This window comes from Helicoverpa armigera, chromosome 23 (assembly GCF_030705265.1).
Source record: "Helicoverpa armigera isolate CAAS_96S chromosome 23, ASM3070526v1, whole genome shotgun sequence".
NCBI lineage: Eukaryota > Metazoa > Arthropoda > Insecta > Lepidoptera > Noctuidae > Helicoverpa > Helicoverpa armigera.
Genome location: NC_087142.1, coordinates 3,132,542 through 3,243,219, shown reverse-complemented (window position 1 = coordinate 3,243,219; position 110,678 = coordinate 3,132,542). Strand labels below are relative to the sequence as shown.

At 35.4% G+C, this 110,678-nt stretch overlaps 5 protein-coding genes and 2 pseudogenes across 6 annotated transcripts in view; all 7 read right to left on the bottom strand.

Annotated features, from left to right (window-relative positions):
• Positions 1 to 3,791, bottom strand: part of LOC110376848 (UDP-glucosyltransferase 2) — a 6,960-nt gene extending 3,169 nt beyond the window's left edge. Inside the window, exons 1-5 of one of the 2 annotated variants that reach the window (XM_021335461.3) lie at positions 3,663 to 3,791; positions 3,303 to 3,458; positions 1,367 to 1,454; positions 354 to 546; positions 1 to 147 (exon numbers count right to left, since the gene is read on the bottom strand). The exon at positions 1 to 147 is cut by the window's left edge and continues 51 nt beyond it. In XM_021335461.3, coding sequence (XP_021191136.3) covers positions 1 to 147; positions 354 to 546; positions 1,367 to 1,454; positions 3,303 to 3,455 — 581 coding nt within the window. In that variant the 5' untranslated portion in view covers positions 3,456 to 3,458; positions 3,663 to 3,791. Of the gene's footprint in view, positions 148 to 353; positions 547 to 1,366; positions 1,455 to 3,302; positions 3,459 to 3,562 lie in introns of both variants that reach the window. The other variant, XM_021335462.3, reaches the window with a different exon arrangement.
• A 4,984-nt stretch (positions 3,792 to 8,775) lies between these two features.
• On the bottom strand, positions 8,776 to 15,004 carry LOC110376829 (UDP-glucosyltransferase 2). The gene is made up of 8 exons (XM_064040878.1): positions 14,715 to 15,004; positions 12,806 to 12,896; positions 12,371 to 12,566; positions 11,516 to 11,710; positions 11,136 to 11,358; positions 10,169 to 10,388; positions 9,720 to 9,939; positions 8,776 to 9,292 (listed from the first exon to the last, which is right to left on the bottom strand). The coding sequence occupies exons 1-8, from the start codon at positions 14,859 to 14,861 to the stop codon at positions 9,025 to 9,027; spliced, it is 1,560 nt and encodes a 519-aa protein (XP_063896948.1). The 5' UTR covers positions 14,862 to 15,004; the 3' UTR covers positions 8,776 to 9,024.
• Positions 15,005 to 16,804: 1,800 nt separating this feature from the next.
• Positions 16,805 to 25,001, bottom strand: LOC135118492 (UDP-glucosyltransferase 2-like). Its single transcript, XM_064040729.1, has 9 exons — positions 24,845 to 25,001; positions 24,249 to 24,404; positions 23,142 to 23,226; positions 21,387 to 21,579; positions 20,812 to 21,009; positions 20,186 to 20,405; positions 19,247 to 19,466; positions 18,801 to 19,020; positions 16,805 to 17,932 (listed from the first exon to the last, which is right to left on the bottom strand). Exons 2-9 carry the CDS (start codon positions 24,399 to 24,401, stop codon positions 17,671 to 17,673), a joined length of 1,551 nt encoding a protein of 516 aa, XP_063896799.1. The 5' UTR covers positions 24,402 to 24,404; positions 24,845 to 25,001; the 3' UTR covers positions 16,805 to 17,670.
• Positions 25,002 to 28,409: 3,408 nt separating this feature from the next.
• On the bottom strand, positions 28,410 to 34,507 carry LOC135118494 (UDP-glucosyltransferase 2-like; annotated as a pseudogene).
• Positions 34,508 to 35,352: 845 nt separating this feature from the next.
• LOC110376850 (UDP-glucosyltransferase 2) lies at positions 35,353 to 43,507 on the bottom strand. Its single transcript, XM_064040728.1, has 9 exons — positions 43,347 to 43,507; positions 42,942 to 43,097; positions 41,772 to 41,856; positions 40,266 to 40,455; positions 39,713 to 39,910; positions 39,170 to 39,389; positions 38,182 to 38,401; positions 37,739 to 37,958; positions 35,353 to 37,101 (listed from the first exon to the last, which is right to left on the bottom strand). Exons 2-9 carry the CDS (start codon positions 43,092 to 43,094, stop codon positions 36,837 to 36,839), a joined length of 1,551 nt encoding a protein of 516 aa, XP_063896798.1. The 5' UTR covers positions 43,095 to 43,097; positions 43,347 to 43,507; the 3' UTR covers positions 35,353 to 36,836.
• A 1,456-nt stretch (positions 43,508 to 44,963) lies between these two features.
• Positions 44,964 to 51,066, bottom strand: LOC110376855 (UDP-glucosyltransferase 2). The gene is made up of 9 exons (XM_064040727.1): positions 50,906 to 51,066; positions 49,746 to 49,895; positions 49,386 to 49,488; positions 48,738 to 48,927; positions 48,055 to 48,246; positions 47,414 to 47,633; positions 46,341 to 46,560; positions 45,791 to 46,010; positions 44,964 to 45,422 (listed from the first exon to the last, which is right to left on the bottom strand). The coding sequence occupies exons 2-9, from the start codon at positions 49,893 to 49,895 to the stop codon at positions 45,155 to 45,157; spliced, it is 1,563 nt and encodes a 520-aa protein (XP_063896797.1). The 5' UTR covers positions 50,906 to 51,066; the 3' UTR covers positions 44,964 to 45,154.
• An 8,833-nt stretch (positions 51,067 to 59,899) lies between these two features.
• LOC135118564 (UDP-glucosyltransferase 2-like) lies at positions 59,900 to 70,285 on the bottom strand (annotated as a pseudogene).
• Between the last annotated feature and the right edge of the window lie 40,393 nt (positions 70,286 to 110,678).

The following is a 110,678-nucleotide window of genomic DNA, read 5'->3' as shown; positions in this document are numbered from 1 at the left end:
CCATAGAAAGAAAACGGAGGAACCCTCGCCACCAGATAGTCGGCAGTGTAAGCCGGATTCAGAGGACCGTGAACTTGGTTCAAGATCATAGAGTGAGCTTCAATGGTTGAGAACCAGATGAAGGGACATTGGAGCACTGCTGGCAACCTGGAAGAAAGATATACTTTGATTATTGATTAATTTGATGACAAATATTCTGAAGACCTCGAAGCTGCCTAACAGGATAGAATCTCAGATTGATTTTTGGAATTTTGATAGCCGTTTTGCTGGAACTGAGGGTTATAACTGTAGTAGATATTCAAATATTTATATAGAAAATTATTATAAGACAGGGTAATTAATTATTTACTTACGCAGAATATAAATCAGAGAACATAAATTCGCCGATGATCACATCAAACTTGGTATTGGGATCCTTCAACATTTTCTGTACGTTTGGGTTGCCCAACGTGGAACTTGCAATGGAGTTCATCAGTACGAACAACAGTGCATTGTCTTGCATATACTTGTCTCCATCCATTATTTTCTTCACATCCAACATGTTTGCTATAAAGATATTTGACATAAGAATCTAGTAAATAATAATGTCGGATTCCTTAAATGTTTTCGAGATGGCTTTTGTATCAGCTGTAGTTTTGTTTTCTAGTGTTATCATAACTTTGGGGACACTAATGGCTGTGGTAGGTCCTGGCTGTCATTTAACATCATTGGCAGTAGTTACGGGTAGTCAGAAGCCAGTAAGTCTGACACTAGTCTTACCAAGGTATTGGGTTGCATGAGTATCTGGGTTGACGAGGTCAGTTAGGATGTGCTTGTGTAGATGTCCGTATCATAAAATGTATGTGTCGTAAAATGTACTTGTGAATACATGAACACCCTAGCTATTGGTCTTTATGTAGTAAAATCTATTTTCCGATCGTTTGTAGTCAATATAATTACTATTATTAGAACGTTTCCTAGATTTATTATGCTCATAAAATCCAGTTAGTGAAACGTAAATGGTTTTATTTGACCTTGAATTTAATTTCAACTTGGATTCTATTCTATTCGATGGTTGTTGAGTTTTCCATGTTATATTGGTTAGAAATCGTATGCATATGCATCAAGCATGGTCATTTATAGTCCCCTATACTCTTTTGTCCATCATATATCTATTAGCCGAAGACTGGTCATTAGACATAGTTTAGAATTGCACAAAAGAAATATTGGAGTTTTATTTTGAGGTAAGACGGCTGGCAGGAACTGGATGCGAGAAGCCGAAAATCGATCTCAGTGGCGTGCACTTGGAGAGGCCTATGTCCAGCAGTGGACTGCGATAGGCTTATCATGATGTTGATGATGATGATTTTGAGGTATCCATACTTACGGTCAAAAAGTTTCATGTTCGCAGATACATCTATTGTGTGTAATTTTGGATGGGGATTCTTATTTTTGAAAGGCGTAATGTATGTTACCTGTAAACAAATTAATTGTTATTTTATACGATGCTGCGTTTAGCATTAATTAAGACATGTGTGTGAAAAAAGTAATAACAGTACAAGTAATAAGACTATTTATAAAGGAGAGGTTATTTGTAGGTAAAGGATAATGTTTTACTACAATGCCATCGGGTCATCTCTGCTTCAGCTACTGTACCGATATAATCTTTACAAACCAGTTATAATGTTACTGAAACCTTTAAAGACTTTGATATTGTTCTACATTGGTTTAATGGTGTACTAGCGGTTTTCCTGTGGTTTCACCCGCGTCGTGTGTGAACTACTGCACGTACCAGGATATAATTATATCCTTTGTTACTCGGGATGAGAGTAGCTTTCCAACAGTGTTTTTATTTTCAAATCTGTTCAGTAGTTTCGGAATTTTTAGGGTACTAACGAACGAGCAAAAGAATGATTCCTCTTTGTTATACTATAATTATAGATATGTATAGATTTAGTGTTATAGTGCAAAGTATAGTGTATAGTGGTGAGAGGTGAGTGTATAGTGTTGTAGTGAGGTGGTTTCTGAAGGATGCCTGTTTATAATGTACCTATTTGGTTGATATAACAATTCCATTGAAAAGCGGGTATTCTGTTGTTTATGAACTACTGATTTAAACAATGTTTACATTGTCGCACTCAGCTATTTTGGTCACAAGTAGTGATAGCGGAATAATAATTTATTTATAAGTTGTATGCACTTCATATGCACGGAAATGTACAGATTGACTGACAGTGCATTTTGTTTGGATGGGAGTCAATGAGATGACAAAAAAATTAAAAAAAAAAACATGGAATAGAAGAAAAAAACTTGTAACACCTAGTTAAGCTAGGTATAGGTAAATGCTTATCTCATGACTTTTATTTAAGTAGTTAAAATATTGAGAATTTGTAGTTGACTAGTTCTTTTTTTTTGTTTTTTATTTTTTATTATTATGTAACTAATCTGGAATTATAAACGATAATATCGCGTCGGTCCTACCGTTTTATGACCGTTTCCAATAAGCTGTAGATATAGGAATTTGTCATTACCTGTACGAGGATAATATCGAAATTCTAACTCTAATAAGGAAATCAACAGGTAAAATAACATTAGGAACGTTAGTGGACACAGTTGCTGTGGGCTGTTTCGTGTGTTAATAAAACAAAAAATTGTATCAAATTATTACCTCATCATTGATACTTAAATTAGATGATGTTGATTTTCTCACTAACGACTCTTTAGTTACTAGTTAATCTCAGAGGTCATAGTCTATTTTCAAGGTTTAATCATTATCTATTATTTGACGGTGTTTACTTTGCGGAAGATTTAAATGCGGTGTTTGTCTGTTTACATAGACATTATGATAGTTATGTAGGTATGTTACGAATTAATAAGTAAAGAACTGTAATATTTAAACATCCATTATCAGGTCATAAAATAACTATGATAACAAAGGAAACCGTTTGAAGAAGCAGAAATCATTAACTTAATATAGGTATTTTGTACTTTTTCTAAAGTCAACAGTTTACTTACTAAGCGGGTGCACTTGAATATGAGAAAGATTGACGAATGACTGAAATGTTTCTATATTTCATACTTTATGTAAATAACAAATGTATATGAGTAAATACCTGAATTTTAAATCTGTTTAATTAATTTAATAACCAGCTTGAACACTAAATAAAAAATGATATCACTAACTTGCGAAAATTTAATGATTTTGTGAATGGAGATAACGCTGATTAAAATATTAAGACGAGACTTACGATCTTAGGTCACTATCAAGCTACTATTCAAAATTACTCTTAATTTTAACAATGTTAAGGTCTAAAATTACTTACTTCATGGCCTCCATTGAGAAGATGTTTAACCATATTGTCACCAAGTATACCGTGACTGGGACTTGGGACTGGGAACACCGTTAATATTTTGAGTCCATCACACAAACACGAACTTAGAAGTACGCCAAATAACAATATTTTTAGTTTTTCCATTTTCTGAAAAAAAAACAAACCCTTTTTTATTTAAATTTTCTAAAAAAACTTATTTTATTTTCAAATGAATCTAAATTAAAAAAAATGCACAAAATATTTTTAATTACCACAAAAAAGTCTGTTGTTTTTATTTTAAAATAGTTTTAAATTTTAACTAAAATTCGATATTTAAACCATTTGTTCGCGGCGCGAGAACTGGTCACATACCGTGGAAGACACAGAGCTGACTGTTTAATTTTAGAACCCACAACGTGCGCGTGCGGGACCATTCATTCAATATTATTGTAAACTGTTCTCCGCATCCATTATATTATTACACTTGTATACCTACTACTACGTTTTTGGGTTCCACTAAATAAAAAAAAAATTAAGTGCTTACGGAATTCGAGTGGTCATTTGAAGGTAGTTAGGACACGTGTTTTATAAGGGGAAAACTTTGTGCATTTTTACAATTTGGAAAATAAAAGGGTAGGCAATTTTTTACCATTTTTTGTTAATTATTTTGAAGACTTGCTTCTGCCAGCAGTTTCATTTTTCACCTACTACTTGTGGAAAATACAAACAGAAAAATTAAAAATAAAATAAGAAGGTACATAAAAATACTCTTGCAAAAAAAAATTGCATTTTCTGTGTCATAAATAAATCATACCTACACGTTTGAAATAATATATACGGAACCCTTCAACTTGGAACACTTCCTTTTGGCGTAAAGTGCAATATTAATTAGTAATGATTACATTTATAATAACGGTAGATTACACAGTTGTGTTCGCTGTCATGGTATATTATAAGTGGGTAGTACGTAAGAACACGTGAAAATAACATAACTCGTATTTGAACGAAATTACGAGCACACTATTTTGAAAGACAGTGCTACAAGGATTTTTTTTTTTTTGGAAATTTATTTTTGGCACAGCTTGAAGCAAGTTTTTCAATACATAGGTATCTTCTTATAAAATAACACCTGGATGAGTAACTCTTCATACTGCGGGGAATTCCTATAAAGTAGAATCTGAACAGGGAAAAATAAACTGATGACATAGTTATAACTTTGACACAACTTAGTACCTATGCTCTAACGGCCGTTGATCATATAATGTACATCTGTTGATTTGCTCAGGTAGAAGAAATATTCTTTGACATTAGCCCCATACAATACAAGTAAATCTCTAGAAAGAAAAACAAATTGGCCTATCATCGTCCCAAATAGATTCTATGGAATGGATTATTTATTAATACGCTTGTTTTAATGCTCATTGCTTGATTAATGCTCAATCCTTCTCCGTGTGAGAGGAGGCCTGTGCCCAGCAGTGGGACGATAAATAGGCTGTAACTAACTAACGCTTGTTTTAGCTTCACTTGTAAAACTATGTACCTATGTAAGAAAAATCTTGGAATCTTTTAATTTGACCCACTTCCCGGTCTCCCATTAGGATGAAATTTTGAGCACGCTCTGAGTTCTGATGACAATAAATAATACATGATTACCGTGGTTTTTAAACTATGAATTTTACCTATGTTTTACAAATAATAAATACTTTGACTTTACTTTGGAGCGGACTTTGACTTTACTGATTGTCGGCTTCGCAGTTCCCAGTCCCAAATGAACGAGTTTAGTTGAAAAAAAAGCTGCTGCCGCAGGGTAATGTGTAAACGTCCTTACGATTCTTGAAATAAAGTCTTCTTTCGCGTACTTTTGCGATTTACTTTATACTGGATACTTTTCCCCGTTGTTTTAATGGATACAACATGTGCTTGATGAATCTCGCGGGCGTCATGGTATTTGAAGTTTGTGGTTAGTGAACAGTTAAATAAAGAACAGGTCATATTGCGGTTTTAATCCGCAAATCACACAGAAAGCTGATCGTAACTAATTGGGAAAATGGCTGGAATAAAGTACTTACTGATTTTTGTAAAATTTAATTCTTGTTTATCATTCTCTTGACCTGCGGTAGAATTACCTACCAACAGACAGAAAATTAAATTACCAACATCATGGCAAGTAAGCAACATATGGATACGTAAAAAGTCAACGTGATCATCATGTTAAGTTTTTACCATTCATCCTCATTAGCTTAAAAACTATTTAATGACATAAATTCCGAAGCTTGAAATTCCTTAAGCATTATATCAATATTTTTAAATAGTAAAATATTGGTTCCGATCATCATAATGACTTGCACTTTACTGCTCAGATTAGAAACAGTGTAAGATATAATTTTAATTAGTTTGTTTTCCTTATTAGATCATCGTTATATATATTCTACTACCTTAGATATAATAATTATGTAAATGGCAGTCAGATTTTAGAAGGTAGGTACCTAAGCATAGCAAATTAAATCAATCGTGCCTGAAATCAATACCTACCTACTTATGTGCTTGACATACCTGTGTATAATATAGGTAACAACAAAAAAAATCCTGAATGAAAAATAACGATTTGAAAAGCAGAATCAGTTGAACAATAAAATTGCAGTTGAGTGACTGAAAAAACTTGGTTATCTATTTAGGGAGATTTGATTTTTCTCAAAATAATATATTTTCTTTCTTCTAAATTATTTTTTTATGCATATACAAGGATAACTTTCAAAGTAATCCGTTTCAGTTTGTTGATCTAATGTCAATATTTTTAGAAAACCTCGTCGTTGCTTGTTTGATGCTAGCAAACAGCTGATAGGCGATCATTTTTTTTCAGCTGACCTTGTGCCTATTTTTGTGATACGATCTTTCTTTTTCTTATGTTCTTTTCATGATTATTCGCATAAATAAAAGGCTATGTTAAAATAAATATGTATTGAAAAAATACTTTTAATTTCTTTTTCTTCGTAAACAATCTAATAAAGAGAAAGAGAACAAACAGTCTTTATAATTTAACTCATTTTTTAGGTTTTAAAATAGTATAGTCGTGAACGGTAAAATTCAAACAAACGATAGGTTTGACTACTCAAAAGTTGCAGTCAGTGCGCCATTAGTTACTGCAAATAAATTGCACAGCCGTTCAAATTGATATTGCACTGAAAAACGTGAAAATAAAGTGCTTTTTACTTTATTACAATATGGTTATTTTTAAACGTTACAGCACTATATGAATGAAAATTGTTTTTCTTTCCAGTTCAACCAAATGGTATTCCGTAGTTCTACATTTTATTAATTGAACGTTTTGATTGTTTTTCTATTTCAACCTCTTTTCAAAAAAGTGGATGGTTTCTATTTCTAAATTTGTTGTCATATTTATTTTATGTACCTATATTGAATAAGTGCATCTGAACAAAGATTTATAATTTAAAAGTGTAGGTTATAACAAAATAATTATAAACCCTCAGTTTTTGCATGCCTAAGGTACGGTAGAATGCACAAGGATCCCAAAAAGTAAAACATTTGTATTTTTATAGCTATGAGTACTTACCTACAATCTGCGCAATAAATTCTATTCTTTTTCAAGTTTAGGCTTGATTTTGACAGTGCAACTGCAGAGCTGCTGCGAAAAGTCACGTCGTTTCAGCGCATTTTCCTTACCTAATACATAATTATGACTAGTCATAGTGAACAGTGCTCGTGACGAAATCGGCACCAGACATTATTCTGTGCTAAGTCATTATTCTCGATGCACCATTCTCAAATTCGAAAAGGGACTTATATTTTGTAAGTTTCTTCAAAGACAGTAGGTACATTATAATCCTTGAGTTTGTAACACAAGCTAAGTACTTACATTTTATATAGGTGAGTGAAAATGAAAACAGTGGTAAACCTACTTTCAATGGTAATTCATAGTTTAGGTGTTGATCCAAAATTATTACGAATATTTAAGACCATACAAGTTTGCACTTTATACCAGGTGTTTGAAGTTGGGTATTCTGTTATAGTTTTGCAAAAGATTCGTTATCAAAACATAAGGCAATAGAAATATCTAAATAGACACAGTCACTATAACCGAGCGGAATATCCGCCAGTGTGTTAGAGTTTTTGAATGCTTACAGCGTGATAGCCTGATGACAGGACAACATTTATGAGTCGGTTGGATTCAAAATGCAAGTCATTATGCGTATATTTGATAAGTATTTCCCGCATAGATTTTAATATAAGTAAGTGTCTAATTATGATTGATGTGTTCCAAAATCTTTAATCCTAGTTTACGTTGAAGTGGGAAATCATTATTTTATCCATTCAAATGATGTAGGTACAATGTATGTATGTCGGTATTTATGTTATGAAAATATTTATTGCTTTAAACTAGTAGTACTTATTTATACTTTACCCTATGATAAGTTATAGAATATGGCGTTACTTTCCGTGTTTAGCCATTTTATTATGATTATAGAAGACTCTTATAAATAAGGAGAATTGAAATAAATTACATTGACAACAAAATGGTTATCAGGTGACAGGTTATGAGACGAATATAGGAGAGTCCTATAGTCAGCAGTTGAGCACTATAGTTATTCACATACCTTTTAAAAGCAGGCAATTCTAATAGACAATATACCAAAGCCAAATCGTTTAACTAATTAAGTAATGTCATCCTACTCATACTTACGAAGTAACTATTAAGTAATCTGTCCTCATACCTACTACAAGTCGGGACTTCAAACAAAGAGTGGCTAGGTACTTACATACAGTGACTTGCATTTCAGTCCGTCATTTGTGTTCATAATGACGCCTGGTCCTCTTATTGTACACAATAACACTCAATTATACATGACAAGTATCAAGTTATGTACTATGTATACTACGTTTTGCGTCTCGAAGGAGCTTCTCAAAGTATCCCGATAAGAAATAAGACTAACCTTCCTCGATCAATGGACTACCGAACACTTGCAGATTTTTCAAATCGATCCTTTAATTATTAAGAATAGAATTTTCAAGGAGATGGGTAAAACCGGGTAGTTACTATATAGTTTCAAAATATATCGACGGCTGGCAATCCATATCCCCTTTTGAATTTGTCTTAGCAAACATTGCACATACGCATTGCCATTTCAAAAACAAAAGATAAACAATGCGGTTGATACCTTTCTTTAGGTAATTTATCTAGAACTACGTATGAAATAATTATATGATCGTAACCAGCTTCGGAAATCGGTTAAACCCTCGTCCCGTGGGAACTTTTCTACGCTACTTCACGCCTTTCTCAATAAAAGGGCTAACACTGAAAGTGTTTTTCAGAGCGATCCGATTTAAACTCAGTACAAACTCAAATGAAGCGAAGAAGAACTTAACAAAGAGAGACAAACAATAATAATCATCCTTTTCTCCTAATCGTAATTTCACTATCAAGTTTAAGTAAGATTAGGGAAGGGGTACAAAATAATTGAAAATCAACTTAAATTAAAACTTTTTATATATCAAACTCAATTCAGACTTCAAGCGCACAGTGTGGATTTTATCATCTTTTAAATTGTCATTTTATCTTTAATTTGCATTTAAATATCACGATGATCTTACATTTTGCTGTTTAGTATTACGTCACTGTAATCTTTAAAGTTCTAGTTAGCATTACCTAATTGTGATTTCTTCTTCAATATGTACCTAATTACTAAACTTAAAGCTACTAACTATTTAATAATTTACTCTAATTCTTTTTCTTCTGAGACTGTTTCTTAGCTTTCTTTGTGTCAAAACTGGCAATGATATACTTGACCAGATACACAACAGCCAATATTATCGCTAGCACATCTAGGTACAGTCGTTGGTACAATGGTACATTGAAAGCAGGAGAGCGGAGGTGACGAGCGCCACGCGTGCGCACCACGTGCTCAACCCAGTGCACGATCTCATCACCAGGTTTTGTTAAACTGTCGTGGTAAATTGCAGACATTTCTTTCACTTTTTTGGAGTACCTGCAAAAGAGATTGTCCTCATTAGAAATGGAATACACATATCGATGAAAAGTATTTTGATATCTACAGGAGCCTAGGGGTTTAGGAGGTTAGGTAGGCAGCCGTTCCATGTCAAACTGCTGCTCGTTAGATTCCAAGACAAGATAGTTGGCAGAAAGCAAGGCAAACGATTATTAAAGCGATTCATTAACAGTATCGTTTAGCCAGTGTTACAGCTTCTATTCCTCTCTCCGACATACTTACATTCACATCCTTTTTATTCACAAAACTACATCATCATCATCATCAACATCATCATCAGCCTATCGCAGTCCACTGCTGGACATAGGCCTCTCCAAGTGCACGCCACTGAGATCGATTTTCGGTCGATTTCGATCGATCACAAAACTACATTGTGACAAAAAGATGTTCCATATCAGAAACTTACCGATCATCATTCAACATAACATCGATGGCAGCACTAAGGCCCTTGGGCAGGTCATAATTCAGGTTGACCCTCAAAGCGTAACCATTAATCACTGCCTTGTTAATGTTTGTGAACTGATCAAAGAACACAGGCACTCCTATGATTGGTACTCCGAAATGGATGGCTTCCATTGAGGACAACAGGCCTCCGTGTGTGATGAAGATCTTAACATTTGGATGAGCTGAAAGAGGTATTGCAAGATTAGTATCATTGGAAGAACCTGTATGATGTAATGGCTATTGTAAAATAATCTTATCTGCTTTTAGTTATACAGTACTAACACTTGGCCGATTAAATAAATACCTTCTCTTTGAGTGCGTGATCACCTTAATGATTATCACTCATCATCTTTGTCGTAGGTGTAACTATATGCGTTTTAGATAAAAAAGTAAAAGCAATTTAATCTTTACCTAAAATACTAGGTTGTGGAGCCCAGTGCACAATGTGTACGTTCTTCGGTACATCTGGCAAGTTAGTTTCGAATTTCCAAATAACGGTCTGTTTAAGTTGTCCAAACATGTTCAGGAGTTCCTGAACTAATTTTTTGGGTAAAGAATTACTTTTCAAAAACGACCCCATGCTGAAGTATATTACGCCATGTTTAGAATTCTCTATGAGGTCCTGGAAATGCTGTAAAAGAATTTGAACCTTAGTTATTATATGAAGAAGGAGAGCGAATAATCTAGAAAAGAAAGAAAGAAAATAAATTTTATTGCGCAACAAGCATACACGCACTTAAAATTAGGCACATTATACAGAAATAATAATAGAAGGGGAAAATTATGCGTCTTAAAGCGCGCAATACGGCCCTCGCTCAGGGCTAACGAAAAAAGGCATGATATCAATTTGAAATAGATGAGTGATTGACTTCTTTGATTAAAACGACTTATAAAAATATGAAGAACAGAAAAATGTGATGTCTGACAAAGTAAAACAGGAAAGATAAGAAAAAATTACAACACGGTAAGAATTGTAAACAAAAAAGTGTCGTAATCAGTAGGGTTAGCGGCTTATTGAAGAAGAGCAACATATAACAATGTAATTAAGTAAGGCGCGTGATATTGTTGTTGAAGTTTTTTATCTGTCTATTTCAAAACATCAAAACCTATTTACTATCGTCCCTGATAATAAAAATAAATTCAGGAAGCTTAATTATCTCATTGATATCTTGTAGTTTATTTCCGTATCATTTAAAGACAAGCCGTCTTACCACAAACATTTTTAAACATCAGTTTAAGACTTGTCTAAAAAAATGACAGATTATGACGTTGTTCATTTTGCAGCCACAATTTTTTTAGACAAGTGTAAAACAGACATTTAAGTTTTTGTAGTAAGGCCATATGAATTTTAATTCTTTGTGAATTAGATTGTTTTTACCTTTGGCAGTGGTTGCACAGGATCTTCAATATGGAAACCACCGACGTACTTAAAGTTTTGAGGAGTAGCTGGCCTGTCTCTGATTGCATGGTGTTCATTGGCGAAAATCAAAGAGGCATTGTACATAACTTCTTCGTAATCTGGCAGTGTTCTACCACGCTGGGCTAGTAGTGGTCCAAAGGTTTCTTCGTAAATCTTGCGCTCCTCTGGTTGTGTGATGAATCTGGTAATTGAGAATCAAGTTCGAATGATTTTATCATAATTAGGGGCATTAGAAAACCATATTCATTATATTAAACCAACATTAAAAGTAAATTCTGCATCAGTCTTGAAACCTGTCCATATCATGTAATCATCATAAAGTATCATGTAATACTTACGTCTTAAGGAATTGCCACCTGATCCTTGCCCACAACTCTTCTACTCTCTCGAACAAAGACAGGGGAAGGTCGTTTGGAGACAAGTAGTCTGGAGTGAAAGCAGGGTTCGTTCCATGGTCGATCAGTCTTAGCACCTGCCAGTGAGCTCCCATAGAATACAGCCAAATCATTGGGCAATCGTATAGCACTGCTAATCTGGAAATATAAAGAGGTAACATTATTATAGATTTTTTATAACAATCAGAGTTCTTTATAAAATACCATAGCCAACTGAATGGATATTGCTGGACCAAAGGTTGTCCTTTTTAAAACACTGGTTATTATTTTTGAAACTTGAAACTTTCTGTTTTTGTAATTTTAATATTTTTTTTTCAACTTGAGTTTCTAAGATTTTCCTTACTTGAAATAGACGCATTTTCAATTCATGACATTAATTGTGGCCTAGTGGGTAAAGGACCAACCTCTCAAGTGTGAGGGCGCGGGTTCGATCCCAGGTCAGGCAAGTACCAATGCAACTTTTCTAAGTTTGTATGTACTTTCTAAGTATATCTTAGACACCATTGACTGTGTTTCGGATGGCACGTTAAACTGTAGGTCCCAGCTGTCATTGAACATCCTTGGCAGTCGTTACGGGTAGTCAGAAGCCAGTAAGTCTGACGCCAGTCTAACCAAGGGGTATCGGGTTGCCTGGGTAACTGGGTTGAGGAGGTCAGATAGGCAGTCGCTTCTTGTAAAGCACTGGTACTCAGCTGAATCCGGTTAGACTGGAAGCCGACCCCAACATGGTTGGGAAAAAGGCTCGGAGGAAGAAGAAGACATTAATTGTGGTCATCGTAATACTTTTTGGTTACTTACCCAGCATATATTTCAGACTCAAGCAAATCACTGACAACAACGTCAAAGTGTTCGTTGGGGTCTTGTATGAGCTTCTTCAAGTTTTCATTCTGGAAGGTCTGACGAGCATTCTCCTGTGAGAACACTTGGATCTGGTAAGCTCCGTTCTTCTCAATTTGATGTTCTAGGACGTATCCCATTGTAAGAGTTTCATCATCTGCAATTATATTTGTCAAAGTTAAAGTAGTAGATTCGAGGTTTCTTACGAGTCCCACGAGAACTTCTTGCAATCGGATAAAATGTTGCTAATATACTATAAATATCGTTTATTTTGAGCGAAAAATATACTTTTCAAGTTCGTTCAGCAAATTTTGTTGAAATTATGTTTCTCTATTTAAGGAGATTTTTTTGGAAATGATTAAAATTCTTATAAATATTTGTATTCTAATAACGTACTTGCAACGAGCTCGACATTTTTGCTGATGTCAATTTGTCTAAAGTTTTTAGTTGGCGGATTCTTCAGAGGATACACAGTTACGTATGTCACCTGAAAGCAGAAAAAATAAAATTAGCAATATCATTTAACCTCTACATAAATAAGACGCTTTATTTATAGTTTCCCGTATATATTTTCATTTATTTTTTTATACTTCTCCTTAGGTTTTAAGAATTCTATAAAAAAAAAATACTAAAAATATATCATATTTTTTTAATATATTTGTAAAAGCACAGTTTTTGTATATATGTCGCAGGGATATGATAAAAACGGGAATTTGATCAATTCCCTAAGGGATTTGATCAAATCACGAAGGATGTTAAAATAACAACACGATTTTATCTTTTCCCTAAACAAATCTAGTGAATTGAACAAATCCCTAAACTGGTTCAGTGAAATGACAAAAAACATGTCAGTTCTTATTTGTGTCGTGCTTGCAAACACTAGGCAAGCCGTAGGTGTCTGTCACGCAGGATGCAAAACGAATAGACGTGCCTGTAAGAAAAATAATGCTTTATGTAATTCACGATGCCACAAATCAGCTACATGTTTAATAAATGATTATTACAAATAGGCACATCATACGCAACTAAAATATTTTTTAAAGAAAATTTGTTCATCTTTTTTTTTAATATTGTTCTGAGTAATTGTGATTTTTTATATCAATATTTCCTTGTATTGCACACACCTGATTATCATAATTATGTAGGTATATCTTACCCAATAAACCTTTAAAATATCAAAGCAAAATTATTTTTGTCATTTCACTGAACCAGTTTAGGGATTTGTTCAATTCACTAGATTTGTTTAGGAAAAAGATAAAATCGTGTTGTTATTTTAACATATTCCGTGATTTGATCAAATCCCTTAGGGAATTGATCAAATCCCCGTTTTTATCATATCCCTGCGACATATATATGAATTCAATAATATAACTAGTAAATAAAAACCTGTTGTCACAGTATAATAAGCAAAATAATGCCTCATCGCACAAAGTAGGGTCAAGTTATGCAAATGAGTATGTAGACAGCAAAACATTCGATTTATCTAAGTACACGCTATAAATGTACTACAAACGAGATAATTGCGTTGTCTGCTACGTTCTTTAGATTATATAATGTAATTTATACCTACTGGTTTCCTCGTTGATACAGGTTTGTCTATTATAGACGAATCAAACAACAGACATACGTATGATAAAATAATATTATTATGTTAGACTTGACCTTCTATCGACCCTAACTCAACGTACTATGAATCTATTTTATGGAAGTACTACTGATATAAATATAGTATTATATCAGTCGAAGGATGCGGGCTATTAAACTGAAGGTCCCGGCTGTCATTGAACATGTTTGGCAGTCGTTACGAGTCATCAGGGGCCCGATTCTCCTAACTTAATAGTGTCAAAATCGAATAGAAATTGAATCGCAATATGATCGCAATAGCAGTTTTAACCATATCGGGCATTCTGCTACTAATATAAGATCAATCGTATTCCAACGACATTCGATTGGTTTGCGGTTGGTCTGCTATTTTGGTGATTTTGGTCTATACGGTAGTTTGCTCTACAATCATATTGCAATCGTAAATCAGTTGCAGACAAAATGATTCATTATTGAATGACAGAAAAGGATAAAAACGTTTATTTCAAAGAAAAAATAGCGTAATGCCACATACGCTTCAATCGTAATTGGACCGAAAAAACGTGATAACGTTTAGTATGCTATTAGTGTTTGTAAACAAATTAAGCTTTATCAGTTAGTATGTTTTTTTATCATGGCTTATCAGTATGTCGTAAAAGCTATTAAAGTGAATTGTTATTATTTTTCTAGTTAATGTTTATATAGGTAAATGGTAGGTTGGTACCTCGTGTCCAGCATTCAGCAGATGTCTGACAACCCCGGTTCCTAATATACTTAAACTTTTAACCGGCATATGAAAACATACTAATACTTTCAACGATTCTACACTACACAGAACAAAAAACAAAGAAAATAACACAAGAAGCTTCATTTTAAAACACGTCGCTATAGACAAATGCGGAAGAATTCATTTACTTATTTTAAATATCGAATATCGAATGTGTTCTGTTTTTAAATATTGAAAGCGCGTGTTTAGTGCGCCCGCGCCTGATTCCTTTTGAGCGCAGATGATTGAACCATAGCGGCTTATTATACGTAGAGTTATCTATGTAGGTATAGGTATTATATTATGTCATCTGACTGAGTACCGTTGAAATAAAGGCGAGATTCCACCGGGCGTGTCTCACTGAATTAATGTTACTGATATTCTGCGCGCAATTGCAAACAGTAAAAAATTGCGTGAACGAGCATATTTTTAAAATGTGTGCAAACTATGTTAGTAGAATCTCGCCTTAAGAGTTTAGAGGTATGAATATTTTTAGTTATTTGGGTATTTGTTTTGTGATAATGAGTGGAGGTAAAATGTTCCAAATTATTTTTATCAAGAAAGATTTTGGTCTAGTCATCTTATTGACATGATTTTGATGGTCACATGCTCATTGTATATACCTACCTACAAATAAATGTTTTAAGTTGTCTGTTAAATCTTAGGATAGAGGAAATTACTAACTCACCAAAAAATACATGATACAGCAATTACCTTGACGGTTTTTTTGTTTTGCCCGACAGCCAAGATGTTTTTTTAATAACAGTTTTTCAAACAATGGTAATGCATAAATAATGCTCATTTATCGTGCTAAGAAAACATACTCTATTTTGTTGTAACCTGTGAGAGGAATATACATTTTGAATCAATACTCGAATGAACTGTTTTAGTTCGTTTAAAATCCACACAAATTGCAATATACATCAAAATCAATATTTTTGCCAGGAAAGCGTCAAAAAAAGTAAATAATTGAATTATTATTTCTTGAAGATGAAGGAAAACATCTTGAGGATACCTGGGCTACAAAGTCTGAAATCACCAACCCACATTGAACGTGGTGATTAACGCTCAATCCTTCTCAGTGTAAGAGGAGGCCTGTACCCAGCAGTAGGACGATAAAAAGTAAAATGATTATTATTTTTTAGGGATTCATAAAATGAATGAACGGAAAACCAAAATCATCTCCACCTATCAAGCCTTTTTCAAGTCATCTTACAATAACAGTCAGTTCGTAATAAATTGTGGTCCCCCTCCTATTTTTTCGGACGCAAATATACAGACAAAGTGTGTAGTTTATAACCTTCAATCGTTTTAAATTGACGCTGCAATGAATCTGACCACTTTATGTGTTAGCTATATTATATAGGTAGATGCTCTACTGGTAGCAAGTGAATTGCTCCAGTTATTCAGTCACCATGCTATTACTTTATCATCACGGAGTAAGAAAAGATGAGCGGAGATACTATAATGCAGGTAGGTCAGGCGCCTTCTTTTAGGTCAAATACGTACGGTGGGTGTGCACAAAACGATCCGTTACTAACGAGTCGTTCGGGTTCCTTGATACATTTTCCGATTTTTGGTGTTATGAAAGGGGCGGGTTCCAAAGAAGCCGTGTGAGGTTGGAATGGTGCATTCTTCGTTCCCCGAACACCCACATTTTGGCAACGCTGCTTTCTTAGGAGATTCTATATTATGACATATCCGCTCGTCATTTTGTTCTCCGTGGGCATGTATGTATATGGCTTATAAACGTGGGATCACCCATGCTAATATTATAAAGCTGAAGAGAATGCCCTTCACAGGGTCCCAGGTTCGATTCCGATCAGGCCCAAATCTGATCCACAAAGTGGGGTTTTCAGAAATTTTCACAACGCAATCCGGAGTCTGAAAGTAAGTAGCAAGCCAGCTTTCTGATAGATATCTAAGAGTGATACCCGGCAATCCTTCTCAAAGTTTCACATCAGAGACCGTCAGCTAGATTTCAGAGATCTGACACTAGATCTAATTAAGTAATGAAAGATGATCCTGCACCTCTCCATAAGAAAAGATTATTTATTTCCAAAATGCATTTATTTAGCATTCACAATTTATACAAAACAGAGCCACACTTAAATTATTTACAAAATCAAAGGTAATCCCTTGTTAAATAAATTTAATAATTGCAGAAGGGCAGAAGCCGAACAATTTTTATTTAATCAAATGCTTCATTCCGAGGAATATAGTAATACAAATTATTTCTACAGGCAATATTTACAACGTAAATCTATGAGGACATTAGAAATAGAAAAACGACTAATTGTCAGTACTTAATAAAGATAGATTACGTAGATATAAATTATAATTAAAATTTTTAGAATATAAATTCCGTATTAGATAAATATATAGATTGATAATTATGTCATGTGATGTGATCAAAAACAAATAACATGGTGTCTTCCTGTTTCACTATAAAATGGAAAACATTAACCTCTTACCACAAAAACTTTTAAACGTCAGTTTAAGACTTGTCTAAAAAAATGACAAATTATGACGTTGACATATGGTTCGTTTTGCAGCCACAATTTTTTTAGACAAGTGTAAAACAGGTGGTTAAGTTTTTGTAGTAAGGCCATATCTGTCTTTTCTGTGTCTGACTATGACGGATTAATAATACCAATTGCTATTATAATATACAAATTAATTTGTGGACTTTACCAATCCATCAGTTGTAACAACTAAAAAAATTACGCTCCCAACATTACAAAAAGAAATAAATACTAATCCTACTAAAAACACTAGTTTCACCATTTAATTATAAATATAACCAACCAGCAGCGACATTGCCACCATTTGGTCATATTTGACAACTGAAAATGGTTCGGTTATTAACACGTTATTAACATAGTTTAATGACGCAACTCACCGTAAATACAATTTAACTTCTTTTAACTTTCTGACTATCACTTTTACAGCAGAATCTTCTGAGTACTAGTAACAGGACAGCAGGAGTTAAAAGGATTAAAGCCAGGAGATCTAGGTACATTCGTTGGTAGAGCGGTATGTCGATCGCGACGGAGCGCAAGTGAGGAGCGCCACGCGTGCGCACCACGTGCTCCACCCAGAAGTTTAAGGCGTCTTTCGGCTTCATTTCCAAGTCATGGAAAGCTGCAGATAAGGCTTTTGCATTTGTGGCGTATCTGTGGAAAAGTGGAGAAGATATTATTAGGTATGTGATGAAGATGTCCTCCTAGCCGAGTATCTAAAACGGTGGCTGTTCTCATATAAGGATTCTAGCTTCCACTCGCGGCTTCGCCCGCGTGGTGTGTTGATAAAAAGTAGCCTATGTGTTAATCCAGGGTATCTACACACCAAATTTCAGCCAAATCGGTCCAGCTGTTTTTGCGTGAAAGACTAACAAACATACATCCATACATTCGCACAAACTTTCACATTTATAATATTAGTAGGAAGGTTTATTTATACTACATTTATACTATTCCTAGTAGGAATATTAGTAGGATTAGCCAACTGCGCAGAACATATTATAGAGCACAAGCGTAGACACAGGTGCACTCTCTATTCTTTCACTCTCATAGCCCGACGGCACGGTAATTTTAGGTAGGCAACACATACATACATAGGTGTTAAGAGCCAGATAAAAATAGTTCAAATATTTTTCCTTATATTAATTCTCAGTGATTTCCGTTGACATTAAGATAACGAGTTGATAGGTGTAGTTGAGTAAATCGGTCGATATATATTAAATACTGCTGTCATGTGATTATTATCCATATATTAGATCTTTACGAATGAATTATCAATTACTAGATCGAAATAATGCTCATTAGGTATTCGGTCTTTAATAGAATCCCTCTGGAGTTTTTTGTCAGTTTTTCTCCATAAGACCAACTCATTGGAACCGTGCACCTAGCCATTGACGTTTGGTAAGCACTCACAATAGGTCTATATGTAATAAGAACCTTTGATTTTGACCTATACCTATGTTTTGATGAGTATTACTTGAAAAAAAAAACAGCAATTTTAATTTAGTTGATTTTTACATACTTTGAATCACCCAGAACTGTATCCATAGCAACCTTCAGTTCGTTATGCATCGTGTAAGATAATTTGACTTGAACAGCGATGCCCTTCTTAACAACCAGGTTTGCGTTCATAAACTGGTCTCCAAACACTGGGATGACTACCAGGGGTACTCCAAAATGCACAGCTTCTGTGACGGACAGGAAACCACCGTGTGTGACAAAGAGTACCAGGTTTGGTTCAGCTGGAAAGAGAAAAATATACGTTAGTTAATGTTTTTGTACATTACAGTCGTAAGTTAAGACAGTACTGGTGTTAGATGATAATCTCAGATGGAGCCAATTCCTATTGTTCCATACGAAACTTAGTAGAAGGACATAGTATGGAATTGTTCAGATAGACTTCAGTATTATTGATTGAATTTTCTATAAATTCTCTTTTTTATTGACTTTATAAAAATTATCACTCACCCAAAATACTTTGCTGTGGTGCCCACTGAACTATGTGAACATTTTTCGGTGTGTTAGGAAAACTTTCCTCGAATTTCCAAATGACAGTCTGTTTCAGTTCTCCTAGCACTTTCAAAATACCCTGCTTCATGTCTTCAGGTAAGTCCTTACTCTTTAAATTGGATCCCAAACTGAAGTATACGACACCGTTCTTTGCATTGTCGAAAATTTTTTTCAAGTTCTGAAAAATTAAATGTATTGTCCATTGATTTAATTATAAAGGTGGCGTTGTACTATGTAAAATGTATAACTGTAACTAAACCGTAACCAGCCATCAAATCGGCGATTTCACTAATTGGGTAGGTGAGTTTGGTTATCGCTATAGTTATACATGGTGCAACTAACCCTAAGAAGGTTATGTAAGGGTTTGTAGTTTCGTACAAATCCAATCACAATAGTAATATATGCAGTACCCGTAGCAACAATTTACACATTTCTATCAAGTCATCTTGTTCAACAATTTGTTTATCTCTTAAAGTTCAGAGGTTTGATTACATTGATTGTGACGCAAATTCATTGGTCATCTTAGTTGGTCAATATTACTCAGCATCATGTGACACTTAAAAAAGTTATATTATTGAAAAAAAAAAAAATATTTAAAGATTCTTATTAAGGGTCATCATGAACTACAAATAGGGGTAATTTGATGATTTCCAACATCGTCCACTGTAGGTGCAGCGGGAGGGAGTGTCAGACTCTTACTGACTAAGACCCATCATGTTCCTTCTTAAGCCCTTTATGTACCAGGGCCGCGGTAACACTTCCGAACAATCTCGCAGCCCCTGTAGGCTTTGGCCACGGCGGGCCCCAATCAGATTCAAAGTAGCCAATAGCCGTCTCATTAGGTTTAGGTTAAGCAGTCCCTACATTCTCAATATTAGTAAAAACTGCAATACGAACCTCAGGCAACGGTTTAACATCATCATCAATATGATATCCGCCAATATGTTTGAAGTTCGGAGGCAAAGGTACTGCACTTTCTAGAGCCACTTGAGAGTTGCCTAGTACCATGGACACGTTGTATGTGAGGGCATTGTAGTCAGGAATTGGTTTTCCTAATGATTTTAAGATCGTAGATATATGTTTGTGGTATATGGCTTCTTCTATCGGTGGGAAGGCGCTGAAATGGAACGGATGAATTAGTTCTGGAGTCTAGTTTTACTTAGTAGTAGTGAAATGACGTCTTCGCTATTTAGAGTGTAGACTCAAGTAATTGTTTGGTATCAATTCTTTAGTCGTCTCTCAATATAGCGATAGATATTGAATTGATTTTTCCCAATAATAACTGTTAATAAATAATCGTTAATCAAGTCAAGCGTCAAGCGGATTTGAAAAAACTCTGACATTATGGCTTATTAGGTGACTAAACCTTCAGCCTAAACGATTAAAAAGAAGACTCTTAAATAGAACAAGTATGAGGTCTTATAAAACTGTTGTTTAGGATATCATAAAATCTTCCAAAAACAACCTACCTTTATTAATATTAATTTTATATTGACTAGTAAGGAGACTTCATGCATACTCACACATGCAGATTGTACAGCAAGGTCAACGTGAAATACAGTTCACGAACTCTTTCCACAAAGGAGTACGGAGCGATCCTCGCTTCTATGTAGTCACTGCTATATGCTGGGTTCATCGGCCCATGGATCTGGTCGAGGATCAAGGAGTGAGGCACTATGGTGAGGAACCAGATGAATGGGGCATCGTAGACTGCTGACAACCTGGAATTTTATTTATGTTGTAGTTTATTATGGACCTGGTTTTTCTGGTAGTGTTAGAAAGAAATAGAAAAAAAAAATTGCATATTGCAATGTTGCCAGTTAGAAGTCAAATCGAAGTAAAAGATGAATCTTGCCCCAAATCAATCATCCAAACTTGTACAAATATCAATATCTGTACAATATTTGTACTATTGAGGAGTTGTGGATTAAATAAACATTCTTTAAAACTGTTAGTGGTTTTGTTCTTCTTCGCTTCCCGAAAAGATGCGTTTGGTTAGTTTATAAAACTCTTTCCTATTCCTTTTATTACCCGTTGCATCTCAGGGCCGTATGAAAGCAACATTTTAATAGCCACAAACATTTTCGGATATACTTACGTGGAAAAAATATTATTGAAGAAATATTCAGCTACAATGACATCAAACTTTTGCTTTGGATCCCTTAACAGCTTCTGGACATTAGGATTAGCAAGCGTGACATCGGTCATGGTCGTGGTCATCCCGAACAAAAACTTTGGGTCTTGTAAATTCAAACTTCCAGTCATGATTGCTTTGACATCAATGTTTTTATCTGTTGAAATAATAAGAACATTAATTTCCCTTTTTTTTATAGACTAGCTCCTCATAGGGTTTTACAAACGTCTCACCAGGCGCATTCGGATAAGAAGTAGCCATTGAAATCATTTTTCTTACTTTTGTTACGGAGTATTAAAAGTCGTGGTGGCCTAGTGGGTAAAGGACCAACCTCTCAAGTATGAGGGCGCGGGTTCGGTCCCAGGTCAGGCAAGTACCAATGCAACTTTTCTAAGTTTGTATGTACTTTCTAAGTATATCTTAGACACCATGGACTGTGTTTCGGATGGCACGTTAAACTGTAGGTCCCGGCTGTCATTGAACATCCTTGGCAGTCGTTACGGGTAGTCAGAAGCCAGTAAGTCTGACACCAGTCTAACCAAGGGGTATCGGGTTGCCCGGGTAACTGGGTTGAGGAGGTCAGATAGGCAGTCGCTTCTTGTAAAGCACTGGTACTCAGCTGAATCCGGTTAGACTGGAAGCCGACCCCAACATGATTGGGAAAAGGCTCGGAGGATGATGATGATGTTACGGAGTATTAGTTCTTTAAAAAAATCATCAGTAAATTGTATTGGTTCGATTTACATTAAATAAGGAAAACGATGCTGTAAATTCAAATCATTTTTATGACGAAAACGTAAGAATTCTTGTTGTTGTTGCTTCCTCAAGGGAACCACTTTACCAACTCAGATAAAAAGTAGGTAGGAAGTAACTATCAAAACCCTTTCAAGGGCATTATTATAAATGTATGTCTCTTTCTGACCTCGGCATTATTATTATTATTATACTTGAACTTTAATTAGCAACTTGGTGTTATCGTAATTGGTGAGCCAATGAATTGGTAAATAGACAATTTTGTGTAAACATTTTATTATCTACACGAATACATAAAATAATGAGAAAACATTTTTTGTTTGTTTCATTGTCAGCACGTCCCTAAAAGGCTCGAAACTACTAAACCGATTTGTAAAATTCTTTCACAGTTGGAATGCCAAACTCTTCATGAGACCAACTTTTTGGAACCGTGCAACTAGTGTGACTTTTCATGGGAGTTTGCAAAGGCCTATTTGAAATAAAAACATTTGACTTTGACTTCCCGTGCCGTAGGCATGGGCAGTAGGTTGTTCCTACGGGTAAAAATACGGCACGGTACGGGCAAATGTAGTTGTTGTTCATCAATGAATTGGCACTTCTAGCTTTGTGTCTGTCATTTTAGAAACGTAAACAAATGACGGCGCGGCAATCTACAATGACTATGCATTTATTTCTTTATACGAGCTCAAGTAATAATATGAACTGTCTAAACTGGGAAGTAGGCATTGTTTTTATTATATCTTAGGATTTTTATAATGTTCATCAAACGATGCCCATGCCCATGGTTTCACCTATATTACGAGGTCATGAGTTAAATAAAAATCGTAAGTAACTGATGACTTCATCGGTCATTTCTGGAGTTTCAGTCATCTCCTTTTATAAGTTATTGAAATTGGTTCATCGGTTTACATTAGAAAAGCTCGGGAAAACAAAACAGACAGAGGTAGAAACAGGCTTTTAACTCACCGGAAAATACTTCGAGGTTTTGAGAGACGTCTATAATCTCCAGTTTTGCATGATTTATCTTTTTAAATGGCGATATGTACACCACCTGGAATCGAGTTAAAAACATATTTAGTTTTTATTTGAATACATAATGTTCTATGTGCTATAATTCTTTGCAGCTGACCCCAACATATGTATTTGGGAGAAGTATGATATGATGATACACAAATATTAAAAAAACAACCAAAATTGCTACGTAATCTTTTGATTACATTAGGAACGTAATTTAAAGTTTATCACTATATCAAGCTTAAGCCAGTGGTTTTGCTTGCAAGAACTACTCAGGAAAAACTGACCCGGAAAAAAACCGCACCGAAATATTTTTTTATTCGGTCTAGTAGTTCTTGATATTAGTGCGTTCAAGAAAACAAACTAAATAGTTCCATAATACGTGTAGATAAGGATTGTGTAAGTAAATGTCTTATCAGTGGCGACAAAAATGTAAATATCATTCTGATCAGCTGTGACACTCGTAGCATAATAAATAGCAAAAGCAACTTTGGTTTTTCGTAGAGTGACATAATGGTAAATATTGTTATCATATCCTTACTACTAATTTAGAGCTTGTGAGTAAGCCCATGCTGGGTGCATCGCCTGGTTGGTCGATTCGTGGATGGGTGTCATGATGAGTTCTTCCATCTTTCGAAGGCACGATAAATTGGTAGGTCCTGGCTATCATTTGAACATCTTTGGCCAGTCTTTACGGGTAGTCAGAAGCATGAAAGCCCCGGAATCAGAAGGTTGCCCGGATAACTGGGTTGAGGAGGTCAGCTAGGCAGTCGCTCCTTGTAAAACACTGGAACTCAGCTGCATCTAGTTAGACTGAAGCCCACCCCAACATAGTTGGGAAAAGGCTAGCCCGATGGTGTTCCAATAGTTCAAAAGAATACTCCCTTAAGCTTTGTGTATTATAGATGCTTTTTAAGATGTGTATGCTTTTTAATACTACTGTTAATCAATTTGGTCTTAATTATTTTTTTGACGCGTTTTAGTTATAGGTAGTGTTTCTTTTTGTTTGTTTGTTTTACTAGGATAGTTTTTTATATGATTTGGTCTTAAGGTACTTACTTCGTGTCCTGCATTGAGAAGGGCTTTCACAAAACTGTCTCCAAGAATACCGTGGCTAGGACTTGGCGTCGGAAACACTGCCAAGATCCGATATCCATCACACAAACACGAACTTATCAGTAACCCAAATAAAATAAAGTTTAACATTTTCATTTTCTGAAAAATAATAAATACAGAATTAAAAAAAAATAGCGTCCCGTGGCAGCTACTGCCCGCACCAGGATAAAATATAGCCTATGTTACTCGCAGATAATATAGCTTTCTAATGGTGAAAGAATATTTAAAATCGGTCCAGTAGTTTTTGAGTTTATCCATTACAACCAAACAAACAAAAAAACAAAGTTTTCCTCTTTATAATATTATTATAGTATAGAAGTATAGATTATATATATTATACAGGTAGTATAGAAAAAACGACGATGTCAATCGTTTTACAAATATTTTAACTATTTTCCTGGAAATATTTAGTTCCAATCTAAACACCAATATTTGTTCGAATAAATGAACATGAACGAACATATTTATTTACGATTTAGGAGGTAACATCACAAACTCTAACACTATTTAACTGTGTAAAATATTAATTTAAAACTTACTATATATTTTTTTAATGATAATTTTCAATTCATGTAAAAATCCCAATAGTTCCAGCCAGTTTCACAAACTAAGTTTATTTACTTATTCAATTTTAGGACAACGTCTGAAGTCTACGGTCCTTCGGTAAACGACTAAACAGGTTTTATATAAGGATCTATATTTATACAAACCATGATTCACGTTGTTGCTTGTAGACGTAAATCGGTTACCTATATCGGTTTATCGAAGATTACAAGATAGAATGATAGGACACTTTGTGTAGTAATCGCCAGTCATAACCTGACATTTAAAAGTAGCAGAGTTTACCTTCGCAATAAGAATATAATAAAAATTGGAAAAACAGTTTTTGATACCAAGTAGGTATCAAAAACTGTTTTTAGCTTTTGTACGATTTTTATAGTCAAAAAGTCTATAATACTGTAGATGTAAAGGGACTCTCGTATAATTATGTCACCGTTATGTCAGACTTGTTCGATATAGCGTGACAAGCGAATTTGTAAAACTGACTCACATTTAGATGCATTTTCCTCATCTTAATCGACTTAGTGAATGCACAGACATTAACTTTCACATTCAAATAGTGCGCACCTATTAAATATTACTCAATTTTAGCAAAACTATAGATAAATATGTCTTCTTAATATCGACGGGACAAACCGCGTGAAATAAATAATATTTATTGTAATAATTTGACAAGTGCATGCATGACATTAACTCCCGTTCTATATTTACGACTGCCTTTCCCGCGGTTTCACCTGCGTCCTGGAAGAATTTTCTCAAACTCAAACTCAAACTCAAAATATTTATTTGCATGTTAAGGTTGTACAGATCTTAGATATAGGTTTAGGTTCAGCTTAACGGCCTTTTGCAGGCGTTGCAAAAATGTGAGGGCTTATTGCTAAATTACTTATTGCTAACTTATATTCTAGACATAAACTTTTTATCAAAAACAAGTACGTATTGGATGTAATATGGTAGGTAGTATTAGGTGATGTATCTTTATTTACTTATATTACATATTCATGTTGGTATTTGCTGTTGTTATTTTATGAAGTATCTATTGATTTTAGCTTTTTTATTTTTATTTTTGAGAAGAGAGAGATGGCGTGACGACCTTGACGCCTATTGTCGAGACTGGTGGGCTCGGTCGAAAGATCGAGAAGTGTGGAAGCAAGATGGGGAGGCCTTTGCCCAGCAGTGGGACAGTATGGGCTAAAAATAAAAAATAATAATTTTTATTTTTCGAAGTATTCTTTTATTGAATAGAAACACCTTTTTATTAGGAATATTTTTAACTTTTTCTGAAATATTATTTCTTAATTTTCATTTTGTAGTTCTTTAGGTAATCTGTTAAATATTTTGACTGCCATGTAGTAGGGACTTTTGTTAAGCATTTTAATTCTAGATGGAGGTAAGTACAGTCTATTTTTATGACGGGTGTTTATATTGTGGGTGTCTTTAACTTTAATGAAGTCATTTTTATTTTTAAATACAAACAGGCATATGTCGTAAATGTATATGGATGGTAGGGTCAAGAGGTTATATTTGATAAAAAAAGGTCTACAGCTATCTTGGTTGTCTATTTGGGCTATGATTCGAATGCACTTTTTTTGTAAGACAAATAGGTCGTGTACGTTAACACTATCTCCCCATAGCATGATGCCGTATCTTAACCAGGAGTGTGCATATGCGAAATAAGCTGAAAGTGCCGTCTCAATGTTTGTGCTACATTTAATTTGGAAAAGGGCGTATGTAAATTTTGATAGTTTTGATTTTATAAGTTCTATGTGGGCTTTCCAGTTTATATGGGTATCTATGTTTATTCCGAGTAGGTTAAATGTATATACGTTTTGCAAAGTTGTGTTTCTAAAAATAGTGTCTATTGTTAAAGGTGGAGTTTTTTCTTGTACCAGGATATAGGTATAATTGTTCAACTTCCTTAAGGATATCTAAATCGGTTTAGATGTTTCGGAGTCTTTACAAACAAACGAACAAACAAAAAGAAACCCCTCAACTAAATTAATATAGATAAAATCTACTACACGATTTCGATATTAACAGTTCCTTAGTACTTTTCCCCTTGTCACAACAAACAAATGCTTACAATACAATATTTAACATTGATAGCCAAATTCTCCACTGTTTGAATGACTCAAAATTATACCAGATTGTGAATCGGCAGATTTCTCAAGTTCACGTAACTAGGTAGGTACCAAGGTGAGATCGAGTTGCCATGAGCGGCCATTTTGTACCTGTATTTTGTCGAATAAAAACTGCTGTGTAATCACGTGAGACGAGGATTTTTAAATATTCATTATGTAGCAGTAAACTTTGAGATATCTTGAATGCTGGTTTAATTCAAAAGTCAATGGTTGGTTGAAAGTCTTTGTTTTATTCCATTTTTGTTTTGCGTATGTGTTGCAACACACGTGACTCAATAAAAGTCAATTTTGCTTAAAACGACAGATTAGTATGCTATATTTTTATAAATAAATGAATTTCCATGTACAAGTTTCAAAGTATACAGTTTGTTTCAAGAAAAACTGACGTGCATTTTCTTTCTTTCTAAATGAAAGATCTCATAGGTAAATGGCAGCCCGTAGGTCCTCGATCTAAAGCGTTAAGCAACGCTCGGCGCGGTCGGTTCGAGGATGGGTGGCCATTCATGACGAGTACCTCCGTGTTGCGGAAGGCGCAGGTTAAATTAGGGGTCCGGCTATCATTTGAATATCTTTGGCAGTTATATGAAACAGGCAGACATACAGACCGAGTTACTTTCACAATATTTTTTTTTGTCTAAAAATATTCTGTCGTATCTATGCCCATTTGTACGCTTAAATCTTCAAAACTACGCAACCGATTTGCATGCGATTTTTTAAATAGATAGAGTGATTAAGGAGGAAATACTGTTATCCCGTGCGAAGCCGGGGCGGGTCGCTAGTTTCATTATAAACTCTATGATAATGAGAAACACTATCAGGTTATACAATTCACAAATCAGCCACACCTGATTGATGATATGACGTGACTGCTACATATTCTATATCAGATTACATAAATTCAGGCTTCTTCGTACACGGTAACAATATTTTTATTTGACTTGTCATTGAAATATCACTGATAATGCGTATTATTCAATGACGTGAGTAATTAATCAACCATGACAGGTTTCAGGTTTCGCCCGAATACCACAAGAACTTCTCCGAAATAAAAAATTGCCTATTGCCATTTCATCTCTAAATCAGACTAGCGGTTCCTGAGACTAATGCGTTCAGACAAACATTTCAGCATCTAATATTAGGATTGAGTTGTTACATACGAGTGTTGATTCCAGTTTTTGCACGAAAACTGGTTAAACGATGATGGTGGCATTTTTTGCTATTGATATCGAAACCACAGGATGGGCAGTAAGTACATTATTTCAGAGGAGTATTTAGGACCCTCGGTATTGGCGAATTGTTGGTATTTAACCGTTTTTCTCAACTTTCAGGACACGATGACTGGAAATCAAACAGCTATTTAACATTTATTTATTTATTATAACTTATTTATTTAATAGCTATTTACAATTTTCTAATGACTATGAGGTTCATAACAAGATTATGCTTAGAAATTCATTTGTCCTTCTCAGTGTTGCTTCAATCTATATTAAAAATATGTTGGGTACCTACTAAATTAAAACGAATTCTCTATCAAGATTCATCCTCTTAAAACATCAACAACACATCAACTACTTTTCTCCTTACTCTTTTTTTTCGATCTTCTACTCAGTACATATTTCACCACTTTCACAATAAACCCTATTATTATAGCTAAAACTACTCCTAGATCTAGATACAGTTTCTGATATAAAGGAACTGCAATTGCTGGTGAACGTAGGTGGGGGGCGCCACGGTTTCACACCACGAATTCCACCCAATGCGTAAGCGCAACTCCTGGAGGCATTTCGCGATCGTGGAATAGGGCCGATAGCTCTTTGGCTCTGTTTGTGTACCTGTCAAAGGAAAAAAAATATATTAGTACAATGCCCACAATGTCTTCTGTAGAAATGCCAGGCGCTTAGTGATGTCCACACGTGATCAAAAAGGCTGGCCTATACTTTGGCCATTGAATCTGCATTACCATCCAGCTTGTCAATGCGGCCAGCCTTTTAGGCACGATGATACGAAGTTATTTACGAACAATGTATATAAAATGTGTCAACCAACTTTTATTATTTGTGAAGTTTACTATGTAAAATGCAGGCTACTATTGTCAATCAGGTTATTGATCTCCCAATAATTTCAACAGACTTGTTAAAAAAAATACTGGATACTCTTGAATTTATTACTATAAGGTCACGGTGATTATAACCCCCAAAATATTCACAGCTTTATGTAACTTCACATTCAGTTCAGTTGTTGTCAGTCAGAAAAAAACTTACGTTTTATCTGTCAGTATCTTCCTGCCAGCAGCATCCAGTTCAGGAACCATATCTTCAGCCAAGGTCACCTTAATCCCGAATCCCTTTGCCTCCACGGATATCATGTTGTAATGCTGATCAGCCATCACAGGTAGACCTACTAGAGGCACTCCGTAGTGGATCGCTTCTGAGGTGGAAAGCTGACCACCATGTGTGATGAAGAGTTTTAAGTTTGGATGAGCTGGAATGTGAAAAAGCAATGGTCATCTTTTGAGGATATTCAAGTTAACGGTCAAAAAGTCCACGAAAACGTCCACGAAAAAGTTAAATCTGAAGTCAATAAATTGGCTTTTTGCAGACTGGGTCACAATTTTATTTAACTCTTACATACACACTACTAGAAGACCACCAATAAAAAGGGATTTTTAGTACTTTTCGTAATTAACTGGAGAAATTTATGACCCAGATGTAGGTATATGTATTACAATCGTAATGAAAAAAACTCAATCACGATTTGATCAACTAGAAGTAAAATTGCATATTATGAATGTGACTTCATTACATTTTGAAAATAAATATATGAACTAAAATCAGGTCCAAGATAAGCCAGCTTACCCAAAATACTGGGTTGTGGTGCCCATTTGACTAAATGAACATTTTTAGGTACATCGGTCAGTTCACTCTCAAACTTCCAAATGACTGTTTGTTCATATTTGCTGAACATGTCCAGTAAAGATCTCTTCATTTCTTCCGACATTCCATCGCTTTGTACTATAGAACCCATGCTGAAGTAAATCACACCGTTTTTAGCTTCATCCATCAGCTTTTGGAGATCCTGAAGTCATAATGAAAATATATAAGGCATCAAATTCGGCAGATGATTAAAAATGTTGACCAACAAATTTTATGGCAGTGGAATTTAAAAGGCGTGTGGCCGTTTCATGTCAATTATTTGTGACAGTCACTTTTGATAGGCTAAGATTAATAGAAGGTAGGTTTAGGTACTAGGTGTTAAAAGATATGAGTATTATAAATAAACACGTTTTGACCATTACAAGTTTCTAGCACGCCGAAATGAAACAGCTGTGATCTCCAAAGATTTCCTGCGAATATTTGGGGCAACAGACTAAACGTTTAGCACGTGCCAAGCAAGCAACTTAGTTTCGCTGCAGTAAGCAAACGAAGTTAAACCAAGCAATTCCGCAGTATAAGATTATAGCTGGATAAAAATCCACAGAGACCTAGCGTGCCGCTTGATTCCCTATTGTTGTACGTAAGTCCTTTGAGCGGGTGCAAAGATTAGAGAATAAATTCCGTCCGCGTTGCTTTTGGCTCAGTTCAAGCGCTCAGATTTTATTTTACCTAAGGGAATTGGCGTGATTACGTATTAACAGCGTCGGTAAGGTTTAGGCGTGTGCCGCACTGGATAATGTCTGTCGCCTCGAGATAATCGCCCAAAAATATTACGCCTCCATGCGACGCTTTCGCTTGTGATTTTGATAAAAAGGCCGCGATATTGTCGTTTAATTTAAATTCAGTGCAGTACTTATCGATAATGTCAATCCTTCTTTAAATATATTTAAAAGGCTGCTTCATTTTTATTATCGTGTTTTATTAAGAATGACTTTATTACCATTTTGTTTTTATAAAGGTATATTATTTTGAACAGCAAAAACAAGGGCTTACTTTTGGCAAAGGTTTCGTCTTTTCTATGTGGTATCCGGCGATGTTAGCAGCATTTTGGGGCAGTTTCATCGAGCCACCAATGGATGGGTGGGCATTTAGCAACATAAAGGACCCGTTGTACATAGCTTCTTCGTATGAAGGCATAGTAACTCCTCTTTTGGCAGCTATCTCGGAGTAAATGCTGTTGTAAGCCCACTTTTCAAATGGATAGTAGATTGCTCTGGAAGAAAAGGATCATAGTGAAAAGATCTAACGAGTTCTTCAATCAATATGGCTGTTGGAAAATTATTCGTAGGTATTGCTATGTATAGTGTATTTGCAATTAAAAGATGTTCAAACATTGATAATAATAATTATGAATAAATTAAAAGTCATCATGACTTATTTCTTTCTAAATTGCATTGATAACATGCCACTGCTCTAAATAATAATATGAGTCATTATGATATTTAAAAAGAGTGTTATCACTAATTGTTGATTTAATAAAGTATTGACTAACATTTGAATGATTAGACACATTACAAAAATATTAAAGTTTACAAAAATCATTAGTTTTAATATTAGCATGATCAATAGAAATACGTCGAGAAGAAATTTCGACATACTCAGTCTGCTTATTATATTATCTAGACACACGGCAGTGTGTCCGCCAAGTTCGAGCAAAAAAAGCGACACACCGGCCGTGGGTTATATTACACGAACCATTTCGGGCCAAATTCGACCCCCCTATAACTCAAAATCTATTTTATTTACGCATATCAAATTTCTAGTATCTGTTGAGACCCCCTCACTTATCTAAAATACAAAATTTCATTAATATACCTATTGTAGGACTTGAGATATTGACGTCAGAAAATCGCTATTTTTACTATACACTCACTGACTGACTGACTGACTCACTCATCAAAAACCTAGACCACTTCCAATGGTCGTATTGACTTGAAATTTGGCATGGAGGTAGGTCTTTATGTCAAGGTAAAGGAAAAAATCTGAAAATGGCCAAGTGCGAGTCGGTTTCAAAATAATGAAGGTATTTATACCCCTAAGGAACTAAAACGAACTAAATTTATCTATATTTATATAATATATCTTCGAATGGTCGTACCGATCTGAAATTCGTTACAAAGGTTTGTATTTAGTCAAAGTAAAGTAAAAATCTGAAAACGGCCAAGTGTGAGTCACTTTCGAAAATAACGAATGTGTAACTTTGATCCACGAACATAATATATGATAACATGTCATGTCAGTCAGTTGGTAAATCTAGGCCATTTAGTTAATCTAGTTTATTTCTTTGTAAGAAGCATAGTGCATATTCAAAACTTAATAATAAGAAAATAATAAAATAAACAACCTTACAAAAATAAATGAAATCCCACCCAAAACAAAAATGTGAAAGACTGCCAAGTTCGATGAAATGGGAATACTTCGCCTATAAAAGAAGTGAGATCTGAATAAGTACCAAGTTCCATACACATACCTTAGTTAAAAATAGTTACTTTTTAATGATGTTACTTGGCAAGTTTTAATAGAAAATTAAATACTTGATTCATTGCGTTTAGTAGGTTTATAACAAGGTGTGTGAAAACTTGCCAAGTAACATCATTAAAAAGTAACTATTTTTAACTAAGGTATGTGTATGGAACTTGGTACTTATTCAGATCTCACTTCTTTTATAGGCGAAGTATTCCCATTTCATCGAACTTGGCAGTCTTTCACATTTTTGTTTTGGGTGGGATTTTACTTACAACTGCACATTTCTCTTGACCACCTTCCAGAGTCCTTCAGCCCTCTGCCAGAAAGTCAATGGAATTCTGTTATGTGAGAACAGGTCCAAAGTATAAGCTGGGTTGGAGATCTCGTCAATCAGCCTCAATGCTTGCCAATGTGGTTCCGTAGAACATGCCCAGATTAAGGGACATTCCAATAGCGCTGGAATTCTGTAAACAATGAAATAGAAGTAAAGGAAAATGTTGGTGGGACAACGAAGACGCACACTGCTAACTAAACAGTCGGATGATAGTAGGAAACATTTTTTAAGAAAATCTGGATCTAATCACTGTTTTCAGTCGGTCTGATACCTGCTAAATCCCTGGTCTTAGTAATGTGCGTACTTTCATTCATTTTCATACAGATATATGAATCGAAACAAACTATTGGCCCACTAAAAGAGTGCAGTGTGCGAGTACTAGCGAGTACGTAAGAAAACGCACGAGGATACGCTGTTATTGAGAACATGCCTGACACTATGATTGAACCATTATAAAAACTCTAATTCAAGGTCACTGTTTTGTTTGAAATTTGCGCCAACTCCCATTTGGCAATTTTATGCAAGTCATTGTTATAAGCGATCTTTGCGTTCAAATTTATTTTATTTATCAAGTGGTTTTCTTACCCAACAGTTATTTCTGTGAAGAACCATTCTAAGACAACAGCATCAAACTTTTCTTTAGGATTACTCAATAATTTGACGACATTTGGGTCAGTCAAGAAGTTCTTATGCATTGTAAAAACGAAGTAGAAGAATACGGACTCCTCAAAATTCTTCTTGCCTATCATATTCTTGAGTTTGAAGGCATCATCTGGAACGTAATAAGGTAGCATTATGATCATGATCATGTTAACCTATTGCCGACCACTGCCCTAGGTAGGTCTTCCCTAGAGAGCGCAAACCATCCCTGTCTTAGGTTCAAAAAGCAATGCTTCTAAAGTTTGATGGTTAGACGTTCAGCTATTTGTGTTTCAATCACATGTGATTTTGATAAAACTTGGAAGTAATCTCATATATCAGAACATTAAATGGGCTACTTTTTATCTGTTTGGAAAAAGGCTCCCTTAAGACGCTCTGGTGGAGGCTCGTCATATTATGCAACAATGATTAAAATTGACATAATCATATTAACGAGCAATATAAATAATCACATAGTTCATCTGATTAGTTTTTGATAAGATATGTTTTTTTCCACAAAGATAGTATGCCTGCATCAGTATGACATAATCAGAAGATTAGGAAGTAAATATTACACTTTTGCATAGGTGTATTTTCATACATTTTGAAGTTTTTCATTGGTAAGCATTCTTTTCTACAGTGTAGTTAACTTACCATTCATGGTTTGTTCCTTGAAAAAATCTTGCAAATATGAGACGTCGATTTCTGTTAAGTTTTGGACTATCTTCTTACTTGGGTATGACGTTATGTGGACAACCTGGAATAAACACAAATCATATGTAGGTAATGAGTTCGTTTAGAATATAGTAGGTACATAAAAATCTTTCAGCTATATAAAACGTAATTTCACCAGACAGGTCTTCAAATAACTTTGCCTCTCTGACGTCTGCCATTTGATATCGTGCGCATGCGTCGCAGTGTATTGTTTTCATATTTGGCCTATCGTAAAGTCGCTAGAAGCTAAGTTCAGAGGGGTAAAGTTATGTGACAAGAACTTTCAACCAAGAATTACCTCATGTCCAGCGTCTAGCAGTCTGTTGGCGTATGGATACGCCCTAATATGCTGTGACTTTTGGATGTCATGGGAAAGAATGAACGGAAAACCAAAATCATCTCCACCTATCAGGCCTTTTTGAAGTCATCTTACAATAAAGTTAGTTTGCAATAAATTTTGGTCCCCCTCCTATTTTTTCGGACGCAAATAGACAGACGAAGTGTATGGTTTATAACCTTCAATCGTGTTTAAATTGACGCTGCAATGAATCCGACCGCTTTATGTGTTAGCTATATTGTATAAGTAGGTGTTCTACTGGTAGCAAGTGAATTGCTCCAGTTATTTAGTCGCCATGCTATTACTTTATTACCATGGAGGAAGGAAAGATGAGAGGAGATGCCATATAGCAGGCAGGTCAGGCGCTCTTCTTTTAGGTCGAATGCGTATGGTGGGCATGATCAAAATGATTAGTTATACGTAAACTAACCAGGGGTTCCTTGATACAAATTTTTTGTTTTAACAAAAATGGGCGGGTTTCAAAGAAGCTGTATGAACCTGTTACATTCTTCGTCCCCCGAACACCCCCAATTAGGCGACGCTAGGTACTTTGCTAGGAGATTTTACATAATAACATCTCCATTTTGTTCATCATGATTATAACAATGGCATAAAGACGTGGAATAGTCTATGCTAATATTATAAAGCTGAAGAGTATGCCCTTCACGGGTCCCAGATTCGATTCCAATCAGGCCCAAATTAGATCCACAAAGCGGGGTTTTCAGAAATGTTCACAAAGTACTCCGAGTCTGGAAATAAGTAGCAGGCCAGCTTTCTGATAGATATCTATGACTGATACCCGGCAATCTTTCTCAAAGGTTAACATCAGAGGCCGTCCGTCGGGTAGGTATTAAAAATTCTCTGACCCTAGCTTTTGTTCGGAGATGAAAGGTAATCCTGCAGTTCTCTAAGTAACAAAAGATTATTTACTTCCCAAATGTATTTATTCAGCATTCACTATTTACACAAAATAAAAGAACTATTTACAAAATTATAGAAAAACCCTTATTAAATTAATAATAATAACTCGAGAACTAATAAATGGAAGATAGAAGCCAAATAAGTAAGGAATATGATGATGTATATGTCACCGTAAGATTACAAACATCGTTAGATTACAATCTATCTCGAGAGATTGTAAACTGTCGAATTATTGTGAACCGTAACATCTGATTGCAATTTAACGCATTATTTTTCGCTATATTATAATCTATCGATGAGAAATTGTCAAATTGTCAACTGTCCGAAAGCTCTCCCTGATTGGTCAGTCTTTTTGTAAGATCGACCAATAATCCGTTCTGTTCCCATGGAGTTCCCGTAGAGTTAGGAATGAAATAGAGGTGTCAGTTAAATAAAATAAATGCTCTTCAAAAATTCTTCAAGTATTTATTATTTAGTACGAGCATGTAATTAATATTCCTGACATATGGAGAGAACAAATTGTAACGAAATATTTATTCTTCAAACACAAATCGAAATTGGAAACATATTGATTTCTGACACTTACGCGAATATTAGACATTTAAATAAAACTACTTTTACGGATTTTATCGCGGTTATATTATATTATTTAATCCCGACGTTTAAAACCGACCGCGATAAAATCCGTAAAAGTAGTTTTATTTAAATGAAATTGGAAAATTATAAGAAACTTTTATTTAAAAAAAAAAACAAAACAATTAGGTAGTTTGTCTTCAAACACAAATTCATTCCTAACTCTACGGTAACTCCATGGCAACAGAACGGCTGGTCGTGATTGGTCGATCTTACAAAAAGACTGACCAATCAGGGAGAGCTTTCGGACAGTTGACAATTTGACAATTTCTCATCGATAGATTATAATATAGCGAAAAATAATGCGTTAAATTGCAATCAGATGTTACGGTTCACAATAATTCGACAGTTTACAATCTCTCGAGATAGATTGTAATCTAACGATGTTTGTAAACTTACGGTGACATATACAAATTATTTCTAAGTCCTATTTACAACGTAAACTTATGAGGATAATAGAAATAGAAAAAACAAATTGTCACTCCTAGATAAAGGTAGTTTATATAGATATAAATTGTAACTATAATTTTAGAATATAATTTCCCAGTACGTATTAGATAAAGATAAAGATTGATAATTATGTCATGTGACAAAAACAAATAATATGATGCCTTCCTGTTTCACTGAGAAATGGAAAACCTTATGAAAAACATCACTGCTCAACTTATCTGCACTCGTCATGATGATTGTTTAACAATAATAATTGTGATTATTAATGACATACCGATGCATTTTTGTGATTTTTACCTAATCAAGTTGTAATCTCACATATACAATTTTACTAAAAATTACTCTCCCAATATATACAAAAAATAATAAATACTAGTCCTACTTAAAATCACTAAAAATAATTTAACTTCTTTTGACTTTCTGACTATCACTATTCTTACAGCAAAACCTTCTAAGTACTAGCAACAGAACAACAGGAGTAAAAAGGATCAAAGCTAAGAGATCTAGGTACAATCGTTGGTAGAGTGGTATGTCGACCGCGACGGAGCGCAAGTGAGGAGCGCCGCGCGTGCGCACCACGTGCTCCACCCAGAAGTTCAAAGCGACTTTCGGCTTCATTTCCAGGTCGTGGAAAGCTGCTGACAAAGCCTTTGCGTTTGTAGCGTACCTGTGGAAAAGTGGAGAAGATATTTTTAGGTAGGTGATGATGATGTCCTCCTAGCTGAACATCGGCCACGGCGGCTGTTCTCGTATAAGGAGATTGGCCAACTGCGCAGGACATACTATAGTGCACAGGTGCACTCTCTATTCCTTCACTCTCATAGTCCGACGGCACGGTCATTTTAGGTAGGTAACACATACATACATAGGTGTTAAAAACCAGATAAATATTAAATAGTCAAAATATTTATCCTTATATTAATGCCGAGTTATTTCCGTTGACATAAGAGATAAAGAGTTGATAGACATAAATGAGTAAATTGGTAGATATATATTAAATACTGCTGTCATGTGATTATTATCGATAGGTTAGATCTTTACGAATGAATTATCGAATTATCAATTACTAAATCGAAATAATGCTCACTAGGAATTGGTTCTTTAATAGAACCCCTCTGGAGTTTTTTGTCAGTTCTTCTCCACAAGACCTACTCCTTGGAACCGTGCACCTAGCTACAGACGTTTCGTGAGCACTCATAATAGGTCCATATGAAATAAAAACCTTTGACTTTGACCTATATCTCTTGATGAGAATTGCTTGAAAAAAAAGCTTGGTTTTTTTATTTTAAGTAATTTTTACTTACTTTGTATCACCTAGAACTGTATCCATAGCAACCTTCAATTCGTTATACATTGTATACGACAATTTGACTTGAACAGCGATGCCCTTCTTTTCAACCAAGTGTGCGTTCATAAACTGGTCTCCAAACACTGGAATGACTACCAGAGGCACTCCAAAATGGACAGCTTCGGTGGTGGACAATAAACCACCGTGTGTGACGAAGAGGACCAATTTTGGTTGAGCTGGAGAGAAAAAAGATACGGCAATTAATATTTTAGTTTTAATAAATTGGTCAGTCTATATCGTCTTGAGAATGGTGCTAGTTTATAATTTCAGAATAAATCAATTCTTATTTTTCTATTTTTTTTTTTCATTAGAAACTCATGGTTTCAGAAAGATATCTCGATTGAATAATCTATTTGTCTCTTGTTGATTGACTATATTAAAATTATGTTAAAAACTCACCCAAAATACTTTGCTGCGGTGCCCACTGCACTATGTGAACATTTTTAGGTGTATTAGGTAAGCTTTCTTCGAATTTCCAAATGACAGTCTGTTTCAGTCCTCCTAGGACTTTCAAAATACCCTGTTTCATGTCTTCAGGTAAGTCCTTACTCCTTAAATTTGATCCCAAACTGAAGAATACAACACCGTTCTTGGCATTGTCGAATATTTTCTTCAAGTTCTGAAAAATTAAATGTATTGTCTATTTTAACTAGATTTTATTATAAAGGTGGGGTTGTACTATGTAAAATTTTGAACTGTAACCAGCCATCAAATTGGCGATTTCACCCATTGGGTTGGAGAGTTTGGTTATCGCTATAGATATACATGGTGCAACCAACCCTAAAAAGGTTATGTTATGGTTTGTAGTTTCGTAAGAATCCAATGAGCTACTTCACAATAGTAATGTGCAGTACCCGTAGCAACAATTTACACATTTCTATCAAGTCATCTTGTTCAACAATTTGTTTATCTCATAAAGTTCAGAGGTTTGATTACATTGATTGTAACGCAAATTCATTGGTCATCTTAGTTGGTCAATATTTCTCAGCATCATGTGACACATGATTTTACATCTATTGAAAGCAAATAAATATTTAAATATTATTATTAAGTTGGTTGTTATTATAGCAGCTCCTTAACGCGGTTTCACCCGAGTCATCATGAACTACAAAAACTACAAATAGGGGTACTTTGATGATTTCCAACATCGCCCGCTGTGAGTGCAGCGGGAGGGAGTGTCAGAATCTTACTGACTAAAACCCATCATGTTCCTTCTTAAGCCCTTAATGTGTCAGGGTCGCCGCCACTTCTGAACAATCTCGCAGCGCTGGCAGGAATTGGCCACGGTGGACCTCACTCTGTTTCAAAGTAGCCAACAGCCGTCCTAATACGTTCAGATTCAGCATACCTTAACATTATCAATATCAGTAATAATAATATTACGAACCTCAGGCAATGGTTTAACGTCATCATCAATATGATATCCGCCAATATGTTTGAAGTTCGGGGGCAAAGGTACTGCACTTTCTATAGCCACTTGAGAGTTACCCAGAACCATGGACACGTTGTATGTAAGGACCTTGTAATCAGCAATTGGCTTCCCTAATGATTTTAAGATCGTAGGTATATGTTTGTGGTATATGGCTTCTTCTACCGGTGGGAAGGAGCTGAAATGGAACGGAAGATTTAGTTCATTTCTCGCTATGCTATCAAGGTTCTATACTACTAGGCTAAATAAATTGATAAGAATAACCAACCATGAATAACTTTCCAAAGAGACCTTGATTGAGTTTTTCTGATGTTCTTTGGCTATTAATCAAGTCAAGTGGGTTTGTATACATGACGTTTATGACTCCTTAGATTAGAATGTTTTTTTTTTCAGTAAGTAAAGTTTGGGTTACAAAAACGTTTCTCAAAAATTTAAATATTCTACCCTTGGGGAGACCATTACTTTTGCATTCACAAGTAAAGACATTTCATCCATACTCACACGTGTAGATTGTACAGCAAGCTCAACGTGAAATACAGTCCACGAACTCTTTCCACAAAAGAGTACGGAGCGATCCTCGCTTCTATGTAGTCACTGCTGTATGCTGGGTTCATCGGCCCATGGATCTGGTCGAGGATCAAGGTGTGAGGCACTATGGTGAGGAACCAGATGAACGGGGCGTCGTAGACTGCTGACAACCTGGAATTTTATTTATGTTGAAGTTGAATATGGAGCTCGTTTTCTTCGAAATGTTGGAAAGAAATAGAAGTAAAATTGTTGCAATTTTGCCAGTTAGAAGTTGAGTCTATTGCCCCAAATCAGTCATCCAAACTTGTATAAATATCAATATTTGTACTATTGAGGAGTAGTGGATTAAATAAAAAATATTCTTTAAAACTGTTACAGTTTTTTCTTCGCTTCCCAAAAAGGTGCATTTGGTTAATGTATAAAACCCTTTGATATTCCTTTTATTACTCGTTGTGTCTGAGGGCCGTATGAAAGCAACACTTTGAATGGTCACAAAAAAATCGAATCTTTTATGAAATCTACTTACGCAGAATAAATATTATTGAAGAAATATTCGGCTACAATGACATCGAACTTTTGGTTTGGGTCTCTCAATAGATTCTGGACATTAGGGTTAGCCAGCGTCACATCCGTTATGGTCGTGATTATCTCGAACAAAACTTTTGTGTCTAGTAGATCCAGACTTCCATTCATGACTTCTTTAACGTCGATATTATCTGTTGAAATATAAGGAAATATTAATACCCTACTTGTATTACACACATGCTTGCGGTACCTACAACTTCCCACACCTGGATGAAAAGTAGTCTACAGCCTTCTTTGTTAAAAAGGTTATCTAACATTGGAATATTTTTTCAAACTGTTCTAAAGGTCAGTCAGTAGTTCTATAAAAAAATCTCGTGATTCTAGCAAGAATTGCGAGCCCATTGATTCGGTTCAGATGAAACAAGGAAAAAGGATTCCCTAAATTTAAAGCATAAACAACTTTTTTTATGAAAACCTCCTTGTTGTTGTTTAGCTTCCTTAGGGGACCACTTCACAAACTCAGATAAAAATATAGAAGTACCTATCAAGGACCTTTTCAAGGGCATGAGTATTACTATAGCAACTTAGAACTTTAATTAGCAACTTGTTATTTAGTTGTTTAGTAATTGGTGAGCCAATTAAATAAACAACACAGTTTCGATAAAATAACAAACAGACCGACTTTGTGTGAACATTTTATTATCCACACGAATATATATAATAAAGAGGAAAAATTACCTATATTGTTTGATTCCTAAACTATTCAACCGATTTGAAAAACTTTTTCACTTGTGGGAAACTACAGTCTTCCCTAGTAACATAAGCATTTTATCCCGGTACGCGTAGTAGTTCCCACGGGACATGGGTGAAACCGCGGGAAACCAGCTAGTTGTAAATATAGTAATTGTTGTTCATCAATGAATTGGCACTTCTAGCTTTGTGTCTGTCATTTTAGAAACATAAACAAATGACGGCGCGGCAATCAACAATGACTTTGCATTTATTTCTTTATACAAGATCGAGTAATAATATTAACTGTCTAGACTGGGAGATAGGCTCTGTTCTTATTCAATCTTTTTCATTTTCATTATGTTTATCAACCTTGAGGGGCCCATGGTTTCACCTGTATTACGAGATTATGAGTTCAATAAAAATCGTATAATTATCGGCACGAATCTTGAGCTCTGACCTACGTCTGGGCAGAAGTAATTTATTGGGTCCCTTTTGTGGTATGAAGTGAGGCGCGGGGGTGGGCTAAAGCGGTGATTGGCCCGCAGTGCATCGCGTCATAGCCGTCACTCGGGATTGGTTCTTTGCTAATAAATCACTTCTGCGCAGATGTAGGTCTGAACTCAAGATTCGTGCCGATAACTACAAGTAACTTGGTGGGTCATTTCCGTAGTTTCACTCATCTCTTTCTATAAGTTATTGAAATTTTTTCATCGGTTTACATTAGAATAGCCCGAAAAAATAACATAGGCAGTGTAGACATAGGTTGTTAACTTACCGGAAAATAATTCGACGTTTTGAGAGACATCTATGATCTCCAGTTTCGGATGATTTACATTTTTATGTGGCGATATGTACACCACCTGGAATCAATTAAAGTATATTTAGGTTTTCGTTGAATACATAATTTTGTAACTGCTATAATTCAATGCAACTGACCCCAACATATGTATTTGGGGGAAGTATGGGCAGATGATACACAAATATTAAAAAAAACAACTTGTGTAACCATGTAATCAAAATATTTCAAATTGCTTTGTAATCTTTTCATTACCTACATGAGTAACGTAATTTAAGGTTTATCATTATATCAAGCTTAAGCCTGTGGTTTTGCCTGCGAGAGCTACTCCGGAAAAACCGACCTGGAAAAAAGTAATAAATGGGGTATCTAATATATTTTTTATTCGGTCTAGTAGTTCCTGATATTAGCGCGTTCGAGCAAACAAACAAATTCATTAGCTCTATAATAAGTGTAGTATTGTGTTAGTAAACGCATTCTGATCAGCTGTGATACTCGTAGCATAAATAGCAACAGCAACTTTGATTATCGAAGAGTGACATAATAGTAGATATTATTATCATATCTTTACTACTTATTTAGAGCGCTTTGTGGCTAAGCCCATGCTGGGAGGATCGACGCATTGGTCGATTCGTGGATGGGTGTCATGAGGAAGGCACAATAAATCGGTAGGTCCCCGCTGTCTTTTGAACATCTTTGGCCAGTCTTTATGGGCCGTCAGCGAGAAAGCAGAAATCCGAAAGCGAGAAAGCCTGCCAACCAGTCTTTACAAGGGGTGTTAGGTTGGGCGGGTAACTGGGTTGAGAAGGTCAGATAGGCAGTCGCTCCTTGTAAAACACTGGAACTCAGCTGAATCTAGATAGACTGAAGCCCTCCCCAACCTAGTTGGGAAAAGGCTAGGCCGATGATAGTCCAGTAGTTCAAAAGAATACTCCTTTAAGTTCTGTGTATTATATTATAGATGCTTTTTAAGATATGTATGCTTTTTAATACTAGATACTGTTAATCAATTTGGTCTTAATTCATTTTTTGACGCGTTTTAGTTATAGGTAGTGGTTTTTTTTACCTATTTGTTTGTTTTACTAGGCTTAATTTACTTAGTAACTTAACTTTATAGTTTTTTATATGATTTGGTCTTAAGGTACTTACTTCGTGTCCTGCATTGAGAAGGGTTTTCACAAAATTGTCTGCAAGAATACCGTGGCTAACACTTGGCGTCGGAAACACTGCCAAGATCCGATATCCATCACACAAACACGAACTTAGAAGTAAACTAAATAAGATTAAGTTTAACTTTTCCATTTTCTGAAAAATAATAAATACAGAATGAAAAAAAAACATGAAATTTCAATATCAATTTTATTTATAAAAAACAACATTAATTGCTTAACAAATATTTTACCTATTTTCCTGGAAATGTTTAGTTCCAATCTAACACTAATATTTGCTCGAATAAACGAACATGAACATATTTATTTACGATTTAGGAGGTAACATCACAAACTCAAATAACTAGCACTATTTAACTGTGTAAAATGTTAATTTAATTCTTACCTTATTTAATTAATAATATCAATTCATTAAAAAAATCCCAATAGTTCCAGCCAATTTCACAAACTAAAATAAGTTTATTTACTTTTTCAATTTTAGAACAACGTCTGTGGTCTACAGTCCTTCGGTAGACGCCTACACACGACTAAACCAGTTTTATATGTATAAGGATCTATATTTATACAAAATATGATTCACGTTGCTTGTAGAGGAAAACGGAATGCTATATCAGCTTATCGAAGATTACAAGATAGAATTATAGTGTAGTAACCACCTGTCATGACCTGTTATAACATGTCATTTTAAAAGTAGCAAAGATTACCTTCGTAGAAAGGAGAATAATAAAAATCTGAAAAAAAAAATGATACTTGTCAGCGATTTTTATAGCATTGTTTCATTAATTTCTTCAGATAAGATGCAAAAATTCTATAATACTGTAGATGTAATCGAACTCTGGTTATGTCACCGTTATGTCACTTTTTCATTAGAACGTATCAAGTGAATCTGTAAATCTGACTCGTACTTAGATGCATTTTCCTCAACCGACTTAGTGAACGCATAGGCCTTAATTACCATATGCACATCATCTTAGTTTATTTATAGAAAAAATAAATATTACATGTTAGTTCCATATTTACGACTGCCTGTTTCCCGCTTTTTCAGTCGCGTCCTGTGGAAACTACTTTCCGTACCCGGATAAAATATAGTCGATATGTATAACCTGGGAATAGTGTAGCTTGGATGGGTGACGATTCATGACGAGTACCTCAGTGTTGCCGAAGGTGCACTGAATATCTTTGGCAGTCATATGGAACAGGCAGACATACAGACCGAGTTACTTTCACAATATTTTTTTGCTATACATACTTACTGCATTATATGTATAGTATAAAACAAAGTTGTTTTTTCTGTCCATATGTCCCTATGCCCATTTGTACGCATTAATCTTCAAAACTACGCAACCGATTTTCATGCGGTTTTAAAAAATAGAAAGAGTGGACGGTTTATACGTATAACAACATACGTTAAAAAGTGGGGAAATACTGTTATTCCTTGCGAATTGCGAAGCCGGGGGCGGGTCGCTAGTTTTATTATATATGCTATGATTATGTAAATCACTATTAAGATATCACCAAATTCACAAATCAGCCACACCTGGTTGATGTTATGACATGACCGTTTTATATTCTTTATCAGATTATATAAATTCATGCTTCAAAATATTGTTACCATGGAAATATCACTGATAATGCGTATTATTCAATAGCGTGAGAATTTAATCAACCATGGCAGGTTTTAGGTTTCGCTCGAATACCGTAAGAACTCCTCCGAAAAAAAAAATTGTCTATTGCCCTCTCATCTCTAAATCAGACTAGCGGTTCCTGAGACTAACGCGTTCAGACAAACATTTCAGCATCTAATATTAGGATTAAGTTTTTACATATATGAGTGTTAATTCTAGTTTTTGCACGAAAACTAGTTAAACGATGATGGTGGCATTTTTTGCTATTGATGTCGAAACCACAGGATGGGCAGTAAGTACATTATTTCAGAGGTGTATTTAGGACCCTCGTTTTTCGCAACTTTCACGACACGATGATTAAAAATCAAACAATTAAACTATATTGAGCATTTTATTTAACAGTTATTTACAATGTTCTAATGACTATGAGGTTCATAACGAGATAATGCTTAGAAATTCTTTTGTCCTTCTCAGTGTTACTTCAATCTATATTAAAAATATGTTCGGTACCTACTTAGTTATAAGAAAATCACTATCAAGATTCATCCTCTTAAACACCAACAACACATCAACTGCTTTTCTCCTTACTTTGCTTATTTGATCTCCTATTCAGCACATATTTCACCAATTTCAAAATAAACCCTATTATTATAGCTAAAACTACTCCTAGGTCTAGATACAGTTTCTGATATAGAGGAACTGCAATTGCTGGTGAACGTAGGTGGGGGGCGCCACGGTTTCGCACCACGAATTCCACCCAATGTGTAAGCGCAACTCCTGGAGGCATTTCGCGGTCGTGGAAAAGGGCTGATAGCTCTTTGGCTCTGTTTGTGTACCTGTGGAGGAAAGGACTATTTTGAACTTTTTTTACTATTTTGAACTCGGTACAAAACTAATTTGATTGTTTGGGAAGTTTGCAGTTTCCAGGTAGGCTAGTTTTGTCAATTAGATTTTTGATTTAAAACAGCAAAAAGATCATGTTAGGTATGTATTTTCTTTTTTCAACTTGATACTCATGATTTTATTTCTATTGATTTGAAATTAATTGTGTGTAAATACCCTATGTTAAAACCGTGATAAAACTTTTTTTTGCCTCTATGCAATAAATGTTCAAAAAAATAATACCAGCCCTATTGTAGCGTGTACTTCAACTTATGTATGGAACAAGGATAAAATAACAAAAATATGTTTGAAAATAACTTACGTCTCATCGGTCAGTATCGTCCTGACAGCTGCATCTAGCTCAGGAACCATATCTTCAGCCAGGGTTACTTTAATACCAAAGCCCTTTGCCTCCACGGATATCATGTTATAATGCTGATCAGCCATTACCGGTAGACCGACCAGAGGCACTCCGTAGTGGATCGCTTCCGAGGTCGAAAGCTGACCACCATGTGTGATGAAGAGTTTTAGGTTGGGATGAGCTGGAATGTGAAAAAGCAATGGCCATCTTTTGTGGATATTCAAGTTAAGTCCGAAGTCCTCATCAATAATATGGCTTTTTGTAGACTAGGTCAGAATTGGATGTAGCCCTTATAAGACTACTAGAAGAGCACCAATAAAAAGGGACTTTTAGTGCTTTTCGTAATTAACTAGAAAAGTTCGTGACCCAGATGTACAATCGTAATGAAAAAAAACCTCAATCACAATTTGATCAACTAGAATCAAAATTGCGTATTGTGAATGTGACTTCATTACATTTTGAAAATTATAGTATGAAGTACAATCAGGTCCTCCAAGATTAGCCAGCTTACCCAAAATACTTGGCTGTGGTGCCCATTTGACTAGATGTACATTTTTAGGTACATCAGTCAGATCACTCTCAAACTTCCAAATGACAGTTTGTTCATATTTGCTGAACATGTCCAGTAAAGATTTCTTCATTTCCTCCGACATACCATCGCTCTGAACTATAGAACCCATGCTGAAGTAAATCACGCCGTGTTTAGCTTCATCCATCAGTTTTTGGAGATCCTGAAATCATAATGAAAAGATAAAAAGCCCCGAATGATGATTAGAAAAGATACCGGCCAAAACTAATATATTTGGCAGTGGAATTTGATAGGTGAATGGCATTTTCATATCAATCATTTGTCTGAGAGTCATGTTTGATAGGTTAACATTAATAGAAGGTAGGTTTAGGTACTAGGTGTTAAAAGATGTGAGTATTATAAATAAACACGTTTTGACTATTACAAGTTTCCAGCACACCGAAATGAAACAGCTGTGATCTCCAAAGATTTCCTGCAAATATTTGGGGCAACAGACTAAACGTTTAGCACGTGCCAAGCAAGCAACTTAGTTTCGCTGCAGTAAGCAAACGAAGTTAAACCAAGCAATTCCGCAGTATAAGATTATAGCTGGATAAAAATCCACAGAGACCTAGCGTGCCGCTTGATTCCCTATTGTTGTACGTAAGTCCTTTGAGCGGGTGCAAAGATTAGAGAATAAATTCCGTCCGCGTTGCTTTTGGCCCAGTTCAAGCGCTCAGATTTTATTTTACCTAAGGGAATTGGCGTGATTACGTATTAACAGCGTCGGTAAGGTTTAGGCGTGTGCCGCACTGGATAATGTCTGTCGCCTCGAGATAATCGCCCAAAAATATTACGCCTCCATGCGACGCTTTCGCTTGTGATTTTGATAAAAAGGCCACGATATTGTCGTTTAATTTAAATTCAGTGCAGTACTTATCGATAATGTCAATCCTTCTTTAAATATATTTAAAAGGCTGCTTCATTTTTATTATCGTGTTTTATTAAGAATGTCTTTATTACCATTTTATTTTTATAAGCGCATATTACTTTTACCAGCAAAAACATGGGCTTACTTTTGGCAAAGGTTTCGTCGTTTCGATGTGGTATCCTGCAATGTTAGCCGCATTTTGAGGCAGTTTCATCGATCCTCCGATGGATGGGTGGGCATTCAGTAACATGAAGGATCCGTTGTACATAGCTTCTTCGTATGAAGGCATAGTTACTCCTCGTTTGGCAGCTATCTCGGGGTAGATACTGTTGTAAGCCCACTTTTCAAATGGATAGTAGATTGCTCTGGAAGAAAAGGATCATAGTGAAAAGATCTAACGAGTTCTTCAATCAATATGGCTGTTGGAAAATTATTCGTAGGTATTGCTATGTATAGTGTATTTGCAATTAAAAGATGTTCAAACATTGATAATAATAATTATGAATAAATTAAAAGTCATCATGACTTATTTCTTTCTAAATTGCATTGATAACATGCCACTGCTCAAAATAATAAGTCTTTCTTGAGTCATTATTATATTTAATAAGAGTGTTATCACTAATTATTGATGTAATAAAGTATTCATTACTAACATTTGAATGATTAGACACATTATAAAAATATTAAAGTTTACAAAAATCATCAGTTTAAATGTCAGCATGATCAACAGAAATTCTACGACGAAAAGAAATTTACATACTCTTGGAAATATTTTTTTTAACTTACAACTGCACATTTCTTTTGACCACCTTCCAAAGTCCTTCAGCCCTCTGCCAGAAAGTCAGTGGAATTCTGTTATGTGAGAACAGGTCCAAAGTATAAGCTGGGTTAGAGATCTCGTCTATCAGCCTTAATGCTTGCCAATGTGGTTCCGTAGAACATGCCCAAATTAGGGGACATTCGAGTAGAGCTGGAATTCTGTAAACAATTGAATAACAATAAAAACAAAATATATAAAAAAAGTTGATGGAACAACGAAGATATTATCTAGGAGCGTCAAAAATAAGTATATTTAAGAGCCAAATAAACGCTTGGTGGAGAGTTGATCCGATGTATAGCAAATTTTTTTTAAAGAGAAACTTGATTTTCATTCGGTCTGATAGCGGCTAAATCCCTGATCTTAGTAATGTGGCCACTACCGTTCACTTTCATAATAACTAAAAGAGTGCAGTGTGCGAGTACCTAAGAAAACGCACGAGGATACGCTGTTATCGAGAACATTCCTGACACTATGATTGAACATTCATAAAAATTCTAATTCAAGGTCACTGTTTTGTTTGAAGCTCGACATAATCAAGCAATTGTTTTAGGACTTTGTACAAAGTCCCATTTGGCCATTTTGTGCAAGTCATCGTTACAAGCGATCTTTGCGTTCAAACTTATTTTATTTAAAAGTTGTTTTTCCTTACCCAACAGTTATTTCTGTGAAGAACCATTCTAAGACAACAGCATCAAACTTTTCTTTAGGATCACTCAATAACTTGACGACATTTGGGTCAGTCAAGAAGTTCTTATGCATTGTAAAAACGAAGTAGAAGAAGAACACAGATTCCTCAAAATTCTTCTTCCCAATCATATTCTTGAGTTTGAAGGCATCATCTGGAACATGATAAGGCAGCATTAATATCATCATCATCATCATGTTAACACCTATTGCCGTCCACTGCTTTATAGCTATAGGTAGGTCTCCCCTCGTGAGTGCCAACCATCCCAGTCTTAAGTTCAAGTAGCAATTTTACTAAATTACAAGATGTTGTAATTTTACCAATATAAACTGGAAATTAGCTGCATTAAGACGCCGGTGGAACCTAGTCATATTATGCAACAATGATTAAAATGGACATAATCATATTAACGAGCATTATAAATAATCACATACGTAGTAAATCTGATTTGTTTTTGATAAGATATATTTTTTCCACAAAGATAGTATGCCTGCATCAGGATGACATAAAGGAGATTAGGAAGCAAAAATTCCACTATTAAATAGATGTATTTTCATACATTTTGAAGTTTTTCATTGGTAAGCATTCTTTTCTACAGTGTAGTTAACTTACCATTCATGGTTTGTTCCTTAAAAAAATCTTGCAAATATGAGACGTCAATTTCTGTTAAGTTTTGAACTATCTTCTTACTTGGATATGATGTTATGTGGACAACCTGGAAAAATACAAATGGCATGTAGGTAATGAGTTCGTTAGAATATAACAGGAACATAAAAACTTTCAGCTGAGTATATAAAAACGTAATAATTTAATGTTCACCAGACAGGTCTTCAAATAACTTTGCCTCTCTGAAGTATGCCATTTGATATCTTGTGCTTGCGTCGCAGTGTATTGTTTTCACATTTGGACTATAGTAAAGTCACTAAGTTCAGAGGTGTAAAGTTATGTGACGAACTGTAGACCTAGAATTACCTCATGTCCAGCTTCTAGCAGTCTGTTGGCGTATCCATGACCTAATATGCTGTGACTCTTGGATGTCATGGGAAAGCATACTAAAATCCTCAAAGCCTCGCTTGAAACCAGCAAACTTAGCAGAAATAAGCCTGCTGTTTTGTGCGACATCTGAAAATATAGTATGATTATTTTATTACCTTCAAACAAAAAACAAACTTTTCGGCGATCATAATATTCAGTAGAGAAAGACCACAGTTAACTATGGTGATATAGTATAGTAATAATATTTTGTTGCAAACAGTTTGCTATTTTTATGACCTTAAAGGTTTTATAATTTCATAGTCATCATTACAAATCATTCAAGATGTACTTACATCACCTACATACTTGGTTGATATAAATACGCAATTATTTGTATTAGCATAATATTAGCATGGTGTAGATGTATAAGAAGCCATGTTTTAAATGTGTCATTGATAGGAACCTGCTATAAATTTAAATCAGTCTTGAAATCTTCCTTGATTGATTACAAGGAAACAAATGTAACAATTATAAATTATCACAATTGTTGTTACATAAATAGATACCTACTTTGGTACGGCATTTTTTTTGAACGAATGAAGTTCATTGGTACTTACAAAATGGAAATTACCTAGGTACCGGACGAAAGCTAAGCTAAAAGGTAAGTTAATTGTGTTTGAAAGCTGTTGAAATAATTAACGAATGATACGATTTTTACGAAATTAGGATAAAATCATCTACAAATTAGTACATTTGTATGGTGTTTTAACAACATTATTTATATATATATAATTACCTATTTACATTGTAACGCTTTGATGCAATAGTCTAAATTATAGGCTCGAATTATTTCGACCAATTGCCCAGCGAGGCGATACTGTTCCTATAATACATTTGACCTTTATCCTCAGAAATAATATTTATTTGATACATTCATGTATTTTGTTTCAGGAAAGGATTGTGAAAAATAAATACAGATTTCTGCTCATAAGTTTGAAAAGGTAAACTTTGTTAATTATTTAATTCAAAAAAGCCGAAGTCTATATGTTATGTCTTAAGATAATATGATACCAAATAATACCGGCAAACTAGCATCATCTAAGTTCCAGAAAAATAAACAAAATTGAATTATACAATATTTTTTAAGATCAATTTACCTTATACTATTTAACACACACACAAATGAATCACTTAATTTTGAACACAATTAATAATCACGTAAGGTTTATTTTTCTTATTATTTGACAAGTCATCAGCATTACTCATCACACAACATGGATCACGGTCGATGGTTCTAACTGAACTGAATACGAGAACAACACAATATATCGTTAGTAGCCCACTGTTGATAATTTACGAGATGAAACATGACACAAACGTATAAAAAACTAATTAGAGTTACGTCATAAGAGTTTTGTTAATTGAGTTATAAAGAAAAATAGTATTTTTTCAATTCAGTATTTTGTCAGACTTTGGATTATGAACTAATTTTAGAGGGAGAGTTTAAGTAGAAATAAAAAAAGGTACCTAAGCAGCTTCCCACGGTGAAAGGTAAAAGTAGCCTGATGCAATTCTATGTACACCCATGTTTATACAAATAAAGTATCTTGTATTTTGATGTTAAAGCTACGAGTAGGTAGGCAATTATCACTGCGAAGTTTCATCAAAATCCGTTGTTTTGACGTGAAGAACAATGTAGTAGTGGAAGTAGGTAACAAACTTACTCAAAAACGTTTGTATTTTATACAGTGAGATAAATAGATAAGGCCACCAGTTTTCTATGCAAAATTGGACTCAGCAATGCTGTTTGACACCAATAGTCAAATAGGCATAGCAGAACAACAAAAGGCCTTTCAATCAAATGGTCTGTTCTCTGTGAGTGACGTTGACTATAAAGTTCTGTCTGTTGTCTTTGCTATCTTTGAAAATTGACAAAGCTATGAAAGCTTCGGAACAAGCTGTATTGAAGAAATGGTGGAGCTTTGCCGGCTTTCAGTTAAAGGGGTGGTCACTTCAAACCTGGCTACCATTTATTAAGAGCCTGAATTTTAATGTTATGGAAATAAAACGTGTTTCTCCAGGTTTTCATCAAGCCCATACGGAAATACCGGAAATAATTTCCATAGCTGTAAAAGTAGCCCTGGACACTCTTTTAGATCAGCTGTCTGCTAGTTAGAGCTTCGACTAAATAGGCACAGACGTTTCTGAGACTGGCTCGTACAAAAATACTGATATTTTTCCGCTATTGTAGGGTCCTAAAAACAAAACTGTTGGAATATTTTTATTTTCGCCTGAACCTTAACTGAACTATGTCTTCGAACATATGCATACATTTTAAGACACCATGATCCCAAATTGAGGTAAGGAAAGAAACGATGCTATAAACTAGTTCATTCACCCCTTCACCCGCATCTGTCTTTCAAACTGCCAACCTTTCATCATACTTAACACCTTAGATAATTCAACCAACTGGAGGCGCCATCGCTTTAGTAGACCAAAGGTACGAGACCACCGCCTCAAGCTTATGTTTACATGTGTGCATCGAGATTAGGTTTGTGGTGGTCAGTTTTACGGTGTCCGTGCGTAAAGATGGCATCGCAAGATGTTTGAGTGAGCTATCATATATTGCTGTGTTTGTATACTGACAAAATTATAATGAAAGTATGCTCACATGCTCGCAATTGTGCCCGGAACTTCTCATAAAAGATGGGACACCAGCGACAATTATCACTGCGGAGTCGAAGCAGTGGCCGTGGCCGAGAACGGTTTGGAGTAATCATCAACATCATTATATGGGCAGTTTTTTCGAAGAGCAATTTTTTTGCTCATGGCGATTCCGGTTAGTCAAATGCTCTGTTCAGCACTTAATATTATGGGCTCACTATATGAGGACCGGTTTACGACTGGCTGCTGGAGTAAACCGAGTAAACCCTTTTTGTTTCTGCGCATCCCGAATGTACCGCAGTGGAGCCCGCGTTAATGGATTCCGAAAATCCTGATTTAAGTTTTAAAATGTATTTTAATGTTAAAGTTTGTAACATGAAAGTAGATCAGGTCAAATGAAATTTTTCTTTTTTTTGCAAAAAAAATTTTTTCTCTAGGTAGTTTTTACTTTGGTAGACCTCAAAGTAATGATTTCAGTTTATTTCTATAATTTTTAACTTATGATTGAATGATTTTAGTTTATGATTATTTTATTCAATTACCTCATATTTTGGACAGTTTTTTATTGGGTCGCTTTTGGATCTAAAAATAACCTTTAAGAACCATTCTTGATGCCGGCACAAAACGTAACATAGAGTATACTACCTATGTATGTACTTAGACCTTCCTTTGAAGGATTACTTGGCTACTTTGATGGTCTCCTTCTATACTGTTCGACCAGGTTTTGGAAGATCTAAAATGTTTGTATTCTGTTGAAGAGATTTACAATTTGGTCACTCCATTATTCAAAGAAGAAAAGGCTCATTTTGGTATGACAGAGTATCTGATATTCGGCAAGCATTAGACCACCATGAGATCTAATCATAAGTCAAACAACTGTGTGTACATAGCCCATGTAGGTATGAAAAATGACAAGGTATAATTTAATCGGCTGATTACTGTTGGTCAGTTTAATTAAACATCCGGTATTCGTTTATATCTAAACACTCAAAGGCTTTACCAGTTCTATTTGCATGCAGCGTCATAGTGGAAAGCAATTGGAAGCGCCTGGCACTCCGTTCGTAGCAATCTGAACGGACGCCGCTGTTTCACGTTGCCTTATATTTTGTTAAGGCGCTAGAATTTTCTAGATGTTCCAATACAATTTTTGTATTTGTTTTTTTACAATTGTTTTCTATTGATATTGTTTTTAACCGACTTCCTAAAAAAGAAGAAACCGACTTCTAAAAACACTAAAAATCTCTTAATTGCATCCGTCTTGAAGTCGGTGTCGAAATAAACATATCTATATCCTCAAGACCGAATTCTAGACCGATGTACTGCCTAATAGACTTTTTGTTGCTTTTAAATGTTTTTTGAAGTCGTTTATTCTTGTACAAAGGTTTTTGCAGTGAAACTGTTGAAAATGTTCAATTAAATAATTAAGTTAGTTCATAAAACAAATGAATGTCACGTATGTATGTTAAATTGTTAATGTATTTACTACGAAGACCTAACATAACTAGATGGGCCATTGTTTTGCTAATAGAAGGCAAAAATCTCTGTCAGCGGCTTCCAGTTTATAGGATTTTTACTGGCACTTGAGTACGTTTTATAGCTCTTTACTGAGGTTTATAGTGTACGAAGGTGCTAGCAAATCAACTATTGATAGCAGTAGTGGTTTTGTGGACAGTAAACACGAATTCACTATAATCTCAGAAATAGGTGTTAAGGCTAAGAAAACAAGGGATTGATACCTTTAATTTTGTAATTTTGCTAAAATTAGAATATAAAAAAATAATATATATATAAATAAAGTTAGTCATACTAGACTAAGCCAGAAAATAGTAAAAATAAAGAAATTACTCAAGTATTAATAAAATAAATTATTCAAATGAATGAAGTTTTTTTTGTAAACTTTAAGGTTCAACACACGCGAATGTAATTTATTTAACTTTCAAACCAATTTGATTATAAAAATATTTAATTCACTTTGTTTGATTTCTTTTCAATAAAAGAAACGTAATTTGTTTATTTATTTAGACGTTTACTTTAAAGCGCAATTATAAATACCACAAGAATTTAAAGCCCTGTGTCCAGACGTCCAAAAAAAAAAGATAATTTTAAATGAAATAAGTATTTGAAAATCTAAATGACCTCATTTATATTAATTAGTTTTAATTTAAACCATAATTTAAAAGTACGGGAGAGGCCTATTTTCAAACCATCATCACCTAGAAAGACTCAACCTAATTAGGGGAAATTGATTGTTGAGAAGACATTTTAATCTGAGTAAAGACGGATCTTAGAGAAGAAGAATCTTCGAATTAACGAAGGATAAAATATCAGCATAAGCTTAATCCTTCTCGTGAGAGGAGGCCTGTGCCCAGCAGTGGGACCATAAAAGGCTGTAACAGTAACAGTAAAACATAAGATTTTTTACCTCTTATCCTTGATATTTTATATCAACTTTTGTAGGTCCTTCTAGTCAAAATAATTCCTTGTGAAGGTGCAACATTTTAAGCATTCAAAGACAGGCAGCCTGTTAAAGGTTTGATGAGCTAAGCACTTTGTTTCAGATCTGAGATTCCAATTCAGTTAACGCTTTTTATTTGATTACGAGTGTCTGTAAAACGGATTTCATGTTCCAGTTCAGATTCTTTGTTACAACTCGTGAGGTGATTTTAAACCTGGATAAACAAGTTTTTTGTATTTGTGCTATGGTAGTTTGGAATCAATAGATAATATATGTTTTATTTTATTATTTAACAATGATGTATGAGAAGAGGTCGAGAGATGCTGCAGTGGGACGATGTTATGATGTACCTATAAAGTATGTACTTAGTGTCTTTAATTATGTACCTGGAAGACTAGGTATTTCTTGTTGACGTGTTGCAGTTCAATTATTAATGGTTGTCTCCTGTTTTCATGAGATCAGAATATTCTTAATAGCTTATTAGAATGTCGTTGGTACGAATGGAACGAAAATAATAATAACTAATAGATATAAATATATTTTTTATTTAATCTTTAAAAATGTAAAAAATATGTTGAGAAATAAATAAATAAATGAACTACCACTAATTTAATAAAGTGCATGCTACATCCAACAAACAATTGACCACTGATAGAGCTACCAGTCGTAAGTAAGTAACACTTACTGACAAAAAACCTACAAGAACATTATTACATTACAACGAAAGTCCAAAATCAAACATGCATAACACCTATAACTGTCAGTTTAACAGTAACAACTAGACTTGCGAGCCGAGCTAGAAACTACGTAAACACGGAGCAGAAAACTGATGTGGTTCATCGTCTTGTGTTATTGAGTTTGAGTGTGATATACTGATAAATAGAGTCGCCAAAAATACAGTTTGTGTATTAAAATTAGCTCTATGTAAAAAGTAGATCTGTGTTAAAATCTTCAAAGGGTTGTCATCGCAGTGGCAGCAGTGTTGCCCGTATATGTATGTTTGACGGAGTTCAAACTGATTTGTTGCCTATACCTACCGGTAAAATTCGAAATGTACACTTAGATAAGACAAAAAATATTTTATTTTATTTGAAATTCACAATGAAAATGGACAACTTACAAAAGATAGCCCACAAAAAGCACATGTTTCTACTAACTACCTATGCACCGCTAGGTAAAGCATCATGAAATTATTTTTCATAATAAATTGACGTGCCCTTTTCTACATTGAATTATCAGATTATCTCATTTATATTTCATGATTTACTCAATCAAAAATACAATCAACAGTTGTCCATCCATTTTGTCGGTATGTCACACTAGTGTAACAGACATTTGTATTGATGAGTGAGCACGGCGCGAAAATCCAATGTTTTCATATCAGCCCATTGAATAACTCGACCTGTACTAGAAAATACACTCTTTCAGCTCAGTTCAGACTTTATTTACGCCATAGTTCGGAATTCTGCTGAAATGGAAAAGGTACGCAAGGATATTTTCTAGAACTTTCGAGACGCCGAACTTTATTCGTGCATTTTTATCTAGACAGCACAAATATAATGAGATCATGAGGCTTCTCGTTAGGAACAGTATCGGGTAACTACATTATTGGTTTTATGTCGAAATGACTGGTTATTTTCATTGGAGCGGAAAATTGGGAAATCTTTTGATGTTTATTTGTTTTTCTTGTGAAAATTGTAATCGTATTATTTGTGGCGTATTGTTAACGTTAAATTATATAAAAGATGTATATGTAGGTACCTACTGTGTCAATGAACTATATGGTTTCTCACAAATGACTGTAGGTATATCAAAATAAAAAGCCTTTTTGATTAAACCTGTAAGAAAGACATAAAAATATTTGTTCTGCATAGAAATTGTTCCTCTACAATGGTAATTGAGGCATCAATCTAAAAAAATGCCCGGACATTTGATTAAAAAACCGAACATTACCATCCAAAACTCATTAATGGACCGTACCTAAAAAGTCTTTCTAAGGCCTTAATTACGTAACACGAGCACCTCATATTAAATTCCCACAGAAAACGTTGTCCAGTCCTGTGCAAACCAATCGGGCTGCCACAAACTGGCAATCTCTCGATGGCGTTTAAATTAAAACGGTGGCCGATTGAATCGATACGGCTGCTAGGAATTCGTTCACAATGAACGTGGTGATATTTTAATCGATGGATTCGATTGTTCGAGTTATTGATGTAGGTCAAGCATGTCATCATCTGCCTAGCTTTTTACCGGTGTTGTTGGAGGACAGCTTTCAGTGTAAAATGCAGTTGAGTATCAGTGTTTGCCTTCTGAAGCAAAGATGGGTAGAGTATCTAATAGGTATCTAATAGGCACCTGCTTATGATAGAAGTCTGTCTTAAACTCGTCAGGAAACGATTGCATTGTAGGGATACTATTATAGGGTGAAATTAAGTATTATTTTATAGTTTAGCTGTTAGTCCTACATAATTCTCAAAAAAAATATTAAACACACCAGCTTTTGTATTTTACTCGGTACAAGGTATCTAAGTATAACATCAGCTGAATCGTTTTGCAACGCTCAATTGTTTTAAGTTTCTGTCATGCTATTCTTAATGACTTTCAAGTCTCGTTTCCTTTCGACCGATTGGACCATGTGGATTTGTCCGAAGTGAGGCAACATGCGACCCTTTGCATTTCAAATAAGGAGTCCGTGTGGCTGGTTGTTTTAGGGCGGGCTCGGTAACCGCCTAGCGTCTGACTACGGTCGTTGTGTAGCGGGAGGGACGATCTTATTGGAAGCAAGAGGAGCAAACCAGTTTGGGGTATGTTGATTGTTGTAATGGGTAGGTAGATCGGCAGGTATAGTAGGTCTTAGGTTAGCTTTATAGTAAGACGCCATGAGAAAATAAAAAAATTGACTTCAAAATCATAAAAGGTCGAAAATGTTATATTGAAACAACACTTCTTATTAAATAATTTCGAGTCAGCCTGACGTCGGAAAAACAGTGCATTTTGTAAACAAAAACAACCACATTCGATTTGAAAACGTCCTCCATTTTTGGAAGTCAGTTAAAAGAATTTATTTACCTTAGATTTATGGGTGTGGGAATAGAATATTAAAGCTTTGAGCTATGAGTACTTACCTACAATCTGCGCAATAAATTCTATTCTTTTTCAAGTTTAGGCTTGATTTTGACAGTGCAACTGCAGAGCTGCTGCGAAAAGTCACGTCGTTTCAGCGCATTTTCCTTACCTAATACATAATTATGACTAGTCATAGTGAACAGTGCTCGTGACGAAATCGGCACCAGACATTATTCTGTGCTAAGTCATTATTCTCGATGCACCATTCTCAAATTCGAAAAGGGACTTATATTTTGTAAGTTTCTTCAAAGACAGTAGGTACATTATAATCCTTGAGTTTGTAACACAAGCTAAGTACTTACATTTTATATAGGTGAGTGAAAATGAAAACAGTGGTAAACCTACTTTCAATGGTAATTCATAGTTTAGGTGTTGATCCAAAATTATTACGAATATTTAAGACCATACAAGTTTGCACTTTATACCAGGTGTTTGAAGTTGGGTATTCTGTTATAGTTTTGCAAAGATTCGTTATCAAAACATAAGGCAATAGAAATATCTAAATAGACACAGTCACTATAACCGAGCGGAATATCCGCCAGTGTGTTAGAGTTTTTGAATGCTTACAGCGTGATAGCCTGATGACAGGACAACATTTATGAGTCGGTTGGATTCAAAATGCAAGTCATTATGCGTATATTTGATAAGTATTTCCCGCATAGATTTTAATATAAGTAAGTGTCTAATTATGATTGATGTGTTCCAAAATCTTTAATCCTAGTTTACGTTGAAGTGGGAAATCATTATTTTATCCATTCAAATGATGTAGGTACAATGTATGTATGTCGGTATTTATGTTATGAAAATATTTATTGCTTTAAACTAGTAGTACTTATTTATACTTTACCCTATGATAAGTTATAGAATATGGCGTTACTTTCCGTGTTTAGCCATTTTATTATGATTATAGAAGACTCTTATAAATAAGGAGAATTGAAATAAATTACATTGACAACAAAATGGTTATCAGGTGACAGGTTATGAGACGAATATAGGAGAGTCCTATAGTCAGCAGTTGAGCACTATAGTTATTCACATACCTTTTAAAAGCAGGCAATTCTAATAGACAATATACCAAAGCCAAATCGTTTAACTAATTAAGTAATGTCATCCTACTCATACTTACGAAGTAACTATTAAGTAATCTGTCCTCATACCTACTACAAGTCGGGACTTCAAACAAAGAGTGGCTAGGTACTTACATACAGTGACTTGCATTTCAGTCCGTCATTTGTGTTCATAATGACGCCTGGTCCTCTTATTGTACACAATAACACTCAATTATACATGACAAGTATCAAGTTATGTACTATGTATACTACGTTTTGCGTCTCGAAGGAGCTTCTCAAAGTATCCCGATAAGAAATAAGACTAACCTTCCTCGATCAATGGACTACCGAACACTTGCAGATTTTTCAAATCGATCCTTTAATTATTAAGAATAGAATTTTCAAGGAGATGGGTAAAACCGGGTAGTTACTATATAGTTTCAAAATATATCGACGGCTGGCAATCCATATCCCCTTTGAATTTGTCTTAGCAAACATTGCACATACGCATTGCCATTTCAAAACAAAAGATAAACAATGCGGTTGATACCTTTCTTTAGGTAATTTATCTAGAACTACGTATGAAATAATTATATGATCGTAACCAGCTTCGGAAATCGGTTAAACCCTCGTCCCGTGGAACTTTTCTACGCTACTTCACGCCTTTCTCAATAAAGGGCTAACACTGAAAGTGTTTTTCAGAGCGATCCGATTTAAACTCAGTACAAACTCAAATGAAGCGAAGAAGAACTTAACAAAGAGAGACAAACAATAATAATCATCCTTTTCTCCTAATCGTAATTTCACTATCAAGTTTAAGTAAGATTAGGAAGGGGTAAAAATAATTGAAAATCAACTTAAATTAAAACTTTTATATATCAAACTCAATTCAGACTTCAAGCGCACAGTGTGGATTTTATCATCTTTTAAATTGTCATTTTATCTTTAATTTGCATTTAAATATCACGATGATCTTACATTTTGCTGTTTAGTATTACGTCACTGTAATCTTTAAAGTTCTAGTTAGCATTACCTAATTGTGATTTCTTCTTCAATATGTACCTAATTACTAAACTTAAAGCTACTAACTATTTAATAATTTACTCTAATTTTTCTTCTGAGACTGTTTCTTAGCTTTCTTTGTGTCAAAACTGGCAATGATATACTTGACCAGATACACAACAGCCAATATTATCGCTAGCACATCTAGGTACAGTCGTTGGTACAATGGTACATTGAAAGCAGGAGAGCGGAGGTGACGAGCGCCACGCGTGCGCACCACGTGCTCAACCCAGTGCACGATCTCATCACCAGGTTTTGTTAAACTGTCGTGGTAAATTGCAGACATTTCTTTCACTTTTTTGGAGTACCTGCAAAAGAGATTGTCCTCATTAGAAATGGAATACACATATCGATGAAAAGTATTTTGATATCTACAGGAGCCTAGGGGTTTAGGAGGTTAGGTAGGCAGCCGTTCCATGTCAAACTGCTGCTCGTTAGATTCCAAGACAAGATAGTTGGCAGAAAGCAAGGCAAACGATTATTAAAGCGATTCTAACAGTATCGTTTAGCCAGTGTTACAGCTTCTATTCCTCTCTCCGACATACTTACATTCACATCCTTTTATTCACAAAACTACATCATCATCATCATCAACATCATCAGCCTATCGCAGTCCACTGCTGGACATAGGCCTCCAAGTGCACGCCACTGAGATCGATTTTCGGTCGATTTCGATCGATCACAAAACTACATTGTGACAAAAAGATGTTCCATATCAGAAACTTACCGATCATCATTCAACATAACATCGATGGCAGCACTAAGGCCCTTGGGCAGGTCATAATTCAGGTTGACCCTCAAAGCGTAACCATTAATCACTGCCTTGTTAATGTTTGTGAACTGATCAAAGAACACAGGCACTCCTATGATTGGTACCCGAAATGGATGGCTTCCATTGAGGACAGGCCTCCGTGTGTGATGAAGATCTTAACATTTGGATGAGCTGAAAGAGGTATTGCAAGATTAGTATCATTGGAAGAACCTGTATGATGTAATGGCTATTGTAAAATAATCTTATCTGCTTTTAGTTATACAGTACTAAACTTGGCCGATTAAATAAATACCTTCTCTTTGAGTGCGTGATCACCTTAATGATTATCACTCATCATCTTTGTCGTAGGTGTAACTATATGCGTTTTAGATAAAAAGTAAAAGCAATTTAATCTTTACCTAAAATACTAGGTTGTGGAGCCCAGTGCACAATGTGTACGTTCTTCGGTACATCTGGCAAGTTAGTTTCGAATTTCCAAATAACGGTCTGTTTAAGTTGTCCAAACATGTTCAGGAGTTCCTGAACTAATTTTTGTAAAGAATTACTTTTCAAAAACGACCCCATGCTGAAGTATATTACGCCATGTTTAGAATTCTTATGAGGTCCTGGAAATGCTAAAAGAATTTGAACCTTAGTTATTATATGAAGAAGGAGAGCGAATAATCTAGAAAAGAAAGAAAGAAAATAAATTTTATTGCGCAACAAGCATACACGCACTTAAAATTAGGCACATTATACAGAAATAATAATAGAAGGGGAAAATTATGCGTCTTAAAGCGCAATACGGCCCTCGCTCAGGGCTAACGAAAAAGGCATGATATCAATTTGAAATAGATGAGTGATTGACTTCTTTGATTAAAACGACTTATAAAAATATGAAGAACAGAAAAATGTGATGTCTGACAAAGTAAAACAGGAAAGATAAGAAAAATTACAACACGGTAAGAATTGTAAACAAAAACTGTCGTAATCAGTAGGGTTAGCGGCTTATTGAAGAAGAGCAACATATAACAATGTAATTAAGTAAGGCGCGTGATATTGTTGTTGAAGTTTTTATCTGTCTATTTCAAAACATCAAAACCTATTTACTATCGTCCCTGATAATAAAAATAAATTCAGGAAGCTTAATTATCACATTGATATCTTGTAGTTTATTTCCGTATCATTTAAAGACAAGCCGTCTTACCACAAACATTTTTAAACATCGTTTAAGACTTGTCTAAAAATGACAGATTATGACGTTGTTCATTTTGCAGCCACAATTTTTAGACAAGTGTAAAACATACATTTAAGTTTTGTAGTAAGGCCATATGAATTTTAATTCTTTGTGAATTAGATTGTTTTACCTTTGGCAGTGGTTGCACAGGATCTTCAATATGGAAACCACCATGTACTTAAAGTTTTCAGGAGAGCTGGCCTGTTCTGATTGCATGGTGTTCATTGGCGAAAATCAAAGAGGCATTGTACATAACTTCTTCGTAATCTGGCAGTGTTCTACCACGCTGGGCTAGTAGTGGTCCAAAGGTTTCTTCGAAATGCCTGCTCCTCTGGTTCTGTGATGAATCTGGTAATTGAGAATCAAGTTCGAATGATTTTATCATAATTAGGGGCATTAGAAAACCATATTCATTATATTAAACCAACATTAAAAGTAAATTCTGCATCAGTCTTGAAACCTGTCCATATCATGTAATCATCATAAAGTATCATGTAATACTTACCTTAAGGAATTGCCACCTGATCCTTGCCCACAACTCTTCTACTCTCTCGAACAAAGACAGGGGAAGGTCGTTTGTAGACAAGTAGTCTGGAGTGAAAGCAGGGTTCGTTCCATGGTCGATCAGTCTTAGCACCTGCCAGTGAGCTCCCATAGAATACAGCCAAATCATTGGGCAATCGTATAGCACTGCTAATCAAATATAAAGAGGTAACATTATTATAGATTTTTATAACAATCAGAGTTCTTTATAAAATACCATAGCCAACTGAATGGATATTGCTGGACCAAAGGTTGTCCTTTGGTTATTTTTGAAACTTGAAACTTTCGTAATTTTAATATTTTTTTTCAACTTGAGTTTCTAAGATTTTCCTTACGGCAAATAGACGCATTTTCAATTCATGACATTAATTGTGGCCTAGTGGGTAAAGGACCAACCTCTCAAGTGTGAGGGCGCGGGTTCGATCCCAGGTCAGGCAAGTACCAATGCAACTTTTCTAAGTTTGTATGTACTTTCTAAGTATATCTTAGACACCATTGACTGTGTTTCGGATGGCACGTTAAACTGTAGGTCCCGCTGTCTTGAACATCCTTGGCAGTCGTTACGGGTGTCAGAAGCCAGTAAGTCTGACGCCAGTCTAACCAAGGGGTATCGGGTTGCCGGGTAACTGGGTTGAGGAGGTCAGATAGGCAGTCGCTTCTTGTAAAGCACTGGAACTCAGCTGAATCCGGTTAGACTGAAGCCGACCCCAACATGGTTGGGAAAAGGCTCGGAGGAAGAAGACATTAATTGTGGTCATCGTAATACTTTTTGTTACTTACCCAGCTTATATTTCAGACTCAAGCAAATCACTGACAACAACGTCAAAGTGTTCGTTGGGGTCTTGTATGAGCTTCTTCAAGTTTTCATTCTGGAAGGTCTGACGAGCATTTCCTGTAGAACACTTGGATCTTTAAGTTCCGTTCTTCTAATTTGATGTTCTAGGACGTATCCCATTGTAAGAGTTTCATCATCTGCAATTATATTTGTCAAAGTTAAAGTAGTAGATTCGAGGACGATCCCACGAGAACTTCTTGCAATCGGATAAAATGTTGCTAATCCATACTATAAATATGTTTATTTTGAGCGAAAAATATACTTTTCAAGTTCGTTCAGCAAATTTTGTTGAAATTATGTTTCTCTATTTAAGGAGATTTTTAAAATGATTAAAATTCTTATAAATATTTGTATTCTAATAACGTACTTGCAAACGAGCTCGACATTTTCTGATGTCAATTTGTCTAAAGTTTTTAGTTGGCGGATTCTTCAGAGGATACACAGTTACGTATGTCACCTGAAAGCAGAAAAATAAAATTAGCAATATCATTTAACCTCTACATAAATAAGACGCTTTATTTATAGTTTCCCGTATATATTTTCATATTTTTTTTATACTTCTCCTTAGGTTTTAAGAATTCTATAAAAAAATACTAAAATATATCATATTTTTAATATATTTGTAAAAGCACAGTTTTTGTATATATGTCGCAGGGATATGATAAAACGGAATTTGATCAATTCCTAAGGGATTTGATCAAATCACGAAGGATGTTAAAATAACAACACGATTTTATCTTTTCCCTAAACAAATCTAGTGAATTGAACAAATCCCTAAACTGGTTCAGTGAAATGACAAAAACATGTCAGTTCTTATTTGTGTCGATGCTTGCAAACACTAGGAAGCCTAGGTGTCTGTCACGCAGGATGCAAAACGAATAGACGTGCCTGTAAGAAAAATAATGCTTTATGTAATTCACGATGCCACAAATCAGCTACATGTTTAATAAATGATTATTAAAATAGGCACATCATACGCAACTAAAATATTTTTAAAGAAAATTTGTTCATCTTTTTTAATATTGTTCTGAGTAATTGTGATTTTTATATCAATATTTCCTTGTATTGCACACACCTGATTATCATAATTATGTAGGTATATCTTACCCATTAAATTTAAAATATCAAAGCAAAATTATTTTTGTCATTTCACTGAACCAGTTTAGGATTTGTTCAATTCACTAGATTTGTTTAGGAAAAAGATAAAATCGTGTTGTTATTTTAACATATTCCGTGATTTGTCAAATCCCTTAGGGAATTGATCAAATCCCCTGTTTTATCATATCCCTGCGACATATATGAATTCAATAATATAACTAGTAAATAAAACCTGTTGTCACAGATAATAAGCAAAATAATGCCTCATCCACAAAGTAGGGTCAAGTTATGCAAATGAGTATGTAGACAGCAAAATTCGATTTATCTAAGTACATGCTATAAATGTACTACAAACGAGATAATTGCGTTGTCTGCTACGTTCTTTAGATTATATAATGTAATTTATACCTATGGTTTCCTCGTTTTACAGGTTTGTCTATTATAGACGAACTCAAACAACAGACATACGTATGATAAAATAATATTATAATGTTAGACTTGACCTTCTATGAGACTAACTTCAACGTACTATGAATCTATTTTATGGAAGTACTACTGATATAAATATAGTATTATATCAGTCGAAGGATGCGGGCTATTAAACTGAAGGTGGCGGCTGTCATGTGAACCATGTTTGGCAGTCGTTACGAGTCATCAGGGGCCCGATTCTCCAACTTTACGTCAAAATCGAATAGAAATTGAATCAATATGATCGCAATAGCAGTTTTAACCATATTTACATTCTGCTACTGATATGAGATTCAATCGTATTCCAAGACATTCGATTGGTTTGCGGTTGGTCTGCTATTTTGGTGATTTTGGTCTATACGGTAGTTTGCTCTACAATCATATTGCAATCGTAAATCAGTTGCAACAAAATGATTCATTATTTGAATGAGAAAAGGATAAAATGTTTCATTTCAAAGAAAAATAGCGTAATGCCACATACGCTTCAATCGTAATTGACCGAAAAACGTGATAACGTTTAGCATGCGATTAGTGTTTGTAAGCAAATTAAGCTTTATCAGTTAGTATGTTTTTTTATCATGGCTTATTTGTATGTCGTAAAAGCTATTTTGAATTGTTATTATTTTTCTAGTTAATGTTTATATTTGTTGTTTGGTAAGTTGGTACCTCGTGTCCAGCATTCAGCAGATGTCTGACAACCCAGGTTCATGTATATTAAACTTTTAACCGGCATATGATTTTATACTAATATTTCAACGATTCTACACTACCCAGTTAAAAACGTGAAAATAACACAAGAAGCTTCATTTTAAAACACGTCGCTATAGACAAATGCGGAAGAATTCATTTACTTATTTTAAATATAAAATATCAAATATGTTTGTTTTTAAATATTGAAAGCGCGTGTTTAGTGCGAGCGCCTGATTCCATTTTCAGCCAGATGATTGAACCAAAGCCCTTTTATACGTAGAGTTATCTATGTAGCCATTACCGGTAGACCGACCAGAGGCATCCGACTGGACCGTTGAGGTAAAGCTGACCACCATGTGTGATGAAGAGTTTTAGGTTGGGATGAGCTGGAATGTGAAAAGCAATGGCAATCAGTGGATATTCAAGTTAAGTCGAAGTCCTCATCAATAATATGTGTAGACTAGGTCAGAATTGAATGTAGCCCTTATAGACTACTAGAAGAGCACCAATAAAAGGGATTTTATTTGTTTTCGTAATTAACTAGAAAAGTTCGTGACCCAAATTACAATCGTAAGAAAGATTTCAATCACAATTTGATCAATTAGAATCAAATTGCGTATTGTAATGTGACCTCATTACATTTTGAAAATTTTAGTATGAAGTACAATCAGGTCCTCCAAATTACCAGCTTACCCAAAATACTTGGCTGTGGTTACCTTTGACTAGTTTTACATTTTGGTACATCAGTCAGATCAAACTTAAATGACAGTTTGTTCATATTTGCTGAATGTCCAGTAAAGATTTCTTCATTTCCTCCGACATACCATCGCTCTAACTATAGAACCCATGCTGAAGTAAATCACGCCGTGTTTAGCTTCATCCATCAGTTTTTGGAGATCCTGAAATCATAATGAAAAGATAAAAAGCCCCGAATGATGATTAGAAAAGATACCGGCCAAAACTAATATATTTGGCAGTGGAATTTGATAGGTGAATGGCATTTTCATATCAATCATTTGTCTGAGAGTCATGTTTGAAGGTTAACATTAATAGAAGGTAGGTTTAGGTACTAGGTGTTAAAAGATGTGAGTATTATAAATAAACACGTTTTGACTATTACAAGTTTCCAGCACACCGAAATGAAACAGCTGTGATCTCCAAAGATTTCCTGCAAATATTTGGGGCAACAGACTAAACGTTTAGCACGTGCCAAGCAAGCAACTTAGTTTCGCTGCAGTAAGCAAACGAAGTTAAACCAAGCAATTCCGCAGTATAAGATTATAGCTGGATAAAAATACAAGAACAGCGTGCCGCTTGATTCCCTATTGTTGTACGTAAGTCCTTTGAGCGGGTGCAAAGATTAGAGAATAAATTCCGTCCGCGTTGCTTTATGGCCCAGTTCAAGCGCTCAGATTTTATTTTACCTAAGGGAATTGGCGTGATTACGTATTAACAGCGTCGGTAAGGTTTAGGCGTGTGCCGCACTGGATAATGTCTGTCGCCTCGAGATAATCGCCCAAAAATATTACGCCTCCATGCGACGCTTTCGCTTGTGATTTTGATAAAAAGGCCACGATATTGTCGTTTAATTTAAATTCAGTGCAGTACTTATCGATAATGTCAATCCTTCTTTAAATATATTTAAAAGGCTGCTTCATTTTTATTATCGTGTTTTATTAAGATGTCTTTATTACCATTTTTTTTTATAAGCGCATATTACTTTTACCAGCAAAACATGGGACTTTGGCAAAGGTTTCGTCGTTTCGATGTGGTATCCTGCAATGTTAGCCGCATTTTGAGGCAGTTTCATCGATCCTCCGATGGATGGGTGGGCATTCAGTAACATGAAGGATCCGTTGTACATAGCTTCTTCGTATGAAGGCATAGTTACTCCTCGTTTGGCAGCTATCTCGGGGTAGATACTGTTGTAAGCCCACTTTTCAAATGGATAGTAGATTGCTCTGGAAGAAAAGGATCATAGTGAAAAGATCTAACGAGTTCTTCAATCAATATGGCTGTTGGAAAATTATTCGTAGGTATTGCTATGTATAGTGTATTTGCAATTAAAAGATGTTCAAACATTGATAATAATAATTATGAATAAATTAAAAGTCATCATGACTTATTTCTTTCTAAATTGCATTGATAACATGCCACTGCTCAAAATAATAAGTCTTTCTTGAGTCATTATTATATTTAATAAGAGTGTTATCACTAATTATTGATGTAATAAAGTATTCATTACTAACATTTGAATGATTAGACACATTATAAAAATATTAAAGTTTACAAAATCATCAGTTTAAATGTAGCATGATCAACAGAAATTCTACGACGAAAAGAAATTTACATACTCTTGGAAATTATTTTTAAAATCAACTGCACATTTCTTTTGACCACCTTCCAAAGTCCTTCAGCCCTCTGCCAGAAAGTCAGTGGAATTCTGTTATGTGAGAACAGGTCCAAAGTATAAGCTGGGTAGAGATCTCGTCTATCAGCCTTAATGCTTGCCAATGTGGTTCCGTAGAACATGCCCAAATTAGGGGACATTCGAGTAGAGCTGGAATTCTGTAAACAATTGAATAACAATAAAAACGTAATATATAAATTGATGGAACAACGAAGATATTATCTAGGAGCGTAAAAATAAGTATATTTAAGAGCCAAATAAACGCTTGGTGGAGAGTTGATCCGATGTGATGTGATCAAAAGAAATAACATGGGTCTTCCTGCTAAATCCCTGATCTTAGTAATGTGGCCACTACCGTTCACTTTCATAATAACTAAAAGAGTGCAGTGTGCGAGTACCTAAGAAAACGCACGAGGATACGCTGTTATCGAGAACATTCCTGACACTATGATTGAACATTCATTTCTAATTCAAGGTCACTGTTTTGTTTGAAGCTCGACATAAAAGCAATTGTTTTAGGACTTTGTACAAAGTCCCATTTGGCCATTTTGTGCAAGTCATGTTACAAGCGATCTTTGCGTTCAAACTTATTTTATTTAAAAGTTGTTTTTCCTTACCCAACAGTTATTTCTGTGAAGAACCATTCTAAGACAACAGCATCAAACTTTTCTTTAGGATCACTCAATAATTGACGACATTTGGGTCAGTCAAAAGTTCTTAATTGTAAAACGAAGTAGAAGAAGAACACAGATTCCTCAAAATTCTAATTATAAATCATATTCAACCAGAAGGACATTGGAACCATTTGGTCATTATTATCATCATCTCAAAATGGTTCACCTATTGCCACGTTATTAAGGTAGGTTCCCTCGTGAGTGCCAACCATCCCAGTCTTAAGTTCAAGTAGCAATTTTACTAAATTACAAGATGTTGTAATTTTACCAATATAAACTGGAAATTAGCTGCATTAAGACGCCGGTGGAACCTAGTCATATTATGCAACAATGATTAAAATGGACATAATCATATTAACGAGCATTATAAATAATCACATCGTAGTAAATCTGATTTGTTTTGATAAGATATATTTTTCCACAAAGATAGTATGCCTGCATCAGGATGACATAAAGGAGATTAGGGCAAAAATTCCACTATTAAATAGATGTATTTTCATACATTTTGAAGTTTTTCATTGGTGGCATTCTTTTCTACAGTGTAGTTAACTTACCATTCAGGTTTGTTCCTTAAAAATCTTGCAAATATGAGACGTCAATTTCTGTTAAGTTTTGAACTATCTTCTTACTTGGATATGATGTTATGTGGACAACCTGGAAAAATACAAATGGCATGTAGGTAATGAGTTCGTAGAATATAACAGGAACATAAAACTTTCAGCTGAGTATATAAAAACGTAATAATTTAATGTTCACCAGACAGGTCTTCAAATAACTTTGCCTCTCTGAAGTATGCCATTTGATATCTTGTGCTTGCGTCGCAGTGTATTGTTTTCACATTTGGACTATAGTAAAGTCACTAAGTTCAGAGGTGTAAAGTTATGTGACGAACTGTAGACCTAAATTACCTCATGTCCAGCTTCTAGCAGTCTGTTGGCGTATCCATGACCTAATATGCTGTGACTCTTGGATGTCATGGGAAAGCATACTAAAATCCTCAAAGCCTCGCTTGAAACCACAAACTTAGCAGAAATAAGCCTGCTGTTTTGTGCGACATCTGAAAATATAGTATGATTATTTTATTACCTTCAAACAAAAACAAACTTTTCGGCGATCATAATATTCAGTAGAGAAAGACCACAGTTAACTATGGTGATATAGTATAGTAATAATATTTTGTTGCAAACATTTGCTATTTTAGACCTTAAATGTTTTATAATTTCATAGTCATCATTACAAATCATTCAAGTATGTACTTACATCACCTACATACTTGGTTTTATAAATAAGCAATTATTTGTAAGCATAATATTAGCATTGAGATGTATAAGAAGCCAATGTTTTAAATGTAATAAGAACCTGCTTAAATTTAAATAGTCTTAAATTTTCCTTGATTGATTACAAGGAAACAAATGTAACAATTATAAATTATCACAATTGTTGTTACATAAATAGAACCTACTTTGGTACGGCATTTTTTGAACGAATGAAGTTCATTGGTACGTACAAGATAATTTGACCTGGTACACGATGCTAAGCTTAAAAGGTAAGTTACGTTTGAAACTGTTGAAATAAACAATGATACGATTACGAGGGTAGGATAAAATCATCTACAAATTATTTGATGGTGTTTTAACAACATTATTTGACATATATAATACCATTTACATTGTAACGCTTTGAAATAGAAAAATATAGGCTCGAATTATTTCGACCAATTGCCCAGCGAGGCGATACTGTTCCTATAATACATTTGACCTTTATCCTCAGAAATAATATTTATTTGATACATTCATGTATTTTGTTTCAGGAAAGGATTGTGAAAAATAAATACAGATTTCTGCTCATAAGTTTGAAAAGGTAAACTTTGTTAATTATTTAATTCAAAAAAGCCGAAGTCTATATGTTATGTCTTAAGATAATATGATACCAAATAATACCGGCAAACTAGCATCATCTAAGTTCCAGAAAAATAAACAAAATTGAATTATACAATATTTTTTAAGATCAATTTACCTTATACTATTTAACACACACACAAATGAATCACTTAATTTTGAACACAATTAATAATCACGTAAGGTTTATTTTTCTTATTATTTGACAAGTCATCAGCATTACTCATCACACAACATGGATCACGGTCGATGGTTCTAACTGAACTGAATACGAGAACAACACAATATATCGTTAGTAGCCCACTGTTGATAATTTACGAGATGAAACATGACACAAACGTATAAAAAACTAATTAGAGTTACGTCATAAGAGTTTTGTTAATTGAGTTATAAAGAAAAATAGTATTTTTTTCAATTCAGTATTTTTGTCAGACTTTGGATTATGAACTAATTTTAGAGGGAGAGTTTAAGTAGAAATAAAAAAAGGTACCTAAGCAGCTTCCCACGGTGAAAGGTAAAAGTAGCCTGATGCAATTCTATGTACACCCATGTTTATACAAATAAAGTATCTTGTATTTTGATGTTAAAGCTACGAGTAGGTAGGCAATTATCACTGCGAAGTTTCATCAAAATCCGTTGTTTTGACGTGAAGAACAATGTAGTAGTGGAAGTAGGTAACAAACTTACTCAAAAACGTTTGTATTTTATACAGTGAGATAAATAGATAAGGCCACCAGTTTTCTATGCAAAATTGGACTCAGCAATGCTGTTTGACACCAATAGTCAAATAGGCATAGCAGAACAACAAAAGGCCTTTCAATCAAATGGTCTGTTCTCTGTGAGTGACGTTGACTATAAAGTTCTGTCTGTTGTCTTTGCTATCTTTGAAAATTGACAAAGCTATGAAAGCTTCGGAACAAGCTGTATTGAAGAAATGGTGGAGCTTTGCCGGCTTTCAGTTAAAGGGTGGTCACTTCAAACCTGGCTACCATTTATTAAGAGCCTGAATTTTAATGTTATGGAAATAAAACGTGTTTCTCCAGGTTTTCATCAAGCCCATACGGAAATACCGGAAATAATTTCCATAGCTGTAAAAGTAGCCCTGGACACTCTTTTAGATCAGCTGTCTGCTAGTTAGAGCTTCGACTAAATAGGCACAGACGTTTCTGAGACTGGCTCGTACAAAAATACTGATATTTTTCCGCTATTGTAGGGTCCTAAAAACAAAACTGTTGGAATATTTTTATTTTCGCCTGAACCTTAACTGAACTATGTCTTCGAACATATGCATACATTTTAAGACACCATGATCCCAAATTGAGGTAAGGAAAGAAACGATGCTATAAACTAGTTCATTCACCCCTTCACCCGCATCTGTCTTTCAAACTGCCAACCTTTCATCATACTTAACACCTTAGATAATTCAACCAACTGGAGGCGCCATCGCTTTAGTAGACCAAAGGTACGAGACCACCGCCTCAAGCTTATGTTTACATGTGTGCATCGAGATTAGGTTTGTGGTGGTCAGTTTTACGGTGTCCGTGCGTAAAGATGGCATCGCAAGATGTTTGAGTGAGCTATCATATATTGCTGTGTTTGTATACTGACAAAATTATAATGAAAGTATGCTCACATGCTCGCAATTGTGCCCGGAACTTCTCATAAAAGATGGGACACCAGCGACAATTATCACTGCGGAGTCGAAGCAGTGGCCGTGGCCGAGAACGGTTTGGAGTAATCATCAACATCATTATATGGGCAGTTTTTTCGAAGAGCAATTTTTTTGCTCATGGCGATTCCGGTTAGTCAAATGCTCTGTTCAGCACTTAATATTATGGGCTCACTATATGAGGACCGGTTTACGACTGGCTGCTGGAGTAAACCGAGTAAACCCTTTTTGTTTCTGCGCATCCCGAATGTACCGCAGTGGAGCCCGCGTTAATGGATTCCGAAAATCCTGATTTAAGTTTTAAAATGTATTTTAATGTTAAAGTTTGTAACATGAAAGTAGATCAGGTCAAATGAAATTTTTCTTTTTTTTGCAAAAAATTTTTCTCTAGGTAGTTTTTACTTTGGTAGACCTCAAAGTAATGATTTCAGTTTATTTCTATAATTTTTAACTTATGATTGAATGATTTTAGTTTATGATTATTTTATTCAATTACCTCATATTTTGGACAGTTTTTTATTGGGTCGCTTTTGGATCTAAAAATAACCTTTAAGAACCATTCTTGATGCCGGCACAAAACGTAACATAGAGTATACTACCTATGTATGTACTTAGACCTTCCTTTGAAGGATTACTTGGCTACTTTGATGGTCTCCTTCTATACTGTTCGACCAGGTTTTGGAAGATCTAAAATGTTTGTATTCTGTTGAAGAGATTTACAATTTGGTCACTCCATTATTCAAAGAAGAAAAGGCTCATTTTGGTATGACAGAGTATCTGATATTCGGCAAGCATTAGACCACCATGAGATCTAATCATAAGTCAAACAACTGTGTGTACATAGCCCATGTAGGTATGAAAAATGACAAGGTATAATTTAATCGGCTGATTACTGTTGGTCAGTTTAATTAAACATCCGGTATTCGTTTATATCTAAACACTCAAAGGCTTTACCAGTTCTATTTGCATGCAGCGTCATAGTGGAAAGCAATTGGAAGCGCCTGGCACTCCGTTCGTAGCAATCTGAACGGACGCCGCTGTTTCACGTTGCCTTATATTTTGTTAAGGCGCTAGAATTTTCTAGATGTTCCAATACAATTTTTGTATTTGTTTTTTTACAATTGTTTTCTATTGATATTGTTTTTAACCGACTTCCTAAAAAAGAAGAAACCGACTTCTAAAAACACTAAAAATCTCTTAATTGCATCCGTCTTGAAGTCGGTGTCGAAATAAACATATCTATATCCTCAAGACCGAATTCTAGACCGATGTACTGCCTAATAGACTTTTTGTTGCTTTTAAATGTTTTTTGAAGTCGTTTATTCTTGTACAAAGGTTTTTGCAGTGAAACTGTTGAAAATGTTCAATTAAATAATTAAGTTAGTTCATAAAACAAATGAATGTCACGTATGTATGTTAAATTGTTAATGTATTTACTACGAAGACCTAACATAACTAGATGGGCCATTGTTTTGCTAATAGAAGGCAAAAATCTCTGTCAGCGGCTTCCAGTTTATAGGATTTTTACTGGCACTTGAGTACGTTTTATAGCTCTTTACTGAGGTTTATAGTGTACGAAGGTGCTAGCAAATCAACTATTGATAGCAGTAGTGGTTTTGTGGACAGTAAACACGAATTCACTATAATCTCAGAAATAGGTGTTAAGGCTAAGAAAACAAGGGATTGATACCTTTAATTTTGTAATTTTTGCTAAAATTAGAATATAAAAAAATAATATATATATAAATAAAGTTAGTCATACTAGACTAAGCCAGAAAATAGTAAAAATAAAGAAATTACTCAAGTATTAATAAAATAAATTATTCAAATGAATGAAGTTTTTTTTGTAAACTTTAAGGTTCAACACACGCGAATGTAATTTATTTAACTTTCAAACCAATTTGATTATAAAAATATTTAATTCACTTTGTTTGATTTCTTTTCAATAAAAGAAACGTAATTTGTTTATTTATTTAGACGTTTACTTTAAAGCGCAATTATAAATACCACAAGAATTTAAAGCCCTGTGTCCAGACGTCCAAAAAAAAAAGATAATTTTAAATGAAATAAGTATTTGAAAATCTAAATGACCTCATTTATATTAATTAGTTTTAATTTAAACCATAATTTAAAAGTACGGGAGAGGCCTATTTTCAAACCATCATCACCTAGAAAGACTCAACCTAATTAGGGAAATTGATTGTTGAGAAGACATTTTAATCTGAGTAAAGACGGATCTTAGAGAAGAAGAATCTTCGAATTAACGAAGGATAAAATATCAGCATAAGCTTAATCCTTCTCGTGAGAGGAGGCCTGTGCCAACAGTGGGACCATAAAGGCTGTAACAGTAACAGTAAAACATAAGATTTTTTACCTCTTATCCTTGATATTTTATATCAACTTTTGTAGGTCCTTCTAGTCAAAATAATTCCTTGTGAAGGTGCAACATTTTAAGCATTCAAAGACAGGCAGCCTGTTAAAGGTTTGATGAGCTAAGCACTTTGTTTCAGATCTGAGATTCCAATTCAGTTAACGCTTTTTATTTGATTACGAGTGTCTGTAAAACGGATTTCATGTTCCAGTTCAGATTCTTTGTTACAACTCGTGAGGTGATTTTAAACCTGGATAAACAAGTTTTTTGTATTTGTGCTATGGTAGTTTGGAATCAATAGATAATATATGTTTTATTTTATTATTTAACAATGATGTATGAGAAGAGGTCGAGAGATGCTGCAGTGGGACGATGTTATGATGTACCTATAAAGTATGTACTTAGTGTCTTTAATTATGTACCTGGAAGACTAGGTATTTCTTGTTGACGTGTTGCAGTTCAATTATTAATGGTTGTCTCCTGTTTTCATGAGATCAGAATATTCTTAATAGCTTATTAGAATGTCGTTGGTACGAATGGAACGAAAATAATAATAACTAATAGATATAAATATATTTTTTATTTAATCTTTAAAAATGTAAAAAATATGTTGAGAAATAAATAAATAAATGAACTACCACTAATTTAATAAAGTGCATGCTACATCCAACAAACAATTGACCACTGATAGAGCTACCAGTCGTAAGTAAGTAACACTTACTGACAAAAAACCTACAAGAACATTATTACATTACAACGAAAGTCCAAAATCAAACATGCATAACACCTATAACTGTCAGTTTAACAGTAACAACTAGACTTGCGAGCCGAGCTAGAAACTACGTAAACACGGAGCAGAAAACTGATGTGGTTCATCGTCTTGTGTTATTGAGTTTGAGTGTGATATACTGATAAATAGAGTCGCCAAAAATACAGTTTGTGTATTAAAATTAGCTCTATGTAAAAAGTAGATCTGTGTTAAAATCTTCAAAGGGTTGTCATCGCAGTGGCAGCAGTGTTGCCCGTATATGTATGTTTGACGGAGTTCAAACTGATTTGTTGCCTATACCTACCGGTAAAATTCGAAATGTACACTTAGATAAGACAAAAAATATTTTATTTTATTTGAAATTCACAATGAAAATGGACAACTTACAAAAGATAGCCCACAAAAAGCACATGTTTCTACTAACTACCTATGCACCGCTAGGTAAAGCATCATGAAATTATTTTTCATAATAAATTGACGTGCCCTTTTCTACATTGAATTATCAGATTATCTCATTTATATTTCATGATTTACTCAATCAAAAATACAATCAACAGTTGTCCATCCATTTTGTCGGTATGTCACACTAGTGTAACAGACATTTGTATTGATGAGTGAGCACGGCGCGAAAATCCAATGTTTTCATATCAGCCCATTGAATAACTCGACCTGTACTAGAAAATACACTCTTTCAGCTCAGTTCAGACTTTATTTACGCCATAGTTCGGAATTCTGCTGAAATGGAAAAGGTACGCAAGGATATTTTCTAGAACTTTCGAGACGCCGAACTTTATTCGTGCATTTTTATCTAGACAGCACAAATATAATGAGATCATGAGGCTTCTCGTTAGGAACAGTATCGGGTAACTACATTATTGGTTTTATGTCGAAATGACTGGTTATTTTCATTGGAGCGGAAAATTGGGAAATCTTTTGATGTTTATTTGTTTTTCTTGTGAAAATTGTAATCGTATTATTTGTGGCGTATTGTTAACGTTAAATTATATAAAAGATGTATATGTAGGTACCTACTGTGTCAATGAACTATATGGTTTCTCACAAATGACTGTAGGTATATCAAAATAAAAAGCCTTTTTGATTAAACCTGTAAGAAAGACATAAAAATATTTGTTCTGCATAGAAATTGTTCCTCTACAATGGTAATTGAGGCATCAATCTAAAAAAATGCCCGGACATTTGATTAAAAAACCGAACATTACCATCCAAAACTCATTAATGGACCGTACCTAAAAAGTCTTTCTAAGGCCTTAATTACGTAACACGAGCACCTCATATTAAATTCCCACAGAAAACGTTGTCCAGTCCTGTGCAAACCAATCGGGCTGCCACAAACTGGCAATCTCTCGATGGCGTTTAAATTAAAACGGTGGCCGATTGAATCGATACGGCTGCTAGGAATTCGTTCACAATGAACGTGGTGATATTTTAATCGATGGATTCGATTGTTCGAGTTATTGATGTAGGTCAAGCATGTCATCATCTGCCTAGCTTTTTACCGGTGTTGTTGGAGGACAGCTTTCAGTGTAAAATGCAGTTGAGTATCAGTGTTTGCCTTCTGAAGCAAAGATGGGTAGAGTATCTAATAGGTATCTAATAGGCACCTGCTTATGATAGAAGTCTGTCTTAAACTCGTCAGGAAACGATTGCATTGTAGGGATACTATTATAGGGTGAAATTAAGTATTATTTTATAGTTTAGCTGTTAGTCCTACATAATTCTCAAAAAAAATATTAAACACACCAGCTTTTGTATTTTACTCGGTACAAGGTATCTAAGTATAACATCAGCTGAATCGTTTTTGCAACGCTCAATTGTTTTAAGTTTCTGTCATGCTATTCTTAATGACTTTCAAGTCTCGTTTCCTTTCGACCGATTGGACCATGTGGATTTGTCCGAAGTGAGGCAACATGCGACCCTTTGCATTTCAAATAAGGAGTCCGTGTGGCTGGTTGTTTTAGGGCGGGCTCGGTAACCGCCTAGCGTCTGACTACGGTCGTTGTGTAGCGGGAGGGACGATCTTATTGGAAGCAAGAGGAGCAAACCAGTTTGGGGTATGTTGATTGTTGTAATGGGTAGGTAGATCGGCAGGTATAGTAGGTCTTAGGTTAGCTTTATAGTAAGACGCCATGAGAAAATAAAAAAATTGACTTCAAAATCATAAAAGGTCGAAAATGTTATATTGAAACAACACTTCTTATTAAATAATTTCGAGTCAGCCTGACGTCGGAAAAACAGTGCATTTTGTAAACAAAAACAACCACATTCGATTTGAAAACGTCCTCCATTTTTGGAAGTCAGTTAAAAGAATTTATTTACCTTAGATTTATGGGTGTGGGAATAGAATATTAAAGCTTTGGTCAAAAAGCTATAATCTTCCTTCGAATTCTTATTCGATCGAGGTTTGCTAAGAAAGCTGGTTTTATGGTATTACGAAATAATCAGACCCAGTTTACTTGCATCTAGGTGAAACTGCATCACGTACCTAACCTCATAAAAACAAACTACGTAGGTAGGTTCCTACCTACATTCCTAGTGTCTGAGAAACGTTCATTTCAAATTGCACCAGCTCCTTAGCCGTTCGACTTTATTTAACTATTTCATCCAATCAATCTAATATTCCTTTGGTCTTTTATTTCTTGATTAATTAACAAAATTAATCCTAAAAGTAATAAAGTAAAGTAAAAATAGTTGATAAAACACAATTGTTTTTCCTTTTCAAGTGGTTTATAGATAGTTCAACTCAGATTTGCGCGCGGCCCTATGTGTGCGTCGGCTTGTAAATATACTACTTTCATTTGTGTGACAGTGACGTCGTCCGAGCATGACGTGTTCTTATCGCTTTTTGTTATGGGTACAGTCGTTTACGAAAATACTAGTTATTCACGACTCAAAGCTTTTTATTATTAAATATGGTTTTTCATTATTTTCTCATACGTCTTTTCAAATTGACATTGACAGTATCTAAGAAATAAATAAGGTGAAATATCTAAAATGAATTAAATACTCCTTACATATTTTCAGGCGGGGGGTACGCGGACAATAAATAAAAGTGTGGACTAAGAATGTAAAAAGAGGTATAATCTAGTATAATAATGTAAACAAAATGTGTGGGGAATTAAAATAAATTAAATTGCTTCGCATAATGTCGACCAAAATAAGACGGAAATAATGAAACTCATAAACGAACGTTTAAGTCAAATTGATGAAGGAATGTGGGGTAATACTTGTCGACATGTACAAAAGAAAAAAGAAGAATACTGTAGACATTTTGACATGGAGTCAGAATTTATAATTCATCTTGGAGAGTAGCGAATCCGAAAATTCATCATTTGATTTTTCAAGTAGCGATTCATAATCATTATAAATAAATAAACATTAAATTACGTAATACCTAACTGTTTTTCTTTAAACACCACACACTCCCATATAACCCCTAAATAACTGTATTGTACCCGACTGTACCTCTTGTCACGCACACAAAGTCACTGTATATGTACAAGGGTTACCCACACATAAGGCCGCGCGCACGACTGAGTTGAACTTACTATACTTATCTTGGTATCATTGTTTTGTTTCACAATACCTACATATTTCCAAAAAAAGATACAAGTAACCAAATTGAGAACTTCCTCGTTTTTTCGGAAATCGGTTAAGAAGTACTTTACAGACTCGGTCTTTTCGCAATATATGCAAAAAATACGGAACAGATTTCATTTTTTTGCTGTTGTCTCTTATAGAAATTTTGATTTTGAGGAAGGTTCAAGTAGATCAGTAGTAATTTGAAATTGTTTATCACATTAAAAAATCACAAAATGTGTAAAGGTAAGAGAGATTGATTATAGTGAATAAATACATTCAGAAGTCACTTTTAATTTTTTGACTTCAATCTCTCCCAGTGTGTCCCCATCAGTTGACACACTGGGCAATTCTGTTACCTCATGCGGTTAGACTCAGCTCGAAGCCTGCTTGTCTCGTCCCACTCCGGTCACATCCACTATTTGAGGCCAAACTGTCTTCATTATAATGCGTGCACATTCGTCGGCACTTGTTAGTAAAATATATATGTTACCGTAAGATTACAAACATCGTTAGATTACAATCTATCTCGAGAGATTGTAAACTGTCGAATTATTGTGAACCGTAACATCTGATTGCAATTTAACGCATTATTTTTCGCTATATTATAATCTATCGATGAGAAATTGTCAAATTGTCAACTGTCCGAAAGCTCTCTCTGATTGGTCAGTCTTTTTGTAAGATCGACCAATCACGACCAGCCGTTCTGTTCCCATGAAGTTCCCGTAGAGTTAAGAATGAAATAGAGGTGTCAGTTAAATAAAATAAATGCTCTTCAAAAATTCTTCAAGTATTAAATTTATATAAAAATAACTCTTATAAAAATACAGTTAGGTATTTTGTCTTCAAATACAAACTAATATTTAAAAATAAAATAAAAGGGGTGCTAATTAAACAGGCTTCTTTTTAATATCATTATTCGCCCCCAAAAATGTATGTTGCCTTCTAAATTACTAAGTCAGCCACTATTAATAAAGCGTCGAGCATCTAAATAATACTATCTTAGCCACGAGTTATCTTCCACTCTAAATACAACTCAGCATGATGGTTATTTTTTTACATCTAAATTTGTAGCATGCATTCTAACAGTAAACTTCTTAAATACTATTAAATGACATCATAAAAATATTTATTTACCTTCTAATTTTTTAACTCGTACCTACTGAGTTTTTTGTTCAAAATATAACACATCCCATATGAATTGACCCAGCATGGAAGTAAGCATGCAACATGCAGCAAGCATAACTTCTGTCACGGCTCCGGCGCTGCGGGGCTCCGGCGGTCCCATGCGAGCTTATCGTCGCAGATGGTTTTCACGCTCACCACCGCAGCTTCGGCTTGCTGGCCGGCTCCGCCGGCCAGCCTCAGCCGCGGCGGCGAGCGCTGAAACTACCTGCGCCTCAGCTCGCAGGCCGCCTCGCCCCTCCGCGCCTACGCGGTTTTGAATTGCACTCTAGGGGTAGGGCAGACAAGACTACGTGGAGTCGGTTTTGCAGCGATTCGTTTTCGTCACTAACTTCAATTTTTAATACAATTTTTAACTGTGTGTAATTTGAGTCTTAAAAATTAAGTACAATTTTTGATTTTATAAAAAATTAAACCGTCACTTATTTTTGCACGTCAAAGAGCTGTGACACCGGGAGTTGCAAAGAACATTGTCTTTTTTGACGTTCTACCAATCAGCGCGCAAGATGCATTCCGTTCTACGCCAGTTGACAATTTGACCGCTCTACATCGCTCTCGATCTTACAAAAAACTGACCAATCAGGGAGAGCTTTCGGACAGTTGACAATTTGACAATTTCTCATCGATAGATTATAATATAGCGAAAAATAATGCGTTAAATTGCAATCAGGTGTTACGGTTTACAATAATTCGACAGTTTACAATCTCTCGAGATAGATTGTAATCTAACGATGTTTGTAATCTTACGGTGACATATATATAATATATATGTATACCTGTAGCACCACCGAACGCACGCCGCGCTCGCGTGCGCACTCACACTGTGTCGGGACGGGACACCGACGCACACTAGCTCGCCGCGCCACCTTTATAAGGAGCCACCGAGCCATCGATCGGCAGTCTCTGCGCTAGCGCGCCGCTGTATCCACGCATTGGAAGAGCCCGCCTAGCCTGAGCCGCCCCTGCCCGCTCGCCCGTGGTGACGTATCCTGCTTGTTTCGTGACGTCACGACACGAACTGGCCGGGACCGTACCGCGCGTCGATCCGTATAGAGTTAGTGTAGTCATACGAGTGTAGAATTAATGTTTACACATTTGTAAGCAAATAAACTGCCTGGAAGTTTCACCCCAAGTTTTATTGAAGACCTTAACAATCTTACAATCTGGCGCTCAACGTCAAGGCCCGGAAGCTGGCTAGCCCAAAACAAGGAACACGTAGAAGAATAAAAGAAGAACCGCTGAACACCATGAGTTTGTCAACCGAGCAATTTGAAAAGTTACTGTCAGTAATTGGTAGTAATCAACAGCGACGGGGTTCTTTTACCACCTGTAAGGTTACATTTAATGGTGCTAGGGACACAGAAACTGTGGAATCTTTTCTGGCTGCGGTTTCAGTGTTCAAGTCTGTGGAACAAATCCCTGATGAAGATGCCATTATGAGCGTTCCCTTAATTTTGAGAGAAGAGGCAGCTACCTGGTGGAATGGCATAAAGGAACAGGTAAAAACTTGGGAAGAATTTATTTCAAGAGTTCGCCACGCCTTTGCCCCCAAGAGACCTGGGTACCAATTATACCAGAATGTGGTGAACATTAAGCAAGGTGAAGATGAACTCACAGAGGTGTTTGTTGCAAAGAAGAGGGCGCTTATCGCACAAATGCCAGAACCACACTCGGAAACTCAACAAATCGATATGATTTACGGGCAGTTACGGTACAAAATCAGGGTAAAAATGCCACGCGACACCGTCAATACCCTTGACGCCCTAGTGAAGGCAGCCAGGGGTATAGAACAGCTCCTGGTTGAGAAGAAGATCCCAGAAGAAGGGACAAAGAAGGAGGAAGAAACAGGGAAGGTGCCATTTAAAAAGAAGCGCTGCACATACTGTCGATTGCCTGGGCATTCAATCGAGACATGTCGGAAGAAGGAAAAGAAGGATCTCGCTTCTGGTACTTCTGATGCTTCTGTCGCCAAACCTGCGCCTAAAAATGTTGCCATGGGTACTCAAGCACCATCGCCCTCCACACCAACGTTTGCATGCTACGGATGTGGTACACTAGGAGTGGTTCGTTCAAAATGCACCACCTGTGCCAACACTAAGCCGAAGGTGGGAAGAGCTGAAGTAAGTTTCTGCTCAATCAACACAGCAGATGTACGCGCTCGGCCAATTGTGGGTATTGCTATAGGCAAAATAACAGGGAACGCCTACGTGGACACTTGCGCGAAGACAAGCGTTGCCTCATACGCGCTGTACAAATGCCTGCGTAGACTTGGCTTTGCGTTCCAGACACAACAGCTGATGGTGAAACTGGCTGATGGCACCACTACTCAGAGAGACGTATTAACGGTGGAGGCCCCCGTTAGTATCTGCTATCGTGTTGTACCGACTACTTTTATCGTCTTCCCAGAAGCTCGTGAGTCTCGCACACTGTTGGGTATTGGGTTTATCGAGGATGCCAAAATGGTACTCAACGTACCTCAGAAGACATGGCATTTTGAGGATCACCCTGGAGATGTCTTCGACCTTCAAGACGAAGATGCTGAGGAGATATCACTGGCCAAGATGGAAGCTACGCCTATTCATTTTAATCCTCGGTTACGTCCTATACTAAAGGATGTCGAGATGCCTGAATTTATTTCCCCTCTGTCACTAACTCCAAGGTACAATAGCATACGAGAACCGGCGCTGCCACGATCCAGTATATGCTCACCAACAACTGACCACCCATCCAGCGGAGAACCAGCACTACCAGAAACAAGTGCCTGCTCCACACATGCAATGCCATATCGCGTAATGCCAATTGCGCTGTCTCCGATTAAAAGGAAGCGAACATTCGATGGGTATTCACCAAGATTCGTCGACTTCATGATCCGTGATGCCCAGATACAACTTCACGGTGCTACGTGTGAACTATCTCCACATTCCAAGGCACTTTTTCCTAGCGACCATAGTCATAGTAGCACTGATGTTGAAATTAGACCTTTGGAAGTGGATGAGGTCTCATCGGATACCCTAGACGCAACCCAAAAGCAGTTTTAGTGCAGGGGGAGTCCGTTTCTACACAGTGTATCAGTGGTCAGAGGTAGGGCCTATCTAATCCTAGCACGTCATGGTGCTTCATCTTATCTGATTTCAGATCCCACTACTCCAGATAAACCCCTTGGAGTATATCACACGTCCGCCTTGACTCCGTTCCAGGGCCCTGCGGCGAGTCCACTTCCGCCGCCAATACGCCCACTGAAGAAACGCGGGCGTCCGCCTAAGGCCAGGCCTACTGAGGACTCCACTCCGCCCTCTCGCGGACGAGGACGGCCACGGCGACACGCTTCGTCCTGCCCAACATCGTCAGTGCAACATTAATTGTGACTGGCTACTCGTCGGGGCGCCTTCGCATCCAGAGGGGGAGCCTGTAGCACCACCGAACGCACGCCGCGCTCGCGTGCGCACTCACACTGTGTCGGGACGGGACACCGACGCACACTAGCTCGCCGCGCCACCTTTATAAGGAGCCACCGAGCCATCGATCGGCAGTCTCTGCGCTAGCGCGCCGCTGTATCCACGCATTGGAAGAGCCCGCCTAGCCTGAGCCGCCCCTGCCCGCTCGCCCGTGGTGACGTATCCTGCTTGTTTCGTGACGTCACGACACGAACTGGCCGGGACCGTACCGCGCGTCGATCCGTATAGAGTTAGTGTAGTCATACGAGTGTAGAATTAATGTTTACACATTTGTGAGCAAATAAACTGCCTGGAAGTTTCACCCCAAGTTTTATTGAAGACCTTAACAATCTTACATACCTATATTTTTTAGAAATTCTTTTCGGAAGTCAATCAAAGTTTTTAGTAGGCCCTGATACCGAACAAATACCTAATTGTTGTTACTTGTGTACTTCTATTCATCTTCATACTGACTTATGAGCAAAAATCAACTATTGGCCGACTAAATCTTTGTAGTCTGCCCGCGGTCTTACATGAAATATTTGAGGCTAAACTGTCTTCATTAGAATAACTTATGTACGAGCTACCTTGTAACCGTTTTCAGTTCCATTACAATAAGGGTAATCTTGATTAAAGTGCCTATAAATGGTAATTTTGTGCCAAGCGGTGTTATCACGATTTGGGGTTGTTATTGAAAGGGAACAGAATAGCAAGACGATTTTTTCGAAGAATGATAGAATCACAAACATTGTGACGATATTTCGAAAGGACAAGATTTCTATCTCCAAATGACGGCCCAGTCCATTTTTTTATGTGAAATCATGTTCTGATATTAAATTAACCTTTTTAAAGACTAACGCTTCATAATACAATTCAAAAAAGCTTGATCAAGTTTATAAATTCATTCAAGTAGGTACCGTTAAAAGTTGCCACAAAAAAAAAAACATTGGAAAAAATTTCAATTTCCGAACTCTAACTAGCTCAGTTAAAAAACTACGGGCGAAATATTTCGACGACAATTTTGAAAAACATTTTACCTTGTGTTAGCTGCCAGTAGTTACAAAGAGGGCAGCAGAGACGAGCGACCATAGACACCTCGCCATTCAGCCGTGCATCTATGCTTGGAGGATTCTTTTTTCGAACGTCATTGTGACAAGACATGTTATAGTTTGACAGAATAAGATTTTTGCCGCGTTCTTGACTAATCTTAGTTGATTTTCATGTTAAAACCATTTCTTGTAATTTCCTCGTTAAACAAACCTGCTTCTGGTTTTTAAGATCAGAAGTGGGATAGTCTCACTCCCACTATAAAGTTTTTGATTTCAGTTTAGATTCATTGGCACTTTTACTAAGTACGACGCGGTGTAAGGATATCCGCCATTACCGAAGTTTTTGCCGTTCTATTTTAATTTTGTAATGGATATCAGTGCGTTGCAATCTACGCAATGGTAGATTCAAAATGCTATGCAGGCAACTCGAGAATTACTCGAGCTTAGTACACTGATGCTGCTCTCGTGTGTTTTGGGTGGAATGAGTTTCTGCCTATGTATTGCTGTGGTGTCCGTGAACAACATGCCTTGCTCCCACTATGCTCCAGATGTTATGGGAAGAATCCTGTAATATCCTACCTGTATGTGAATGGTGAGATCAATCCGGTTTTATTTAGCCTTTATGTAATACATGTCTTGTAATCCATCTTGGTGGTTTATTGGTTAAAGACATACTGAATGTGTATGAGAACTTGAGTTAGATAACTAACAGGCTTATTATGTAAATGAGCCCAATAATATTTATTTCTAATCTTTCTGCTCATGAGAGTTTCAACAAGTACCTACACAGAAATATAAGTTTACTGCTTTTGTGATGTAAATGCACCCTGATTTGATATTGACTTACTCAAATTGTTTTCATTGAAATGGAATAGTTAAAATTGTGCATCAGGCTCTAGATTTTTGGTGCCATTTTACAATTTACAAATTGAAAGTCTGTTTTCAGACCTTAGTTTTTATTTTCTTTTACTGATTATGTAATTTGGTTACCTTAGCCAGATGCTTGCTTGCTTGTCTTTTGACTACAGGTATTGAGGATAAGTCTAAGCTGTGTGAGGTGATGGTGCAAGCGCTCCAGGTGCTGTGTCGTTTGACATAGTAAGAGTGCTGTGACACTTCATGCTCCCCGGGTGCTGTGCTGCTGCACAAGCTTTGCATGCTGTACGGAATGCTGACGGCCAGTATCTCGTTTGGCATACTCCGGTAATGAACGCCAGTGGATAGTAGACCTGGCATATTATCAGGTGATCTGTTCTATTGTTTTGATTATAAATCGGAAGTAATTATGCTCTTAGCTGTATTATGTGAAAAAATGTGTAATAATGTACCAACCATTGGTATTGTCACCTATGAGTATTCTGTGTAGCAAAAGCTGAAGTGAAGTTAACTACACGTAACTTATCAAACCGCAATGGTAGTTGTGTTTTCAGCGTTGCTGATACATGATTAGTAATAATGATATTTCTGAGACATAGTTTCAAAGTTATGCCTTGAATTTATTTCTTTGAGAGCGAAAAGCTTTCCAGATTTGACGAAAGATTTTGAAGGTCAGAGGTGGCCGAACGAAATGTATGTCGTAAGTGTTTGTTCGCAGACTTATACACGAGAATGTTTAACGGCCGTGTTGTGGCCCAAGCGCTTCTGTGCTGGTGCTGCTGATTGCAGCACGAGCGCTGCTCTGCCGGTGCTCCTGGTCGCGGCACAAGCGTTGCTGTGCTGGTGCTCTTGATCCTGGCAAGAGCGCTGCTGTGCTGCTGCTCCTGCTGGTTCTGTTGGCTTATGCCTTCCGAATAGTCTGAGCCTCTGGCTTATGGCTTCTGTATGGTCTGAGCCCATGGCTTATGGCTTCCGAATAGTCTGAGCCTCTGGCTTATGGCTTCCGTATAGTCTGAGCCCCTGGCTTATGGCTTCCGTATAGTCTGAGCCCCTGGCTTATGGCTTCCGTATAGTCTGAGCCCCTGGCTTATGGCTTCCGTATAGTCTGAACAACTGGCTTGACTATGACTTGCCTTGACCATGACTTCCGTATATTTTGAGCCCCTGGCTTGACTATGACTTGATTTGACTATGATTCTTTCTTGATTGATAACACATTTTTTGCGCTTAAGTGCACGCTTGCGCTCACGGTATAACTAATCAGTAAAAGTAATTGTGTTTCTTCTAACATGATTTATGTTTCAGGCTTAGACTCGAAACCAGGTTAATAGTTTACATGATTTCTTTGTATGTTGTGTGTTTATATGTGTACAACTAATATGTTTCAGCCTTACACTCGACACACTTACACTGGGTGGTATACCAGTGTTCTGTTATTAATTTTGTACCTGTTATTTGATTTAATGTTGACGTTATTTATTTGCGAGTCACTGGGTGGTATACCAGTGTTCTGTTATTAATTTTGTATCTGTTATTTTATTTAATGTTGACGTTATTTATTTGCGAGTCACTGGGTGGTATACCAGTGTTCTGTTATTCATTTTGCACTTGTTATTTGATTTAAAGTTGATGTTGTTTGTTGTTTGAGGTTTGTAAGTCCTCGAATAATTTTTATTCTGAAAGTGTCATGTGTTCAGGAAAACGATAATGACCATGATAACCATAAACCATGACGAAATTGAGCCATATCCAACTCGCTTATTGAATGTGCAGGTGTTCCGAGACTCAACCAGGCTCACCCCGATCCTGCCGAGGACGTCAGGGTGTCAGGAGAGGCCGTGTTAGCTGCCAGTAGTTACAAAGAGGGCAGCAGAGACGAGCGACCATAGACACCTCGCCATTCAGCCGTGCATCTATGCTTGGAGGATTCTTTTTTCGAACGTCATTGTGACAAGACATGTTATAGTTTGACAGAATAAGATTTTTGCCGCGTTCTTGACTAATCTTAGTTGATTTTCATGTTAAAACCATTTCTTGTAATTTCCTCGTTAAACAAACCTGCTTCTGGTTTTTAAGACTTGTTATTCTGTTGCTAACTACTCTGTGGTAAGACTGGACTAATTAAATTGCACCGTGACTTTGACAGCTGTCGACGACAGTACTTCGTAGGTCAGGAGCTCGAGTTTTCGTATTGGAAATCAATTGTTAGAAATAGGCTGAATGGCTGGGTCTTTCTGAGATGTCAGAATTGTTAGGTTTTAGTGTAGGTGGGTTCTATTTTTGACTTGTTTCAGACTTGCTTGTTTGAAATCATTTATAGGCCTATGTATGTGTCCAAAAATAGGTCTTTTTAAATTTGTTCTGCGAAATTCTGATACATTAAGATTATTTTGGGAACATCCAAATAAAGGTAATCTGGATTCTCATATAATGGACCAAAAATTACATTTATAATTTAATACACCAGAATATCTATCTGGGCAATTCAGAAAATAAAACGATAGTATTAATAAGAAAAAACTGAGGTCCACACCATTGGTAATAAAGTATAAGATTAAAATATCTTAATAGGCAAATCGTTTAAAGTCACTTAAAATGCATTGAAATTACTATTCATGGTATCGAGAGAATTTAATTCGATTGAATATTGATTTGTCGACTGAGTCGAGTTTTATTCGATTGTGCTCGAATGCGAATTAATGTGAAATCGTTTTTGATTGTATTGATAATGACTGTTGTATTATGAAGTTAGTGATGCATAAACCCGACAAATACTCGTATTTTCTTTTTAAGTGAATTTTGGTTACCAATGTATTTTTGTAGGTGCACAATTTAGATTGGATGGAGTTGGTATGGGGTTCGTATATTTATTACACGTTATAGTATTTATATAAAAAAAATAGCTTATTGAAATATTGTAGTACTTTTAAAGTAAATTGTTTGTACATGTAACATATTTATGTAATCATCTTAGCCGTACCACGTCAACTGCTGAATTAAACCATTCTAATTATTTAAGAAAATCAGTGCCTCATTGAATGTTATTTGTGGTGTAATATATTTCAAAATTATCATTTATCGTCAAAATACATAGCGATCAGTCATATTTCTATTTGCATGAAGCGGAATTAGTCATTTTGATTACACGATATTTGGTAAATATTTATTAATAACTACGATTATAAATTAAAATTGTTGCTGAACTCTTGAACTATACGCTTCAAAGGCGGACGGTCGAAGTTCCAGTGACGGAAATGCGCTCCACCAAACACCTCTCATTTTGCAGCTGCGATTTTACACCGTTTTCTTCAGTCTGCGTCAAGAAAACGTCAGGGTTCCATGAACCTTAAGAACTTAATATTCGTTAAGAAAATAATTTGGGTCACAAACATATCTGTCATATCATCTCCCAAGCCTTTTCCCAACTATGTTGGGGTCAGCTTCCAGTCTAACCGGTCTATGCAGTTGAGTACCAGTGCTTTACAAAAAGGCGACTGCCTATCTGACCTCCTCAAACCAGTTACCCTGGCATCCCAGTACCCCTTGGTAAGACTGGGTGTCAGACTTACTGGCATCTGACTACCCGTAACGACTGCCAAGGAAGTTAAATGACATTCGTTAAGTAAATAATATGGACCAATTATTATTGTCCCATGATGTAGATATACATATTTATCTGTATTGTAACAATATTGGGATAATAGGCCAAGCGTGAAGCGTATTAGTAGCTGAACGTTTAACTTAATTTCATGATGGCAATTCTGCTTATGCTTATATTACTCAATAATATATTTATTATAAGTGTGATGAGATCGTGTTGGTTTAAGTGACGCAGAAGAGAAGAAAAAAGATAACTAGCTAGGGTATACTTTTTTAAAGAACAAGATTTATGAAATGATTTACTTTCTATCGTCTCTGAATTCAAGCCTCCCGGCAAAAATAAGAACAAATTAATGTACACAAAAATGTTCCTGTAAACAGAAGTTACTTTCTAGTTTATAGGTCAAATTCTAAATCTGAAACCTTTTTAAAAATTCAAAATCCAAAAAACGGAATCTGTAAAGAAATCTATCTTGGTTCATAATTATGAATAACAGAATAGGATATTTGGTAGCTCGGGTTTATTTTACGAAGACGAATTTTTCGTAACAAAAATATTTTTCTTAGAACTTTGGTCTAGACTTTTTGCCTAAGAATTCGTTACATTATTTATTGGGGTTCTAGATATTGGTGAATATTTTTACGTGTAAACATGGGTGCTTGATTTATGCATGCCCATAAATCGTGTGTGTGTATTTGTAAATATTACCTATAATACCAAAGCCAAAAGCCTGTTTCTTTATGATATTACTTGGAAATGTTTTTTGATTTATGTGAACTGAAGTATCTATGGTAATAACTTAGAATTAAGTTTGTTATAAAAGTTACAAACTGACATTAATAATTATAGTTTTCTATGTGCATTTGCTACAACTGCTCCATAATATGGAGAATTGAAATTGAAAAGCCTTGATTGAAAATATTATTTCCAATCAAGGCTTTTCAATTAGATTATCGATATGGAATGTCGCTGACGCTTGCACTACTATACCAAAAATTTATTTCGCAACCATCACTGTTCTATCTGTACCCAACGAGTAAAACCGAGTCTACTAAAATCCCCACAGAACTCACCACAACAAACATAAGAAATCATCTTACCACAGTCAAACACGAAACCACACACAAACCGCATCAAAACTAAAAACATTTCAATAAACGAAACCCAGTATCAAGTCCTCATAGTTTCGCAAGACCTGCAGCCACACGAACCTCACCGCAAATAACGAGCGACGCCGTATTTCCCTACAGAGCCTGTCATAATATTTGCCTAACTCCTCCACTCCTCCACTCCTCCGTACATAGTCGATATTCCTCCCCCGAGGGGAAAGAAACAATCTCCTCGTTGAATCTTAGAAGGATGTTGTTCTAACTCTTCAGTATAATGGAAAAATATGAATAAAACAGCTCGGTGCGTCGAGGTACGCAATTATAAATACGGTATGAGGTTCGGATTGTGGCTGATTTGCTTTGGGTGTTGGGTAATTTGAGGCTTTTGCCCCTATAGACTTTAGGCAGTATGTGCGGAAATTTTCATCTGGATTCGCAGATGAAAATTTCCTTTTTAGGATTTAGGTAAAAAAATGTAGTTATGTGAGAACAAATAAATAACATTGTTGCAAATTAAATTATCTTGAGTTTTAGTATTAAACACAGATAAGCCAAACCAATTCGCCTTAATTTTATCTTTGTTATGTAAGTTAAGATGGAGATAGGTATAACAAAAATAGTATCAATTGTTAAGAATTTGGAAAGAAAACTACAAGTAGGTACTGTTTATACCCATGTACCCTATAGGTAACAAATATTTGTACGAAAGTAAACATTGTACCTCAGTAAGTTTGAATTCCGAGCCAATAAACAGATAGCGAAACTTAGTACCAATAATCCGTCTATTCCAAATAATATTCGGCCACGGTCCAAACTCACACAAACCCGTGTTTAACAACTAGTCAATAAACAGAATCGATAAGGTTATCTAACGAAGTACTAAAGTTTAGCTTTGAGTATAAATAAGACAATGTATTTTCTGAAACTGTTTTGGCAAATGAACGTGACTCAAAACATTTGGATAAAAAAGAGACTATAGTCGTCGTAGTTACCAATCGTCGTCGTCGTTAACAATCAAACTGGCAAAAAACATATTTAGCACTGGATAGTGAAGACTAACTGGATAAGAAGAAGAAATTAAAGTCCAAAAACACAAACTTCGTTGGAACTCTTTTGTATGACGAGCTTTCATCGTATTTATTAAAAAAAAAGCACACTAACAATACAATCACCCAATGTTATACAAAAACTCAACAACGAAACAATTGAATGCACAAGCAATTGTCCAAATTACAGGTACCTACAAATTACAATATCCTGACCTTTATTCATCATCATCGTCATAAAATTGCTGAAATACGACTTTTGAAAGGATGTAAGTGCAAGAAATCCATTAGACGCAGTGCAGCATACGCTTATAAGAAAAGATTTTGGACACCACCAATTTTAACTTTGTCTAAAGAAATACTCAGAGGTCTCTTCATAAAGCGCGCTGAGGTACATAAATTAATTAATCTTGATTAATCTGTTTAGTTGTTAACGTTTATTGACCGTTAGTTTTGCTGACAGTTGCTTCATTACAAACATCAATTTGAATTTGTCTTTTGATTGAACAATATTACCTATTTTGGTAAATACGTTCGACTGAAGGTTGTTTTGGTCAGAAATTCTGAAATGGAATCGTTTATTATGTAGTAATTTGATTCATATACATACAGTATAATTTAACTGCAGTATAACAATTATTTTGAAGTGAATGTTATTTCGGGTAACGAGTTGAAGTGTATTGGTTTTGTAGGCGGTAGCAAATCAAAAGTATTTTTCAGAGTAGGCCGAAAAATAGCACTCTTCGAATCTCAAAATTGAACGATGCCGATGAAGATAAAATATTAACTCTTAATGGAAATGAAGGTACTAAAATAACCTTTGGATTTCGTCTAATCCTACTTCCACGAATTCCCTTTGTTATAGTAGTTTCAATTAACTACCTTGTAAATTACATGAAATAGTTAAGCAAACTAGAAGGATTAGGTATTATTGTCTTATATTGTTAATCAAGAGGAATGTTCTCCAATTTAAAGTAATTATTGACCTTCATAGGCTCAGTGGATACATAGTTTGGCAAATTCGCTTGTGACACTCCCATGATTTACACGAGATGGAGGATGAAGTCAACATCTACGAAAACCAGCAGACATCCCAGTCAGGTAACCACGTTTTAACACTCTTGCTATCTGCCCCCCAGCACCTACATATCATGGTAGTGCCTAGTATGAATTTGCCAGGCTAGTGTTTTAATTTTTTTATCACGAAAGAATCAAAAAAAGTTTCACCACAAAATCTATTAGCTATACAGCCATTAAGGATATATTCGTACATACAACGGTACTAGGGCACCCTAATAAAATGCTCAGTTTACTTTTTACGATTGAGCCTAACGTTGGATGGGTTTGCGATGAAAATGAATGGCTTTTTATATTGCCGACTATACTGTTAGGGTATAAATAAACTTCGGTTTTAATCAAAATAACTGGTTCGGTTTTATATCTGACGTTATTTTTAAGATAATGCTGTTTTCAAATGGAGGCGTTCAAATGTTAGGACTTGTTTTTGAGATAGGTCGTACCTTTAGAATCGGAATATCGTATTAGTACTTGACTATCCTACTTATATTATATCCTACTTCCTACTTATATTATAAATGTGAAAGTTTGTGAGAATGTATGGATGTATGTTTGTTATTCAATCACACAAAAACGGTTGGACCGATTTGATTGAAATTTGGTATGTAGATAGGTGATACCCTGGATTAACACATAGGCTATTTTTTATCAACACACCACGCGGGCGAAGCCGCTGGCGGAAGCTAGTAAGGAATAATACAATTCGTAAGTCGTATAAAAAACGCAGGGTTCAAGGAGAATAAACCAGGTAGGGCCTGTAAGTAATTACTGCCTACTTACTCTCAGGGAAAACCACATTAAGTACAAAATAGTAGCGAGAATTAAGCTGATCAAAAGATCAGCTTAATTCTGACTTAACTGACTTAACTGATTTTAGCTTGGAACTAAAAAGTTCCAAGCTAAAATCAGTTACACATACAGTACAGTACATATGTACTACACAGTATATAGGTCTGTTTATGTGTAACTGAAAAATCTTAATAAGTTTAGCAAAAACATCTTACCGTTGCTAATTTCACATGGGGAGTAAAAATTACTCGTACCAAAAAAACTCGGTATTTAAAACAGAAAGAAGTTTTCAAATAGATTCTGTAGTTCCTGAACCCCAACTTAGAAAACTATTTAGCTCCATGGTAATGAGTAAGTTACTTCGATTTATAAAATCAATCATAGAAAGACAGTAGGCGTGTACTATTTTCTGCTATAGTATGTGGGCTGCAAGTTTAATCACCTGACAATCCCTAGTTCAGACTTTTCTCAATCATCTCTAGAAACTACAAAGATAAAAAAAACAAACTTCAAAAGAAACACTCCATACTATTTCAAGATTTAATATCTACAACTCCTACTACACATAATTTGTTCATCTTTGAAAAGAAAAATTATATCTTAAGAGTTCTGTAAGCTCCTTAACTGACTGTAGTCGTAATACTTGACGGAGCAAATGCGTCGAATAGCTTGCTTTAGTACTACTTTGTAACTTTTGCTTTATTAGACTTTAAAGTCAGTGTTTATTTTCAAGAGACTTCAACTTGTTAGTGAGACATCTTCGCTAATGCTGTGAAGATGTCTGTTTGTTTCTTTGTAAGGTTAGGTTTCAAGAATGTGAGTGAAACTGCAGTTTAAAAATAACGTTTTAAGGGTGCCTTTTGACAAGCAAAGAACTGACACTACATGAGGAATTTAAATTACTTTAATGTAAACGGAAGTTCTCTCAAAAGTCTTGTGAGCACCTATACGTGTACATGTGTACCTATAGTAGAGAGGTATTCATGATACTGTATAGTTTTCTCTCATTTCATCATTCACCTGTTTGAATCTGCGCCTACGAGCTACTATAGAAATATTCTACATACCTAATTATTTTCTTGAGACCCTGACAGATTTCTCAGAATCCCTACATTACATTAGGCAGGAAGACTCAAGACAATAAAACTAAGGTAACAGCACACTTCTCACTAATTCACGCACAATTACCAAGCAAACACCACCTATGAATGTTATTGGCATTTATTACACATCGCTACAGAGGTTAATATGACCGCATTAGGGCGCACCAGCGCTCAATTGCGCCATAATTGCCAATATTCCGGCAGGCTTGTCTCAGCCAACTGTCGTTTACATGCATTATTAATTGATATTGGCTCTTAGTATCTTGATGTTATGTGTCTTTGTTGTATATGAAGCAGCAAAGGTCTTTGTTGAAGAGAAGAAAGAGTCACCGCGGCTTTGGTACTCAAGGGGTTCCCTACAAACACTTAGTTGGGTCAGTAAAATACACTCCATCCCGATTTACCCACAATTGATTAGCACCAGCCCTTTGTAGTTCGATATAATGTACGTGAACGGTCGTACGACAGTCCACCCGATGGCTAGCAAGTTTTAGTTATTTAAAGTCTTGAATTCAATCAAAGTTTTCAGTCGGTCTGATACTGACTAAATATATGATGCTTTAATGTGATTTCTGCCATCCATCTCCATACTGATATAAGAGATACCAAACAAACTATCATCGGCCGTGTGCTTTTAGCCACCAAATACAAGTAACTCTGTTTGATCTTTGATTTTTAAAAGAAGAAGATTTGTTAACCCAAGCTTGCCCACCCAGCTTAGTTACACCCGTTCATTGATATTCATACTTCATGGCAAGTTTTTGGTAGGACGGCGTGTTCTGCATATATTGGCTCAGGGAAAACTTTTGGTTTTCATAATATTGAAAATCTTGTAGCTATCGAAAAACTGAACTTTAAGTTCTTAACTTTTAGACTGAACTGTGGTCATAGAGCAATTTATTCTAAGACTAATAGAAAGAATAATTTACATTGGTTTTACAAGGAATCACCTAGATCCATTGGCCATAAGTGTGAATTTGTCTATTTTTCCATGTGAAATTATCTATCTCAAGTTCTATTTTATCGTAATATACTATTAAAATCCATGCGCTCCTCAGGCTTTCTTCACTCAAAACATCATACGAAAAAAAAAGCTCAAACCAAGCATCACAAACGGACACTATTACCAGACGTTATGACCCATGCTATTGGTAATTTCCTTCTATAGGTATAGCCACATTGCTCGATGTTGCGTGAACAAGGAATATTCAATCCCCTACGTTAGGGGTGTAAATCGCTAAGGCAGTTTGTGTTAGCACCAATTACTAGAGGCATACGTTACGGCTGGCAGTCTAATTACGCTCCAGATTTGCAGTTGCAGCTAGAAATTGTCGTAACGGAGACAGGGCTTCGAAATTAGAATACCAGAAGAATAAAAACAAAACCATTTTTTCGTCTAGGTGACAGAAAAAAAAGTTTCTAAGTCTGGGTGACTAACAAAGTCTACGGATAGGTACTGAATGCATTTCTTGCTCTAGTTTTGTATGATCTAATCTATTTGTTTATTAATAATACCTAGTTTGTGTTTGATCTAAACTCACTCTAAACTGCCTCAAAACGCGTGGGGATAGAATGGAAATTCAACCGTCAGACGTAAATGCACCTGTACATAAAACAATGTTCTAAATATAACTTACCTATTTACTATGCCACCAATCTTACAAGCTACCTGAAATACCTGTCAACCCATAATTTAAATGTCAAATACCACCTATTATTGCAAACAGAATACCTTAACCCTTCCCTTATAACCCCAAAATGGTCAGAAATGGCCGCAAAATGATACACCAGGACTGTGTAGGTACCAACTATATTGAATATCTGTAAAATAAGGCTCAACGGCCTCTTATTAAGTGTCGGCACGGGGAGGCATGCTAGTAATTTCAACGTCTTTATGATCTCCGAAGTGGTAGGTAGATACGGTATTTTATTTTGTACATTATGGAGGGTATGTATTTTATAGTTATGTGTATTTTTGGTGTCCGGATACATGGTATAATACTGTGGGTATATGTGTCGGTTTGTACTGATGTGGATTTTACACATAGGTATGTACATAATAATGTTATTGCGAAAAGCTCAATGTGAATCCATCAGTGGGATTTATTTGATAAATCCAATATAAAGTCTGTGTATGATAATTTTTGGCTGACGATATCACCAAAGCAAACCAACCAAATCTATTGTGTACACTTGGTAGCAAAGTAGCTTACAACAAATGACAAACGGGCTCTCTATCACTAACAGATTCCTTCAAATCGGACAGGATTCCCGAGATTAGCACGCTAAAACAAAAAAAAATCTTCAAGTGTACAAACACGCAACTGTGTCCATAGGTAAACCAGAGTGAAACCAGCTCCAATTTTCTTCGTTAACCTGTAACTGGTCGGTACGCGTGACCCCGCACGTCCCCCGGTCACCAATAAAGTAATTACTGGCCCCCTAATTGCATCCGACGGGTTAGCTACCTTACTGCTGTGTACACCCAGATTTAAATATATCTAGGCTGTAAACACGAAGGATTGTTTTTAATGGCTGAGATTATCGCGTTCAAACAAAGAAATATACTCGTCACCTGTAACTTTGTCCAGAAACCAGAATAAAACCAGCTCCAATTTTCTTCGTTAACCTGTAACCGGTCGGTACGCGTGACCCCGCACGTCCCCCGGTCACCAATAAAGTAATTACTGGCCCCCTAATTGCATCCGACGGGTTAGCTAACTTTATTACACATTCACAATCTTGTAGTTTGTATTGTAGATTCAGCTCATTGTGATGCGGGTTTGATTGATAGAAGCTCTATTGGTTTTCAGCATAAATTTGGTTTGCTTTTGATATAGTTTTGGGGGTTTGGTAAAGTTTTTGTTGTTCTGTAAAGATTTTTTGCATATATGGGTCGTGAATTGTTGTAATTAGTATATAAGCGAACAAGATTGAATAATCAGGGACAAGGCTTAGCTTTGTATCTCTCAACTGAAAAATAATCTGTAGCATGTTCGAACACAACACTTTTTTCCGAAATCAAAAGATACAATTAAAGTGCATGCAATGCTCTCACTGCTGCCCCGCTGCCACTTCCACATTTGTTTAATATAATTTTTACCCACCCACCACAGAAGACACTTCACTCCACCAACGCCATCCAAAACACACAAAAAAAAACAAAAGAACAAAAAACCCAACTTATTCACAAATTGTTCAGCACAGAAGCTGTCTGCATTCTCTCACGTCTAAATCTTCTAGATCCGAGCAAACAAAGGGGGATTTTTCAACCAGACCGCTAGTCGACAATTCTGTAATCTAGCGCAAACAAGGTGAAACATTAGTTACAGGCGTGCGAACGTGTTTCTCGATTTATTGCCACTTACTATCTTCTGCTGACATTGATGGAGATTAGTATTCTTTGTTCGTAATTGTTGGGATGCACGATAATTAGACTGTTTTTTTCTGCATTCTTGAGGTGATTTTGGCATCATGCTTTTTTATCTTCTTAGAAATTATGATACATTTATCAATACCAATACATTTACATTAATATATTAAGGACTAGACATCGATAATGACTTTGGTACTCATGGAACAGTTGACTTTGCGGAAATCGATTGAGCCGTTTTTGCATCTTTTGCAATTATTTTAAAGACCCGTAGCATCTAATTACCTACAACATCTTCTTTCTCTAATCCCATTAAAATATAAAAGCTATTTAATTTACCTGCCTATTTATATAGGAAAACTTATCAACTTAAAAAAAATATTCAAAAATAATTAAACTAGTTACTAAAACTCGTTCAAACTCCAAACTATGCAAATCAATATTTAGCCTCATCATACGAAAGTTTAAAAGCTGAGCCCAACATAATCGGCCGAAAGTTTGCCCTGGTTTTAATACAAAATAATACTTCTGCAAGAGAGTTTAATAACCCTAAAATTAATCCCTTCTAGCACTAAGTTGGTCGTTCAACCCGTTCCCTTTCGCAAAACAGTTCGGGAGGGCAATATTTTTATCAGGAATAATATAATTCGCATTTGCAGGGTTAGAAGCCTATTTTTTATGACCGTTTTACCCAAAATTTGTTAACTGCCTGCAATAGTTGGGTTGTTGACCCCTTTTCGAAATGAGGTTAGGCCTAAAATTAGAACAGGGATTGTATAATTTTGTTGGTTTCTGTAAATTGAGGAAATGAAATGAAATGAAATGAAATTGTTTATTTGCAAGTTGGACATTACATCACTTTTACACGTCATTTTAAGAACGCTGAGGCCGGCATTTCCTAACTGACTGATCCCTGAGAAGAAACGCCGAAACAAACTCAAGGGTCATAGTCTCTTTTAAAGTCCAAACATGTTATAAATGAAATAATTATGTGTGAGTGTCACCATGTACGCGGTCTGGAATGGCCTTTTGAGGAAAGAGCCACATCAGGCTGGAGCTGACCAGTCCCAACAGACGGCACGCATGCATCAGTCGTCGTGTAGCTCAACCATATCTTAGGGAGCTCAACGACCTGTCACACGACGATACCAGATCTGCAGAACATTTGCGTAGGCCATTTAAAAATACTCAAACCCGCCAGACAGTATTTATGTTATAAGAATATATAATGTTGCTCGCATACACGATACTCACATTCACAATAATAATAATAAATAAAAAAAAAATACAATTATAACATATAAATGTCAATAAAAAGAATGTCATTAATAAAAGTTATCTGATGATAATAATATTTAAATGTCAAAAATAACAATACACAGGCATTTAAAAAGATATCACTCACTAAGCGAGCAGCTCATTCCCAAGCTTCTTTATCATTTAAATAATCAGATATTTTGTAATATCCTTTTTTCAAGAGTTTGGATTTTATATGATTTTTAAATTTTCTGATAGGTAAGTCACGAACCGCTTTGGGAAGTTTATTGTAAAAGCGTATACATTGACCCATGAACGAGTTGCTTACTCTGTGGAGGCGAGTAGCATGTACAGCGAGATTATGTTTATTCCTAGTATTTATGCTATGAACATCAGACATTTGAACAAAGTTAGAAATGTTTTTACGAACGTACATTAAATTTTCAAAAATATATTGAGAGGCAACAGTCAGAATGTTTATTTCTTTGAATTTCTCTCTGAGAGAAACTAATACGAGAGGGGAAAGATATACTTAACCAGCACGCAAGTAAGCTCTCTTCATTGTAAAATTACACAAATTCAAAGACAAATAATATTGTATGCCAGCTTACCCCAGCGGTACCTATCATTACTCGCGTCCCATGAAAACTGCTTCACGGAAAATAATTTATAGAATATTCTTATAATTGTCTTTTAAATCCAACTAGTCTTTTAGATTAGGGCTTTTATGCTTCATCAAACAATCAAGGCAACTTGACAGAAAGAAATGCTGTAATAACAATTTGATTAAGGAGAAGAGAACGGTCCAAAATAGTAACTAACTATTCTTACTCTTTTGCAAATCACCTTACCTACCTTCATAAAAAGACAAGTTATCTTCCACTCCATACGCCTATTAACTTAAAGTACCACATATCAACCAAAACAATACAATGTATCATACAGCTTTCAGCGAATTAATTAAGAGCGTAAATAATGAAGCAACACAAAGTCACTTCTAAGATTTCCACCTGTTTCTGCTAAATGTTTAATGAACCTTTTATGCATACAATTAACTAAGTAACATTTGCCTGTGTTCTTAGTATACACTCGGCTATTTTAGTAAACGAATGGGTTTAAATAATTGCACTCGTGAATAAGGTCGAATTTACTCTCTCTCTCCATTTTAGTCGCTAATTATTTACTCAATGTTGGAGAGGTTTTATCGTTCCAAGAATAATGTATCTTTGTTTCTAGAAGCATGGTTTATTTTTGGTTCGTGTGTTCAAACCTGACATCTTTATAATTTCACCAGTTTAATATAGTTCAACAGTGAGCCAACCAAGCTTGAAACATCAAATTTTAGATTGCTTGAAACTTCAAAAGATACCAATAGGTACATTGTGTACAAGTCACCTTGCAGTAATATGTACCTATAGTGCGAAAAACGCCAAACCTTGTAATTCATCTGTCTAGCCTTTTCCCAACTACATAAGTTACTAACAGTATCATCAGCCTCATCAAACCACAATAAAACACACAAAACACAGAACAATCACTTACACAAAAGCTACATTACATTCGAGCTGTTAGGCCAAGTTTAGTAGTCAGGTAACGAGCCAAACCACTCCTGTCTTACAAAAGTGTGCTCTCACCTTTACTGAACCTTTACCGTAGCGAGGTACAGGCACTTAATAGTTTAATGAGCCGTCCAGATTATATGAGCACTAATGGAATACGGTATATGGCAACATTTTACTATCAGTAGCACTAGTGCTTCTACAGTGACAAAGGTGCATCTGAACTATAGGCACCTAAATTATGTATAGATTAGATGCACCCATGTCACAGCAACTCTGTAGATTGAAAGAAGGCCTCTTCTTGCACGGAGCTGATTCCAAAAATGACGATATTTTCCTTGCTACGCTTATTATAAGTAAAGAAGGGTTATGTCTTATATTCAATAATGTAAACCCAAGCAAAATTGGTTTAAAAATTGTAATTAATTTTTAGCCAATTAGTTGAGTGAAGGTTGAGAATCTTACTTTTTTAAAAAACTGTTCATTCGATCAAGATAAAAAAGACTGAAATCTAATATATATTATATACAATTCTTTCACTTAAAAATCTTACAACATTACCGTTTAAATCTAATTTATATAATCCTTCTGTAGAAAAAGTCCCAGCTAGTATTAATTAGGGAAAGTTGATTCGTTATAAAAATTAAATTATTCAAGTAAATTGGAAACCAACTGTTTCCTCAAAGTTTCGTTAATTAGACCGTAATGCTATGAAACAAGCTTCGGTCTTTCAGATGGTTTTTTATCAAATTAATTGTTTCCAGTGAGTTTCACGACTTTTGGGTGACGTAACTTTAGGACTTTTTATTTCTGGTAGAATTCAATGGTGATATTCTGTTCAGGATCATGCGGTTCAGGGATCTAGTGGCAGGTTGGTGGTATGTATTTTTTTGTGCGAGTGTAAATGGTTGAAACGAATTTGAGATCCACATATGCCGTAATACATTTTAAAGCCAATAAAAGAACAATTCTATGTTTCTCGCTTAGATCTGTCACTTTCCTAGGACATACTACGCTAGAGATGCTAAATTAAAATATATTCTGAAGAAAATATCTACTCGTGTGTACCTAATATACCTCTATGTGCGTTTGTATTTTTTCACATTTGTGGTATTTTGTTCCACTACAATCCACACAATAAAACAAAAACATTTCCAATAAAAATGGTGGAATTCAGCATTCTAGAAGACAGAAGCCATTAAATTTTATGCATTTAGATAATGCAAACATTATCTTTTGGAACAAAAGCAAAAAATATAGAGATTCTTTTATGAGTTGAAGTGGCTGCCGCTTACACCGAACTAAACTCTGAAAATTAAGACCAGTGTGGAAAAAGTAGGAGAATATTTCTACCAACTACTTTCTTAGTAAGTTTCTGGTGTCTTTTTTTCTGTCCCTGGAAATAAGAAGTCTTTGGTTTCCACATGAATTATTTTTAAAGAAATCCATAGAAAGGCTCCCTTTCAAAATTATTTTTTACTAGCCCTACACCATGGTATTTAAAAACACCTAAAAGTTAATTTCACGACAAGCAAAACAAACGAAGATCGCGACATCAACGGTTATTAGCTGAGTGTGAGAAAAAAATATAAAAAGCAGTGAATTCCATTCCATGTTACAATACGGTGTGACAAAAGCAAACAGTATAATCTCCCATGTTCATAGCTCATTTAACAGGGACCTTTAACATGAAAGAACTTTCGATTTTCTGATTTCCCACGCCAATGAACACAAAATAAATTCGCATTTCTCATTTTTTTTTTTCAGACAAGAGGAACTCTTCACTTGCAAGAACTTGAATATTTTTATTCCAAGAAAATTATATTTTGATCTTTAAATTGTAAGCTTCAGAGTTGTTATTTCAATAGCAAACACATTAAACCCATCTTCGTCAAAATAATTTCAATCGTATTTTTACTAAAAACTTTAAAATGTTACTGGTAATGTTTAATGTACTGGTTTATTCAAGAAAAGCACTGAAGTTTGAAATTGTTTTAAAATAATCGAACATTTTCTTTTGTAAAGTATTTTTACTAACAAAATAGTCTTGACATTATTAAATAAGCAAAATCTTGACAAAATGTCCTGTATACATGTTAAATTACATGAAACCATAGACCATACAGAACTTAAAAATAACATTATGTAACCCCAAAAATTACGAAAGAGAAAATAACTCCAACACACATCAGCTGTGAAGGTTATACAACAGAAATAATGTTCTTGTTTTATTATATTAATAAAAGACGTAACGAGCGTAATGTTGGCGACTCCTGCGGTTAAAATAAACTTGCCTAACAGCGTTGAAGAGTTAGCGACGACTGTCACAGAGAGAAGATCGAATTAACTGGTACTGTGAAGTTACACTGTCAAAAGGTTAATTTGGAACAGTGTATGGATTAGTATTATAGCAGGAGCTGGTTTATCAAAGAATTGGTTATATAGAAATGGGGATAGGTCAGTATACAAACATTTTGACTTAAGAATAATAGTGAAAGTATATGTATGTGTTGAGTTTATATATCTTGAACTGTCAGAGGCACATCCTGTTATCTGCTTAGTATTTTCGCAACTACATAATATTAGGATTGGCTTTAAGTCTATTTAGATACAGATATGTACCTTTATTATATAGGGAGCACCTTAATATCTGACTACCATAATCAAGTTATCTAGGCAACTTGATAACACAGAACATGATAACATAATTTCAAAATGAAAATGTTTTTGTATTTATATGTGCTTATGTGTGGAACATAAATAATGAATGTTGTAAAGACTTAAACTTCTGGTTGTACTCCTTTTTTATGATCCCTTTCTCTGTGGTAACGAAACAATTTAATTTGTGAAAATTTTGACAAACTCGACGAGTACTTCGGATGGCTAGAAGTTGTGTCAAAGTTGCATGCTGCAGAGTCAAGTACAAAGTTTCTTGGTAACGTTCTTTTGACAGTTGAAGGAATTAAATGGGTTACGACAATTTACTAATTGGTTTATAGATATTTTTTTAATTCATCTGTCACGGTTTCGGTCGAAAACTACTGAACCAATCTGGGACAGAGATAGATGGTACTTTAGAGTCAGAGATAGGCTGTTTTGCTATCCATCCAGCCTATTTTGCCAAATAAGTGTCAAAGATAGTCAGTATGTAAGATTGAAGTCGTGGTGGCCAAGTGCGTAAAGGACCAACCTCTCGAATATGAGGGTTTGGGTTCGATTTCAGGTCAGGCAAGTACCAATGCAAGTTTTCTAAGTTTGTATGTACTTTCTATGTATATCTTAGACACCAATGGCTGATAAAAAGGTGAAGGAAAACATCTTGAGGAAACCTGGAATATAAGTCTGAAATCACCAACCCGCATTGAGCAAGCGTGGTGATTAATGCTCAATCCTTCTCCGTGTGAGAGGAGGCCTGTGCCCTGCAGTGGCACGATAAAAAGGCTGTTATAGTAACAAGATTGAAGTACAGACAATCAACTGTGAAAAACGCATCAGAATGCACGACAGTGTGTGATCCCCTTGCCAGTAAGACGGTTCAGTTAGCTAATACCTTCAAAGCCAAAGTAGTTATCGGTAGGCTCTGTGAACTAGCCGAGATCGATCTCAGAATATTAATGCCGTCTCAGAGAAACCTAGCTCGAATTGTCTGTAGTACTTTGATTTATATGATGGGTTGAAATCTATCTAGACATCTAGTTCAGATATTCGGACACAATATTGATAAGGCGTAAATAGTTTATTTCATGATAAAAACCAGCGCTTTCTTGATCTATTCTTTCTTTCTTGATCTGAGGTTTACGTCAATAATGGAATGAATTTCAGAAAAATTAATGGGGATCGAACCCGACGACCTTTTGACCGTCAGGCCGACCGCCTCGACCATTGGACTATTGCTGATTATGATAATGACTATTAAAGCCTGTTTTCAAAGGAATTATGTATTGTATTACGTCTTGTAGAATTTAAATTAGGTATAAAGTAAGACATCATATAATATTATGAAGTTCACTTAAACGTAGGCTTTAAATGCATACAATAAGAATAAAACAAAATACATCTTACTTTAATAGATATTTATTCAGATTAAGTCAGTTTGTTTAGTACAATTGAAATCTTTCTACACATTTTCTTTGGATTTAATAAGATTAAATAATTTTGATTATCTTTTATTATTGTTTGGATTAAGTTTGTTACTCTTTCACACATAAAATGGAATAGCTTAAGAACTGGTGCAATATATTGATACTATTTATTTATCTCAAGAAGGTATGTTTTCCAAAATACATAATATTAATCCTGAAACTGGTTTTAGAAATATGTATGTTAGAAGATAATACTGATAACACCAGATAAATATTATGTACCTACGGATTATGAAAAAGGTAAGTATTGAACGGATGTTGCAATAAGTAGGTATAGGTTTTCTTTATCTACTATGAAAATGAATAAGGGTGAAAAGTGTCGCACAACACGACGGCGACGCGACTATTAGACTCAAGTTGCTTATCAATAGCATTTATACACCTTACAGCGATGTCTCAACTCGGTTTTCCGCGTGTTATAAGTATATGGATGTTTTCAAGCAATTGACAACTACTGGTACAGAAGATCAGGAACCGCGTGACAGATTTTATTCGCTCAGCTATGCTACGCGCGACAAAAATCCGCTTGTGTGAAAATATTGTTAGCTGACTAGTCTATATCGGTTAATTCAGCCTACTAACCGAATCCTGTCGGCCATGTTTTGGCTCAATTCAGGACCTGTCAATACGAGTTTTGGAATACGGATTGAGTACGTGCTGGTCTAGTTGATGAAGAAAGTTTGCATGTTTGTTCATCAATCATTTCATATAGATTGGGGATTGGGGATTGACCTAGTGTGGAGGTCAATTAAGACTAGATAGGGAACTTTTATGTAACTATGTTATGTTGTAAGTAAGTTAGCAGTATATTCAGACAGAGATAGAATAATTAAGTATGGATGTAGAAGATATTTCTACTAATTAGATTACTTCATAAATGCGAAAATATCTAACTACATATCCCACTGTCTGTCGAGTTTACACGCCAATACTACTAAACCGATTTTAATGAACTTAGGTACTTAAATAGAGACTGAGAAAAGATATAAGCCATCTCTAAGTGTGGGCCTAGTTCCATCGGAACGTGGATGGAATCAATAGTTTGAAATAAGACTTATTAACTGACTTCACAAAAAGGAGGAGGTTCTCATTTCACTACAGATACAGATCATTGTTCGCATTTTTCTGTCCCAAGCCATCTAGTACAGGAACTATCCATGGTTATTTCAAACACTTTTGTTCCTTTTTCTTTTAAAGTCGGCACGTGTATACTGGGCTTCTATCGCACTAGCAACTGTGTGGTCACGTTCCAGTTTAAATCGAGTTATATTCCTTTCTGTGGGTCTTGATGAGTTAATTCTATCTGTATAGAACAGTTTAATGTAGTTTAGTTTCCTTATGGTTCCGTTGTTTTATTATTGTAGTTTTTTCTCCTATAGGTACATATACAAATAACTATAATGACAGTCATTAAAAAAATCTTTAATGATAACTACAAAAATTAAAAAAAAACCGTTTGTCAGAATTTCAGCATAAACACAGGTGTAGGTACTACATATGTACTTCGTGCTCATTTTGTGCTGAGTGAGATATGAGACATTTCATTTAATCGAATCAGTCAGTTATGAATCTAAATCTATCCTTTCTTTTGATGCCAACATTATTATGAAATATACGAAACACTCCTTTGAATAGGAAACTATAAAACCCTTATTGTAATTTGTCAGTCCCTTGTCGCCTCAACGAAATAAATAGTCGTTGGTATACAAGTTGTTTCATAAATCACTTGGGATACCCTACAGGTTGACTTTTGATGCCTGATTTTATATTTATTTGGGTTTCTAAGGTGGTAAATATGACAAATGTATTATCATAAACGTAATAAATCAAGGTGAGAAGAATTTGTAGGTACCTAAAATAAATTGTGACGTTTTTTTGCGAAAGGTGAAAGAGTTATGAAAAGAGAGTAGCTACTATAGTAAGTATATTGCTTTGCTAGGGTGACAGCTGTCACTATAAATAAAGACTATGGATATTTTTTTATGAAAAAACAAATGATTATGACAATTTTTATTATGTTAGTAAAAACAATAAAATCATCTATATTGTAATGCATGCTTTAGAGATGTAAAAAATAAAACTAAATTCATACGAATGTCAGAGGCAGGCATAAAATAGAATTCATGATAATTTCAGCTTATTTATCAAAAATTGATTTGTCAATTTCTAGATAGTTACCGAATAATAGAAACCGGTTTTTACAGAATTTTAGATATGCTAATTTTAATTACCTATTTCAAATCTATGTACCTACTAGAACGAGTATTAATTACTACATGATTCAAAAGTAACTCGAAATGATTGATACAACCGACCCGTAGTGTCAATTAAACCGAGCTTCTCTTGAGAATGCTCAGTGAAGGGGACGCTAGGGGTGGGGGGAAACACGTGTCACGTATCGGTTTGTATTGCATATTGCATATTAGTCGACCAAGTATTCCCATTTGAGTAGTGATGCACGTGATTGTTGATTGGTACCTGATTTCTATTGGTACAGATTTTGTTGAATAGTTTTGTTGTCCAGTCTAAAATGATTCAATATTTATTTACTTACTAGAGGTAAGTATATTGCACATTAATAAAACAGTTTTACATACATAAATAATGTTCACGTAAAGAGGCGAGCTTAATCCAGAGTGCTCTTACAACATAAGAAAGTAAGATAGGTTATATTTGCGACATTAAACCTGGACTTAAACGTGGTCTTAAAAAAGTATCGGCGTTGGCATTAGGTTTACTCCAATGTGGTCTAAACCTAAAGCCGGTACTTCTTAAGTCTACGTTTTGATAAGGCCTGAAATCGCCAAATATTATAGAGCAAGTCTTTTAACGCTCGTTCCTTCTCCCTTCCAAAATAAACTTGTATCCTTTACTGGGACGATAAAAATAAATGATGACAGGCAGGAAGTTACCAAACCTTCATTTGACGAAACAAAAGCTCGTAACTCAGCAATCAGAACAAGTCTGACACGAATATAAAAAAAAGAATAACCTCTGTAACCTTTTCATAACTTTGGTTAATGTCCAATAAGAGTAACGACAAACTGTTTCAGGTCAATAAAAGTGTTAATGAGGTAATAAGTGAGTAATAAGTGTGCCCTACGGAACCCACGTGGGCCCATAAAGGATAATGAAATTCTTTATTGACAACAATATACTGAGGTTAAGTGTATGATAAATGTGGTTCTGGCTTAGGTCGGCTTTTAGTATGGTTTTTTTTTGTAATGAAAGTCATAAGTTACGTGTTTGTTTAAAAAAAAATATGATTGATTTTATAAAATATCCGTGTCTAGGGACAATGCTCAAAAAAAACCCAAGCCCGGCGCAAACGAAAAGTAACTCAAATTATAGGTAATAATAAGTAATGAAATACTGCATAGGAGGCATCATCGAAATCAATGGCTATATGTGTGAAATTGCTGTGTCCTTTGCGGACCTCTTATTGAATGAATTTTGAAAATTACGGATTGCTATGTACCTAATTATATAACTCATTCTCTATTTAACGAAAAACTTTTCTAACCAAACCAATATCAACGATAGTTAGTAGCAATTTGCTTATTGATAGCTATCGATTTCTACTCAGCAAATTAAAAATAAAAAAACTCTATGCAACCCTTTTATTCACTTACATAAATGAGGTCGTTGAAATTACACAGGAAACTATTTGATCGAGACAGTCTAAACGCTGTAGTTAATTGGATAAAATACTTCTAGATAGTAAAGGTGCACACTAGCACTTTATGATTTCGTTAGATACATACATACATACTTACAGCACGTTCACACCAGCGGATTGCCTGAACGACAACACTCACGGCATTTACCGTCGTGCCACAAAAAGTTTTAAACGTCTGTTGAACACGTACCACAGATTATGACGTTGAAATAGGGTCGGTTTGGAGTCACATAATTTTAGACGGGTGTTCAACACATTTTTATGATTTTGTAGTAAGGCCATTGGTGTCAAAGGTTTGTCATGCAGAATAACTGAGCAGAAAATCCGCCAGTGTGAAAAGGCTGTAAAGGTACTTGGCGACTAATAGAATTTTGTTATCCAAATAGCACCTACGCCCACAAATTTAATAAAAAAAAATCGAGTGAAGATATTGCAATGGTTATTAAAAAACTTCTCAGCTCTGCTTTGGTGGAATCTGAGCCTAACTCTAACAATACACCTAATTTCCAAGAGAAGTTTTTTCACTTTAATAATAACGTAGCACTTTTCATCCATAGTGCGTACTTTCATAAGGAAATGAAGAAGTATTTTCAATTAACACTTTCATTTGTATTCCAATGAAGTTTTCATTGGAACAGGAAAGCGAACTAATTTCATAGCGTTGTATTTTATGTTTTTTAATCAATCGTATTGGTGAACTTGTAGCTATTCATGCAGTTGGGTGACATTTTGTTATAATCATATAACGAGCTTAAACTGTGTCGGGGTCAACTTCCAATCGGTACCTACCTATAATTTAATATAGATCCGTTATTATGTTTTAAGTCGCTGTCAGCGACAACGTCGGTGTCAAATCATCAAAGGCTACCAATCAATCAAACTTTGCTACTTAATTAGAAATAAACTTTATTTCAATATAATTGTTAATCCATTTTACCTAGATACAGTGATAGTATAACAAAGAATCACTTTTACTTTCGCATAAATAAATAGCAGAAAAATCCATTCATCTTAATACCCAACAAAAAAGTGATCATAAGATGGATAAGATAGTCTATATCCATCTTTCACAATATCAAAATAAGAGTTCCTCCAGACTAGAGACTAAACTGTCGGCTGATAGGTGGCCCGTCAGTTGTCTGACAGATTATTTTAAAGAATCTTGAATCAAATTATTATTCGGTTTGATACCGGCTGGATAGATCTCATAATTGTAATGTGCGCACGATACCATTCATCTTCATACTGATTTATGAGCCCGATAGAACAATTGGCCGACTAAAAGTTTGCAGTGTGCTTATAATGTAGGCACTTATTCTTATTTTTGAAGTCACAAGCATAAAAACCAACTTTAGAACCCATTAGCATTTCAAAATATCAAGAAAAAAACACGCGAGTCACATTAGCGTCGTGTCAGGGTGTCACGTTGTTTGATTGATCTCGTTTCTACGGGCTGTGCGATTTTATAAAACGTAAATGTGTTTTTAGTGCAAGCAAGTGTATTAGGTTAAGTGTAGGGCTGCCATCCGTCCGGGTTTCCCCGGATTTGTCCTCGTTTGGAGGCCGTCCGGGGGCCGTCCGGGCGGGGTTTCAAGAAGTGTCCGGGGAAAACCCGGACACTTTTCATATAAGGAAGCACCTCATTTAATTTAAGTGTATGTTAATAATATATGGATTACAAATTAGGTATTATTTTGTTTTAAAAAAATCGTACTCGTTCGGGAAAAAAATGCTATTTACGTAAAATGTCCGGGTTTTTTTTAATATTTGTCCGGGTTTAGCGAAATTCGAGATGGCAGCCCTAGTTAAGTGACATACCAGTCTTATTCTCTCTAAAGAGTGCATGAAAATAAAATATTTATAAGCATAATTTGATATCCATGATGTAATGCAATACTTGCTGTAAAGCAACAATGATCGCATTTTTAAGAAATTTTATTATATCGGATTTTATTATGTCGTACCTAATCACATTGGTTAATATATGTCGTTTAATACAAATAAAAATGAATTTTTCAAACAAAGTAAATAGAATAAAACCGGCCGAGTGCGAGTCAGACTCGCACACGAAGTGTTCCGTACCATTATTTATAAAACGGACAAAAAATCACGGTACGACACACCCGATATATTTTCAGACATTATTAAAATGCAGACTATATAAAAACATATCATCACAATTTGGATTGATACCAAATATTAAACTGACATAACGACATTTCCACGAGTGTTAAATACACCAATATAAAATAATCTAATCACCTTACGCACCTACATTCGTAAAA

What these genes read in the sequence shown, in the direction of transcription:
- LOC110376829 (XM_064040878.1), bottom strand. Translation starts at nt 14,861, where the DNA reads ATGAAGCTTCTTGTGTTATTTTCTTTGTTTTTTGTTCTGTGTAGTGTA. An exon ending in AGGTGGCAATTCCTTAAGAC is followed by an intron (nt 11,359 to 11,515) that starts GTAAGTATTACA and finishes CTCAATTACCAG; the next exon opens with ATTCATCACACAACCAGAGG. An exon ending in CTGTGCAACCACTGCCAAAG is followed by an intron (nt 10,389 to 11,135) that starts GTAAAAACAATC and finishes ATTCTTTTACAG; the next exon opens with CATTTCCAGGACCTCATAGA.
- LOC135118492 (XM_064040729.1), bottom strand. Translation starts at nt 24,401, where the DNA reads ATGAAAATGTTAAACTTTATTTTATTTGGGTTACTGATAAGTTCGTGT. An exon ending in AAACCTCGAAGTATTTTCCG is followed by an intron (nt 21,580 to 23,141) that starts GTGAGTTAAAAG and finishes TTATTTCAACAG; the next exon opens with ATAAAAACATTGATGTCAAA. An exon ending in TTGCTGTACAATCTGCATGT is followed by an intron (nt 20,406 to 20,811) that starts GTGAGTATGCAT and finishes GTTCCATTTCAG; the next exon opens with CGCCTTCCCACCGATAGAAG.
- LOC110376850 (XM_064040728.1), bottom strand. Translation starts at nt 43,094, where the DNA reads ATGGAAAAGTTAAACTTAATCTTATTTAGTTTACTTCTAAGTTCGTGT. An exon ending in TTCTCAATGCAGGACACGAA is followed by an intron (nt 41,857 to 42,941) that starts GTAAGTACCTTA and finishes AATTGATTCCAG; the next exon opens with GTGGTGTACATATCGCCACA. An exon ending in TTGCTGTACAATCTACACGT is followed by an intron (nt 39,390 to 39,712) that starts GTGAGTATGGAT and finishes GTTCCATTTCAG; the next exon opens with CTCCTTCCCACCGGTAGAAG.
- LOC110376855 (XM_064040727.1), bottom strand. Translation starts at nt 49,895, where the DNA reads ATGTCGCACAAAACAGCAGGCTTATTTCTGCTAAGTTTGCTGGTTTCA. An exon ending in TTCACAGAAATAACTGTTGG is followed by an intron (nt 48,247 to 48,737) that starts GTAAGGAAAAAC and finishes AATTGTTTACAG; the next exon opens with AATTCCAGCTCTACTCGAAT. An exon ending in ACCACAGCCAAGTATTTTGG is followed by an intron (nt 46,011 to 46,340) that starts GTAAGCTGGCTA and finishes TTCACATTCCAG; the next exon opens with CTCATCCCAACCTAAAACTC.